This window comes from Plectropomus leopardus, chromosome 4 (assembly GCF_008729295.1).
Source record: "Plectropomus leopardus isolate mb chromosome 4, YSFRI_Pleo_2.0, whole genome shotgun sequence".
NCBI lineage: Eukaryota > Metazoa > Chordata > Actinopteri > Perciformes > Serranidae > Plectropomus > Plectropomus leopardus.
In genome coordinates this window covers 8,400,156-8,515,274 of record NC_056466.1, presented here as the reverse complement: position 1 = coordinate 8,515,274, position 115,119 = coordinate 8,400,156, and the positions used below count along the sequence as shown (strand labels likewise).

The window sequence follows — 115,119 nt, the reverse complement described above, 5'->3', positions numbered from 1 at the left end:
TAAATGTCCACATACAAGTGTTAATTGTCTATTTGTATATCTCTTACATTTATTTTTCTACACACTTACATACTCAGCATATATATATTTAATAGGTTATTTGAATTTGTACATATTGTGCTTATTGTTTACTATTACTGTATTTCTATTTTTACATTTCTATTTTTTAATAGTTCGGCTGGCAATTATTTCTACTTGCTAATTCTCAATACTGGCATCTGAGCGACTGATTTCTTAACACAAACACAATGGAATAAATAATATGGTAGCCTTATATTGATTATACCTGAAGTTTTTAGGTCACTCAGCATGAAACGTGAGCTTGAATGGCATATTCGGTCGGCTATATATGTTTTAAAAAAGTATACATATATATTTATTTTAAAAATTAAAGCCAAAAAAAAAATAAAATAAAATAAAATAAATAGTCCCTGAGCATGTGAGTAGGCTGGACTGATGTTTAACCACAGGTGTGTGTGTGTGTGTGTGTGTGCGCGCGCGTGCGTGTGTGTGTGTTGGAGGGACTCCTTCTCTTTCGTGACTCAACTGATCAGACTCGAAGACTGCAGCAATAACTGATAATCTAAAAAGACATTAGTCAAACATCTCACCTACGTCCTAAAAATAAAGACCAGTCCCATATTTGATGGAATCTGTTGAATCTGCGGCAGGAATCTGATGTAAATACGTCCATGTTGTGGCGCGTGCTCAGGTCGTGCTGTTTCCAGGTGAAAGCTGCGGATAGCAAGCTGCTCCCACACAGACTACAACGGTAAGTGTTTGTTTAGACTCATATTATCACTCAAAATGTTGTGCTCGAGTCACTTTACATCGTTTGAAACCCAATTTGTCCTGTTATTTTTTTTTTCAACGAGACGGCAACTAGCCCGAAATATGCCAAACTCAGTTAAAAATGTTACCGTGTAATGTTCGCTCGTTGACAGAGAAAGCTAGGTGTCTCGTTAAAACTGACTTTACACTTTTTTTGAAAGTCGACAGACTCCCAAGGGAAATTCGGCGTACATGTAATCCAAAAACAACCACAATTTTACTAACTTTTAGATGTATTTATGTTGCTTGATAGTGCCCTCAGTGGCACCATGGCAGTAGTTTGGTAACTTCATGGGAAAACTAATTGTGAAAAATGATATTTTAAAGACACAAGGACTGCTTTATGGCTACAACATGAATCAAAGACTGAGCTCTAAATTTGTAGAGTAGCTTAAATTAGTTATGTGCTATCACATAGCCTAGTTTAGTAGCCTGTTGTTGCTAAAAAGGCATTAAACTGTCAAGTGACTGCACTTTATGCCCATATTTTTCAGGCAGCAAATAGCATTCCCTCTGCAAACATACCTTCTTAAGGCTAAACCATTCAAGGAAATTACTTAATTTGTATCCTTTGGCTGTGCATGTCTGTTTGGGCCTGTGTGTGCACAGGTGCATGTGTTGTTTCTTTGCAGTACTGTGGATGGTTTAGTGAAACTACATCACAGGCAGTGCTCTGTATATGTTTGCGTGTGTTTGTTTGGGCCAAGCACACGTCCATAGCCACGTGCAGTTGCATTTATGAATGGCATTGTGCAGTTATGCCAGTGCCACAGTTTATGGCATTGTGTTTGTCCATTGTGACTGTCCATGCAGCAAAGTGTGTAATGGACATTTTTGCTGCAGCAGCATTCTGAGTGTTACATAACAGGTTGTCCTCTGCATCATCCTGCAGGGCGGCCCAGGATTAAATAAAGACTCAGTGCCTCTCCTTGGTGTTGGGAGGCTTTCTGTGCGTGCAATATGAGCGTGCACCTCCAAAGCTTTATCACAGTCAGCCTTGATGAATACTCAAAGCCCTGTTTATTTGTGTCAAATAATCATTTCTATCCTATGGAACAAAACAGTGATGAACATGGCAATAACATTGACATTGTGACTCCTTGTTTGCTGTTGAGCAAAATAAAAGCAAAGTCATAGGCCTACTATTTCTTAATGTCTTGACGTGATCTGTTTCAGTCCAGAGGAGCCTGGTACATGACTTGAATTACTTATTAGGTAATGCAGGTCTTCACAGGATAGGCTGCAGGGAGTTTGGTGTTGGTGATTATAAGAAACTTTAAAAAACGACATTAAGAACTACTGTAGGTTCAGGGTGAAATACTCCAACAAAGCTGTGTGAAGTATTTTTTTATAATCTTATCATATAAGTCCATAGCTCGATAGATTTTTATTAAGGTATACTATGCAGGATTTTCCTAAACAAAGGTAATCCCTCTCTATCATTGCTTATGACCCACTAGAAGTGCGTGGCTGCGTATTTATCTGCAGAGACTCTGCTGCCTGTCTGTATTTTTCAGCATTTTCTATTTTTTAAATCTTTTTTTGATGCATTTTGGACATTCTGGGCACAGCATGCAGGTGAGGTCAGGTCTTCAAAGAAAAAGTGGCGATCATCTGCCAGATGCAGCACGCATCCAAGAAGAAGCCACGAAAATCACTGACACAGCACAGAAGAAATTGCAAAAATCATAAATTAGTGAATCTGGGGTTGATTTTCACTTTCACCAGTGATAGGCTAACCTTTACAAACAGCAACTGACAATTTCTGCATAGTACACCTTTAAAGGGGCTCTAAGCATAATTCAGTGCATATGAGTTGTCGGCATACACAGACATGGCTGAGGTGGGTGCTAAAGCTTATCGCAATGTTTGCGTCTCAGTATCAGCACTAATTGGTATCAGAGTGCAGTGCAGAGTGGTGGCGATGAGCTAGCCTGTGGGATACAGATGCACTAACATGCATGTGCAGCCACACTGTCTACCAAAGCAAAAAACAGAGAAGCTCTGGTAACAGCACACACAGAAGGAGTGCGACTTCATCTTTTGCTTGGGACACCATTATTTCTTGACATAGCAAATAGTGTTTTTTCTGCTATATTGTTGCTCTTAATGCCATATACAGGAATTTTAACTTCTGTAGCTCACATGACACTGTTTTGTAAAGATGCAAGGATGTAGGTTTCTTTTCAACATTGTATGAAATGGGGAGTTTGCGGGGCCTCCGCTAGAATAATTTGCACATCAGACACTTAGAATCCTGTATTCAGGTGAATTTTATATAACATTTGGCCTTTTTCTGCATCAGTTTATGATGTTAATGTCTTAAATATCGTCAAAATAAAAGTCCATTGCTATTTTTATGTTTTTATTGTTTGGGGACAAATGCACATAAAAATAGAGGGGGACGTGTCTCCTGCATTCCCCCTGAAATCTGCACCTTTATAGAGATGTAAACTAAAATGACACACTCAATTTTTTGCTGGTTTTGGCCACATTGTACTGTTGTATATACACATAAAATTCTTGGCTAGTTCAGGTTTGAAAATGCAATTGTTGCATATAGAAGTTCAGTCTCTCCTGCTCAGTCGTACTTCCCTCTGTGTACTCTTTGAGTTGATTTGCTAACAGCAGGATTCCCCAATTGATGTGTTGTTTTGCTTTTTTGGTGTGTATGTAGCTGGAAATGTCACCTTGGTGGTAATTGAATCAAATATTAATGGGAGCATAGTCTAGTGTGCGGATTTAGTTTTTTTCCTCTCTTGTATTATCTCTTGTCCAGCACCTAGTTTTTGTCGTCTGGATGTCAGTGCTTTTGTTAACTTTTTGTTTTACAGCTAACACATTTGAAATCCGGACTTTGAGCAGTAGCAATACATTTGGTTCATCTTGTTGAGTTTTCTTGCATGTGAAAATTGTTGCAGCCTCTCTTACTACACTGCATTTGCCTCAGTTGGCAGTAGAGCTTAAAATATCACGTGCCAAATCTCTGCAAGTCTAATCCAGCCACTCCTCGTCTAAGCGTGTGATTGTGCACTCAGACGAACTGTACATGTTCATGTGTATGTAAGAGTGTAACTGTGAGAATGTTATTATTGGCATTTTTGTGTGTGAATGATGAGGTAGCCAAGGGTGCTCCTCTGCCCAGACTTGTCACTGGATTAATACAGTAACTTGTTGTGAATGATGGAGCAATTATCCACAAGAACAAATTTACAGAGCAACACTTTACTCTTTGATACTATTTCCTTCTTTAACCCAACCCTAAACCTTGCGCAGCACTTTGAATTATAACTCCACACAGCTGTAACTGTTTCCTGTCAATCAAGTTGAATCAGGACACTTAAAGGGATCAGATCTGCACTGTCCCATGACAAAGACTTTTGCTATCTGTATTAAATGCTTTAAAAGCAACATGTTTTTCCAGACTCTGTACCCAGAAATGCACACAGGCCACATAACAACTAAAAACAACATTTTCTAATAAAAATAGTCTTCTTTATTTAGTTTTAGTTTACTCAAGTGAGTCTGTAAGGGTCATCAGAACCGGTCTATAGACCGAATAATTTAGTACGTTTACATGATGTTGGAAAAAGTTATTGTATCAGTCGGACTAAAAGTGAATTTTTAGAATAAATGTAAACATCTTTGTCTGACTTAAATCGGACTGAATTGAATGTCTCAAAGTGTGACTAAAACTCAGATCATTCAACTGGAAGCTAAGCTCCTCAGTCATGTAAACACCTCAGTCAGACCTGAACGGGCTTAAGCATTTTGCGCACGCTCCTAGTCATCGCACCAGCCTCTCTTAGTTGTTAGTGATAGGGACTGTTTGTTATTAGTGAGGTGGGAAGAGGTGGTGCAAAACGGGTTAGGAAAAAAAAGCATTGAGGAGGGACTTCTGTTTTTGATTTTGACTTAGGTGAGGGGCATACACTTTAAAAGGTAGTATTTTGTATTTATTTTAAATAAAAAAGTCACACCCTAGCCACCACACTCTGAAAAATAAAGTGCAGTCCCACAAAACTGGTACGGAAGCTAAGCAATGTACTGCTGTGGTTGGGGCTGCAGCAAAACATATTTTAGCCACCAAAAAACAAATCAGTACCAGTTTAAGTGTACACAATATTTAAATATTTTCTCCTCTTGACCATCCACAACAGCTTATAGAGGCAGGGGCAGACCAGCAACTCCGCCGTTCAGTGGAGTAAAATGACTGTTGTCTGGTGTTTTTGATATAACGGCTTCAAATCCCTGTCAGTAAGGGCTGTATTTACGTCATGGTAAAGCGGTGAAAATATTCTAAATATAGCATATACTGAAACTGATATTGAATTTTTTTAGTTGGCTTAAAACGAATCAGTGAAGGCAGAGTTTGCTCAGCGCCATTTGATTATATGCATGTGACGTGGTGGCTGAAGTTATTGCACATAAACAGTTCTGATTGTGATATAGCATAGGCTGTATAAATAAAACAGGTCTACAGCAACTAGCTGAGTGATTGCATATCTCTGCCTGCCTTGGTGGAAAAGCAGTGAAAAATATTCTTAATAGAACAAACTAGTATTGGGTTTTTTAGGTGGGCCTTCTCTGGGTGCTAAAAGATTGGGGACATGGGGGCAAACATGAAATGGTGTCCATGTTTTCATAACTTTACATGTGTGTGTTGATCTGCAGGACATTTTTATCATTGTTAACACTGATTTGGATTTGGTTCAGCTGCTGTCAAGTGTAAAGTGGAGACTCAGCTTTTACACAGCACAATAATCCTTAGATTTAATAGCTGTTGTTAAGTTGTCACATTAAAATGTTCAGGGGAACAATTTCTATTGTGTATTTCGCACTGTAGAGATCATTTTATAAATGTGTGGCAGCTTCAGTGCAGACCTCAGGATCATATCTAAATCCACTTGAGAAGAACCGCGATGATGTCTGAGAGCAGCCAGTGAGGGAGACTGTTTATCATGACAGCTCGACACACACACACACACACTCCTTCTTCACACTTCCTGTGTCAGAAAGTCTATTTTAGTCCTGTTTCCAGATAGACCGGCGGCTGAGAGATTATATTATCTTCTGCTGGCGTTGTCCGCTTCACAATAGTTTCACTTCTATTTGTAGACACGCATCACTGTCTTCTGGTGTCTCGGAGTTGAAAACATGCAAAATGTTTTGAGACGTAACTTTATTGATGACCAGGTGCTTCATATAAGAAAGCTCTATAGGGTTTCTAGGGTGTTAACACTTGAGAAAATTATGTCAATCTTATTAGAAATGTTTGCTTGTTTGTATGTGTGTGTGTGTGTGTGTGTGTGTGTGTGTGTGTGTGTGTGTGTCGGCTGGTACACATGTGTATTGTCCCCTAAGCCTTTGCATGCTTCGAAAGCTTAAAAATCCCCCCCATGTTAGCTTATCTTCACTTTAAAGATCAAACGTTAATCAGATTATTATGCCGTTAATGACTCCCTGTCTGCACTACTAAAAGTTGAGAAATGTGAAGAATTTTTGAGATTCATAATTTGTGTTTGGCTGTAGGTCAAAGTCATGTGGTTTTTGGTTTACAGAGACCTTTCAATTGGAGGCATAGGAAATCTTGAGCAACATGAAACGTGGTTTTCAAAAATGTTTTCTTGTGTGTGTCTTTGCAATGAAAATTAAGCTGTATTGCATACATGTAGCCTTATTAAAGGGATAGTTTGAATCTCTTTCTTATCCATACATAAAGGAGTGGGCACACCCCCAGTTGGAGAAGCAGACGAAAGTATCACAACTGAAGCTGAGGACAGGAGCATCCGCAAAACATATTTTGGCCACCTTAAAAAAATCAATATCAGTTTGTATCATATTTGTATTTATATTTCCTATGTTTATACCTTCACACAGCCCCTTCTGATGTCAAGATATATCACTCTTTTCTGAGCTGGACTCCATTGGAAAGAAAAACAGTGATTTAACATCGCTGAACCCAGGAGCTGCTGGTCCACTACTGCTTGAGTCAGTTAGTTTGTGTAATTGTGTGAATTTGGCGATTAAAAGGGTTAATTCGGATTCACCAAAGTCACACAATAACTAAAACTAACTAACTAATCAAGGCAGCAGTAAACAAGCAGCTCCAGTGTTTAATGAGCCATAGCTATAGATTAGGACTGTTGGAAAAGTAAAGCATTAAAAACACTTGTAATACAGCATACACTTAAACTGATGTTAATTTTCATTTAGCTGTTGTTTTTTAGGTGGCTAAAATACATTTTGCTGTTGCCCCCCTCCACAGCAGTACATTTTTTTAGCCTCTGTGTCTTTACTCCTCCTGCTTTTCCAAACTGCATGAAGGCTAATTCTCTGACAAAGTAACCCATATAACTCCAGTAAAAAAAATCCAATCTTTACTTTAAAGTCTCCACAGTTGCTGTTGTTCGCTCACATGCACACTGAAGTTGAAGGCTCTCAGTGTTTTCTTCACTAAGCTGTAGCATGTGCTAAACGGTGACTGCTGGGATTTAATTCACCTTCTCTCTTTGTTCATGAGCCCCAACAGCTGTTTTAACCTTCGATCTCTTTTTACATTCTCCATAAAACATCAGGTATTGAATTAATCTGCGGATGCTCCGGTTCCAAATTAGACTAAACTTTTTTATCAATGTCAGTTTTTAGCCACAACAAAGGCCAAAATGTGGCCTGCAACAGAAGGATTGTTGTTTTTTTGCCAAGCGGTTTTGAGGAAGACCCCCTGCAAATACCAGCTGGTAAGAGGAGTGATGAGTCAGTGGTCAATGACGGCACAAAAAAGCCAATTAAACCATTTTGTTTTTTTTAACAAACATTTACAACTGTATTTTCTCTATACAAGTACAGACAGTGTTAACATCATCGTTAAGTCTGCTTCCCTCTCCTTCAAAAATCAGTCTGCATGACATGATGTCATCTTATTAGCTTTACTGGGCCAGTTGATGCTCGATCAACTGTGTTGGATACAGTTATTTTCAAAGGGGAATTCTTGCCGCAGGGTCTCAGTGGTGTGAGTGCCAACTTGAATTATACAATCAGTGTATTGAATCACACACAAAGTCAGTGTGATGCATAACAAATATTTAGTTGCTTTGATTTTAAAATACTGCTCTCTATTTATTATTGTCAGGGTGTGTATCTGTATTTAGTATTTTTGTCCATTACTTTTATTGGGTTATAATAAAATTTAAGTTACTCTTACTCTTAAACACTTATTACTGAAATTTGGACACATACTGACATCAACAGAACAGAGACCAACAGAGACTTAGTATTACCAAAAAAGGACATTTAGTCTCGACATTTCATTATTATTCAATAATGGTGACTCAGCCATAACTTTTCCAGACAATTCAGGCTTTTATTGTTTCCTTTTCAAGGCCCCACTCAGGAACAAAACCTCAACTTCACCCTCCGGTGTTTCTTCCGACTCCTCTGTCACCCACACTGACATTTAAACTGCTCAGGGATGGAGGCTGGTGCCACAAACAGCCATCTGTCACTTGTTAGCTACAAAGAAAGGATAGAAAACGGAGAGCTTTCCTGACAGTAATTGGGAGCTTGTTATTTGCAAGTACCCTTTGTAAACTCAAATAGATTGGAAAGAAAGGGCCTTCTGCATCAAATCTGTAGAACAAAAGTCTGTACATTTTTCAATTGCCTGCTAATTAGTTAATGCACGTTGTTATATTTACCAACTGTTGGTCACTTTTTGACATGTTCTCAGTTGTCAAATACAGCAGCTTAGTCAGTGGCCCTGTGCTTTAAACTATGTGTCTCTAGATACCCCTCTATTGTGTCAGTTTTGGACATCTCAGTTTCCCTTTGTTACATACAACAGTAAATGTGTCAAAATTAACAGGAGTCTCCAGAAACCAGAACATCACCAAAACTACTTGGATAGGTTTAGAAAAAAGATTGTGGTTTGGGTTTACTTCATTATCTTGTCAAAAAAAACTCTGTGTTGACTTTTGGTTTTACACATGACACAAACACTGGTCTCCTGGGTGAATGTCCTGTGTGTGTTTGACCCTTCGTCAAAGACTTTCTTGCTCATCAGGAATGATGAGTTTACATTGCAATCAGATGAAAACCCGCTGTGTCTTTTACAGGCACTAAAATAGTGTTTTGTGTGTCGTATCAGACCAAGCTGCCATATTTCTCTGAATTTCAGGGAGGATATTAAGTTAACCAAACTAATGAAAGTGCTTCTGATGATACCATGGTGACATTTCAAATATTCACATCAGGGCTGTGCTGATCATTCATCTGAGCCCAAAATTGTTACATAAAAGCCCCCTTCCCCCCTTCTCCTACCCACACCATGCTAATGGCATCATTGTATGCTTAAAAATAACAATTAGGATTTATCTACCAGATGAACTGTAGGCTGCCAGATGGATGAAGTGGTGCCTTTGGATCCATCTGCTCACCTGCTGGGTTGACTGCTGCCTTTTCCTAAAAATTCACATATAAAAATCAAGTATTCCAGTAGTCAGGTCAAAAAGTGAGAAAGCAGTGAGAAAGTTATCAATAATTTAAGAAACACTGTCTGAAATATTTCACTCTTCTCCTCTCTGTTACTTTCTCAAACACACACACACACACACACTGCAGCGCTCTGTCCTCATCTCAGTCCTTAGATGTGATGATTGAGTTTCTGAAATGCATAAAGTTGGCGGTATGAGACTTTGGCTAGATTCGGGAAAATTATTAATGCACATTTTTTTGCATCGCCACCTTTGTGATAATTCACTGTGGACATCATCATATGCCAATTTATTAGACATTTTAGTAGACATCGCCTAACTCTAGTTCACATAAAATTGTCCCAAAATGGAGCAAAACATATGTATTCTGTATTCACTTTATTTTACAGCCATCATTCCTTTTCATTATTTGAGAACAAAATGCCCACACCCTGCAAAGGTACCGACAGAAAAAAGGAACCCAACAGGCTCAGGTGCTGGCTCGTTTCTAACAGTACCTCTTTTTTGCAGAATGGGTTCTCATGACACCCTCACACTGTTGAGAGTGACAGAATTAGATCGGGAATCGGGGCCAGTGTGTGTGTGTGTGTGTGTGTGTGCGTGTGCGCGTGTGTGTGTGTGTGTGTGTGTGTGTGTGCGTGTGCGTGTGCATGGCAGGGTTTGGTCTGTCCTGATGAAAACCAGTTTGAGTTTAAGGCTATAACAGTGAAGACATTTTAGCTACAGACTGTTATTAATTTAATTATATGTGTACACATGTGGGAAATCATTATTAAAGATGTATTTCACTGCTGGAAAGAAATTGGTGCTACATGACAAAAAAAAAAACAAAAAAAGGGCTGTGGTATTTTACTACCGCTATAAGAATACAATTTAATGTGAGCTGCCCAACTGAAAACAATATGTCAGCTGGCAGGTAAAACACAGTCTCGAGTTATCGTTAAACATTTATCCAGACCATGTTTCTGAAAACATTTTAGGTGAGAAAAAGGCGACACAGTAAGTGACTCTTAGTTCCTACTTTATCAGCACTGCTTAGGTTTATGGTTTGACCTCAGTTATTTAGCCTCCATTTTTACAACACAGGAAACAGTATAGCGCCCACCATTTGTTCGTAAACTCTCTTATCACAGCCAAACAGACCACTTACGTGTGTCTCTGAGGACATTTTCGGTGAGAAATAGGCAGTACAATAACAGAATTTTGTCTATTTGATTTTGGTTTGACCGTTTGATCTGAGTTTTGTTGGAATCTGAGGGAGAGGGGGGCAGATCCGTCTCTTGGTCCACTTCTATACTTTTTCACCTTGTTTAGACCTGGCATCAATGCGTCTCAGCCGATCTGATCACAACTGGATAGCACTAAATACAGGTGTAAACGTTTGTACAGGAATCCAGAGTTTGTATCCCACGTGTGTGTGTTTTTCTACACCTTAATATGTGCTTCTTTTGCCTACACCTAACATTCGTGTCTTTGGTGCCTAATCCCAACCATCGCGACATGAATATAGGGACTGTGCCGCATTGTTCCACCACACGTGCATCACCATAGCAACATCCCACAATGTCATAGGTTGACGCATAACTGAAACATCGTAGGTTGATGTTGAAGGTCACTGACAGACCATCACTGAATGACGACTTTGGAGTCAGACTGTGTTGGTAACACTTGCTAATACCAGGTCTAAACAGCTCTTTGTACCTGTGTGAAACGTGTCTTCCAGCAGATTGGAGCATCGGTAAGATGGAGGGAAGTTTACCACAGTTCATTTCGACATACCCTTTAATGTTAAAATGGACCACCAGTAGAGTTCAGTTCTTGGATCAAGTCCTGTTAACCTCCTGGTTTGGTTATAACTTATTGCTTTGGCCGGACATGCATGACCGATTTTCTGTAATCTCGGATCGTTCTTTTCATTGGCTCACAAGTACGTTTTCTCATCCTCCTCCTTCCTTCCTCTCCATCAGATTACATGGGTTACTTTTCCATTACTCTCATTGCCCCTTTCTCCTTCAGTCCAAAACCTCCCTCTCTGGTTCCCCTCAGCCAGTGACGGGGAGGGGGCCTAACGCTGCTTAGCAACAGCCAACCCATCTGGACCGGTCAGCAGTGGCCCCTCCTACTGTTCGGGGGTGGAGGGTGGACCCTGACCAGGGTTAGGTTACCTGGCGCGCGCACACACACTCACACACACACATACACCAGCTCTCTGTAAACACAGACATGGGACTGACTCCCCTCCCACACTAGACCTTGAGGAAAGTGTGTGTGTGTGTTTCTTGTTACTGCAGCACTGAGCAGCACGCTCGTGTTTCAGAACCAAAAAGGGAGGTGTATCTCTCTCTCTCTCCGTCTCCTCCCTCCCTCTCTACGCCGTCACAGCCTGCGTAGTCTTACCTCGCCTGTGCTCACACACATGCACACACACTTTACACACAGCAGTGATGGGATAAGATACGACGCAGGAACGTGCAGTCCAGCGCAGAGAGGAGTGTTTGTGGAGGTGGACTGCCAGCCAAGTGCGTGTTTGTCTGAGGAGAGGAGTGTGAGCGAGCTCCCATGGTTTCTAGCTGGATGTGTTTTTTTGCTGCAGTGCAGCCAGAGGAGAAGGAGACACAAGAGTAAGTTATGTCTGTGGCAACAGTTATGCACAGGATCAGCACGTGTGTTTGTGTGTTTCCCACTTCATTTGTGTGTATGTGTGTGTGTGTGTGTGTGTTCAGGAGCATAGGTCTTTTGAAAAGCAAATGTGCACTTTGAGATGCTGGCTGGTGCAAAACAAGTTGATCATTAAATATTAACTTGTGTGGAACTAATTTCATTAATAGTCAATACTATGATTATGATTCTTATTGTAGTAAATGCTTTTTATTTATTTTTTTATAAATGTGACAATTTGGAAGCCATGTTGATTTTCTGAGTGTTTTAACTTTTGCCTGCAGCAGGGATATACCATGTTGAGTATGTGGTGATAAATCCAAGTTTTACAAAGTCCAGGACAAATTCCTAAACATTTTATCATAATAAGAATACAGTAACAGCCAAAATTATCACGATGTGGCCAAACTGAAGATACAAAGCAGTCCTGTGGTCTTTCCTCTGTGGTCTTTGAAGATGGTGGGCTTGATGGTATCCAGATGCTTTGTTGAGATGATTGCATATGTAACTAAATCACTTCACAATGTACGGCACGTACAGTGGAAGCATTGTTTCCATGAACTGCCTGTCGTTGGTTTGCAGTTGTCTTTGTTTTAATGTGATTTAACATAGGGCCCAACATTAAGTGATTAAATATTTGTTTAGACAAATCCATACAACTTATAGTCAATAGAAAAAAGTTTTTTATAATGAAGAGGTAAATGCGACATCTTTGATTAAAGCATACATTTAAATTTGAAATATTTTCAGTTTTATCATGTGACTGGGTGAAAAGTATGAGACCTTAATGGATAAAAGTCACGCAACCCAGTCACCAGATAAAAATCTTAGAAAGTTCATGTTTCCGCACACCATGGATACATAACAATTTTTCATTTCCGTCATATCAACATTGATGAAGTGGCATGTTAAGCTGATTTTTGTCATTGGGAGGTGGAGGAGATGGTGGATGGCATGACATTTGTCAAGCTGCAGACCACTGTTCAAGACCCACAAACAACAAAACTGGTTGTTTTTTTAGTGAGTGACTACTGTGTTAGCAGCAGCTTTTTAGGCTCCAAACATGGGTGTTTTATAGCGACCCATTCCATTTTTTTCCAGCACGGATAATGCCATGAAAGGCAGTTGTTTTTTTACTAAAACAATGTTGTATTTTCTGTCAGATTTGTGCCATTAAAAAGCAGTTTTTTTTCAGAGATCACTGCTTTTTTTCTGCCGCGATTGTGATCTTGAAACCATGTATTTTAAGCCAAAACATGACCTTTTCCTAACCATAACCAACCTACTGAACGTTCACTCTAAAATTCATTAGTTGCTTCAGTTCCCAATGTGAAGCTAACTGTAACAGTCTCTTGCTAACAAATGATGACTATTATCACTGGAAGATGACATAACCTTCCAATGACGTAGTTCAGCAGCCAGAGCCGAGGCCTAACTGTTCCCAGAGCAGGCTCAGTCTGTATAAACAGGATCACAGACCAGAGAGGCCTCATAGGACCAGTGTCGACATTTTTAGATATCTATGATGATTTGAAAACCGCCAGATTTATAGGTTTTATTTATATACTGCAAAGACTATCTTAAAATGAATAACAGTATGGGGAAAAAAAAAATTGCCAGCTTGTATTGAACTTGGAGAGTTGACTAAGCTCTGCAGTGCATTATTGCTTCTTTCGAAGAATTTTGTTCACAAAGTAAAATCAATGTACAGATCAGACTGTGTGAACATTTTTGACCATATATAGACGGATCACATGTTCAGGTTCTGTATTACAGTGATGGAAAACATTTCTGCCCCCCTCGCAAGCTCAACTGCAGTGGAGCAGTACCGTTACCAGCGTAGTTTATATTCATTTAATTTGGCTTCATTTTTATTTTAGTATTGAGCCTTTTTTGGCCCATCCCACGCAGGATTACAAGACACTGTTAGTTCACAACCATCTTCTGATCGAGCACATAAACAAAACAAAACAAAGCGTGGAAAAGGAAAAAAAAAACAAACACAAAGGAAAACACAACAAATTAAAAACAAAAAAACATTTCAAATTCCAAATTTGTCAATATGCATATATGATAATTGGTGTTAATTGTTTGTTCAGATCAGGATTCAAATGGATAGGAGAGTGATTAAAAGTGGAGCGGGTAATACGAAGTTTTTTAGCGCAGCCTTTTAAGCTATCAACATTAACACTATTTTCTTCTATACTTTTTGCAAATGGGCCATTTTCGTTTTGATTGGCATCATTTACATTCAGGGTAGACGTCAATGGTGCCCTAGTTTACCCACTTGTTTATTCACTACTACAGAACATCACTGCCAATAACACTGCAGTCCAAATTAACCCTCGTCCGCTGTCCTGTATCCAGGTATTGATCCGTTAAGATAGTGGTGGTGTCAGAGCTAGCTGCTTATATAACATCTTGATCCACGCTGCGCTGTATCACCTCAGGACCAGTTCTGATTGGACTGGCAACCCGCCAACCAGCTCCATGTAGTACCTCGTTACTCCATGTGACTCTCAACTCCGTCAGCTCCACTCTCATTACTCTAATGCCCTTTCTCTTACAGCAGTGACTCACCATGTTTTATAGTTCTCCTGGCGCTCACTGATATTAATATCGTTTAACATGATCAGTAACTCATGTGCTGCGTGTAGTGTTTTCATGTGCTTTATATACATAAGAGTGTATAATTTAAATGTCATAATATTCAAATCAGAGAAATCAGTGGCATTAATTGTTTCTTCACCATCATCACTGTGCACTTAAAGGGAGAATCATTTGTCCTTTGTCACCTGAACACACACACACACTCTGTCAGCAGTGTCACGTGTCCTGCCACGACCTCTGCGCAGCATTTATGTCACATCAGAATAGAAAGAAATGCAAATTGGGCATGCACACAAATGCACCTCTAAAATGCACACACACCTCTGCGGTGACTGTAGGCGGGACAGCAGAATGACACCAGCTGGTTATTAAATCACTCACAACAGTTGCATTCATCTTCTCCCAGAGTGACTAAGCAGTCTGTTGATTTCTATGGCAACCACTTTTTCTGTATTCGGGGGTGTTTGTGTGTGATGCAGAGATACGCCTAATGTCTACTGCTGTCGTTTATACACCGCTTTTTTAGCACCACTGTCAGTGTGTGTGCTAATGACGTGTGATAATCACTGTTTATGTGTCATGCCAGTTGTTTGACTGCAGAGATGTGTGTGTACCAGCTCTGTGTTGGTGTGTGTGTGTTGCTGTAATGTGATGCAGTGGTGATGCTGGCCAAGTATTTCTATAAAGGTAAGGTGAGCCTGCTGCCTCCTGCCTGTTAACAAGCTCCCTGTTGGCTGTGTGCCCGACTGAAACAAAACACCATCAGCAGCACAGAGCCTGCAGTCTTTTACATCACTAGTTAATCAGATGGATTCATTTTGAGATCAATATAGATCAATATACCCTGAGTTGATTTTCTGAAAATCTGAAATAATGTGCAGGTTGATGTATTGGGAATCACTGGACTCTTATGCTAATTAATTTCCATACTGTTTGCTTTTTAAATCACCTGGATACAGTTTAATTGAGCTTGCTTGTGTAATTTGAAGAGCTGTAGCTGCTCTGGTCCCGTCGGGTGGATGATTCTGAAGCCTGGTTGGGTTTCGCTGCCTCTGCTATTGCAGAGCTGTTAATGTTTATACTGCTGTTGCAAATACACCAGCAGTGCAGTAGCTCAGTTGGATTGCAAGCTCAGACCTGATGACAGCTCACCTGAGTCCCAGGATCTGCTCTTCCTGAAACAATATTTGTGGAGAGGATGCTTTGTGTTGATCGGGGTGTTTTCCAACTCCAGCTGTTGGTATAAACTCGTCTTTTGGTCCTGATTGGTGGATGGTGGCCATGAGAACGGAGGATGTAAGATAATACAACGTAACTCTGGAATTTTTCATCCTTGACCCTGTTTTTCCATTTTTTTGTCTAAGTGAACAATGTTTACAACAGTTTTTGAAATTGGTCCAGTATTGAGGGACTAGGCAGCAGCCAGCAGCAGTAGATCCGGTCAGGTCAGGTTGCTTTATCTGTACTCGTAGGAAAATTTAGTTAAATTGCAAGGCATTCACTTAACACAGTTGTCAGACACCACAGACAACATACAGGGTAGAACATGACAAGAAGATAAAAGTTAAAACAATTAAATTGCCCCAGTTCTCATAAAAAATGTCAAATATGAAATAAATAGCAATAAAAACACTAAACTACAAATCCAAACCTTAAATAAAAACAATGATCTTTTTCCAGTTCAGGTTAGAGGAAAAAGCATTTTTTTGTGTTTTCTAGGCCAAGTGCCGACTGTGACACTGACTAGAGCCTGAATCTCCCTCCTTCGCCTTGAGCCATTCACTCATTTTACTCCTCAGTTTTTTAAAAAAATCTTCTTTTTTGGCCTCTGCTGTGTTACGTCTTTCACTTTGCCTCTTCTCTGATTTTTACTTCTCCACCCCTCACCCTAATTAATGTCTATCCATTGATGTTTATGAGAAGATTTAGAGGATTTTTGCTGTCAAAAAGTGTGTGTGCATGTGTGTATACATGTTTGTGTGCAACAAGGCAGTAATCTGTCTCAGAGTGGCCATGACAGCCACAGCTGACTGCACTAGAAGCTATTTGTGGTGACCAGCTTGAGTCAACTTCATTGTTTTCAGTTGATCATTAAGGGATTTTGAACCTGGCTCAAAGTTCAGTTCACGAACTCCACCAGTGTCATGCAGCATGAAGACTAAACACACTGTTCAATCAATCAGTGATCAATCAATACTCTTTAACAAGGTCATTTGCGAGATCATTTTGAGTTTTTGGAAGTAATGCCCACAGATTCTTTATTTATTAATAAACAAAAAATGAGCAACACATCCTTTCCTGTCTTGCTCAGTTTTCTTTCTCAGGAAAATATATCTGACAGTAGATGCTGCAACAGCAAAGTTTAATATGCAGACTGCTGCAGAGGAGTTGCTCAGTGAAGCAGTGCAGACACAGAGGAGCTCTGATGGATTTTGTGCAGTACAATGCTTTTAAAAAAGAAACTCTAGTGGTTGTAGCATGTAAATATGAAGGATGTTCAGTGTAGCATACACCTTATCGTACAATTGCACTAAAACCACTGTTCAATTATCATGATGCTGTTAGTCATAGTTATGTTTATCATTCTCAAAATGAAGTCCAATAACTTTTTTTTATCACAGGAAGCATGTTGCTTCTCTAGTTTTCCTCCCACTTCAGAGGAAACTCTTAAGATTTTAGTCCTGCTTTACTGCGCCACTGCACAGGAAGAGGAAAAACTTTCATTTTAAGTTAAAAACACAGAATTGTACAGTATTTAAAACAAAAATGGCAGTGTTAGGGATGCCAGAGTTTGAGAAGTAATTGCTTAAGTGTGAATATTCACTGGGCCATGCAAAGGTGAACACACACACACACACACACACACACACACACACACACACACACACACACACACACACACACACACACCTAGAACTGGGGAAGCAGTGAATGTACACACACATTGGAGGTTAATATTTGCCAACAAGAAAGTTTTTAAGTCAGACTTTGTTATCAGTACCACAAGTTACAGTGTTTCCTAACTGCCATATATGTTTGAGCTTTAATACACAAAGAGACACCAGTAAAGGAACATACTGTATTTTACAATGTTCAGTCTACAGTCACTGCTCATGGAAGATAAAGCCAAAACAGCCATTGTAGCACAGCAAAACAGATAAGAAATAGCAAATATAGCATATATGAAGCAACATATATTTATAAACCTGCTCAGCCTGAAACTTTAGAAGAAATGGTTTAAGAGGAAGATGTTATAGATTTGCCGTCAAATCTATATTTAGTACAGTGCAACACATTTAACCATTACTATTCAATTACAGCCCATGAAGCTGGGGGTTAATCTTGCCAATTTGCAGGGAACATTTCTTATAGTGATCTTTTTAGGGTTTATAACCCTGGTGCTGGTAAATACATGATAGCACTGCAGCTATGGTTACTTTCTGTGTGTTATCACTTCTTTTTATATCTCGCCAGCATTAAATATTTTCCATGTTTTTTATCATTTTCCACACATGAATACTCATTTATTTAACCAGAAAACCCACTTGAGATTAAAAATCTCTTTTTTAAGAGTGTCCTGGCAAAGACAGGCAGCAACATAAGTTACAGACAACACGGAACAAAAATAAAAAATATATAACTCCACAAAACACAATATAAAACACAAAAAGAACACAAAGTAAAGTTGCTAGTTGCTAGTTGCCTCGTACGGTCATTCTGTGTTCATTGCCTGTATGGCATGGGCAGTAAAGGACTTTTTATATGTATTCTGACTGGTTCTGGCCCATTGCATCATTGCAGCATTAAAGGTCAAAGGTAAAATTCTGTTGCTCTTAGAAACATGAAATTTGACTGGTAGACAGATTATAGTCTAAGCTTCACAATGATGTATGAGTTTATAGTTTTCTGTGAAAGTTACCCTCTTTTATAGTGGCTTTACGTGTAAAATGGCAAAAAAACCCAACATAAAATTACAATGATAGAGGGATAAAAAGAGGAGTGAATGCACATAGAAAGCTACCATTGCTGCAATGCTGTCATGTATTTTCCACCACCAGGGCCATGAACCTTTGAAAAAAATAAAATAAACAACTTTAAGAAATAGTCCAATTTTGAAGGTCTGGCTCACTCAAAGACTATTACTACTGGAACTACCTTCAATTAAAGCAAAAACACAATGCTTAACCATCAAAAGGCACTTTATCTGGCTGCATAATGGCAAAGTTTGAATTAAATAAACCTCAACACAAGATTTAATATACTTTATATTGTAAAGTACTTCACTTGCACACTTATTAAATATTCTTTTGGTTGTATCAGTGGGGCTGGATGGCTTGGTGTGTTTTTAAAGTGCTCTATAAATAAAGTTGACCTTGAACTTGGCAAAAGAGCTATTTTAGTGAGGACATTAAAGGGTAACTTCAGTAGTTTTCAACCTGGACCATATTTTCCCATGTTTTTGTGTCAAGTGACTCATGGGAACAACAATTTTTTAAATTGCTCCAGTATTGACTGAGACGGCTGGAGCAACGAAACACGCTGCAGTGTAGCGTGATGGCATTGTGCATTGTCAACTTACACCCACTAAATGTGTCATTTCAAATATTAGTGTAAAGTACTTTTTCCACCGAAATCCTTAATTGGAGCTTCTGGAGGCTACCGCAGCCTGATACAATCTGAAAACCTTCTGAAAACTTTAATGGTTTTCTTCGTAGGAAGTCGTCCTAAATGAGCCTGAACAGCATGTGTAAGAGAGTGACGGAAGACAGCTTGTATGTAATTACGAAGGTTGGAACAAACAAATGTTGTGGTTGCTAAAGATCGCTGTGGGAAGAGAAAGTGGTGTTGATCACAGTGTGGACAGTTAGTGTTAAGAGCAGAGGTATGGTGTCTGCAGTGATGAAGCTGCTGATGCTGGAGTATGAAGTTAGTGAGAAAGTGTAAATGAAGAAGATAAACAAGTTTCAGGTTAATATTGTGCTATTAGTCTCTCTGGGCTCTTGCAGTTTGATTTCTCTTTATGTGTGTATTGTTATGTAATAAAAATACATGATGAGGTAACATAAACTGCTGCAGCCACAAGACTTGTTGTTGGAGTCCAGTTGAGAGCGAGTTCTGCCTCCTTCATGTTAGTTTCACATTGTTTATTCAGTTATTCTCTTGTTTGAATTAAACTCTGTGCGCAATGATTGGAGCCAAGCGAAGAAAACATTACATCATGATCTTTTGGGCTGTCCCCCTGAACAAAACAAACCCCCCTCAGAGCTTCAGAGCCATATGAAGTAATGTAGCATCTGCAGGGGGAATTACATAACACGCAAAGCAGATGGAGGGAGATGTTTTTGGGGAAGTATGTCACCTTTGAGCTCTTTTGAATAGTTAATGGGGATTACTGAATACTGCAAAGAGTGTTCATCTACACTCTTTCTAATGTGCTTTGTCTAAAAGAACACCAAAACAACCGAAACTAGACAAAGATGCACATTGAAGAAACAGCATTCCAGAAACAACAGCTGGAAATCTCATTAAACAGAGTCTAACCTCATCAGCGGTGCCCCGGGGTGGCTGAGGAGGGCGGTGGCCATCCTGATACAATTGCTGGCCCCTCTCATGAAAATGATAAAAAAAAAGAATATTTGGAGACTGACATTACTGTCTTTAAGAGGTTGTGGTGTGCTATTTAAAGTATCTTGGGAGAATAGACAACCTAAGGCCATTGACACAAGGATATCGAGCATAATTTTGATCGGTGGCGCATGTCGGTCTGTAGGTTCATTTCACTGCACTGTGCACTGCCCAGGTCATTGCATTGCTCATTCAGCAGTGACTGCTAGTAATGTCTTCACAACCCAACAGCATTGCTGAGGAAAGCATTGTGCCCACCCTCCCCTCAGCTTTGATCTGCAAACACCTTTCAGCATTGTTAGCAGTCAGCAGTTTAAAAGGAACTGGTTGGTTCTTAATGGGTGTCAAGCTATCAAAAATTATCAAAAGTAACCAAAAGCTTGCTCACTAGCTCGCTGCGAAGGGGGTTAAATAACGCTCCAAAGTTACAATGAAATTTTACTTGGGAAAAAATGGCATGGCGATTTTCCTTTGAACTCTGACCTTAATATATCTGAATAGAAATGCATTTTTTGAGTCCTCTCTTTATAGATGTGTTTGCTTCATGCTAGTTCCATGCAGTTTTGTTTTTTTTAGCACAATTAATTTTGTATGTGGTGTTAATGTGTTAAATGTTCCCTACAAACAATATGCCTCTGCTAATTAAATATGTATTTGTGTTTTTATGGAAAAAGCCCATGCAGATACATAGTGCATTAAGACGAGATTGTTAGATAGAATTCCCGAAATTAAGTGGGTTTTTGGTTTTAGTGTGCCACCCCAAGATTCAAGTCACAGAAATCAGAGAGCTCCACCTCAACCAACCAAAACAGTAAATTCCTGCTTTTACATGAATGCATGAGCAATACTAATATAATGACATCATACATTATAAGAAAACAGTCAATGGGGACATTTTTCTGCATTGTGAATACTTTAAGTACATTTTCTTAATATTACAAGCATACTTTTACATAGATTTCAAAGCAGGACTTGTAACAGAGTTTTTTTTTATGGTACAGTGTTATGAATTAACTTAAGTGAAGGATCTGAACACTACCTCCAGCACTCTTGGCTTGTCAAGTGTGTCTTAATGCATAGCAGGGTCCAACCACTCAACAATAGTCATTAACTTGAGGATTAGCTCTGTTATTCACTTCAGCTCACACACTCACTGTCAGAGTGAGGCCCCCGCAGGCCGATGGTGAAACTGATGCTAACAGGAGTGGATGAGGCGTTTGGTTGGTGCAGGGCAGTTCAAGAGTTGAAGCCAGAGAAAGTCAGTTCAGTTTTCGAGGCTTCATGTCAGAGAGAGCGGGCTGCTCACTCTGTTTGAGCGTAATGTGGGACGGCCTTTTACTCTGTGTCTTTATGTCTTTGTCTTTTAGTCTCTGCATGATGAAAGAAATCTTGCTGTGTGAGGTTCTTGAGTTTAAGGAAACATGTGCATGTCCAGAGACTTTTGAGGGGAAACAATTTCCCTCAAGAAACACAAAAACAAAATGACCTTTCATCAGGACATGAGCTTGAATGTTCCTAGACAGTCTGAAATGGCTCTGCGAGTGCCAGAGGGCAGCCGCTGTCTTGTTTCCTGACAAAATATTTCCCATAATGCGGCAGACCAACTCAGCTGAAAGGAATTCATCACTTCCATTTTGAAGTGGTAGTCCACAAGCTACGCAGTTAGTTTTACTTTTTTTCTGGCACCAGAGGACCAAATGTCAGCTGCATATGTGGCTGCCAGATTTGTTTAGGTTTTTGTTGTGCAAATGTCAGATAATTTTGGGTGCTGTGTGTCTGAGTCTGGCAGCTAAGCAGTAACTGTGGTGTTTGATAATGTCGCTGAGTCCGGCTGACGCTCTGATTTGCCCCAACCCATTCTCGTACATTATGGATAGACTGAAGGGATGATGTAACAGGAAAGAGTCTGACTATTTCAAAACACTGTGACTGTTAATCCAGCACCTGCTCTGTATGTGGTATCTGTTATTTTGTCCATCAAGTGTATTCAAAATGGGAAACGTCAGCCGTGCAAGCACTGGAAACACTTCTGCACTGCATTTATGTAGCAAAAGACTTTTTTTATTGTTCGAATTGTGACTTTGTTGTGTTTTTGTGGCTCTGATTGCAACCTGATCACCAGGATAGATGTTGGCATTTTGCAATCCACTGATACATTACATTTGTAAATTACTATGTCGTGGATGTGTGGTGAATTTTACACACAAAAACTGCAATTATGTTTTGCTTAAAACCATGCCAGTTTTGTGGCAAAAATGGAGCTGGAATGCAGGAATATGTTGCTAAAAAGTACCTACATTTGGATGCATAAATGCTGCTGTAAATGCACTGTCGGGTTGCTAAAATCAGCCACATTTAGTGGCATAAATTAGCTTGAAATGCAACATAGTGTCACTAAAAAACACCTATGTTTGATGGCACAAATTCCGCTAGAAACAGTAATAGTTTACCCATGTTTTGTGGCAAAAACGCTGCTGGAAATGCAACGTCAGGTCACTAAAAACACCCATGTTCAGTGGCACAAATTTAGCTTGAAATGCAGTGCAGGGTCACTAAAAGCATCCACATATGTGGCACAAACACCGCTGGAAACAGAGCAAAAATTTGATCAAAAACACCCATATTTGGTGGCACAAACGCTCCTGGAATTGCAGCGATGAGGGCCTACAAAACAGCTGGTGTTGTTTGTCTCCAACAGTGGTCTGCTGCTTGCCATCCACCATGCCGTAGAAACAGATGTAATAAATGTTGAAGTTGTCCATGTTTGTATGGTGATTAGAAAACACATTTAAATAAAAGAAGGATTCAGATATTCTGTTTCAGTGAGGTTATGTTTTCTCGAGCAGCTGAAGGCTTTTAACAGTGAGCCTTCACTGTGTTTCTACCTGCAATTGAGTCTTTCTGTGCTGCCCAGGGACCCTGCTGTCATTACTGGATAATAGAGATAGCACACCGTCCTGGATCTGATCGCCTTTATTTAGCTGCTCCTCTCTTTTCTCCTGGTCCCTGACCCACATACACACAGACACACATGCACGGGCAGTTACATTCAAACTGGTTTAATCTGAACGTGTGGGGCCTCTGGTTGTGAAAATAATGATACCAATTTCATTGCTTCCACAAGGAGTTTGACTTCTTGTGACTGTACTTCACACTCATCTCACAAGTCTGTTCATCATAAACATCTCCAAAAGTTTGTTTCACTTAATATCTTACCATCCTTGCAGTTGCAGTCAGTAATGCACTGAAGTCTGTATCTGTAACTTCTTGATTTTAGCCTGCAGAGGGCAGCATTTCTCAGCCTGTTGACCATCAGTGTGCAGACACTGGGCTGTTTGAGCTGCAGAGTGGGACTTCAGCAGCGGGGATAAAATAAGAATTACATACAGATAATAATACTGCTAAATTATTAGAATATATGTTTTGTAAACAGATAGGTAATTTAACATTTACAGCTGATTCTTAGTAATTACAGGAGTTATGGAGGTCCCATACAGTTTAAAACTGCTTACTTTAACAGTGCGTCAGTACCATTGAACCTGTTTGTTTGTACTGTAATTTTTCCAAATTCCAATCTGTCCCCAACATCTCCCTATTTTTTGTCTGCTTGTTTTGTCTTTTTTGTGCTTTATTGTAAAGTGTGATGTTAAAGTTTTTAGCTGTTTGTTTATTGTGAACAAAATAAATCATATTTGTAAAACTAGTATAATATCTTTGAGAAGAAAGAAGGTTAATCTTTGTAAATTTAGATTTTATTTTATTTAGAGTTTAAATGTTTAATTTTCCTTTTTTCTTTCTTTTTTTTCAGATGTTTTCAACAGCAGAGTCTTGAAAATGCAGGGATGAGTGCCCAATAGATGCTTTTCTAAATGACAGTTCTGCATCTGTCAAGGACCCGATGACCTACAGCCCTCTAGGAAATACTGCAGCATTTTTGTGCAGTTTTTAAAGTGTGGATGGATTTTGATGGAATATATTATCAAAACAGCAACGTAGAAATCCAGAGGAAAAAACTGCAAACACTGCTGCACAGAGAATGGATTGGACATTCGATCAAATGTCTGTATTCAGAGTATAAATAGAAATAAAGCTAAAAAGCCGTAAAGAGTCACTGTTCTTCCACAATCAGCGAGAACAACAGCAGAAAAAGCAAATGGGCAATTAAAATCTTGAACATCACAGATCAGGGAAAAATTGTACCGAGTGACTGACCCTCTGCCTTCTGGCCCAGCGATGAGTGTCTCTCAGCCCACCGAGGGTTTCCCTGTCAGGGCCAAAACTGGTCCCAGCATGAGGCTCCCTCTCCACAGCACAGGAGATCACAACGGGAATGCTTTCCCAATTTCCTCTTCCTCCTCCTCTTCGTCCTCCTCCTGTCTGGGGGAGTCCTCTCCTGAATCACTGCGGAGCCTGAGCAGCCTCAGCGGGGGCCGGACTGACAGCCCACTGGACTACGACATGTTTGAGGTCACCCTCATGACGACAGTGACGACCAAAACGGAACAACCGACAGATGTTGTCGTTTCAAAGTGGGTGCCTGAGGAGGAAGGTAAACCGGACGGTGATGATGACGTCTCGGTGGGAAAGATTCAAACAGTAACAGAGGTGTCAGAATCCAACGACAACTCTGTGTCTGTTTACGTGGACGCTAACAGCTGCGAGTACCGGCAAGACACCTGGGACGATAATGACAACCTGACGCTGGCGTTGTCCCTGACGATAAACAGCGGCAGCCGCAGCAATAATGATGACCCCAGCAGTGGAAGCAGTAATGGGAGGAGACACGGCTCCTCAACGCCAGACTCAGATGCAACAGAAATACCTGCAGATGATGATGATGATAATGAAGAGGAGGCTTTATTTCTGTCTGTGAGCTCTGATGTGGATGTGCGGAGAAGCAGCATGACCCTCACAAGCTCAATCAGTCAGTCCAGCGACAGCACGGTGAACCCTGGAGGCTCTGCTGCGACAACTGAGATCCACTCAGAGGGGACTTTAGCTGATGATGAGACAGTGTTAGAAGAAGTCGGAGTTGTCAGTCCACCTGTGGAAAGCCAGACGGAGCCTCCTGCTTCTGATGACCGTCATGAAACCATCCAGGTATCATCTTCTGCCCATCCAGATGAAGATGCCAAGGAAATTGCATCTCCTCCTCCTGAGGAATCTGGAAGCTGTGCAGCGAGCCCTAAACCGCCCAAGCCCAACACCAGTCAGCCCGCCAGGGCAGCAAAATCCAAACCATCTCCTGCTGCTGCAACTACTGTCAGGATGACAGCGTCCACAGCCGTCAAACCGTCCAGTCTGGAGGCAAAAAGAGTTTCCAAAGTGGACCTTAAAGACGTTGAAACTAAAGTACGATCACGATCCTACTCGTCTCCACCAAAAACACCCAACCAGGTACTGTAGTGTTTTTTTGAAAAGTCCATTCTCATCCCCAGGACATCAAATACTGACGCTCTGTGACGTCCTACTGCTACTGTCCAACAGGGTTGCAATTTGTCTTCCATGTCTTCCACCAGACACCAGTTAGTAAAACAAATATATAGACATGGTCTTTTGAAACATTTAAGACATAAAATTAATTCATATCATTGTATTTCTGTGGTTTAAAACTCGTCAGTCACTTTGTCGAGTTAAGAATATTGATGGCACTTGGGATGAAGGACTTCTTGAGTACATTTTTGTTGCCAGAGGGACTCTACAGCGCCTCCCAGAGCTCAGGAGCTCAAACTGGCTGAGGAGAGGATCTCAGATATCTGCTAAGATGCCCCTCGCTTTTTTCTTTGTACTTTCTGTAACAACTTGACTCAAAGGCTTTTGTGACCTGCCAAAGATTTGATGTGCCAATGACATAATTCTAGAAAGTTTCCTCTTACATGCACAGTTTAGGTGAAAAACTGAAACACTCTCAAGCATAGTTTTGTAAATTAATTCTAAAAATCACACAGACACACCGGCCTTTCAACCAACTCGGCTGTTAACTTGTTTGTGGCAATACTTGACCCAAAAGCAACTGATGTAGTATAAAGATTTGTTTCCCACAGTCATGGAAAACCTGGAAAGGTTATGGAATTTCACAATCACATTTTCCAAGCCTTAAAAAGTCATGGAATTTTAAAAAAAGAAAAGTTTTGGATTTTTTTTGTGTCGAATGAAATCTTAACAATATGTCATGGATATCCTTCTGTGTAATGCAACATAACGGCAAATTAATTCTCTGTAGCCATCAACAACGTAGCTCTAGTATGCGTCAGTGTGTGATTTTTTGTTTTACCGTCACATACTTTTTTTCGTATTCTTGTATTGTGTCTAAAAAATGCAGAGGAAGTAGGGCAAAAAGTAAAATGTTTTGTCATTATGGGTCCTTAAAAAATCATGGAGAGTTTTTGAAATTTTGTCCATGAAAAAGTCATTGTTGTTTTTTTTTTTTTTATTTAAAAATTATTTTTTGGGCTTTTTTAATGCCTTTTATCGATAGCACAGCGCAAGCGTGAAAGGGGAAGAGAGCGAGGGGGTGACATGCAGCAAGGGGCCGAGGCCTCTGCAGCGAGGACACAGCCTCTGCACATGGGCCGCCGCTCTATCCACTGAGCCACCAGCGCCCCGTCATTGTTGTTTTAATGTAATATTGCATAAGTTATTTGTGGTCGTTGTGCACTGACGTTACTCGTGACATATTTACGAAATTTTACGAAAAATAAGTACTTTTTTAAGTTCAGCACGTTTTTTTTTAAACAAAACCAAGTAGTTTTGTAGCCTAAACCTAACTGCGTCCGTTTCACGTTAACCTCATGTAACAATGTGTTTCAGATGCTGTTGTTCGGTGTGTGACAAGCGTTCGTATGTCTGTTTTTGACGACCTGAGAATGAGAACGGGTTGGAGAAGCTCACACGTATCAAGTATGTACCTCTGTCTTCTGTCTGACATTTCTAATTTCTCTTCTGCCCAGCAACAAATTTGCTGCAGCCAATGGAAAGAGAGCTGCTCCTAGAAAGGAGGAAGCGCAGACTGGGGATGTGGGTCGAAAGCAGAGGTCGTCCACAGGTCCAGTCAAAGTCGCTGTGCTGCTGAAATCCATCAGAGGAAAGAACAGTGACCCCAAAACCAACCACAAGACGGCAGCCAATGACTCCACTCAGCCAGAGAGGAAGAGTTTGGCCATCAGTCGAAATCTCTCTACTTCGACCAGCTCTTTGGGGTCTGAGGTGGTTGAGGAAGGACCCCTGGGCTCTCCCAGGAAGGCTGTCCAGGAAGTGCCTGATAAACACGAAACAGGACGCGAAGGTGTGGAGAGTAAACATCCAAGTGAAGATGCTCACGGGGGAACTGGAAAGGCAGCTGCGGAGAAACCGAGGAACCTCAGCAGGGTGAGTACTGTTAGTATAGCGGATGTCTTTAAAATGACATGCAATTTAAATCTTTACATTTGTCGACGAGTCAGCAAATTTGTCGACGCTGTAGAGTAAGACAGCTGCTTTGTACAGAGTCAACGAACAGCCTTTCTTTGTTTGTTACTTTCACATTTATTGTGTAGAACCCAAATACTTTAACATGCTGCTTCTCAGACATTTTGGCATCAGTGCTCTGTCTTTTCATGCAAATGATAATATTGCTATTGTTTACTGATCAAAAGCAAGCGGCAAACTCCCAGGCTGAAAAACGAAGCCAATGCAGAATTTTAAAAACCAGCAGTTTATCGATTAGCCACTTGAGGCCGGCTCCAAAACAGAGTAAATCCCCACAGACCTCCATGTAAAATGCTCAGCTTTACAGCAGAAATAAACATGTTTACAGCCTGGTATTAAAACGCCCCAAATTATTATTATAATGCATATTTAGGGAGGGGGCCACTTGAGTGACGGTAGCTACAGTCTGTGAATCAGATCCACCTCTCGCTCCTTCACAGCTCCAACCTCTCGTCTAAATATCATCACTTCTGGCTCCTAAAAACCAAGATGTTCAGAGTCAGAATCAGGTTTTATCGCCAAGTACATTTACACACATAAGGTATTAACTTGTTGTTTTGGTGCAAAACAATTAACATAGACGAGGAATTAAAGTATTAACTTTAAATTGAATAAGATACAAGATAAAAACATAAAAGCAGTACAAAATTATAAAATGAAAAATAGAATATAAAGAACACAAAATGTATGTTGATTGCTGAAAATTCCAACTCGGGACTTAAAAACGGTAGTCCACAAACCAATCAGCAACATCACGGCAAGGAGGGTCAAAAAAGGAGAAGTCACAGTTTCAAATTACGTCACGCAAAAAGGGTACAGCACATGCACTGTGAAATCTGGCCTGCAGTTGCCCAAAGGCTCAATAGCTGGCGATTATCATAGAACAAGAAAGGTAAAAGTCCATAAACAAACACATTCTGTATGCAAACGCTTTATTGTATATCTGCCTCATCAGTTTGAGCGAACCTAAAAGTTTTGTTGGGTCGAGCGCACTTAAGGAGGCTAAAAAGAGCGTACCCAAAGAGCACCTGAGCGGACATCATCCCTTTATTTCCATGCACTTTGCGCATGTGTCATAGCTTTGTGACTTTGCTTTTTTTTCAAACGACCTTGAGTCACGGTAGCAACAACAGGTCAATCTGACCATCCTCTGCTGGATCACAAGACAAACGACTTCAGATAGTCCTCTGGCTTATATATCACATTGCCATCCATTGCTCGTTGATCTTTGGGGTCCAGAGCTTTCAGCTGTGCAGCCCGTCGTCTCTGGAACTCTTTCCCATAAACCATCTGTGATATTGACTCTCTCCCCACTTTCAAATCCCAACTCAAAACACACCTTTTTAGACTTGCTTATTCTGTGTGATAATTGTTGTTAAACTTTTTTTTTAGCTTTTAACTGTATATCGTTTTACTACGTCTTGACATTTTGTTGTTTTATTATTGTAATATCTGTGAGGTTACCTTGACTGTCCTGAAAGGCACCCATTAATAAAATTTATTATTACACATTATTATTATTATTATTATTATTATATAAAAAAATTGTCTGTTGTGCATATGCAGACTTTAAATTTTAAATTTGAAGAGTCAATTTCAGGTCAAAATTTAACTACATTCAAACAAACCAATCCCTATCCCTAACCCTGACTGAAACGCTACTCAACAGGGGAACAGATTTTGATAGAGGGGAAGCTGAACTCTGTTCATCTGCACACGCTCCGCACACTGTAGTAAAGCAGACCTGGTTGTCAGCGATGTTCCCCTTTAAACTGAGCTCCTCTGCCTTCGAGTTGTGAATTCAGTCACAGTTGACATATTAAAATGATGTCATTTTTCATTTACATGCCAACAAGATCCAGAAACAGTTCTGGCTTGAGGTGCAGGTTATGCAACGAAGCCATTGTGAAACAGATAAGTGCCGCCATCAGCTGGAGCACTTCATCTGTGACATAACCTGCTGGTATAAAGTGTCGGGGGAGTCTTTAGAAACAAGATAGCTTTTCCTGTGCGGATATACAGTAACATACAAAAAGTGTCCTCATCATGGTTATTTTCTTAATTTGAGCGCAAGTTGTTACACATCTTTTTAAGGTTTTATTTTTAAGTCCCAGCTTGGCAGCAAAACGGAAAACGGCAGTCATGGTATGTGCTCGAGCTGGAGCTTAACCTTATCATTAACAGTTGCACTCCGAGGACAGAAGGATGCAATTACTGTATGTAAAGTATAATTCAAGACAGGGAAATTAACTAAATAAAAGACTGACACAAAAACGTCACTGAACTTTAGTTGTCTGATCCCCTGAGCTGCATTGTTGTTGTTGTTGTTGTTGTTGAGCATCATTTGCTTACACAGGAGAGACAGAGAAGCTTAAAGTGTGCATTGGGCTTTAAATGAAGGAGTGGTACGTGTAAAGTACGTGTGCTCTGTCTCTGGTATGTGTTTTTTAAAGATACAGTGAGCAGGTGACAAGTTTAAAACCTGCCCCAGCGTATTCTCTCATGGGCAGCCTGAGGGGTTTTTCAGTACAGGGTGTGTTTAGATCATGTAAACTGTGCTACAGTCACATGTACGGCACTGTAACCTTTACATATGAACAGAAACAGATCAGATGCTGTAGGCAAGAGCTGTGTTTTCTGTGCATCAGCCTTTATTTTACAATAGTTGTGATCATGGCCAAACAAGGTAATATTTTTAAGAAGCTTATATCATATATGCTTCACTGAACTCTGCACAGTTTTCTTATTCCGTCCTTTATGATTTGATGATATTCCTGACCATATAGTGGCACAAGTTCAGATGTCTGAATGATTAAATTCTTGAAACCTAAACAAACTGACTTGATTTAAAAAAAAAAAATGGGAAGAGGCTGAAGAGAAACTCAACAAGAACCAGACCAAAAATTGGCAAGAAATTAATAGAGAGGAAAAAAAACAAAAAACAAGAAGAGAATTACTGCAAGAAATTTAAATATATAATTAAAAGAATTATAAATAGCAGTTTTCTGGATATTTTTGCATAGTTTTTTTGATAATTTCCTTCTATTAATACACTCTGCTACTTTTCAGATCATTTCCTTGTCGCCTTTTACTAATTTTTAAAGGGTTCTCAAGGGCATGGAAACATTTTTACAGGCCTGAAAAAGTCAAGGAATTTGTAAAAATTGTTCAAATTTTTTAAAAAAAAAGCCACTGAATTTTGTTGTGTGTAATGAAATTAATTGTAAAAGTGATCTTATGGCCTTTCGTGTAATATAACATATCGGCAAATGTATTTTTCATGAGTTAGCTGTTGACGTCACAATGTTTTAATATGCATCAACTTAGGGCTGCAGGATATGTTGTTTCAGAATAGATATTGTGATTCGCGATAGTCGGGCTGAAGTATGAGCAATGTCAAGTAAGGCAAATGAAACAACAACTTCATTATTGCTTTATGGAAAGCTTGCACAGTTCTTGAGAGAGTATATTATGGGAAGTGAGATAGTGTGTAGAAAAGTATTGTTACTGGGTCAGCCAGTGCTGCAGACACAGTGAAGCGCATGCTTTTCCAAAATAGAAAAATTATTATGGGTCCTTGAAAAGTCATGGAAAGGTTTTGAAATTTTGTCAATGAAAATGTGTGGGAGCCCTGTTTTTTTGGGACATTTCTTGCCAAGTTGCTCATTATGTGTTTTCCCATGTTTTTTAGAGAAATCGAACCAGTTTTCTCAGGTTTCAGAGGTTTAAATGCTACTACAAAGTGTCTGAATGCAGCACAAGAAAAGTGATGTCGATACAGGTGTTAAAGGGTAAAATAGATGTACCGAAGGCCTTTATTTTATCGCTCTTCAGAGAAATAGTGTTACACATTTGCATCCATAAACAGAGCTTCAGTCAGGCCCAGTCCGGCTGCCAGCTAGCATGTCAACACATGATTTAGTGTGTATTGGTATGCTACAGTAATCCTCGGGCTCAGCCTCTCAGCTCAGCTGAAAAGTCGATGAGGCTATAAGTTACAAGAACGCTCCGAAGTGTTTCATCCCGCCTGAATAAGCTCTGAGATTTTGGGGTAGGGTGGTGGAGGTGACAGGGCAAAAGGCTTTCTGAGTTTCAGCACAGTGGGGATTTTAATCTGAGAATGTGTTGACCAAAGTTGTGAAAACTCTTTAACTTTTTCTCATTTTCCCAATTCCCTGACTGCTGTGTTGGTGCAAATTAAAAAAACAAAACAGTTTCTCTAAGTTGAGTCTTTCCTTTGAAACATCTGAGACAAATGGCAGGCCCTCATCCACAAACTCACTCCATGTGTGCTGGTGTTTATAGAGTCAGTGGGGGAGGAGTGGGTGGGGGTGGGGGTAAGACAGAGAGAGAAAAAAAATTGGCCTGGTCAGAGCCGGGATTCTCAAGGGGAATGTACAACACAATACCAACTTTTTTTTTTACCCCTCTTGTGGTTGCAGCACACTCCCAATTTTCCCTCCTACCTCTCTTTCCTGCTCTCTCTTTTCCTCCTCCCCCTCTTGTCTGAACACACTCTCTCCCTCACTCCTCCCCTCTGCTCCTTCACTGCCTCCCTCGCTTCCCCCAGTCCACATTTCTGACTCCGAGCGGGGAATGGCTAACACCATGGTCTCGGTGCGCAGCTCCGAGCTGGGGCCGCTCGGCTGGGACGCTGTCACTAAACGTCACCTCTTCCTACAGAAAGTCTCCTCCAAGCTGGGGCCCAATGCCAGGCAGCCGGGGAGAGGAGCCAAATTGGAGAAGGGACTCTCGGGGCCAGCTCCACCTCCAGGCTCAGGGACCGTACCTCCAGGACAGGGGAGCCTGGGGCCCAAGCAGAGTGATGGCTCCACGTTGGGAGAGAGTGGACAGAGCGCCGGGGGTGGATCTCCAACAAGAACGAGGCCGAGCCAAAGTCAGTGCCAGGGTGAGTCAACATCTGAATATATGCGGAGACATAAACATGAACTATTTTAGTAAGCTCACATTAACTTCATGAAACGTGACATGTAAACACACAGCAGCACATGGAGTGTTTGTCAGCTCCGCTCGACAGCTCCTCAGCTGTCTGTCAGGCGTTTAGACTCGTTCGTCTGTGTGGAAGAAAAACTTCTCCTCTGCAGCAGGAAATGAGCGGGCTGACACTGCAGAGCTGCGAGTTAAAATGCCTTCCACATACTGCTACACCACTCACACACTCTCGCTCACAGACACTCTCAGGCTCACTGTTTTGTGATCTTGACACTTTGTCACATATGGGAAGCAAGTTGCTGATGGACAGGCATGTGCTGTTATGTTTGTGTGTGTGTGTGTGTGTGTGCAGCTGGTGAATTAGGTTCTTGTTATATTTCAGTTGCAGTGTTGCACAAGATCTCTCTACTCTTTGTATCTTTACTCTGTCTGCATTTACACTGCAGTTCACAAACTATTTCTTTAAGCTCAGATTGCATGTTTGCATGCGTGTTGTGCGAACTAATTTTACCCCGCACTGCCTTGTTCTCCTTCAGAGAAAGTTAAAGGGACGTGTGTCTCAGGTTAAAGTAGATTTAGTGGCGTCTAGCGGTGAGGATTGCAGATTGCAAACAGCCGAAACTTTTACCAAAGGATTCCTTAAGTGTTAATTGTTTAGTTTTTTTTTTAGTGGGAGCCAAATTATCTTCAGAGGTCTTTTTCTCTCTAAAAAAACAGACCAGGTGACTGAAACTGGTAAAAACACTGAATAAAGCAGTTTCACGTTATAAATAAGCATTTCTCTGCCGTTGTTTGACATGTGGCAGACAGGCCGCTAGCTCAACACCTGCTAATGTGTGCTCACTTTTTTCTGATCCAAACGTTCAGGAGGCTTTTGCTGTGAGCTGAGTAATCTGCAGAGGTCTCTTCTTCTCCAAAACAAACAGACCAGGTGATTAAAACCGATGAAAATACTGAATAAAGCAGTTTTACGTTACAAATCATTGTTTTTTCAGCACTGTTTGGCATACTGCAGATAGCACTTGCATATGTGTGCTCGCCTTACTTCAATAACAAATGATCAGGTTTTTACCGGGAGCTGAATTGTCTGCAGAGGTTTGTTCCTCTCCAACACAAACTGACTCAGTGAATTCAACTGGTAAAAACACTGAATAAAGCAGTTTGACATCATGTTACATATCGATGTGTCTTCGACCCTGTTTGGTATGTCAGAGACGCCCGCCAGAGCCTGCTATGTGTGCTCATCTTTATTCTTTGATAACTTAAGATCCAAAAATCCAAGAGTTTTTTACCGTGAGCTGAATTATCCACAGATGTCTCTTCCTCTCCAAACAAACTGACCTGGTGAATTAAAATGGTAAAAAACACAGAATAAAATAGTTTCACATGAAAAAAAATCAATGTTGCTCATTGTGGAGGGGCACAATGGCACGAATGGCCATATCTAGAGCCAGTGTTTGGTTTGTCTGCTGTGGGCTACCGTAGTGCAACATGGCAGTCTCCAGAGAAGATATATATTTAGATATACAGGGCTCATTTTAAGGGAACTGAAACACAACAGTTCTTACTTTCAGGTGATTATGCACCAAAACAACATGCTGCTTATATTTCATTTCTGCCAATATACCCCCTTAATCCTGCACACTGGACCTTTTAAGAACATAGTGGTGACTTTTTTCCCCTCAGTGCTTTCATTGTTTTTTTTTCCTTGTTCTCTAGTAGTCAGGTTTTTCTTTTTTATTCGTCCTGAAGGGAATTTCAGGCGTCAGTTTCCTGTCTGCCGCTTTGTGCGTTTGTGATATGTGTTGAAAGGTGAGACTGAGAGGGCTGTTGGCGTCATGTCAGTCACATCCTGACACTGTAGCCTGCAGTCTACAGTATGTGTGACGAGACACTGTTGAGACACTCAACTTAAACATGGTGTCCCCTGTCTGGTGTCCGGTGGCCTGTAATTCCACTCTGTGTGTGTGTGTGTGTGTGTGTGTGTGTGTGTGTGTGTGTGTGTGTGTGTGTGTGTGTGTGTGTGTGTGTGTGTGTGTGTGTGTGTGTAACTTGACCCTTGTTTTCCATAATCACTGAGCTGTATTGTGTCATTTACATAGCGGAAAAATGCTGAAATGTATGTGTGTGTGCATGTGTGGAAAACCAGATCTTTCTCCTTATAAAGGTCACATTCTGACGGACAAAAGGCCGTCTGTCCCCTTTGCTGATATGCAGGAACAAACGGATGCCTCTTGACCTCAGACTGAGATCGCTATCAATGGATTTCTTGTTTGTGTGTGTGTGTGTGTGTGTTTGCGTGCGTGCGTGTGCGTGTGTGTGTGCGTGTGCGTGCATCTTTTGAATCTGGCCCTGACTTGATTACTTCATTACAAAGCTTTTCCATTACAAGTTTAGCCAGTGTGTTCTTGTCTCAGTGTTTTTGTCTGTACTTAGATGAGATACGCTTCTGTAAACAGACAAATCTGTGTATAAGATGAAAGAAAATCACCCAAAATGAGCCAAACTGACCAGTCCACATGTTATCAAGCGATCTTTGCTTTAGCAGGACAATACATTTCTTTAGATTGTCTCATTGGTTCACTATCTGTAAAGTTAATCATGCATCTGCACGTCTTATCTCTTTAAAGGTGTCCCTGTGCCACATAGTCGTCTTTCCTGTTTGATATGCTGATTCATGTTTTGACTCTTGTGTGTACGTGTGGATTTGGTTATGTCACCTAACTATTTACTGCTGAAGAGCACCTGAGCCACAAAACCCACTGTTCTGTATAACATTATCATTGTAGATAGCACAGAGCTGATATCTTCAGGGCAGGAGACAGATTTACTGACAACAATTTAGATCTGAGGAAGACGTCAAAATAAGTTTGTTGCATTTGTCGCTACAAGTTATCAAACCAAGTATTATTGTCCACAGACAGAAAGCAAACATTTTTTTTAAACTTGTATTATAAAGCAGAATATAATCCACTTCCCAAAACATGACAGAGAGGCAGATAACCAATGGTGGAGGACGTATTAGTCAAATAAACGTGCTAATACCAAACTGTAAAAATACCAGCAAAAGTGTTGAAAATCTTAATTATGTAAAAGTATGGAAGCAAACCATTGCTTTTGATGAGAGCCATTCATTTCAATTCCTGCAAATCAACTCTGAGACATAAGTAAGACTCAGACGCAGATAAATCATCCCAGGGAACGTTGTGACTAATTATTTTGATGAAGTTATCACAGCTTCCTGAGGTCATGCAGCAGCAGAAGCTTAACAAGAAATCACAATCTTCTCACCTGTTGCAAAGCATTTAATAACATTAATAATGATAATAAACTTCAAATCAATGAAATCATGAAAATGACCAAACAGAACAGCCGACAAGGCAATTTAATATAAAAGGACATTTAAATACAATAAAAACAAAATAGTAAGAAAGAATAAGAAAAATGCAGTATATAGAAGGCATCATAGCACAATATCAGCAAAATCATAAAATCATAAAACCAAAATTAAAATTCAACATTTTTTTTTAGCTGTGGAAAGTGTAAAAAGAAAGGGTTTCAGGCCTGTATCAGGAAAGCCACAGCTAGTTAAGGGCTGAAGCGAAGAAATATATTTTTATTTTTGTCTTTGGCTTTAATTATATAGATCAGCTGCTGCTGATTGTTTCTCAGATGTTAGCTCAAAGTTTGGTCTTGAGTTTATACTCAAAATTAGGTGAAAGTCAGAGATTACAGGAGGAATGTAGTCACTCGAAGGTCTGACCTGGTGCCGTCAGACAATTTTGTGTTTTTGTGTATCAACAGTGAGCACGAGGCAGATCTAACGTGAGCCAGCTCTTACCTAACTTTGATTTCAGAGGTAACAGAATCCAGCTGCTTTCCTCTGGCTGGCTTTTCATCAGAACTGAAACCAAACGAAGCCAGATGTTTCCTGCTGGCTTCAGTCTCAGGACAAGTTTTACTGCTGCACTACCTTTGCCAACAGAGACTCTGTGTGTGTGTTAATGTGAGGTAATGTAATTGCGGTGAACACATGTAAACTTTTTTCCCTCTCTTTATAACAAACCCTTTTCTCTTTGTGCTTTCTGCCTCTCTCTCTCTCTCTCTCTCTCTCCGTTGCTCTCTCCTCTTTGCCAGGGAGATCTCATGTTTGTAGAAAGTTTGATTTGAAGCTTTAATGACCTTGGTGGATAAATGAGGTTGTTGCAGCAAATAAGAAAGTACAGCACAGAGCAAATTGTTGGTCATAGACGTACAAAACCAACTGAGTACAAATTTATGAAGTGAAATTAATTTAAAGCACATGCAGGATACACAGAAAAACAATAGAAAGTCTGTGTTAATGAGGTAATTTAGGAGAAAAAAGTTCTGTAAGAGACTTGGTTGAGGCCCAAAAGGAAGTGGATTACCTCTTTATTTAGTCAGTATGTTAGTGAGAGTGCACGTTTAAATAGCTGCGAGAGCTGGTGCATCCTCACATCAACTTTAGCCCTTTTTACACAGAGATTGTGCTATAGGGCCACTAAAAAGTCCCTTCTTTATGCTGCATTTATGTTTTTTACACAGAACAAAACAATAGTGATGATGTCACTCTAGTGTTTGATTTTAGACAGCATGCCAGCATTGTGGAAGCAAAGGAGGTGCGATGACTGTGACATTTAAGACAACAGCGGCAGCCGCTAGTGGGACGTATAACATGGCGTCTGCAGCCCTCTCTTAACATTAACAAAAGCATAACATGTTCATAACAAGAATTTACCGTCTCCGTTGTATGGCAGCTGATTTTGCTTAGAGGGAGAGGAGCCCCTGAATCTCATTGTTATTTTTCCAATTTGTGGACATTTATGGTGACTGTTCTTCTTTGAGTTAGCCAATAACTGCTACTAGTTACTTATTAAATCCCCCAAAATGGGTCAAATGTATAACACACCCTCAAACGTCACATCCGTCTTGTCCATTTTCCCATCCTGCCGGCTTTATTAGGCGCAATTACTCCCTCTGTTGCAGGCTCAAAGATGAGACAACTCCGTCCTTCTCTTGTATTACAATTGTACCTTTTATACCAAATGGCACAATATTCCTGCCTTGAACAGGCAGTGTAAAAGCTTTTGTTAAAGGATGTGGAGATACTTCATGTGTGGTCCTGCCATAGCCCATGACTGCCGTCCTATTTCTATGTGTCACTTCACATTCTGGTCTGTTCCTAAAGCTGTGATGTGTTATCTATTTAAAATAACAGGAAAAAAAAAGGTTTTCCAGAGTGAGACTACTGTAAAGAGGTACAGTAGTTTCAACAGTTCCTGAATGAAATCAGAAGACACCAGAAACTCTTCTGTGGTTAAGTTGTTTGTTGTAGTTGGTTTTTTTTTCATTCAGAAAGTCGACCACACATCAAAGAAAGTATTTTTAACAGTTCTCATTTAAAAAAAAAGAAAAGTGTTGCTAAAAATGCAGTTTGATGTGGCTTTAATGATGTCCATACGTCTTTTTAACAATAAAACAATGTTTTTTTGTTGTTGGGGAGTTAGGTGGCCTATTTGTTGCAGCTGTTGCTGTTTTCTGTGAAGTCTTGTGTGTAGTGTGCTGTCATAAAACAAATAGGCGCAGAAAGAAGCATGTATCTACTGCTAGCTCATATAGCACCACTGAGCTAGCTAACATTACAGCTCGGGTGAGGAGGACGGCGTTAATGTTTACATCTCGCAATGTTGCGAGCCGCTCATCAATGAGTAGATGCATATTTCCTTCTACACAGGAATTCGGTTTGCAGGTGTAGTTCGGTTGAAAGAAAATAGTTCCTACATGACACTGCTCACAACAAGGTCTGTGGATTATCTTGAGTAACCGGGTCATGATTTTTGGAAGGAGACATGTTTTTTGGTGCTTTGCACCACAAGCCGAGTGCCGAAGGCAGACGTCTCCAGCACTCTGCATCTCTCACCAAAACAATTTAGATTAATAGCAATATAGTAAAGAGAATAAATATGTATTCCTGATTTTGGGGTTAATCTTCCCTTTACAGGCCAGAGAAATAACACTGTGGCACCCCGCTGATTTATGGCAGCAGCCCTGACGTAGAGATGACAAGCAGGACTGCCAGGGCCTCCCTGCTTCGCTAGAAAAAACAAGTTTGTCATTACAAAAAAACGCAGGCACTGCCAGATTGATCCACCAGAACTGAGTTCTTTGGTTTGGAAGATGAAATAACATGCAAAAAATGTTGTGTTTACAGTTGCAGACAGGAATAAGATTCTTGGTGGTGTAGCCATGGAGTGCAAGAAGGGATGACTCAGTTATTTACCGTATAAAAGAGCATCATGGGATCCGAAGTGACGGTGAATCTGCATCATGGACACTTGAAATATTTGACTGTTTTCATTGAAAGTGAAGCAAAGAGATTGCTTGTCCTCTCTTTGTGGTATTTCTTTGTATTGCAGTCTTTTGTCTACACCTCACCCACTCAACCCACTGACCTGTTCTCTCACACACACACACACGCACACACACACACACACACACACTCTTAAGACTCACTCACCTCCTAAGCATCTCATGTCCCTGGTTTGGTGTGTAGAGGAGGGCGTCATGGCTCTCTGGAGAATTAATTCTTCTTTGGTTTTAGGAAAGAATGTGTGACTCAGTCTAGAAAAATGATGAGCGTTTGAGACGTTGTGCTTCACATTTCCATAACTATAATGCAGCGTTCTCTGCTGTAGCAGCATGTTGAGCAAAATCCTGAAAACTCCTTCCATCATCTGGATACCTCATGTTACTTTATATAGATATAAACTGCATATGAACACTTGTACGTGTTTATGCTGCTCCGTCAGGTCCAGATGAATTCCTACGGTCAATGGAGAAAAACTAGTGCGGCCACATTTTCAGAATTTTGGCATCGACTTGGTACCGAAATATTGGCCCAATAGTCTGATGTGTATACAATTTCTATTGTATACACATCAGACTATGTTAGACCAAATATTATTTTCAGAATCAGCTTCTGTCATGTGTCTGTAATGATGAATGAAGTTAATTTATGCGACTCTCTTCTTCCCAGGTATCCCCAAACCTCGCACCACCTCAGAGCGAGCATCTGTTTCAGCTGTCCCGAGTCCTGCAACGTCCAACTCCAAACCAACAGCCAATCAGCAACCAGCATCTGGGCCAATCAGACGACCTGCAGCGCCCGCTGCATCTAAACTTCCTGTGAAGGGATTACCCACAAGCCTCAGCTCCTCATCACTGGGAAGCACTGAGATCAGTGGAGCTGTGAGCAAAGGTAAGGCTCTTTTCTTGCACTCACACGTAACTTTACTTCCTTCTCTTTTCACTGTTGATTTGTGTGTTTCTCAAACACACACACACACGCAAGGTCATATACAATCAGCTGCTGAGGGTGAACTGACATTCATGAAGATGCTTGTACAAACAGACTGTTGTAGTGAGATATACGGTCAGTTCCTCTCACACCGTTACAAGCTGTCATCACTGCTCACCCCTGGGAAGCTAGGAATGTGTGTGTGTGTATGTGTGTGTGAGTGAGTGTGTGTGCGCACGCTGGACACGTGGTGTTTTTTGAAACAACATTTCATCTTTAGTGGGAGAGAAAATGAGTGTGTGCGCGCACTCATTTCTTCCTCAGTTGAGGTCAAGGAGCACATCTGGTCAGGATCCAGAATACAGACGTTCCTCGTGTGTGTGTGTGTGTGTGTGTGTGTGTGTGTGTGTGTGTGTGTGTGTACGTGTGTTCATTGTCTATAGCGACATTCTTTAAAGGACAATTTCTTCTCACACTCTTAAACTCTGAGCACAGTTCTAAACAGTTCTCTGTAAGCAAATTTTTTTCCGTCCTTTTATGTGCTTCGATAGCTGCAGCCAGAGGTATTATGTTTTGGGGTTGTCTGTCTGTCCCATTCTTCTGAACACCGCATCCCAAGATACTTTGAGGGAATTTCTTTAAATATAGCACAGATGTCCACTTTAAGCCAAGGATAAACTAGATTAGATTTTGGTGGTCAAAGTTTACTGTGACCTTGCATTCGTCTTATTCTCATGAACGTGATATTTCAAGAACATCACAAAAGTCCACTTGGGCTCAAGAATGAGCTGATTAGAGGTTTGTGGCTGAAGATCAAGTCACTGTGGCTTTGGGTTTGTCTGATTTTCATTGACATGATATCTCAAGTATGCCTAGAGGGATTTTTTTTTTTAATTTGGCACAAACATCCACTTTGACTCATGAATGAACTGATTAGACTTTGGGGGTTGAAGGTCAAAGATCAAGCTCACTTCGACTTCATACAAAATGTTTTTGGCCATTACTGGAGAATTCCTAGTCTAAAATTTCATACAAAAGTCTGTTAGAGTAAGATGGTAATGTGATGACATTTTATACGTAAGAGGTCAAAGGTCAACGTCACAGTGACATCATAATGTTCTGCAAAAACACTTTTCTGCCCGTTATTCAGCGTCATATCTCAGAAACAGAAGGAGAACCATTTGGTTAGATACTGCATTGGTGACACCAATCTTGGGTGCCCACCTTGAAACTATGGTTGCAAATTGTTAGAACTTTTCTTAATTGATTGTTGGTAAAAGTAACGATGAATTAATTGATTAATTGTTATTTGAAAAAAACATAAACTTTGCGAATTTCAAACAATACCAGATTTTTTCAGTCGAAGCTAACAGCACCTTACTGCATATACTTTGACATTGCATAGCCTATTGTTGTAATTCCACATATTCAATTAAATTCTTAATGACAGATTAACCGATTGTCAATTAAGTGTTATCATCCATTCTTAAAACAGTGTAGAAGACGTATGCAAAACATCCATGTTGTCACAGACTGTAAGTGCAACTCAATTGGTGTGTGGCAGCATGCATTTCTAGTTTTCCCGTACGTAGATAAGCAAATGTACAGGGTATGATAACAGTTACCGCTGTAACCCTACGTTGTGTTTATTTTTTTCACAGCTGCAGTATTGAACTCTGTACTCAGCTCCCATTTGTTACTAAAAGTAGCATTCCTTTGTGGCAAAGATCTCCACATGTTCTCATTTGGCCTTCAGGTTTTGCTGTTTATAGTCTCTACAAACCCCAATTTAACATGCCAACCAAAACAAAGTCTGAAAACCATGAGTGTGGTCACAGAAAGTGCAGTTGAGATTACTTGTCACATTTTCAAACAACTTTTCTTGTAGTCAGATGTAATAGAAATTGTGATTTTGGTTTGCAAGTTCTCCCTTTCTTTTCTTTCCTGCTCACACATCACGGTGATGGTTACAGATTGCTAGGTTGTTATGGTAACCACATTACATGTGTTAGTTCCCATGGTAATCTTAAGGTTCTGTGTTTAGTCGCGTCAGAGAGCAGCGTCAGTGTTGTGCAGCCCCCACGCAGATAGTTTTTATATTTTCTGTTTTTTTACACCCACACACTTGTTCGTTATACCCGGTGTTCATATGAGCTCTGGACATTCTGTCTCTTGGAAATAAATGAGTAACTCTGATATATGTAAATGAAATGTGTGTGGGTAGAAGCCAAGAATACACCAGGTTCAGTCAGATCTGGTCCACACAGTATCTTCTGCCTCAGATGTGTTGCACTTTAACTTTGCTGATTAAATAATTTATTGGTAAGAAGAGCAGGATATATAAAGATATTTTGATTAGATTGCAAACATTAATGATTATAATCACAGGGTTCCAATGTAAAATACAGTATTAGCATTCTATGATTACATGCAGAAACAATCTGGCAGTACACATGTAATACCTGTTTGTTTTTGGGTTTTTTTATTTGCAATGATTGTACTTTGGCATTAATATCTTTTCTCTGCTGCTGCGCTGGTGAGAGGCGGCCTGTGCTGTTGGTTAAACTTCAGCTTGTTTTTGCCAGTTTATGCTCCGCAGATCTCCCCTACTGCTCCGTATGCCGTGCCACATAAACATTGTTGTTTTCCTGCAAGTTTGAATCAGTTTTTAATTGCAGAGACGGCTATAAAAAATAATCTTGCAATGCAGCCCAGAACATAACAACAGAACTAACTTATTTCTGCAGGCATGTGTTAGCTGAGCATGATATCTCAGGAACACTTTGAGGGAATTTCTTCAAATTTGGCACAAACAACCGCTTGGACTCAGTGATAAACTGTTTAGAATTTGGTGGTCTAAGCTTAAGGTCACTGTGACATCACAAAACATAACTCAAGAATTTATAAACTAGTTATGGCAACATTTTACACAATTGTCTAAGAGGATATAATGATGAAATGATTACATTTTATATCCAAAAGGTGAAATGCCAACTTTGCTGTGAAATGTTCTTTTTCTGCATAATTCAACATCATAACAGACATGTGAGACATTTGGTCACATACTGACTTGACAGTAATCTTGGGTGCCCACCTTGAAACTGTGCTAATTAGATAGATCTTCGGTGTTGGGTTAGAAATGTGTGTGATGCTTTTAGATTTTGTTGCTTTTTTGCAGCTACATATTTGAAGTGTTGTCAGCCATCACAGCTGCATTTGAGTCTGTAAACTGCAAGGTGGTACTTCCAGTTTTTCTCTGTGCTTGTTGTTTGTTTTTCTTTTGTTTAGTTTCTCCCAAAAGCCAGAAGATAAACATTACACATCCCCTTCACGCATCCTTAAACACACATACCTGGGGCATGATATGATCGTATCCGACATGGAGAATGTTGATGTTACCCTAAAATATCTAATTTACATGACAATGTCTGTAATAATATCCTCGAACAAATGCGATTCTGTGGCTTTTGAGTTTCCCGCCTTGACATCCCAACAACAAACACACCACACATGAACATCTGATAAAGCCCACATGCTTTCATTTCTGTCGTTTGCCTTTAGCTCAAATGGAGCGATAATGACCGCAGACAGTTAACCGTGTTTATCTTTGACAGCCATCAAAGAACCTTTACAACTCGCATCCTAATCTGATCCCTGAATATTTACAGATTTCCTGCAGGTCTTAATATTACTGAGTGGGTGTTGTGTGAGTGGGTTTTGTGCCCCTATTCAGTATGCCAAACAGGGTTGTAGTTATTCTCAGTATGTATGAGGGAAGGAACTACAAGAACACACAAGCATTAGTTAGCATAGTTATTTATTCTCCCACACAACAGCTTTATGCTTTACAAATGAAGTTAGAAAGTAATTTGAGCTTGAGTGATGTAAAGATTTGTCCATGATTACAGAGGCTGAACTCCTCTGATCTCCTCATCCTCTTGTTTCACCCTTTTTTCTGTTTATCTGAGTCATTTTCTGTTATAGATATTATATAATTATTTATATGATTCACAGTATTGACATTAAAAAAGCACCTGTTCAAAAGTTCTGCTCTTCTATCTCTCTAAAGCTGTCTTAATACTCTTCCCTTTAGCTTCTCCAACATCTCCAGTAGCTCCAGCACCAAGCGGGACCAAGCCAGATGAGCCGCCCAGCAGAAGCGTACCTCCTGTGGGCAGCCCGAGCACAGCAAAGCCCCTCATCTCCAACACTGCAGCTCCAGCCAGCACCAGTACTCCCAGTGAAGCAGTTAGCAGTGGTGTCGCTGTTGCTCCAAAGCCTCCTGCAATGAGGAGCAGAGCTCTGTCACTGCAGGCCAGGACCACTGCGACAGGTGAGTGTGTGTGTATCTTTCATGTTTTTTGGGGGGATGACAAATGCAAAGTTCTTAAAATCCAGGGGGTCCCTGCGTTCCTGACTCGACTGATGGTTTTACCAGCATTTGACTCACATTTGAGAATCTCTTTTTTTGGCATAATGACATCTTGAAACACCTCCAGGAATCATTTTCCTTAATAGCGGTGTAGGTGTATTTATGCCTTTTCAACATTTTCAGTGTGGTTTTACAGAAAATATCAATGCAAACTGTGTAGAATAGATCTCAGTCTGTGCTATTTAAATCCTGCAATTAATAGCTAATCTTTACAATTTGTTTTTCTAACATGCCTGTGTAAATTTGGTCTTGAGACTAATGAACAATGTATTTAATGCTTCATCTATTTTTTTTGTAATATTTGGAAGTGCATGAAAGCTGGCACAGTTCAAATTGGACCTTTTTTGTCAGCGTTTGTGTACATAAATAGATATGAGAAAGAGAGTAGGACAGTAGTTGGTTGCCTTTATAAAACACATGACATGGATACTTTAAATTTGCACTGGAGGAAAGAAAAACAGCTGTTTCTGTTGTGTATCCCATCTGGTTTTAGAGGCTGGATAACACATGCTGTCATATTGCACAGAGGGACGGGGATAGTGTGTAATGGAGAGATAGTGATTACAGCTGTGAACTCTGAATAAGGACTGAACAACAAGAGAAAGACTGTGGAAGATGGAAGATCTGAAAAAAAAAACTTTTTCGTTATAATCTGGCCTCTCGGACTTCAAATTTTGCTTTAGTTGTTAAACTCTGTGACCCGGAGAGTGGAAACCCAGATCAGGGTAGACATGTTTTCATAATAGGAGCTACCTTAACTGCAGAAGTTTGAGTATCAACGTCCGGCCACTGAGTTAAACAAGACATCTAGAGAAGTTCTGTGACGGGCTTCGACTTATCCTGCATCTTCTTCACAGGTCTGAAGGCGCCGACAGTCACCAACCACAACATCGCCAAGACAGCAGCCGCCAATCAAACAGCAGCAAAGACTTCTCCCGCTGCCAATCAGGCGCTGACGAAGCCGGGGTCCCAGTATCCCCTGCAAAGAAGCGGCTCAGCGAGACTCAGTCGACTGAACAGCACAGGTGAAGATGTGTGAGAGGCTGTGTGTGTGTGTGTGTGTGTGTTGGCAAGCAGAGATGTTTGTGTGTGACTGGTTGCAGGTGTGTCTTAAAACCGCAGTAATCTCAGGAGTCTTGGCGTGAACCACAGTGGCAAACATCCAGGGTTATCACAGCTACTGTGTGTGATTTGTGTGTGTTGACGTGTGTGGGTGCATCGTGAATGATGTTGACGTTAAAGCACCTGAAGCTGTTAACCTGTTTGATCTGGTATTCTGATGGTTTTTGGCAGAACAACACTCTGCTCTGTGCCAGATAAGGGCGAGTTTGCCTAAAACCGTTGCTGTTAATGTTTTGTTCATGTGGCATTGGCAGCAGCTTGGTGCCAGGTGTCACAGCAGGCTGGTTGCCAGCAGCATCCCCGGGTCTAACCTGCGTACCTGCAGCAACAGACATGCTGATTTGGCGGGGAGTCTGGGTCGTTTGGTCCCCCAGTGCTGGGTTTTTTTGTAGGCTGCATTCGGGCTGCTGTGGCTGCTGACTGGGGGTCTGTTTCTGGAGCTGCTGCCTGCTCTCCTCACAGAGCGATGGTCTCTGGCAGTGGGGAGTGGGGTGGAGGATTCACAATAAGCTAATGTAGGCATCATAAAAGTGAACTTAAAGTCGCAACTTTAAGTCTTTGGCTCTGGTTTGCAGGAGTCTTAACTATTAGCACCGTTTTCTCTTCATCTCTGTAACACTTTGCCGTATTTAACACGTGTTTTGTTTATTGTCAGACTTTCTTTGAGACTCTCTTTGATAAGTCTCAAAGAAATCCTTTTTTGGTTTGGTTTGCAGTGTAGATGCTAATACTGGAATAGCAACTTTCTCTGCAGGTCTTTCTCTGCAGGATGCAGGACATTTGCAGAGCAAACGCCTTCTCCCTGAAATGGCCTTTGATTGGCCAAAGTCTCACATCATGGGCTGAAAACAGCCAAGAGGAGGTGCAGAAGTTTAGTTTTCTCTCAGTCCACCTTGTATTACAGTATGCTCAAAGTTAATTATGAGATTTTTGTCCAATGCTGCCAAAATTAAACTCCTTACAACCAGCTCTAAGAGCAGAACATCCAAGTTCTGTGAGCTGTCTGCCTCCTTATTATTACAAACAAAGCATAGCAGGCCACTCTGCAGGTTAAGCTATTGTGTAAGAGGGCCGATGTTTTAATGAACTTGATCACTTTATCCAGAAGGTCGTTTGATGTGCTGCTAAGTACCATATATAGGTTCTAGTGTTTTATATATGGTGCACTGATGTGTTGGATCTTATGTTACCCATTTATTTTATACTTTTATGATTATTTTATGGGTATAGATAATACATCTCTGTTTGTTTTGAGTATTATGTGTGTTATGGGTTGGTGCTTTTACTATAGTTGCCTTTATTTGTCTTTGTTTGAGTGAGCTCACTAAGACAAATTCCTGTAATGTTTATGTGGCAGTGAAGTATTGAATCTTAAATGGAAAACTTTTAATAGTGATATGAGATCATCCCATTGATTCCAAAAAACACTGCTGGATGTTTACTGTTCAGTAACACACACAAACACACACATTTGGACTGACTGACTACGTCTCTTACCCTGGAAGCTTAAGCAAACATAATTATCATCCCTCCACAGTCTCTCTGTAATTATTCTGCTGCTCATGACACACACACACACACACACACACACACAAGCCATAACCACAAAAAACACAACCCCCCCCCCCCCCCCCCCCAAAAAAAAAGACTGGACCCCCCCCCCCCCCCTAAAAAAAATTAACCCCCCCCCCCCCCCCCCCCCCCCCCAAAACCCATTTATACCCCCCCCCCCCCCCCCCCCCCTTAGGTTAATGGTGAATTTCAAGCCGTGACAGTCCAACATTTACATTTTGATGTATGTGACAACAACAAACTCATTTCGAAGCAGCTTTAGATATGATTTTTCCGCATTAAGAAAATTTTTTTTGCAAGTAGCAGATACCTGTGCAGTACAGGTTGTTTCTTGGCGCCAGTTATTCTGTGAAGTGTTGGCAGGTTTGTACGTGTGGGCCTGTGGATCGGGGCTTTGCTTGCGCTCCCCCATGTGGTGATTCTGCTGTGGACCGGGCGCTGGTGCCTCCGTGTCGCGGGCTGGAAGTCTCTCTGGGGATGCGGGGAGCATACTCAAGACATGCTGGTACCTTGTTGATGCTTCACCACTCACACTCAAACACAAAACACCCCACACACACATCTAAGCTCATTTTACAAACATATACACACTCACCAAAAAGCCAGGCCGCCTCACTCTCATAAAACACACCTGAATTTGATTTTTCCATTCTCCCTCTCTTGTCATTGTCACCCACAGCGCACTAGGCGGACAGTGGTAGCAGGGTGGCTTTTAAAGCACCGGTGCTATTTTTAGCTTTCTGTCTTATGGCAGACACAATATTGATCTGACATAACATCAGATGGTTTTTATTGGTACATCTTGGGTGAGCTCTCAGGGGACTATTTAGTGTCAGGCTGAGTTGAACATTTTGGAGTGATTTGAGCTTATTTTTCAGTCTGAATTTTTTCATTTTATAAAGGAACCACTGTGCCGTGCAGATTTTAAGCGAATGTAACTCATTAAGGTCATGACAAAGGCTAGTCAGTTGATACACCTTGGAAGCTAATGATAGCAGCTTAGATCACACATCAAATTTATAAATGTTCACTTTTCGTCAATATGCAACGATGGTATACACTTGTTAAGCTCCCGTTAGATTCTCCACCATATTCTTCTCATATCTTTTTGAAGCGGTCAAGTCTGAAATAGATCATTCTGACTGTTTTATTTATATTCCTTTAGTCTGTAAAGTTCAACTGATCAAATGAATCGAAAGGGGTTTTCATAAAATTGCCTGGGATGGTCCTTAATAAGTCACTAAATTTGTTGCTTTTTAGAAATAAGTCACTAAGAGGGTCTGAAAAGTCAATAAATCTAGCTAAACAGTTGCCAAATTGCACGGTGGTGCCGTGTCCTGCATAACGGCATTGCCCACCCATATCAGATTTATACATTTTTCTCTTATGCTACTGAGTGACATTTTTCAGGAATCTTAATTGGTGAACAAGCTTTAAGTTCACCCGTAGATCTGCATCTGCAGTTATGTTTGTTAAGGAAAGTGAAAATCTAACTATTTGTAAATTTGACACAAATATGGGGGTCAAAGACAAAAAGCATACATATATATATTGCAAATGCATAATGGCAAGAAATCAAATAAAAGATTTACAGGGCATGTAATCTCCAAGATGGGGATCAAAACCTGGTTCTACTGAGGACCTGTTCTGCTTTTTTGAAAACTGCTGTTTTCAATCAATATTTTTTTTACTTATTGATACTGCTGTGGATTTTTGTGGGTCTATAACGTAACATTACATCATCATCACACTGTCCTTTGGGTTAAAAAAAAAAATACTCAATTCTGTCTGTCTCTGCTGCTGCTTTGCAATCATCATCCACTAAAAACACCAGCGTGAGAACACCTAAACTTTTTAGCAAGTCAGTTAAAAATAGTAATCCAATGTTGAAATCAGCAGGATGAGAGCAAGCTCGCTAAATAAACGAGGTTCAATAAGGTTTCATTGTGATGTGTTGAAGGTCGGCTCAGTAAAATGACTATCAGGGCAAAGGTTAATAAAACGTAATCATGATGTTTTTATATGTAACATCAAGAAAGATAAAATTCAGTTTTCTACGAGAAACTTGAATAGCACAGTTGTTTGGGTGAGAAATGTGTTTCCCCTGCAATGTAAAAGAAACATTCCCTTGTTAAGTTATAAAAACAAAAAAAACAGATTCTGTAATTGTCGCCTCGTCTGTTCGCTAAGTAATAGAAATGTATCAATAGTGGTATTGATAAGGATTTGTCTCTTTAAGGAGTCTCGATAGTTTTATCAATATCAGTAAAAATCTCCATCATATTTGCAGCTGGCAGCAATACATTTTAAACTCTGTCTTTTTTTTTGGCATTTTAAAACCTTAGATAAAAATTTGAACAAACAGCTAAGCAGACTTGAATTGTGTGTTTGTGTGTAAAACAAAGACGTCTGTGTTTGGCTGAAGTTTTAATACTGCACCTGCCACTGAGAGATGAAGAGACACCGAGCTGTCTCCCAACCCTCTGTGTGTTTCTACTTTATGGCGGTTCTTTCATCACAATTTAACCTTTACGTGATTCATCTCTGACATTTACTGCCGTTCAAATAGATTTGGAGAGACGAAGAGAGACCCGAGAAAATAATAATAGAGAGAAGGAGGAGCGAGGGAGGGAGTGAGAGAGTGAGTAAGCAGCGGAGACAAATTATTCAAATCCCACCCACTCCCCCTCCCCCTCCGCCCCTGCAGCATCCCTCCCTCTGTATGTGTGTGTGTGTGTGTGTGTGTGTGTGTGTGTGTGTGGTGTGTGTGTGTGTGTGTGTGTGTGTGTGTGTGTGTGTGTGTGTGTGTGTGTGTGTGTGTGTGTGTGTGTGTACTGGCTTCACAGAGCTTTGCAAACAGCAGTAAAATAGAGGGAGTGTGTAGATGCTTGTCTTTGTCCAACCACCCGGCGTGTGTTCGCAAGAGAGCTACATTTCTGTGACAGTAGACACACACACACACACACACACACACACAGACACACACACACACACACACACACAATCTCTGTGCTGTGCTTCAGTGGGACGGTCGTTTTGCAGCAGAGATGGACTACTAATCATTACCGCGTCGAGGATTTTCTCTCCTCCCTCACACACAAACACGAGTACTACCTCTCTCACCATCTTTTACCGTTGGATGATTCACTACCACCTGGACGACGGAGAAGCACGCAGCTATTTTTGGCGCCATTTTCTCTTCTTCTATTGGCCGGGCTACAGAAACCAGTTGTCCTTCGGTTTTTATTTTTTTGTTTTGCAGTGGAGACTCCTCGGATTTGAAAGGATGAACGGAAGCCAGCGGATTAACGGACTCCTTTTTTTCCCCCCGTGGTTTTTTAATGCTTCTATTTCTTTCTGTATCGAGTCAAAATCTGCCCTTTTAAAAATTGTTTGTCTTTTTTTCTGATCTCCACGTGGCCGTCTCGGAGATAGAGGGCACAAAATCCAGCAGCAACAACCTTTAAGTCTTTTTTTTTTTCATGTGGAATTATTTTCGCTTACTTCTCGACTTTAAGACAAAAAGAGGAACACTTTTACATACCGGAGAGTTAAGACTTTAGTTTGAAACAGCTATTGTGCATCAAAAAATGTTCTTGAGAGCATTCTAATAATAAGAAAATAATTTCCTGAAATAGGTGACAACAGTAAACCGGCCAGACAGGCAACACTGGGATGTTGGACCTCAAGAAGACCAAAACTGGGTCAATATTTTCATCAGCTCAGGACTCTTTCAGAGTGTAAAGGAGCAGAGAAAGTACTTAAAGTTCTTGTACAAAGAGACGATCCAAACAAGAAGCATCGTCTAAATCAAATCTTGAAGATTGTCGGAGGACAAGCAGAGACGATGTTATGGTCTCCCAGACTGTCGCTGTCCAACTTCCACGTGAAGCTGACAGCCAAAGGACTTTTCCGAAACCTTCAGCTTCTGTCAGGATGCAGGAAGAACACCATGGTCTTCCACGCAGGTCTGGATATGTCCCTTGTGTCCTCCCGTCATCCCGCCATCGATTGTTTAATTCTTTCAACACGTCCATCTTTCCACTCATCGATCAACGCATGTTTCAGGCCAACAGGTTGATTACTGCAGTGTGTCACGAACTGAGTATCATCCATCCATCCATCCATCCATCCATCCATCCATCCATCCATCCATCCATTTTCTCATCATCCTAATCTTTACCATGTGCTCTCTGGGTGCTAGAAAATTCCCATTCTTCGTCAGTTCTTCATCGCCTGTAGACGCACATGGTTGGGTGGGGTTTAGGTGGGATGCTACCACACCCAAGCAAAGCGGCTAATTGTGTTCAAGAACACTCATACGTCCCTGAGAGCTCACTGTTTGATGCTTCATCCTCATTAGTCGTTCTTTTTCTAATTAAAACTCAAGAATCACTGATTTTTAAAAGGATTGTATCACATCACAGTTGGATGAACCCCCCAAAAAACCTTTGCTTTGTGTGTCTGTCTGCTTTGACACAATAAAATATGTTTTTTTTATGAATGTTGTCAACCAATTAGCCTTTTCCAAATTCCTAGATCCCTCATTTCAATCCTCTTCCTCCTCTTCAGCCGTTGGGTGAGGTTGCCTTTGAATAAAATGTAAGGATTTGCTTTCTTTGCCATTTCTTTTAGCTTAATCTTGAGTTGTGGAATGGCAAGACTGACCCCAGATCAGCCTCAAAGGCCACTTCACCCTCTCACACCTCCTCCTCCTCCTCCTTCTCGTCTGGCTCCTCCTGTTTTCCTACACGGTGTTGGCGGCCATTGTTGCCTCTACCGCTGTGGGAGCTTTCAGCATTGTATACGCCGGCTACCACAGCCGCCATGGATGTATAGGCTTACAATAGAGCCGTCATTTGTCCTAGCACAAGTGCGTGTGTATACAAATCTGTGCGTGTGTGTGTGTGTGGAAGCTTTCTGCACGAGTGCTTGAGCAGTGGCGTGATGAATAGCTGTGGCTGCGGGCTCCTTTTAGCCGTGATACCCACGCTTAGAGGGGCAGCAACCACGTGACTCACTCACACATACACAGACCTGAAATAGCTGCATCTGCCTTTTACGTATTCAGGCGGTAAAAGAGTGCGCTCTGTTTGTGGCAGAGAGTCTGTCCTCGCCGTTAATGGAGTTTGTTTCTTTTATACATGTATTTAAAGTGTGGTGTGGAAGAGAAAAACAGAGAGAAAGAGAGGATGTCATTGTAAACAACCGTCTTGGGGCTCAGCCAGCCAAACAAACAAAACACAATGGGCCTCATTCACCAATATGTGGTTTAAAATGTTCTTACTTTGTGCACAAAATAACTGCATATGCAGAAATACTGTCTGATTCATCTTATGTGTGCACCGGCCACTTTTGTTCTTACCATTGTGTGTATGTTAGTGATTCATCATGATAAACTTATAGGTGCACGCTGCAATCAGCAGGCTGCCACGCCCCCATTTCTCTACGTAAGGAAATAGGTCCAGCTGTCTGCTGCTACTCTTAGCTGAAGTTTCACACTGTAATTGCTACAGGATAATTTATGGCCATCATTACAGATGTCATCAACACAACTGCAAACATTTGATTTCAGTCGCAAAAATTAGCATTCCCACTAAAATCACAACTCATAGATATTGCAATATGAGTTGCGATTTTAGTGGGAATGGTAATTTTTGCATTTTAGTTTCAAAAAACATCAAAAATATATATAAACAAAAAAATGTAATGATTTAATTTTGATGGTGTCTGTATCAAACAAGCACGTTCCCTTACATCTGTATTATGATCTTTAGGCCGGGGCATCTCTGTAGTAAACAATGCTCCATTTATAATAGTACGTATAGTAGTATAATAGTAGTATATTTGGCAATGCATTTGGTAACTTTCTTAAATATTGTTGCTACCAAAGCCTTTTTTTTAATGAAAGCTATTTCAATACACCATGCATTTAGTTAAAAGGTGGGTGTTCAGTATTTTCTAACAAATTCAGGTCAGAAAATATTGATGAATCTGAGATTTTTACGTAAAATGCTTGTATGCACAGTTCACCCAAAAATGACTAATTGTACATCAGTTAGTTATTCCATGTTACCTTGAATTCATGAAGAATACTTTGGTTTTTTTTTTACATACCTCCTTTGAAACTGACATTTGATTTATTGACTGATTGGGATCCATGTTTGACATCAGAAAACTATATAAAAACATATGTTTATAAACTCTCACACAACTCCTGCAGTATAATGCAATTCTCTTTTATCCAGTTGTAAGCTCAGTGCTTTCCAAACACATGCATTTTCACTAAAACATTACAATTTACAACTGAACTGAAAAACCTCCAATAGCAAGGTTTTAGCATTTTGTGACACTTTGTAAACTGATGTTTTAATGTAGTTTGACACAGTTAAACACAGATCTTTGAGTCATGCAAGATTTTTTTTATGAATTCAAGCTAAAACAGCATGATGAACTGATATACAAATGGTCATTTTGGGGGTGAAGTGTTCTTGCATAGGCACTGTTGGTGAATGTGGCCTAATGTTGGCATTATGTTAGTACAGAGTTTCATGCCCAGTGTTGGCTCTGCTTTGGCTGCTGTGTGAGCTCTGTGGTCTCCACTGAACACAAAATAAGGCAGTGAACTAGAGCTGAATATTTGAACACATCAATAAAGCTGCTTGTGTGTTTTTTTTTTATGTGTGCACGTGGCATGCTGGTTACTAAAGTCCAAAACATGATCCACTGCCAGGTCCTTCTTGGATAATCAGACTTCTGTTTAGTAAGGGTACAAAATATAAAACTTCCAAATGTGAGATGTGCAAATGAAATTGATTAAAACAGAGAAGAGAAAAGCCCAAGTTCAGACTTGAGATAATAATCCACCAAAGACACCACAGCACTAAACTCTGATGCACTTTGCTACAAGCAGCAAAGAAGTTAAGCTAATGTTTCCCCAGCTGACTTGTGTTTTTGCCAGCATCATTAGGCCACTGGGCTTACTCTGAATCATTAATTTCTTTCATGTGTCTCGGCTAAATTACTCACTAATTCCTTCCTCATCTTTGCCAAATCGTCTTTATCCATTTAAATTATCTGCATGTTTTTTCATGTTCGGCAGCAAATTACCTACAAATCAGCTCACGTTCTGCAGCCAGTGTTTTCCTCATTTGGTTTTCGCTCATAAGAGCATGCTGCTCCCAGCTCTCCTGTATTCCCGCTGGCCCATCTGAGCGCAGCAGCACGTGTTTGGCTGCGGCGTGTTTTCTCAGTCTGAGCTCCACAAACCCACTTCCCTGCTGCCATCGCTCTGAAATGTAGGTTAGAGCAGGCTTTAGTCACCACATCTGCGCGTCCACACACACTCAGCAGAGAATCTGCACGCTGCACATTGGTTCAGCTGAGGCTGGCCAGTCGTGCAAGCTTTAATCTGATGTGGAGGTTGTTTTTTTCCCTAATGTGGTGGCAGATGAGGTTGTATCTGCTGGACTGGAATATTCTCGGCAGGCTCAGCAGAGATATACAGTAGATTTGGGCTGCAGTAATATTCATAAAACTAGGTAGAGATGTTCTCTGTGCAGATCAAGGGCAGCCCTGTGCAGCTTGTCCACATCTGGAGCTGCATCTGATCTGGAGACCTCATGTGAAATGAGTAACAGTTGTTTTAAACAGTGTCTGCCTCTGAAGCCAAAAACTTTATTTTTTGCTCAAAAACAGCCGCTGGTTTAAGTGGTTGAAATGATTGTTGCATTAATGCCGCAGCAGTCGTTTAACCTCTTCTTTAATGACGAGCAGGGTTTTATTTTCATGCTAGAATTTCTATTTTCGGCCTTTTTAACTCAACATGTGGTTTTTGACTCTGTAGTTGTTCTCAGCGCAATGCATTGCCAATTAAGTGGTTTGGCTCACCTTTGTGATGATAATCATTCAAAGATCTCTCCTGTGGTTTGATAGTTTTGTAGTTTTATGATCTCTGACTAACTGGTTAGATACTCTCCACTGCGGTGTTACACATTCATAAGGTCATGCAGAGAAACTGGATGTCTCTATCCAAATGCCAAACCTATTTTAAGCTAACGTTTGAGGAAAATGTGTTTCCATCAAGACTTCTAAGAATAAAAAACTTTTTAAAGCTTTATGCAATGTTCAAAGCATTAAAGGGACTGTTAATCCCAAAATCAAAATCAATGTGTTCCTCTTGCCTATAGTGCTATATATCAGTCTAGATTATTTAGGTGCAAGTTAGTGTTGAAGATATCATCTGTAGAAATGTCTGCCTTCTCTCTAATATAATGGAACTACCAGATGGGACTTGGCTTGTTGTGCTGAAAAACACCGAAAAATAACAACAGCCATGTCTCTTTCCAGTTCCCATCAGATGCAAGCACTGGCGTCTTTCTTGGCTTAGCTGTTTCAACATATAAAACCTCCAAATCTGCCTTTGTAAAGGCTGATTTATAATTGTGCTGTAGGCTCTATGTAAAGCCTACACAACTAGCCTACGCTGTTATGAGATGTTTTACTTTGCAGTGGTGTTTCAGTGTTGCTCTGCAATATATGTCAAAAATGTTAGTTATAGGTGGGATTTGCCACTGTCTTGAGTTTCTGTGAAGTCACAAAAGTTTGAATGATTCAGCTAACAAATCTAAAACACACATAAGTGGTTTAATAGCAACAGCATTAAACAGAAGTAAAAAATTATAACTCATAACTCAAAAAAAGTCGACTTTTGCCAGACACATCTTCCCCATATACAAATCATGCTTACATTATTAGCATAAGCCCATGACATTTACCAGTGCGTAAATTAGCCTAGCTGCCAGCAGACTCTCCTCTGCTCATAGGATGCCAGGATAAATTACAACAGGTCTTTGTTTTCTTCACTATTTATTGTCTAGTGAGGGAAATGTTTATCACTTTGCAAAAAATGAACAGGTCTGCGTCGCTACAGCGTAATTAGATTTGTGGGGAGGTACGGCATCAATTCAGCGCTGAAGTAAAAAACCCAGTTAAGCCTTCATCATTAATAATGTTCTTTCACTATTTGTATCAGCGTTCTTTATTCTACCGTTAGTGACAATAGACAGGTAACTCTTTTAAAAATTGCCTCTTCAGTGCAGATTTTTAAAATTCAGATGATTAAATGCTTGAGTACTCTTGGATAGAAACCAGTTATCAAGTCCATCTGTCCATCAGCTTGTCTGTGATCAGTGTTGCCTCTACTGTGGTTTTCCTGTTTTTACTGAATTCAACATCTTTTTGTAGAACTAAGAAAGAGCTTTTACAGCGATTTGACACATGTGGACCGAGAATTAAAAACATCAAATCGTCTGTCTTTCTGTCATTGTGCTCGATGACATGATTGTTAGACAGGTGGACAAAAATGACTCACAGGTTGTTGCTAGGTGACCAGATGGTCTAGTTTGCATTAAAATGGAGTCCTGAAGTGGACATAGGACAAACTGTAACATGCTCTGCACACTTGTTTCCATGGCAGCAGGCATGTGGCATGATCATACCTGATGGCTGATCATCAGCAAACCCCTGATGTTTCCAGCCCTGCTGTCTCGATGTGTGTGTCACGAGATAACTTGTGATCTTGCATGTTTATGTTCCATCGAGCTGAATTATTCAAGCTCACTGCTTTATTTTTTATATGTGGCTGATTTTAGGATGCCAATTTAAAAAAGCTGTGGGAAGAAATCCAACCCAGTGACGATTTAAATTCAAATCAGCCGCCCTGATCGATCCTCTGTTGGAATCTCTCTCTTTGTAAAAACGGATTAGATTATATTTGTATCCATTTGAGTAATCTGAATACTGCAGATTTAGGAGATTAGGATTGCTTTAGCTGCATATAGTGTATGTGTGGTCTTCCTGCTTTGCTGGCACACTTTTTTGGCCTGCAAACACACATGCAGAATAATCCAGCACTAATCTGTCTGAGTCTGAGTTAGTGATGTTTCATTTGGCCACGTGGCCGTAGAATAAACTCAGTATTCTGCCTCAAAGGGCTCGGTATAGGACGGACTTGTCTGTATTAAAGAGTGATCAAAGAAGGACACACAACACTAATCTAATTAAACCCTGATGTCACAGAGAGACAGCTCTACTGTTAGGAAGACCTCTCTCTGATCTGAAGGGCTCAGTCTCAGTTCTCCTCACCTTTCTAGGCAGAGATACTCAGCTTGCTTTGCCGGGGGCCACTTTCGCAAAATGCCAGGAGGTCAAGGGCATGTGTATAATAAACATTAATAATAATATAAAAATAATTAGCGTAGATCTCTGTTGCGGTGGCCTGGGGATCCTCCTCTAGAACTGTTTTAAAAGTTTATGCACTCTGGCACCATTTTAAATTCACAGTAAATAAACAAAAACAAAAAAACCCAAAACATAATGAATTAATTTTAAGTCTCCTTTAAGGTATTGTCTGAAATAACCCAGTCCCAAGTTACTTTTGAGAAAATCTTTAGTCAAACATTACCTGCATTCAATCTTTTGCACTGTAGGTCTGATTCAGACGGTGCCTTTTCTACGCCGGATCAGCAAACTTTCTGTTGCTGCCGTCTCTGGAGCCGCTCTTCCCGGCAAACACGAACTGACACAGCAGCAGCTTACATCTAACACCGAGTCGGTTTCTCCAACACTGAAATTCAACTCAACTTTATTGTTAAAGCAGTTAATAACTTTCCCAGTGTGATACCAACAGTTAGCCCTGTCTCTATCTGAAAGCAGGCGGGCGGACTCTCATGGTTGCTTCACAGCATTGGACGTTTTTTACGGGCATGCCTTGAAGCATGTAAGCTGTCTGCTCTTAGATTTCAGACTGAACCAACTTCTCCTATTTTTGCAAAAAATAGTTCACCAAAATGTGTGTCTGAAAACTTTTGAGGTGACATGAAAGCCATACAGTTGCTTAATCTGTCTTCATTGTAGATAGACGACAAAAAAGTTTCAGCAGTTTTCAGAGGCGGAAAGTTAGACTGGACGCCCCTGATTTACATGACCAAAAACCTACCAGGGGCCATTATGCTGACTGTAAAACTGTGAATTATTCACGTGTGTGTGTGTTAGAGATTCAAGGCTATTTAATGTCAAAAGAACAACAATTACGAGAGTAGTCGTTGCCTTTAAGAAACTTGGCACACAAACTCCCTCCAGTAATAAAATGCAATATTTTTAAAAATATATATTTTTAGAAAATTAAATATTTGTAATATTATAATATTTGTAAAATCACAGAAATAGTAACAAAGAAGAAACTATATATATGGGCATACAGTGGTATCAGGATGTATCAGGATTGCAGGAACAGACGAAGACCTTAAACTGAAGCAGCTCGTTCAGGAAGTTTTGTCAACATTGTTAGTGCCAAAGTGAAGTCTGATGTGGTTGAACACAGTACGGCTTTCTAGAGAGAAGGCACGACCCATTTGTGGTTATTTTAAAACAACTCAACACAAAGCCCCCAGTCCTCCTCCTCCTCAAACCTTTTTTATTCCTCCTCTCCCCAACTCCTCGCCAGTCCCTTGTCCGTTTTCTTAACTGGTAACTGATGTTCTGATTACAAACACAGCCAACAATCCTACAGAGTGATCATGAGACTGGTACAAATGAGATGGCTGACATGATGGTGATGCATATCAAATTGATAAAACAGCTACGAAACACTCCGTAGCTGCTTTTAAATTTCTCCATCACCGTGGTTCTGAACTGCTGAAAATACAGCCGATATTTTATCATGCAGCCCACCGGTAATTCATATGATGAATCCGTATCTCATCATACATTATGAAGGTCACATCTTACTGTGTACCGGAGGAGACTCTCATGACACCGCAGGGATTGTCCTCTCTGTCCTGTCTGTGCCTCGGTGACGTGATGTGCATGCTAACCGTGTTGTTTCTCTCTCAGTCTGGGCTCAGCAACTCTGCATGACTGCCTGGCAGACTCCAGGTACAAATCATCATCTCCAACACACTCACACAGACCGCCACACGTTTCAACAGGAGACTCAACATGAGACATGTTATCTTAGCAACAGCTCCCAATGTTCTCACCTCCCAACAACATTTCCCACACACTGAATTTATGCTCGGGGCCTTCTGTCCTGCTGATATTTGAGTTGTATTCAGATATGAATATTCAGCAGGTTAAACTAAAACTCCTGTTCGTAATGAAATTTGACAGTTAACTAGATTGTACATAGTCAAAAATACACACAGAGGAACTGTCATCACTCCCATTTGTCCTGACTGTAAGACACCAGCAGCAGTGGGTTGACGCACTGTGATGAGGATGTTTGTTTGTTGTTAGATGCCGCTGAGGATAACTCATTGATTTAAAGCGAGTTCTTGTTTGACAGCTTTTAAGTCAACTGCCAGTGTGTGTGATAATGATTTTCCTCCTAATCGCTCTCGTATTTAAATGTTCAGCAGGCCAATCCATTTGAATTATGTTTGACCTTTTTTGTCTCACCCACATGCTCTGATCGAAAACACTCATGCAGTGCAGCATGTTCTGGCCGCTGGCTGCCAGTAGGTGGCAGCATCTTTAAAGAAGTCACTGCTGTTCAGGAGCATTTGCTGTGGATTTTAAATGTAAATTGTGTGCAGACTTTTTTCGCTCAGTGGGTATAAAAACATGTTTTGCAATGTTTTTCTTAACTTAAATCTTTTTATTTAATTGGTGACAGTTTCAGTTCAGACTGATTTGAATCTGACTCTTCATGAAACTCAAATTTGAGAGTGAAATTTTCATCTCATTCCTCCCAGGCTTCAGAAATAAAACATATCATTAAAGCATTAAATTCTAGATAACGCCAAAACAGTCATGATCATGATCAAGTGACTTTCACTGCACATTCGCACAGAAAGGTTATGCAACATCCTACCACAGTCTGCGGGGATATGTTGAATTATTCAGAGTCTTTTTGCACCTCATGTCCCTGTAGCAAGTGTGATTTCTCAGGAAGCTCGGCTGTCTGTGCGTGAGGAGAGCCTGTCAGATGCACAGACTGTAAAAAATAATGGATTTAGCCACAGTGATGTTTATGGACACCTTGAGTTCAGCATTGTGGCTTTCACATTATTTTTTTTTTTTTTTTTTTTGAAGACATAAGGGAATATATTTTGGCGTTACTAGTTTTTAAAGAGTAACTCCAACTAACCACTTTAACAGGACAGACCTCATGATCGTCTGCTGCTTCACTAAAGCTACAAACAGGACATCTTTACTGCAGATTAGTAGTATTTCATCATTTCAAGGCTTTAAAAAAATGTACCTCTGTAATAAAAACACATCAAAATTTATGTAAAGACATTCAAGTATTTGAATTTTATATTGCCTTCTCAATATGCATAGAGACTGCCCTCTGCTTTTGCTGTTGGCTGATATTGTGGAGGATGACGTATATGCATACAGTTTTATGGTATATCACTGCAACCCTAGTACTGTAAACACTTTACACTGTAAAGATGATCGAGAGTTGGATCTGACTCATCGACTGTGCAACGCCTCACACAGAGACTTTCACTCAAAGTGGCCATATACCTGTAATTGTTCCTAACTATAATCATTGATAAAATGTTAACAGGTGAGTTATTAAATATTCCACCTGTCATACAGTCATCATGAATGTTGAAATTAGCTCCAGAAACCAGCTGTGGTTTATGTACTAGGCTGTAATTTTGTTTATTTCTGCTGTAAAGAATTGGACAGTTAAACAACTTTGGAGATTGTCTCGTTTTATGAGCCAGCCTCAAGCGGCCATTAGAGGAACTGCAGTTTTTTTGCACTTCTGAGTCAGCTTCATTTTTCAGCCCTGGAGGTTGTCGCTCCGTCAGACGTGATTGGAGCTCTGTATAAGTGAGATTTTTGCCCATAAGTGATTGCTGACGGTGACGGTGTTGCTGATGACTGCATTAAGCTTTACTTTCCCAAACTGACGCACGCTTGGCTTTCGTTCAAATCAGTATGCAGCTCTGACGGCTGTGGAGCCGACAGGCTGCCAATAAACACGTAGAGGGATGGAGGAGATGAGAGAGCAGAGGAGGAGACAGAAAAGATGCGTGTTGACCTCTCTGTCTCTCTCTAATTGCTTTTTCTCTGGTAATGCACTCTTTAATGCACACCCAGGGCCCATCTCACACACACACACACACACACACACACACAGACCATCATTACCACGCAATCCCATGATGCATCTGTCTCTACAGTCAGCAGGGCGTATTCTCATTTACCAGACAGAAGCAAATGTATGAGAAGAGTGTGTGTGTGTGTGCGCGCGTGTGTGTGGGCAGTGTTTTGATGTTTTCTGTGTTTTGATGTTTTGGTGGTTGAGTCGAGACCGACCGACACCGTGTATGTGTTCATACACTTTCTTCTGTTTTCTTTCACACACATGTATTTATTTGGTTGTTATTCTGTTTCAGAGGATGAGTGAGTGTTTGTAGTTTTATGTTGTGACCCTGCAGTGGCGTCAGCTTTAATGGGGCTGAGTGTGTATTCTGTGTGTGTGTGGACACCATGTTGAATGTTGCACCTGCCACCCACACACTAAGAGCTCGCCGTTCTCTTGCAGTGGACAAAAACAAGCCCCGGGAAACGCCAGCAAGACCTGTAAACAACAACAGCAGCTCGCAGTTAGCACCTGCAGGAGGAAACAACCAGAAAAAGCAGCAACCTCCGCCTGATCTGGTACGTCCTTCTCTTCTTTTTAAAGTTTTGAGCTTTAAGATGCAAATTCAGCTCAGTCATTATGGGTGAGACTCCACAGCAAAAGGAAGTTTGTGGTGTGTTCTTTGACAGAAATGTTTGATAATATTTGTCTTTCAGTTTTTGACTTTCACTTAGAGAAACTCGAGACAAAAACTGGAAAAATGAAGTAATCAAATCAATTTGGAACAGAGGGTGGCAGGATTCAGATTTGATATGATATGATGATATATAATGTAATTGTTCATTTCACTTTATATTTGTATTTTTCTTTACTATTATCGTCCTCTCATGATAGCGAAAGTATGACTCTTCTTTACTGACTGCTGGTTTGTGGCCATCATGAAGAATTCATTTGTATTGGGTTCATCTTAAAGGTCCCTCTTCTAATTTGGGGGCATCTGTTAACAGAAATGAACTATGATCTAAGTATATTTTCTTTAGGGTGCAGTCACATGAATATGAGAATTATTGTGTTTTCTGTCTATGGCTAAATCGGTTAGTATGAGCCATTTGTATGATGAGGGTCACTGTGCAGAGTCTGCCATGTTCCCTTGTCATGTTTCTATAGTAACCCACAAACCAAACACTGGCTCAAAATGGGGCCATTTGTGTTTTCCTGTCAGCTACTGTAGTTTGCTGTCTCTCTGTGATGAGCTAAACCGCAATGCAAAAACACACATTTTAACGTTAAACTGCTTTTTCAAGTTCTTTTCCCGGTTTAAATCACCGGCTCTGTTTGTTTTGGAGAGAAGGAGACCTCTGCAGATAATTCGGCTCCCGGTAAAAAACCTCCCGAACATCTGGATCTTAAGTTATCAGAGAAAAAATGTGAGCTCTCAATAGCAGATGCTGGTCTGCAACAAGCAAAATGTGTTGGAGAAACATTAATTTGTAACATAAAACTGCTTTATTCAGTGTTCTTTATATTTGTATATATATATGTGTGTGTGTGTATATGCATATGTATATATGATTCCCTTTTTTGGTTTATGTGAACATACAAAACCAAAATGCAAAATAAATAAATAGAAAATAGAATAAAATGAACAAATAAAACAAAGGGGGGGTCAGGTAATTAGATGAATAAAATATTCAGTGTTCTTACTGATTTAAACCATCAGGTCTGTTTGTGTTGGAGAGGAGGAGGTATTTGTGGATAATTTGGCTCCTGAACAATGAACACTTAAGACATTTAATTCATTTTTTTAAGACAAAATAGTTTGAGATGTGTTTTCATAAAAATTTAGGTCTTCCTATTAAATATTTTTATTGTGGTATTTTTTATTTTTAGATACCTGACGTGGTGAATGCTAATGCTCCGGTGGCGGCAGCTCTCCCAGTGCCTGTCCCTGACACCACCAACACCGGCTCAGGCACAACTGGAGCCTCTGGTCCTGGACCCAAAGCAAAAACTGGGTCACGATCCAGCCCCAAAACCGCATCCCGCCTGCAGAATGCACCCAAGCCTGGAGCAGCCGGTGCTGCTGTGGCGGAGCGGATGGTCGCAGCTAAACAGAACCAGAGCAAAGAGCAGGCGGAGAAAAAGAACCAGGCCATCATCCAGCTGAGGAAGCTGCTCATACAGGGCAACAAGAGAGTGGAGGCTCTGGCCACAGTCATCCAGCATCTCTTCTCTGAGGTACTTCATTTATTTCTATGTTTACCAAACACCCACACGTCCTGCTGTGGAATAACCACAATGTGCGGCTGTGTGACAAACAAAAATGGCAGTCGTCCTGTGCTCGATAATGTTGTGGTATTTTGGAAAGCCGGAAGAAATGTTGTAATAGAGATTTTCCAGAGTGTTGGCAAGAAAGGCCACACAGGAATCAGTCCAAGCTGCTTAATTTGCATATTGACCACAGTGCAGAAATGGCCCGGCAGTGACTTTGTTTTAATGAGCTGAACTGCTGGAGTTCATACTTCACAGGAGAGAAATAAATTGTAAAACTTTACATACTGGAGACGCTGAGAGGTTTCTGTATGTTGTAAGACTTAAAGACAGTAGTGCCACAGTGAGTGCATGAGAACACCAGATTCCACCAACATTAAAATCTCTACAGCTGCAGTAATCACTCTCCTGTTTAGGGTCACACTCTGACACAAGCCCTGATTGTTTTAGTTAGTGCCTCGAATGTCTTTTGGATCTTTCAGTTGTGATCAGTGTCAGCTTTCAGAATATCAAAACTGAGCTCGGTGGAAATTTGGGATTTCAGTGTGGCGTGTGAAACCTTGAGGAGATGCATGCCAAGCTGTTTGATGCCAACAAACAACGTCACCGTTTTGTTTTGTTTTTCATTACTATTTTCTGCAACCTTTTAGGCTCCAAACATGGGTCTTTTGTAGTAACCTGTCCATGTTTTTTCCAGAGGGGATGGTGGAAATAGTTGTTGCTGCTTTTACACGATTTGGGCCCCAAAACAGGATATTTTAAGCCAAAACAGGATCTTTTCCTATCGATGTCAAGTGGTTTTCGTGCCTCAATTAACCACAGCGTATCTTAAAAGTTTCAATGTATCTGCTACATATTAATGTGTAAATCAAACGTACCCATGTTGTGCCAGTATTTTTTTCAGGAAATTGGGTAGTTATCCATTATTTGTCTTTTCTCACTGGACCTTCGTGGCACCAGCGTGGTTGCTGAAGTCTTTATAATGAAAACATAAAAAATGCGCTCTTGCTGTGCACTGTGGCTGTACGGTCGGCTCAGCCTTATTAGTTCAATTCAGTTTTCTCTGGATGAAACTTGCTCTGCAGTTTAATAGTAATACTTTGCCTGCTGCTTGAGCCTCCTTTTAGTGAGAGTTCCCCCAAAAATAACAATACTGTCTCTAGTAAACAAGGTGTCTCTATAGCTATATCCTGAAGCACCTTTATAACCACTTAAAAGACAAATAAAGCGGATGTGTTTGTACATGTGAACACAATACAGTCCAGTGCAGCTTCAAGGGGGCGAATGAGGGGAAACTATCAGTTATCTGCACACCATCCTTCCCCTTTGGCGATTACAGCAGAGCACCCGCAGCCTATAATTAAAGCATCACTCACAGTTGTTGGTGATATGACGCTGTTGCTTTTTTAAGGTGCTGGTTGAGATGCTTGTAGAGGAGGAGTGGATAATGGATGTTTTTAGTCGGGAGAGGCTTGTCTGAGTCCACACCCTGCTGCTATTAACAACAACAACACATGATGCCACAGAAACATCCCGCTGCTGTTTGACACTGATGTGCTGATGGATTTGTGTGTGTGTGTGTGTGTGTGTGTGTGTGTGTGTGTGTGTGTGTGCGTGCCCGTGCATGTGCATGTGAGTGTGTTTGTGTGTGTGTGTGAGTGTGTCTGTGTGTGTGTCTCTGTCTCTTCTCGACATGTTTTCATGTGTGGCTCTGCAGCTCCGATACTTATGCGTTTTTCAAGCTTTAAACTAAATGTTTTCAAATTATTTTTTAGTACCAATTTTTGGTTAATTTTTTCGTACTTTTTATTAATTTCTTGCTAATTTGGTGGTAATTTCTCATTGCCTTCCAACCATTTTTGAAATAAATCAAGCCAGTTTGCTCAGGTTTTAAAGGGTTAAATAATTCAAATAAAAGACAGAAGTGTTGCATTGCCTCCAAAAGACTATAATACAGTTTTGCTCGGGGTTTAAAACTCGCAGAAGTCAGTTCATGCCGTAGTGGGCGGGTTGCTCATGGGTTGGAGGCTTTTGATTGGTCCGTTTAGGCACCAGGATGTGTCAATCCCGGACGTGGATAGGCTGCTCTGTAAATATTTGCAGTGTGATTATTGGGATTAGTGGTTTTAATATTTGCAGAGCATAATGGAATAGAAAATAAAAAGTAATGCACATAAACACACATTACCAGTAGTCCTTTAGGTTCAGCCAAAATAACTATCATCCAACTGGGCGCACCTTATGCAGTGCTCAAAACCCCTCATTAGAGTGTTTCCTGTTCTTTTCTGTGTTTAATTGCGTGTGATTGTGTGTGTTTAAACTTGTATGTGTGTATGAACTCAGCACTTTGGAAAAACTAATGTCGCTCTCCTCTTATTAATCTTCTCTCTGACTCTGTCTGGTTGACTCGTCATGTCGTTTTTGGTGAAGGGTCTGTGAGAGCATAGAAAGAATAACACAAATGCCTTTAGTCAGTGAGACCTCGGGGGATTTTCCAAACAGGCATGCCTGCGTTCATGATACAGAGTTTGTTTTTTTTTTAGCCGTTCTCAATCTACCAAGGTTGATGTACAATGTGCTGATTTCAGAATTTGATCTGTAGTGTCAAACTTATGTATAACATGTTTGTTAACATGTAGCTGCTTTTAACTGCATGTGTGAAATTCTGCTGCAGGTTACCATCACGTTTTTCTGTCTTTAATTCTCACAACTAAATTGTAAAATCTACATTATTTATGTCCGGGAAAATAAGTCAAATCTGAGGCCAAAACTAAAATATGTGAAATCTTTAATATATTTTAATGAGAGCAGGCCTAATTTGGTAAGTTAAGACTATTTTAATAACTGATTTTACACTCTTAAGAAACTACAATAAGAAAGCAAAATAAAAAAAAACAGAAAGGGACAGTTCACCCCAAAATACATATTTTTCCTCTTACCTGTGGTGCTATTTATATTTTAGATTGTTTTTGTGTGAGTTATAGAGTGTTAGAGATATCGACCATAGAGATGTCTGCTTTCTCTCCAGTATATTCAAACTAGATGGCACTTAGCTTGTGGTGCTCAAAGAGCCAAAAAACAAAACAAAGCCAAAAAAAATCATTTGCAAAACTCAACATCAATGTCTGTTTCCAGAAATCATGACCAGGTTACTCAGGATAATCCACAGATCTTGTTCTGAGCAGTTTCATTTTCTTTCCACTGAACTATACCCACAAACCGTACTGCGTGCAGAGGGACAGCTAAGTTAGCAAGCGTCACAGCTTACAGCACTACAGAAAATATGTGTTTTAGATTTTGGGATGAAATCTCCCTTTAAGGTTGAACAGTGTCACCAGAATCATTATGTTCATGCTTTAACAAAGTCAGCAAGAACACACACACATGCGTGTACAAGGTGAACCTTTACTAACAGCAAATAATACTAAGAGGTGACCCGTGTTATATCATAACACACACACACACACACACACACACACACGCGAGCGCACACACGCGAGCGCACACACACACACACACACACACACAGTAAAAGTGTGTGTGTGAGAAGAACAGGACAGCTGTAACTTGTCTGCATGTGTCTCTCTGACTTAAAGGAACTCGTTATCTGTTTAATAACCTGCTATCAACCGAAACAACCTGCACATATTTGAGTGTGTGTGTGTGTGTGTGTGTGTGATTGTAAACTGTTACATAACTGTCAGCATCGACTGTTTGTATCGCGGGCTGATTAGAGTGTTTTTGTGTATTTGGATAATTGCTGCGTTTCTGTGGCTGTTGTCCAGCAGCTTGTGGTGTAATCATGAGACTGTAATATGTAAAGATCGGTTGAGAGAGCACTTTCAGAGGTTTCCAGCGCAGGAGCCCTCCTGGCTGGGTTATTGATTAGATAGATGGCCTGCTGCTGGAAAGTGGAGGTGAAGGGGGAGTGATGGATAGATGGGAGGGAGGGTGGAGGAATGCAGCAGCAGCAGCTGAAGCCCTGAAGCACTTTGATATGCGTGTCTGAGTTAATGTGTTTGTTTTTTATCTGAAGCATGAATACCAGTGCTATCTCATCTGGCCTATGCACTTGAAAGGTGACTGGTGAATATAAACTGCTCACTTGATGCAGAGCTACTCTCCCCGGGGGGCGGGCCATGGGTGGGGGTGGGGCTGTTTGGTGGTAACAGTAAGTGTCAGCATGAGGTGTAAAGGGTTTTTACAATCAAGGCCTGTGTAAGAAAGTGTAATTCAAATTTATTTAAAGATGGAAAGTTTAGTTTTTAAAGCTGCTGTACTTTATGGATTGTTTTTTAATGGATGCAAGGTGCTGTTGTTTTAAATTATTATCATTATTTCTCATTTCCACTTTTCTCTGTGACATTTAGTAGATACCAGAGGTGGGAACGAGTCATTGTTTTGTAAGTCTCTAAACTCCAGTCTCAAGTCAAGACAGGCAAGTCACCAGTCAAGACTGACAAGTATCAAGTCCTAAACTTTGAGTTTCAGGTCCTAGACAAGTCATGCAGGCTCTTCACCAAAGTGCCATTTTAAATTTCAGAAAATCATGAATGCTTTTTTAAAAATTTGTTTTTATTTGTTCAAACAATGCAGCTAAACCTAATGATAACAAGGAGCGCTGACGGCTTTTTCAAAACATATAGCACTATTGACTAGATCCTCATCAGCCACATTAGCTCACTAACAATGTTAATATTGGCCTCAACTACTTCCCCCATTCCTTGTGCAGCTTTAAATGTCCCCCGGCGTTGGAAGTTGTCACGTCTCTATTTTTGACCTACCTGTTTTGCATACAACTTATCGTTGTTGTTTCATTTATGCCAACTGTGCAGCTTTTGTACATGAAGGAAATTAAAGATACCTACTGATGCCATCGTGTTTTTTTCCAACCAGCATTTAGTAACATAATGTTAGTTCTCCATAATTCTCTCCTGCAACTTGATTGGATGCTGTCGACTTGGTTTAAACAAAGTTGATCTGAGGAGTAGAGTCCCAATTTTTTTATTTTTTTTATTTAGTCAAATCTAAAGTAATAAATCTTGTTACTCTAGTCCACACCTCTGGTAGATACTGTTTTGAAACCTACTTGGATAGATATTGGAGAATTAGCTTCTGTTGCAGAAGTGTTTTCTCTTAGTTTCCTGCTGTGACACTGTGCCACAATTAGAATTTGTTTTAATCTCCATTTTCTTTATAGTCTCATAACTTTTTGTTTGTTCTAGTTAATTCAGCTTAACAAATAGACATAGACAAAAATGAAGCAATCATACTGAAGTGATGAGGATTATTTTCATTGTCCTTGGTGCTCTCTTCAAAAGGAGCTTGTCATTATTCTGCAGCATGCCAACTTTCCAGTGCTGATGTTTGCATTGAGACAAATCCTCTTTTAGAGTGCTGGCAGGGTTTGTGTTGTTTGTTGAGAGCATAAAACAGAGAAAGAGAGACAAGAATTACCCTGAATTGAAAAACATGTCCCAGCTTTTTTGTTCTTCTCTTCAGTGCAGTAAAACTTTATTTTGTGCTATGACAAAATTATCCCTGTAAACTTTCTGTAACCTCCCACAGACTGACTTCATTCGACTGATTTAGTGCAAACTTTAAATAGACACAGAGAAGAAGAAGTAGAAAGTTAGAAAGGATGTGAGTAAAGAGAAGTGACGCAAGAGTTAAATGCGGATACACCAGTTTTGTGCCTAAACGACTGAAAGGGGAGACGAGAAAGGGAGATAAGAGTAAAGATAAGAAGGGAAGGTGGTGCAGAAATAACTCGCATTCCTCCATCATACAGTATCCAGGCAGTGGGAGGAGAAACAGACGGGAGGAGGGTGGAGAACAGGTAGAGAGTGGGAGGAGTGGAAGTCTCGGAGTCAGTCACAGAGAGAGAGTGTCCCATTCAGACGGAGGACAGAGAGAGAGAGTGTGTGTGTGTGTGTGTGTGTGTGTCCACTGATGACAGAGAGAGAGGGAATCAGTCAGAGAGAGAGGGGAAGGACTGAGGGAATTTTTTGAAGTGTGTGTGTGTCTTCGTTTGCCGAAGCATGGGCTCCACGGCCAGCAAAGCCCATGCAAAACCCAGCAAGGTCCCCCCTCATCGCCGCAAGAAGAAACGCAAGGTGTGTGTGTGTGTGTTTACAGTTGTAGACGGGGCTGTGCTATACTTTAATCCGCTGCTGCTATTTTACTTGTCTTGACTTCTGTTGGTCTGTGATCAAGTATCTCGGGAGTTCAGAGGTTATGAAGTCATTATACAACTGAGTCACTTCACAGGAATCTGTAGCCGCGTGTATTTTCCTGCTTGTTTCACGCATTGGTCCCATTAGCCGTTGGTTTTCAGTCCAAGCTGTTCAGAAAAACAACACACTGTCTCATTTGGATCATGAATGTCAGGGAAAAGTTATGAAACATGGCAAAGCAGGACCTGGACTCTTCTTATCACGCTGCTTTTAAAACACTTTTTCTCATCATCGTGTTTTCACTCACTGCTTCAAAACTCTCTTATGCTGCTACAAAGTTTACATTTCTTGCTGTTCATTTTTTTGTCTTTGTACCTTTTTGCTCTCTTTTCCCACTGCTGCCTCCGTCTGTGTCTGCTCTTTCACTTTACTGACCCTTCACACAACAGATGGTCTTTATGGCTCTGTGTGTGTGTGTGTGTGTGTGTGTGTGTGTGTGTGTGTGTGTGTGTGTGTGTGTGTGTGTGTGTGTGTGTGTGAGTGAAAGCAAGAAGGCAGCAGCACAAACGTTCAGTTTCCATTGTAAATTCCACTACTCCTGTTGTAAAGCTGCTGTTATTTTTATGTGTGTATTCGTGTGTGTGTGCTGCGGGGCGTTCCTGTCACTCATGACAGGAACGCCCACCGTTATGATCGGCTCGTGGAGCACAAAAATGGCTCTTTAAAGGCATTTGCTCCGCTACCATCGATGCACAGCTGCCTCTGGCTCATGCTACTAGGAGTTAGTCCTATTACGTCATCTTGGAGACACACAAAAATATGACAGCGGGGAACAGTAAATCAAGATAAGCCTGATATGTTATGACACGGTCAGCACGTATCTTTATGTAGGCTGTGTGAGGACACGTGGTCGTTCATGGTGGCAATTCAAATTTTAAGCCGCACGAAGGCTGCTGCTCCTGCATTCAAAGAAAGCCAGACTGAACTTTTGAACAAAAATACTGGATCTCATGTCCACTGATGACAAGAATCAGGTTTTGGAGAATACAGCCTGCAAGCTTACACTCTGTTTCACTGCCAGCATCAATGGCTGTGCAAATGCTTGAAGTTTAGATTGTGTTGGTACAAACTGTTTTTGTTAAAGGTTCTCTGTGAGACATTGAGAGCATGAACACCAAAAACACATAGTGTTGAAGTATGGCTCTCCGCAATAGTTACATTGCAGCCAGGAGGCATTTCGGCATGTTTCAGGGGGGAAGAAAATCTGTCTAGCATACACTGTAAAATCTGATATCTTGATTTTGCTCAAAAAAAATCTATGAAACTAGTTGCCTTGAAAAATGCAAGTGAATAAAACAGTCCTAATTTAGTTTTATTTAATATGTAATTGTTAAGATTACTTAAAATGTAGTCATATATGCTTTATATTGTGAAGTTGTTTCAACTTAAAAATGACAAGTTTACTTATATCAAGTTTAAGCAGGTTGATGTAACCAAGTTTACTGCATTATATATCTGCATTCTGTTTTTTGCAAACTAGTCAACCATATTTGTATTCTCTTAAACGTGTTAACAAAACTTCACTCATAGAGCTTTTAACTTAGTTATTATCAAGTAAATTCAGAATAACTCGGTTTGCTGAGATTGTCAACACTTGCCAATAAAGTTATTTCACTTGTCATTTTTAATTTGCAACAACTTCACAAAAGTAATTAAAATAAAGTTAGATGTAAGTAAACGTAACAATTAGATACAAAGTAAACATAAATCATGATTTATACTTATATTTACTTTATTTTTTCAAGGCAATCAGTTTTAGTATTTTAAGTAAAATCAACTGATTTGCTGAGGGTTTTCTTTGGCTGTAATTTGCTGTTAAATCGTTATAATTTCCTCAACTGTTAGTTTGGTTTGCCGCAACAACAAACAACCACAGATTTACATAACCGTCACAGTCCCACTGGCTTGCTGATCGCTGCCAAATTGCACTGCACTGACATCAGGACGGTGTTGGTGCTAAAGGTTATCACCTACCTTCCGGTTCCCTCCTGGTTAATGCCCTTAGTTCCCTCAGCCCTGGTGACGTTGTTTAGCACTGTTTATTGAGTTAGCCCCCTTAGCTGCTAGCTGCCAGGTCGGCTACCTTCATGTTGAGAACTATGTGCCGACACAAAGCAGTTGTTAGTTTGCCCCACTTGTTCAATCGAAGTCACAAATAATGGTAAATTGAGTTGAGTTGGTTTTTTTTAAGTGAGTTTAATGTCACTGATAACTGAGTGCATAGCCACTGATTTCACGAACAGTCAGGAGCAAAGCAAAGGTGCTGGGCGTTCCTGTGCTACGTGAACTGATGATTGCAGCTGTGTCAGCGTGTTCCTGTCGCACCTAACAGGAACGCCCCGCCGCGGCTGCAACAGGACTAAACTCTGTGTTTAAGAGTGAATGTTATGGTAATTTCTTCAAATGTGGGATTAAAGGATCATAATGTTCTGGTTTTGAGTGCAGCAGTGCACTTTGGTACCCTCATCAAGATCAAGTGTGTGCTCATCCACGTGTTTACAGCTGTGTGTGTGTGTGTGTGTGTGTGTGTGTGTGTGTGTGTGTGTGTGTGTGTGTGTGTGTGTGTGTGTTGGTGTGGTGTCGGACTTTCATGATATCTGTCTCTGAGTATAGATATAAAAAGGCTGAGACAGACTTTATCTTAACCTAAAGTGTCCCCTTGTTCCTTCAGGTTTAGGGATGTGACGTTACTGGATTTTGAGGATGTTTTTTGTCCATTCTTAATTGAAATTAGCTTCTAAATTTTTTTGTTTTTTTACTTTTTAAAGTCAGTTACAGTTGCTGTTGTTAGCAGTGCAAAACTAGATGTTTATAGCCATGATGAATGGACGTTATTTTCTTGATTGTTTAAGGCGAGATAAGAGCTGTTCAGTCGATGTTTCCTGCAGTTGTCTTTCAAGACAATGATTGCATCACTTATCTGTGATGATTGTAAAACACAGAACACAGAATATCTTTGAAATCATGCACTGTTCGCCCTGTAGTAGTGTTTCCCAACTGGTGGAACACGGTCCAAAAGTGGGTCGTGGGTCCATTCTCAATGGACTGAAAGTGACTTGTAAACGTATCAAGTTTCATTGTGACGTACAGTGAATTTCCAGCTCAGAGCTTTTATTTTGAAGTGCCTTTTCTCTTTATTCTTGCAATATGTTTTATTTCTTTGTGTACTCAGCCAATGTGTTGTTAATATTTTGTTAAACAAAACGACATGTGGCAATTTATAATGTGTGGCCCTTGAACTAATGATTTAGTAGAAATCTTGACTCTCGTGATTGGTACAGTTGGGAACCATTGCTCTATAGTCTACTACATGTTCAACATTTAGTCGTGTTGACCCAAAGTCTTAGTCATTAATATATAACCTTTCATAGTGCACTGAAATCATCTCACAATGTATCATAGAGTACAATCCATGCTCACTAACTGAGAGGCAACTACCAGTGTTACTTCAGAGACAGAAGGGGAAAATGGGAATTTAGATGGATGCTGGATGAAAGGAATGACTGAGTGTACAAAATAGTCCATATCTAACACTTTAGGCTATTTTTGTCCACATAGATTTCCCTACATATAGTGTTGCACTTGACTTTGGACACTTTTCCCTGCTGTGCATTGGTCAATTTCTGCTCATATTTGCCTGTAAATTAAGTCTGTTCTTCTTCTCCTCTGTGCAGCGCGAGGAGGCCTTGAAGCAGAAAAGAGGGTTGACGCAGGAGCTGGCAAACCTCCGAGAAGAGCTGGGTAAGAGACACTTCAGAGACGGAGCTTTCTGCACATCCACTCATGCTACACAGTGCTAATTCATACGCCTACACACTCTTTCTCTCTCTCTCGCTCTCACTCTTTCGTGCATTTGCATGTGGCTCATATATATGCAGCTTTTATCAAGGACAGGTCAACTGCCATTCAAAACCTGGTGCTGTTCCTGTTGCTATACTGAAGTGCAGCTGCTCCTCGTGCTTAGCAAAGACCTGAGAGCAGGAGAAGCCTCCACACAGGCTGCAACCTGTCAACATATCTGTCATCTGCTCTGTGCACCTGTGTTTTCACAAGGTTTTTTTTATGTGCATGTGAGCACTAGTTCATTATACATCACAACATCAGTGAGCTGTTAGGATTTCAGTTTTACAGTAATTAGTTAAATTACTACAGACAGGTTAAACATCAGGTAAATTGACAGCCTGGAGCACTTTTCATATTTCATTTGACAGTGACTGTGCCAATGTGTTAGATTTGGATTAAAATCTGGCTTGAAGCTTTAAAGCACAAACAGAAATATAAAGTGCTGTACCGAATAATTAAAAGCTTCTTTAACATTGACATTCAAATTACAAATCAGCAGTCAAACATTTTTTGCATGTCTGTTCATTCTGTTTGAACCGGTATTTCTGCACGGTCACAGATTAGGCTACACAAATATTATTAGTATTAAACTGTTTATAGAATTAGCTTACAATGGTGGCTACATGTTTCATCACTCATTTGACGCAAACATTTCCAATAACTAAAAAAATGGATGTAATTATTTCCACATTCACGACATGTTTTTATCTTAGTAGCTTCACCCAATAATCCATTTATTCATAAAGCATATTTAAAAACAGCAACAGCTGGCCAAGGTACTGCACACTTCAAAAAATAGCAAAAATAAACAAACAAAGAAAGAAAAAGACACTAAATGGACACTGTTTGTTAGATTTAAAATTGATCTATTGTTTAAAAGTTGTAATTTTTTTATGTTATTGAAATGTATAAATTAAACACCTTTAACCCTTTGAAACCTAGGTCCACACTAGTTTTCTTCTGCTGCATTCAGACACCTTTCATAAGTATTTAAACCTTTAATAATTCAAACTTTAAAACCGCAAATCTGTATGAATTCTTTTGAAAACATGGAAAAGACAATGAGCAAGAAACTGGAATACAGCAACAACCTGGATATTTGTTTTTTAAAGGAAAGAGAGAAAAATATATAAAACAAAACTAGAGAAAAATAATATTTTGTACTTTTTTAGCACTTTTTTTGTCCCCAGGTTATTTTCTTGCTTGTTGTTGTTTTTATTTTTTTAAATTTCTGGTAATTTTCTGGGTAACTTAAGACCTGTCTAAATAAAGCAGACTGTCACCTGTCGCTGCTGAGGAGTTTTCAGAAAACGATTAGCAAACAGGTTTTATGTCTCGTGTACACGTTTTTTTTTGAGGTAGGTTACTCGGAAGTTCTGCAGCGTTTGGCAGTCAGCCATTTAATCTGTCATTGCGGCGATGGACAGGCTGATGGCTACACACAATGAGTAGAAAAGGAGGGCGGGGTAATCAGGGTGAATATACTGTATTAGTGTATTAGTGTTTTCTAGATGATTTAATCATTTCACAAACTGTGTAGACCGTCTGATCATTCAGTTCTCAATCTTAAACAAGCACATGAGTTTGTGTTCGTGTAACTGGGGGTTAAAGTTTGTGTTTGGGGATCTGAGCGCAAAAACATTTAGGTCACATTATCTGGAAATAGCATTAGTGTACACTTTGTGTCCTAAATACTAACTGATAATGGTATGTGTGCACTCGGACAGCTGGGAGTGTGTGTCATGTCAATAGCAGCTCTGCCAGTTTGGCTGATACAACAGGATTACATGAGACACAAACACCTGCAGTCACGCAAACACACCGTAGCAACACACACTCACTGGAAACACTTGGTGCGTGTTCACATACAGTTTTTATACAGCAACATGAAGGCATGCAGTTCACTAACATGCACGGAGAAATGTGCACTCACACATATCGACGTATTAAAAATAACCATGACCATGAACTACTTGAGCACACACACATTTGCTCTGAATGCCGTCTTAAATTTGGCCTCCATATATATATGTGCTTACACTTCAGGCTGCTCATGCCAGGCACTGCAACGTCACCGTCACTTTCTCTCTAAAAACACACACACACACACACACCCTCTGTCCACTTTCCCTCCATTCCTCAGTCTGAGCAGCAGCAACTATAATCTTTCCCTTTACTGCGTGTTTGACCTTTGGCTCATCTCTTTACACACAAAGCTGAGGAATGTCAGAAATGTATAGACCCCTGCTGTTAACACACACACACACACACACACACACACACACAGAGTTGTCTGTTAAACCTTTAAAGCCTCCAAGTCAGACCAAACTGAACGGGAACGACCTGTTTCTGATGTGTTGGGTAACGTTAGGTGACTTAAGTAGTTTTAAAGTGAATCTTTAAAATGTGGCGTTACTGTAACTTCACTGCTGCGACTGTTAGGATCCAGTTTGAGCAGCATTCCTGCTTTCTCTGCTGACACACAGGTCTTGTGAATCCTGAAATGGCAAATCATTAATTTGCTTTGAAGTCGTACCATCAGAATAAGTGCCGCGTGACTTAAAAGCACCAATGGAGAAAGTTCGGTCAATATTTGTGAACATGAGCTACTCTCACCTTATTTTGTGGACCCAGAGAATATTTGTTTTCCTTTTTTATTCCAAAATGCTTGTTTTTTAATTGTAGTGTTCTCGGTTAAAAAACAGAAAACGTACCCATATAGACCCCGCAATGCACTATTCACAGCTTTAATTCTTTTTTTCTTTTTAATTGTTGCTCGGTATACACCAGACCACCTGTCCTGAGCTGAACAGTTTTGCTGTGAAGTAAACTCACAGATCTGCAGGATATACAGTAATCTGCACAACAGTGAACAGGCATTCAGCATTTGTTCTGGCTCCGATTGAGGGCGAGAGGCTGTTCTCAAATAGTACACCGGACACAGGGAAACAGAGATTCATGAGGGTATATGAGACAGGAGAAATCATGAGTGCAACCAGCTGGTCCAGGAGCTTCGTCTGGACGACAATAAGTTTAAAGGCTTATTTTAAACAGTTTGACAGCCTGCTGTCAATCGTTGTGCCTAAATACAGTTGGTAAGAAAAGTAGATGAGGCTGGATTGATCCAATAGCCGAATGGTTCATGGTTACCACACGGACACAAGTGCTAAATGTCTTTCCCTTACTTTATTTCCTCACATGTCCTGTCTCTCCACTATCAAACAAAGGCATAAAATGAACGTGAAGTGATCTAAAAAATGAAAAAAATGAAAGTCGTTGAGGCTACAAATTATTCAGATATGTCACACAGCTTGCCGAGGGCGACACTGAAACCATGTACGCTACCACTTGTGGTCATGGCCACCGCTGAAAGGCCCCCTCTCGATTTATCTGATTGGACAGTGGGAAAAAAAACCCACCAATGACGTTGGACGCTTTTATGCATCCCGTTTAAGTGTTTTCAACTTGAGGCATTCAGGGGGCTCCTGCAAAAATGAGAGGCACCTGGAGCACAAAAACATGAGGCACTCAGCAATGCAAAAGCAGCAAGCAAAATGCTTCACTCTCACTGAAAACAACAACAAAAAGCTGTCCCGTGCTGCTAAAATGCAGTCTGCATGATCGGGGCCAAACTCAAAACCTTCTCCTGGGTGCTCTCTGCGTCATCAATAACATCTTTCCCAATTCAGTCTGTGGAGCAGCTCCAGATTTTATACTTCATGACGTTGAAATTTAAGTTTTATCACTGTAACTTTTGGATTTAGGCAAGGGTCATTTATGTATACTCATAGTTTTGGACTGTATTAGACCATAAGAATACCATGTATGAATTTTAAAATAGGTGTAGTTCCTCTCTCAAGTCTCTGCATATGTGCATATTTTTATGAAATTATGTTAAAACTGTAAATTGTTTAAAGCCAAAGCCTCGTGACTGCAGTCAGCAGTAAAGACTCTGGCACGAAGTCGTCTGTCTTTATTAAGAACATAAGAACACGTCGGGAACATTTCCTTGATCGTGATCTGTTTTCCTTGTTTCAGTGACTTCCTGCATTCACTCTCATGTTTTCACTTTATCCGAATGAGCAGCTGTAAAGTTTTTATTCCCCTTCATGACCCCAAAAATGACCTCTAGATGGACATTGTTGCACTGTGGGGAAGAAGAGGGGTCTCCTCTGTAGTGATGTCATTATATTACACCGCCACCTGCCAAACACCTGCTGTCACACACACACACACACACAGAGTTTGTGTTGTCCGGTCTGTGATAGAGAGCAGGCTTGTGTTTAAGCTGCCCTCAGCTGTCGTTGGCTTTGTGTCTCCATCACCACGGAGACAGGCGCATTCACCCGCACTATAGAGCTCCATTCAAAAGGGAAACAGCAACTGTCCAACTACAGCCAGTTGTTATCACACAGTTACATAAGTTAGACTATTATTATTACATGCACAGAGTGTGTGTGTGTGTGTGTGTGTGTGTGTGTGTGTGTGCGTGCGTGCGTGCGTGCGTGCGTGCCTGCGTGTGTGTGTGCACGCGAGCGTGGGGGTGATTTTGATCACATTTATCTTTCAGTTGATGGCATCTGTATGTCCATAGGTGTCATTCAGAGCATAATTTGTTTTAAAAAAAAACTTACAACGATAACTGACCAAGAGAAATGTATCTTTTGCACAATAATTAAACATACAGTGCAATGGAACACAGAGGAAACAAATGTGCATTTTGCAAAAAAAAGTAATGCAAGCTAAAAACAGCAAAGTGGCAAAAAATGTCCCTGAAATTGCAAGAAATAAGTAAAAGGTGACAAGAAAAGGAAAATATCAAGAATTCTAAATTAATAGTTGTATAATATAATAATATTCCAGAAAAAATATATGAAATATAGAATTTATTTAATTTTTAGCCCTTTTTTTCTGGAAATTTGCTTGTTTTGTTTTGTTTAATTTTTCTTTCCTTTTTAAAAAAAAATTATTTTGCTTACTTTCCTGTAATTGTCTTTTAACATTTTACTAATATCTTGCAAATTTTTCAGCCATTTTTAAAAAGAAATCAAGCCAATTTATTCAGGTTTCAAAGGGTAATGATGAGTAAGTTCATCTACGGGAGAGCGAATATTTAAAATCAATATTATCTTCATTATATTTTTTTTATTTTGAATTATCACCAGCAGCCTGACTTTTGTTTTTTTCCTTTCACAAGTAAAGACGCCATGAATTTGGTGCAAAAAAATCACCAGAATCCAAGAAATAAATTGTTTGATAGTCGTAATTTACTGGGTATTGACGCCGGGACCACCACCAATATTGAAACTTTTGATGAGCCATTTTTTCTGACCCACTGATATAATCTCCTCTGACCTCATACTGATTTTTCTATTACATTGCTTAAAATGTCATATATTGTTTTAAAAAAGTGTTTTATTTGAGCTGTTACGTCCCCACCACTTGTCAGCACAAAGTGACGCCCCGTAATACGTCCTTTGGTAAATCATCAGTTCTGCCGCTGCAGTGATGGATCACTTTTCTGTCTGTCTAATCGCCAAGAAAATGAGAGGCAGAGATCTTCAGCCGCCCAGGTGCTCCACATTTTTCCAAATATTTCAGATGAGAAACAGACTTAAGTCAACATGGCGTGTGATGATGATCGGTAGAGACGGGGGGAAGCGTGCATGTGCTTGTGAGAGTTGAACTTAGTCATGAGAAGAATGAGTGCTGCTGCATACTTGTGAGCTGACTTACAGATGTTTCAGGGTTGGATGCTGTAAGAGTAATTAAACTGGAATGTGGTTGTCAGGGTATGCTGACGAACACACACACACACACACACACACGCAGAAAATCTGTTATTCATTACCTGTTGAGACAGCGACTGTTCCAGGCATGTCCCACGTCAGTCTGGACTGACATAATGCGATGTGATGGTTTTATGGGTGTTTCTTTAGGAGATCACACCTGACTAACGGTAAAAAGGTAAATGGTCAAAATAGTAGGTCTGTGAGCGCTAACTGACTCCACATCTGTCCTCGAAACGATTCCTAACTGAGATCTTCTGTTGTGTAATAAACAGCTGATTCCTAAATAGTTCATTCTTCTCTCCCCTTTTTCGTTCTTTTTGGACTAGTTAGGGAACAAAAGTGGATTTTCTCATGTTACTGACACATTCAGTCAAGCTATCATTTTTTTATACATCACCTTTCAAACAAATCAGTGCTGCACTTCCACGTACTTTACAAGCAACTGACAAAAAAGATTTTAAAAGCAAAGAAATGTTAATAAGATAAAATAGAATAAAATAATTAGTCAATAATCAACAATAACATTTTGATTTAAAAAAAAAAACCATAATGATGATAATAATGATAATGATAGTAAGTATAAATTAGATGCACACTAGAGAGTAAACTGTGAAACGGTGAACTGTCACGCAACACAAAAGAAATGCTTATTCGCGATGCATCAGGACACATTTGTGTTACGCTACAAAGATGTGGGGTCAAATTCGTCCCAGACTGCTTCAGCAAGTGCTTGCGTCGTAGCGGTTTTTAATACTTGTATTTATCACTGTCCGCTTGTGATTGGATCATCTCAGATGCATATTAATACCAATTTTGGTGCTGCTTTATGGGACAGCTAAAAGAGAAAAACCAGAGGATCCGTGGGGCCTTTTTGGTTCATAATCTAAAAGCATTTCTGAGAGGTAGTCTGCTGTGAGGCTATTATGTTCCTCATAATAAATGATTAAACAGGTAGTCAGTGTGAAGACTTTAAATAGGCATAATGTGCTCTTTTTGGTCTCAGTCACTCAGCCTTTTAACTCTTTTAAAATGGAGAGGATAATTCATTAAAGTCAGAATATTTACTTTCAGAAAATGGCACTCGATCCAAGAGATTCAGATTAGTGGTCCTCACTTGTGTGCACAGCGTCTACTTTTTTCGGTTTTGTATTGTTTTTTTCTATCATTGTCTGGTCATTTTTAGACTTTTGTCATTTTGATCTTGTGAAGTGTTTCACCAAACATTTATTTCTAAGTTAGCTCTTTGACCACTGCACATTCTTAGATAAAGAATCGTTTACAAATTTCAAATGATACACTGATCCCCAACAAACGGGTACTTTCAACGGTTCCCGAAGTATTCTCAGTCAGAAGTAGAAACTAACATTTCCTCCTGCTCTTCTTGTCTCCTTGCAGTTGCATCATCACAGTCCTGCGAGCGTCTGCAGAAGGGGAAGGAGGAGGTGCGCGTCAGCTTGGAGGAGGCCCTGAACAAACTGGAGGAGCAGCACAAGGAGGAGCTGGTGCAGCTGGAGGAAAGGTGAGGCGTTCACCTCTGCTCATGTGCTCACAGCTGGACGCTCAAACTTGGCATACATGGGGTTTTTCCTCTGTGTTACTAAGCCGTTGCTTATACGTTAAAGTCCGCACTGATTCTGCTGTTCTCTCTGGGTCTAAATGTTGTTTTTAATTGTATGTTGTTCTGTGTGTGTCAGATTGAGGAGTTTTTACCAAACAGAGTGGGACAAAGTGCACCAGACATACCAGGAGGAGGCTGACAGATACCGTCTGCTGATGGAACAGCAGGTCAGAGCACACACACACACACACACACACACACACACACACACACACACACACACACACAGATTCTTCAATCAAATGTTTTACAGTCGCTCTGTTATGCAAGTTACAAGTAGTTGCCTGTTAGTCTCGTAAAATGTTCCTCAGCCTTCGTCTCGCCCATAAAATCAAGTTTTATTATGAAATAATAACAGAGTTGAACACGACGGATGACAAAAGACAGAACTCCCTCACACAAAGCAGCAGGACATGTCTTTGCTTTTAATGGACAGATTGACTGCTGAGCTGCCAACGTGTCTGCAGGAGAACAACAGATAGTTTGATGTGTGGTCAGTGTGTGTTTGTCCGATCATCTCTGAATCGTGAACATTATTATTAGGGAAGCACCTTAAAGATGCTGCCGGTGTTAGCTTTTATAAATAATGACTTTTTGTTATATTTGCTGGAACTTCCCCCACATCAATACATGAGACAGATAGACTGTGAAAAAAAAAACATCCTTCTCCTCCTCCCACTGCTTTTAATGGCGTTCACAAGATTTCACCAATCAGAGCCGAGAAGTCTCTAACGCAGCTGTCAATCACAGCTTATTAACTGCGGTCTACCTAACTGTCACCAGATGCCGCTATGACGTCAGAAAGACGCTGGACTGTAACGTCAGACGGATGTTTATTTGGGGAATAAAAACTGGGCTGAGAATATTTTTTTTATTTGAATTTCACGTTGTGAAGCAGTTAACATAATGACGTTTTGCAGATGTTGGATTTTGTTCTCCATACTTTACGAGTAAATGTTGTTACTCTCTGTAAATATAATCATGTATAGCACTTTTCCAGTCTCCTGACCTCTCAAAGCTCTTTTACATTACATTCACGCATTCACACACACATTCACACACTGGCGGCTGAGGCTTACGTACATTTTGCCACCTGCTACTCAGTAACCAATCAGACGCACTCGCACTCTGTTGGCGCAGCATCGGGAGCGTTTTGGGGTTCACAATCTCATCCAAAAATAGTTTGACTTCTGAGCCGATAATAAAACTGCTGACCTTCCAATCAGAAGCTCTCCCTCTGAGCCACAGCCGTCAAGACGACATTCAATTTTGGTTACTTAACAGCATCACTTAAAACCAACAAAATATCAATGCAGTCAGTATTCTACGTCAAGCTGACGTTGGCGTTAGGCATTATCCTGACATTGAGTTTTGGTTACCTGACAACACAACGTGAAGTCAGCCAAGCATCATTGTCTGGCAATGTTGTTGGCTGGTTAGAAAGCTGTTAAACTATGTAGCGCTAATCAACTATCAATCACAGACTCCTCGGCTCTGATTTGTTGTTTTTGTTGCTGGGTGTGATGAGGCCGTTAGAAGAAACTAAGAGGAGAAAAAACATCATTTTTAATTTTTTTAATTTAATTTTTATTTAAGTTACCAACTGTAGCTTTAAACACTGGCGTCACCTTTAGGGACGTCATCCCGCCCTCCTCATACTGAACTCTGATTGGTTCACAAAGAGCTTGGCGTGTGCTGTGCTGAGGTTCAGCACATGCATCATGCAGCTGCTCATAAAAACATCTCTGCCAGACATTTATGACTCGTCGCCATGGTTACATCTCTGATACAGCTGATTGTAGCTAACTGTTAAATGTGCTGCAGCTTTGACGTGAACGTGAGGCTCGAGTTACTCACGGTCAGCAGTTACATGTGTACACGACTTGATCGGATATTTGAATTTGTCAAAGATTAAAATACACAAACAAGACAGGGAGTTTATTTCCGTTGCGGTTCTGTATTGTAGCGCATGATAGCAAATTAAATATGACGGTGTCGAGAAAGAATGACATTAAACACAAACAATAAAACATCATGTGTTCATTGTATAAAATAACAAATTATTTAAAAACCATACCTTGAAATAAGATACTTTAAAATTCCTTTTGAATAATGTGAAAAAATTATAACTTTAATTTATGAGTAATTAACTTAAAACGCGTGTTTAAATTTTCTTACAGATAATGTGGAAAACTTAGTTGGGACAAATGACCTTATATGAGCTATCAACTTAAAAACTTATTCTTTAAACTTATATTTACCATATTTATGAAGACATTTTTAGTTTATTCCTCATGAAAATAAAGTTTTTCACAATATTTAAAATTAATTTTTAACTTTTATGTACTTTTATCATAATTATAAACACGTTGGACCAATTTAACTAATGGAAAGGAAATTGGTCTATCAAGTTTTTCCACATTATTTAAGGGGATTTTAAAGCTTTAGTTTAAGTCATGTGCACGCCGCCCTGATGTGCGTCTGCGTCCTTCAGGTGGAGGAGCTGAGGAATCAACAGGAAGCAGAGAGGAAGAACCAGGAAGTGAGTCACAGCCAGAAGATCGAGTCTCTCATCGTGCAGTACGAGGCCGCTACAGAAGGTGTGTGCGCGACAAAAACATACAACAACTTTCACAACTCAACATTTTAAACAGTCTGTTACCGTCACTGTCAGTCACAAAACTGAGGACTTGACGCGCTGAACTGCATGAAGTCACTTGATGCTGATGTGTGTTTGTGTAAATGTTTTTGCGTTTCAGAGCTGAAGAGGATCCAGCAGCTGGACCTGGAGAACCTGAAGAAAACACTGACGGAGACAGAAACGTCTCTCTCTGTAAGAGATACTCTTTTATTAACACGTTTTTACGTTTCAAACAAGGCGTACAACATCAACAGCTTCATGAAACAAACTCCACTGAACTTAAAAACATTAAAGACAAAAAAGTGCCATTACTGCGTTTAACTTCCTGAAGAAAGTTGGACGCCAAAACGCATCAAGTTGTAGTTTTTCATCGATCATGTTCTTCTTTTAGAACTTGCTAATGCAATAAAGGCATTTTAACTTTTTTCCTAAAGACGAGTGCCTTGGTTCCTTCCTGTTTTTCCTAAAATTTTTCATGCCCTTCACGAAAGAGCACCGACTTTGTTTTTTGCTATTTTCAAGAAGCTCTCCTGTTTTTTTCAGGCTTTTCAGAACTTTAAAACATGTATGAGTTGTTGTTCTAAAACATTTTTTCATCAGCCTTCCTGGAACCAGAAACATACTGCACTTAACTAAATAATTCATCCAATAAACAATATAAATTGTATATAGTACTCGACTTCAGAGGCTCACTATGGTCCCCTATTTTCACTTCGTTTTGTAAAAATTGTTTTTCATTCATGTTTTTACTCATTTTCAGTGTGAGTTGCCTGCTACCCAAAATATTTTTTTCTGCACTTTATAATATAAATGAATAAAAACTGTACAAATAGACAAATAGCATAATGATATCTATGAATACTCAGATACAAAGAGGACAGATTTCTGCACGGAGATTAGTTTTAAAAGGAAAAATTTGTCACATCTTGCAGCATGTCTGGAGTCTTTCCTGCTACCAAAAAAAAAAAAATTCTCATTTTTCAACTCGTCAGTCAAGTGTTTTTATTTGTTTGCGCTGGTAAATCCTCCTCAGGTCCACAGTGACGAAGCAGCAGTCTGATGGGTTTACCTGTGTCTAATGTTGGACGAACCAAAGCTGTGTGTTCACTCAATAACTCCTCTGTCTCTGTCCTCCTCTGTCCCTCTTTTCAGGAGAAAATATCTGAGCTGTCAGCAGAGAAGGAGGCTCTGAATGAGAAGCTAAAGGCGGAGGAGGAGAGGAGGAAGCAGATACTCACTGACAAGAATCTGGTAACGACTGTTACATCTGTAATGGGAGCTTTCTGCTCTGTGACTTGCCTCAGATGGAAAACAAAGATTTTGGAGAGAGTGGAGATGGATAGAGACGGGGTTTATCTGCTGAACACAGCCTCCCCCTGCTGGTCTGGAAGAGGCACACGCTTTAACTTAAATCTGAGCCCCGTCAGCTGACATCTGTGTCTTTGTCTTTGCGGTGTCGGGGAGCTGCTCTCCCCACAGAGGGCATTGTAGTTTCATGTCGGCTGCTCTCACTTTTGTGTGTGTGTTTTGTTTTTGCAGAAGGATTCTCACACAGTGTACCTGGAGCAGGAGCTGGAGAGCCTTAAGGTGGTGCTGGAGATCAAGAACAACCAGCTGCACCAGAAGGAGAAGAAGCTCATGGAGATGGACAAACTGGTGGGCATAAGTCTAATTATATCACCTGTTATCATCTTAGAGAGGTGGTGGAAAAAAAATCAATTACTGTCCACTTTTCGTGCATTGTTTTTTTGAATAAATTATGTATATTGGAGCTTACGTCAAACCGATCTTCGTGTGTCACAGTTGGAGACAAACGTGAAGCTGGAGGAGTGTCTGAAGAAGGTCCAACAGGAGAACGAGGACTACAAGGCGAGGATGGATAAACACGCCGCTATCTCCAAGTATGTGCTCCAGGTTCTGTGTGTGTGTGTGTGTGTGTGTGTGTGTGTGTGTGTGTGTGTGTGAGTGTGAGTGTGAGATGGTGACTCATCGCTCTGCGGAGGTGTCAGTTTTGCCACCTGCTCCTCCAGCAGGATTTTTTCAGTTTTTCTGCCTCTTATTTTTCCTCCACTTCTCTCTCAGTTCTCTGTTGACTCGATCCATCTCTGCCTCATAACTCAGTCAGACACTTCATGACTCCACATAACAAATAAAAGTGTAAGGGCCAAAACAATGTAGTAAAAGACATACGAAGATGTTTTGTAATAAACTCAGCTCTCTGTCTCCCCCTGCAGGCAGCTGTCCAGCGAACAGGCCAAACTCCAGCAGACGCTGCAGAAAGAGTCAAAGGTCAACAAGCGTCTGTCCATGGAGAACGAGGAGCTGCTGTGGAAGCTGCACAACGGTGACCTGCTGGCGAGTCCCCGCCGCCTCTCGCCCACCTCACCCTTCAACTCACCACGGAACTCTGCCTCCTTCCCCACAGCGGCGCCCCTATCGCCCAGATAACCCCGACAGCAAACCACAGCCCCTCCCCCTCCTCCTGCTTCTCCTCATGACCTTTACAAGCCTTGCAGATGTTCCAGCTACAGACTTCAGTCAGTGTTGGTGGATATTAACGATGAACTTGTACATTTGGAATAAACTGCATTGAAGACGCTTATTTTGAAAGCAAAAAGACGTTGCAGTGGCACCGATGCACTTAACTTAAGAGAGCGGGACTGGCCTTTCTCTCAACCAAACGCCTGGTTCTCCAACAAACCTTTCTTCTTTTTCTGAAGGAAACATAAATAAGAGGCACACCTCAGGGTCTGTACATGGCGCCTCTCTCGTTATGACTATCTACCTGTTTTTTCTGATATGTTGTACAGTTTAAGTTCAGCTCGTCCTGTTTTTTTTTTTTTAACCGCTTTTTCTAAAGAGGTGGATGAGAAAAACCTTGGATTCGTATAACGGTTTGTGAGAACAGTCTCAAGTTGTTTGGGTTTGGTGAATCTTAAAGTGACGGGGACGGCACGGATTCTTCTGCCTTTACCCGTCTTTTAATGAGGATATTTTTTCCCCCAAAGAGCGAAACTCAATCACGTGTCTGCTTTGGACCTCTGGAAGAAGTGGATGAACTCGATGTCCTTCTGTGGGCAGCAAATATTCAGTTTGTTCGTCTGAGGAACTGAGCTGAAAAACTGACATGAACCTTTGATCCGATGGATATCTGTTCTTCCTTGTAAGCTCCTCACAACCTCTACCTTAATCTACCATGTGGAATGTAATCACCCTTGGATGTTAAATCTGAGCAGGCCAGTTCGGAGAGAAGAAACACATCATCTCAGAGCCAAATGTGCAGAAGTGTGTCGGCAAGGACAGTGTTCAACCCCGTTTACTTTTTCCCTTAAATATCTCATTAACAAAGGCGTACGACTCCCCGACGTCCTCTGAAGTCACCTTGTGCCCAAAAAGGATCAAAGCTGAACTGATCAGTTAATACGTCTTTGCTTTGGGTCACATTTAAAACCGCCAGTGATCATTTCCACAGGGAAAACCCCCAGACTCTCCTTACCTGACCGTTAACTGGCCTGTTTTATTGAATCCAAAAAAAAGTTTCCCTTTTTTTTGTCTGGGTCCCTGAAAAACCCCAGATGTACCCAGATTGCCTCAGTTCACCATGTTGTGTTTTTTTTTTTCGACACAATAAATACAGTATGACATTAGATTAAAGCAACATTGTTTTATTTTAATTGTTGTACTAAATGCAGTGGTTTACTTTTTTAAACGAGTCAAACAGTAAAGACTTGAGTGAGATGGCACTAATGTTACCCAGTGTGCACCCTGTTATGGATGTGAACCAAAGGGAAACGCCAATATTTTTCAACCTGGACTCTATTTTGCCATATTTTTGTGTCTAAGTGACTGATGAAGACAACAATTTTTGAAACTGGTCCAATATTGACAGAGAATAGTGCAGCGTCAATTTACATCCATTAAAGGGGGTTGTTTTCCCAGACAGGCTCAGATTGTTAGCATAAATGTCTGACTGAGAAATGAAATGTTTTTAATTACTTTTTGTTGGCATGTTTGTTACTGTGTACAGTTCTCTCTTTGAGAGGTCTCGTTCTCAAATCTCGTGAGAGACGACCCCATTACTCACTAAGATGCAAAAATATGAGAAAATAGAGTCCAAGTTAAAGAGTAGTAAAATTATCCTTCAAGTCAAACATGTAAAAAAGAAGACATGTTGCTTTCACACTTGCTTTTAGACTTTTCCAGCATGAGGAACATCAATGGCGTCATCTGCCGCTTTGCCAGAGTCCAGTTGTTCCAGAAATGGCGCCAGGACCGGCGGCGTATTCTCGAGGTCAGAGGCTCGTATCATCATGACCACAGATTTGATGGAGTACCACCAACCGTGCCATGTGTACCACACCACCCCGTCATCGGTCATGGCTTGGTACGGTCCTTTGTAGTAGTGGCCGTTCAAGTTGCCTGAATCACACCTGTGATGAGGAAAAAAAAGGAAAAAGTAGTAAATAATGTATGCATATTGTCTTTTCGACCTTCGCTCTGTTGTGTTTCCTCTAATAATTCTCGTGTTTTTCTTCACAGAATATATGAAGCGAGACTGAAACTGAAGAGTCTGTGTGTTACCTGCTGAACCACCAGCCGGCCTTGCTGTGTCTGATACACCTGGCGTCGTTTTCGGCGTCGCCGTCATTGAGCTGGTCGAAGGTGCTGAACTTGACCCCTCTTGGCCCCATGCCTGGACCGATCCATTTCTTCCCCAGGGCGTCCCCGGCGTTCCCACTGTACTCTCCCAGATGTAACTGGTACTGGTCCTTTGATTGAACAAGGAGTGAAAACAAAGTGTGTTGAAGGAGTTATTGCTGTTGCAAGAGCACTTTTGTATGGAGCCCGTAAAGTCCTGACGTGCGCATACAGGTTTGATTTGTGTGCACGAGATAATAACTTGTTCCCGAAAGATACCAACTTTTGTGTATGAATAAAAAATGTCACCATGTGGGACTTTAAAGGCTAAAATAGAGAACACAGGATAAAAAAATAAGAACTGCAAAAGTGTGGCATATTTTATATTCAAATCTATGATACTGTAGACTGATGTAGCTTTTTTTTCTTAAAATAGAGCACTGTGATTATAGAGGACGTCAAAATAGAGAAAGAAGAGAAAGGGGGGCAACAGGGCTAAGCAGAGGGAAAAGCGGGATCGATGAAAAGCTTTGAGAGGAAAATCCAGAAGCAGATTAAAGTAGACGTCTGAAAGGAAGAGAAAGAAGAAAGGAATAAAGCAAATATCATATTTGTGTATAATTTTACCCTCTGAACGATCAATAATGCCAAAAAGTGCTTAACGTATGATAATTTGACCATTGATGTTTACAATATGAAGTTGATTTTAGTCTGCACTGTCTTATTTTAATCTATTTTCTAACATTCAGGATAGCGAAAAATGGGTCCTAAGTGTGTGACCTCTTTGAGCCAGTCGCGCTCGGTGCAGGCTATGATGAACGTGACGCTCGAGCGCTGCTGTCCTTGAACCTTGAACCTTTTCACTAAGTTGTTAAGTTGAGTTGTTTTCAATGCGCCAGCAACCCAGTTATTAATTTACTTCTCTTAGCTAATGGCCTTAACTGTTCATGCAGAATATGAACAAGCTTCCACTCAGACATTTGGACTTATACATTTTTCACATAATAGCTATGTCAGTTTGCTTTTTGAGTCTTTGTGTAGATCTGTAGGTGTGTCAAAAAGTTGTTAAAATACATGTTTTATAAGATTACATATTTACGCCTGTTTGTTCTTGTGATTGTGACTTTTCCTCAAAATTCACTAATTTTAAGCCTCCGGTTCCACAGTTAAACTTTTCGTAACTGGCGATGCTGAGTGAAAGGAGAATGAAGATGGAGAACAGCTGGCGGGCCTGCAGCCAGACGTCCTTGCTGTTGTTTCCGTAGCAAAAGGTTGTAAAACACAAAGAACATACATAGTCTAAATAAGATCGCTACTGTTATGGGAAATGAGGAGAGGGCGAGGTTACACTGTCTGTCAGTGATCAGGTTTGGGCAACAAAAGCACTTTGGTTACTGTTAGGTAAAGGTTGAGAATTTGGTTAAATGTTGATGAAAAGGAAAAAACAAAAAAAAGTAAACCTGTAGTCACTATGAGTGGATAGTGTACTGCAAGTTTGTCAATTTGTTGAAAAACAAATGTTATAAAATCTTTGCTGATATGTTCAGTATCAACGTTTCTGTGACTTTTCAGGTGCGTAAACAAACATTTTCTTACAGTGTTAATAGAAATATAATTAGCTCAGCATTAAGTTTCATAAAAAGTGAGATAACAAATACAAACTTGGCTCAAATTTGTAAATGCTGTTGAAGGAATCAGCTTTTTGTTACATTTAAGACAACCATTCCTCATGAGACAAAGTGACTTTTTTATTTTATTTTTGCAGTGTTTCTGTTTCACCTTTTCATCGTCCACTTTGAAGTTCTTGTACTCTGCGTAGCGCTGTTTCCCCTCAAAGTCCTCCATGTCGATCCGCAGGTCGTAGTTTCCTAAAAGACACTGAGTTACACCAACAAAAGCCCAATACTGCTGAATAAATCATGCAAACACACATGCAGATACACACACCTTGTGAGGTCAGATAGTGAAGAGGGTCATTGCCGAGCCAGAATTCTCCATCAGGGGAGAAGAGGTCTCCAAAGCCGTGCTTGTACTCCACCCATGCTCTGCACACACACACACAGTGCACACACTCACTATTTTTTGACACATGCAGAGTTTAAATTCCCATTTTTCTGTGCGTAAAGACGACACACACACCTGTCAAAGCTCTCTTTGCCGTCTCTCCTCCTCTGGAAAACGGTCCATCCTCCTCCGTTGTTCATGTCACAGTAGACGCTCAGTGCGGTGGGAGAGCCGTCTGGACGTATCACATACAGCCCGTTGGCCACATTACCGTCCGCAAACACCTCGGAGCAGTCTGAACACACACAGACGTACAAAATAAAATATTTAAACCATGTGCAGAAATAATTAGTTTGGACGCAAAAGAAACAAACAGAAACTTCTTGGCGGCCGGAAGTTTTGTTTCTTTCTGTGAAGCAGCTGCAGGGTCCCGACAGGTGGAAGTGTTGACTTAACTAGCAAATGTTCACTGCTGCTTGGCTGTCGAAGTTTTTTAAAAGAACTTATTTTGTGACACTTGGGAGCAGAAGACTGAGACCTGACATGATTTTCTTACAAAGTTGTTTTAGCATAGCTTTAGCCTATTGACACATCCAGCAGACACAAAGCAAGATTAGCGTCATTTGTCGTGTTTCAAGTCATCAGGTGAATTTGACTTTAATATACGGTATAGTAGAGTATTTTCATTGCTTTCCCTTGCTGTCAAACAGTTTGTTTCGCCTGGAAAGCCGTTAACGTCCTCAGTTCAACATCTATGCTCTGGTCAAAATCACCAGACTCCATTGACAAAAACGTCCTTTTAGCTCGTCGAACAGGAGAGCTGCTGGTCTACCGCTGCTGCGATAAGGTATTTAGTTTGTGTTATTGTGTGACTTTGGTGAATCCCAACTACGTCTTTTAAACACCAAAGTGACACAATAACGCAAACAAACTGAGGCAGCGGTAGACCGGCAGCTCCTGAGTTCAGTGATGTTAAATCACTGTTTTTCTCAGTGGAGTCTGGCTTTGAAGAAAGCCAAATAATGGCATCATTTTAATTGGAAGTAACTGTCTGACAGCAAATTTAAAGCACAGAAAAGAGTCTCAATATGGTGTACACTTAAAATGTTTAGATTTTTTTAGGTGGTTAAAATAAAATGAATATAAAATTTGTAGCACACCCCCCGTCCACAGCAGCACATTGTCACACGTCAGACTCCTGTCTACTTCTCCAAACTGGGAACGTACCGACTGACATGTAGTGTTTGTAATGAACTGTCTATGATAAAGTACGCCATATAACCCCACTTCAAAAATTGAAACTATCCCTTTAAGCTCTGTTTGGGTCTCCACCAACTCCAGAGAAAAACTCTTTAGGCAGTAATTGCTCCGCTGTGTTCACCAGATAGTACCAGACTTTGTCTGTGGTTTGGTACTGGGCAGGGAGCGTACAGTGACTTGAACCAGGGTCCAAAATTTACACCCGCTACGTGACTAATGCAGGTAAATTCTCCGTTTGGTGTGTAAATCTAGGAAGGTCATGGTGGAGATGAGTTGATAAATGTATTGAAATCATTTTGTATTAGATAATGCTCTAACCTCTTAACGTTTGTATTCAACACACAACATTATCTTAATGAAATGTACTGAAACAACAAATGTATACGTGAAACAAAAAAGGCCGTTCATTATTTTGGCCGGTAAAAAAAAAAATTAAAAAATTGGCTTGGCTGCTGAATTTTTATGATCTACCAGCCAGTTTGGCCAGTGAGACAAGAAAGTTAATTTCGGACACTGTTTTGAACACCTGCTGCAGAGTTTGAAGGCCGGCTAGGCTAAAATGCAGCTCTGTACTGTAGAACTGAGGGAAAACTGCAGATGGTGATTATTCTCTGTTGGTTTGTCACTTTAAGCAACTCCTTTACATCAAAGCTGGTCATTTAATTCACCGTTAAAGCTAATGAGCACAGCCTTTACATTGTGCTTCAGACTCTATCAGGACATTCGCTGCAGGTGGGAACGTAGCTTACATGTAACGTTTTAGCTAGACAGGTGAGACAGACAGCAGGTAGATTAACACAATGTATGAAGTGAACGCAGATGTGTGCATCTCTTATTGAAATCTCTCTCTCTACCTCTGTAGAGGTTTTCAGAGCCCAGGTGTGAGTTGGGGATGTGCTGCAGCTGCTGAGCCTGGCTGTTGTGAAGCTGCTGGATGTAGCGATGCTGGTCGTCGATCACGTTCTTCAGACCCTGGATCTGCGCCTCCAGACGGACCACCTTCTCCTCACACGGCACAGGGACCTGGACACCGACAAAAAAGACAAGATTAGTAACTGATACGCTGTTTTATTAATCTGAGACTATTGTTTTATTTCATTGTATTTATTGTTTCTGCTGGTTTTAGATTTTAACGCCCTATTTTATTGTTGTTTACCTGGACCTCAGTGCTTAGTTTTATTGGCTTTCATGAACGTCATGTTTTGGAATGACAATAAAGCTTCAATCTTGAATCGAGGGTTAAGTTATGAATACTTCAGCCACAAAATACCCATTTGCATATCAATTAGTAAAGAAAACTTTGTTTTTTACTTAACGGTGCATACCCACTATACGCAACTGCACGCTACCAGAAATCCACACCCATTTGTTTTGCATTGGAAGCAACAAATTCCCTGTACAAAGCATGCTGGGATACCTGCGATGCAGACCAAGCTGGCGACGTGACGAGAGGGAGTGTCAGTTTAAAAAAATTTAAACGTAGCTCACATCAACGCAGCCACTCAAGCTGCAGCTCCAGTGACTTTCTGACTTTCTGCGTATAAATCCACAAAAGACTAAAGTGACACTTATTTAAGTGAGTTTCTGAATGAATCTTTTCCTGTTTACTTCAGTTCATGGAGAACGTTTGCCTTTTTTGGATTCTCTAATAACCGCAGATGCATGAAGAAAAACAGTTTGCTTCACAAATTCAAGTTAACGCCTATTAAGTAATTGATATACATACGGTGATTTTGCAGGTGAAGTATTTGTTTTAAGGATAGTAGGATGAAACCAGCCAAAACCAGTCCACAACTTTTAAGTGCTTTTTTGGATGAAACTACAACAATTATGCAAATAATAAACGCTTCGTCTGACATACTGTGGCTTTGTTTTTTGTTGTTATGTAAGAAGGAGATTTTTAAAAAATAAAAAAAAAGTCTATCATTGGGGTGCCCAGTAGCTCCCCATTTAACACTTAAACTGTCCTATTTATAATAAGACAAAAAAATCTATCATCCTTGCCGTTTTCGGGTTTAGAAGAAAAAAAAAGCATGGAAGTAAGGCATAGGAAACTATGACTTGTTTTTGTTCATAGTTTCCTTGGATGTGGCTAAATAGTGACAAGTTACTCGCGAACATGTTCCTTATTTTGAAATACAGTGAATTTCTGGCACAGGGCTTTTATTTTGAAATGCAGTTTCTTTATTTATTTGTGTACTAAGCCAACATGTTGTTTACATTTTGCAGTGGTAGAATTTAACAAAGTACATTTACTAAAGTACTGTAATTAAGTATGGATTTCAGGAACTTGTACTTTACTTGAGTATTTTATTTTCATGCTACTTTAAACTTTTACCCCGCTCCATTTTGTGGAAATATTGTACTTTTTTTAACTTCACTAAATTTATCTGACAGGTTTAATTACTTTAGAACTTAACATTTTTGCACAAAGACATAAGTAGAGTTTATAAAATATGTTTTGTAATAAGCTAGCAGGCAGTTTATACAAGTACAGCTGCAGCGATTAGTTTATTCATCAATCAGCAGAATCACAGAAAATTAATTGGGAATTATTTGAATAAGTCTTTTTCTTTTCTTTTTTTTTTAATTTTGTGCTTTGGCATGTGTTTTATTTTGTTTGTAAATTTTAGTTCTTTAGATGTTTATTCATCTTCCTTTTTGGGCTTTTTTTGTTTTTTAAGATTGCGAAGTTTTAGGTGTTTTTTATTTTTAAAAANAATATTAATGGGGAACTATTTGAATAAGTCTTTTTCTTTTCTTTTTTTTTTAATTTTGTGCTTTGGCATGTGTTTTATTTTGTTTGTAAATTTTAGTTCTTTAGATGTTTATTCATCTTCCTTTTTGGGCTTTTTTTGTTTTTTAAGATTGCGAAGTTTTAGGTGTTTTTTATTTTTAAAAAATCAAAAAGATAGTTCTGCATTGAATACTTTTTTTCCCTGATAATACTTTCTTACTTTTGCGTAAGTAACATTAACAATGCAGGACTTTTACTTTCACAGGGTGGTACTTCTGCATTGAATACTTTTTTCCCTGATAATACTTTCTTACTTTTGCGTAAGTACCATTAACAATGCAGGACTTTTACTTTCACAGGGTGGTATAAGTAATTTTACTTAAGTAAAGAATCTGAATATTTCTTCCACCATTGACATTTTGGGAGATAAAATTGAATATGTGGGAACTGGTCGGGACCTTGAACTCCTGACTGAGGAAAAATCTTTGGATAAGATAAGATAATCCTTTATTAGTCCCACAGAGGGGACATTTGCAACCGCTGCTCTAGATATTAAGATATTAAGGGCTGGTTATTATCCTGTTATAAACTGTTTCAGGAGAGAGATTGTTGCTCACGTAAAGCATATCAGCGTGGAATATTGAATAATTAGAATAATATAGTATTTAAAACTGTACGATACACTGAGAGAAAGTTTCTTACCGCCACAGAGGCAGCCATGTGAAGAAGAAAGAGCACTGATGTCCTCAGCATTCCCATTATCAGTGATCTGAATGAAGACTGAATCAAACTGCTGAGCGCTGTCTCGTCTCACTTTGTCTTTACAGCCTCAGAGACGTCCTCTGTCTTCTCCTCTGTCCTGTTTGGCTGTTTGATGCTGTTCACTTATCTCTTCTCTCACCCTGACTCTGGAGACAATCAGACCGCACGTGGACTAACATTTTGTGGGAAACCACCTAGCGGTTGTCTCTTTATGCCGGCCTCACACTGAACCTACAGACTGTCGCAGAGTCCACGGTCATTTCACCGAGCTACAGTTTCACTTATTTAATGTAAGGATCGTGACAGAATGTTAAAGACGTGTTTTAAGTTAAAATTTCACTTTTCTGACATCTGTTATCCCCAAAAACATCAGTGATTCAGTAATTAGCTGCTCTTACAGTATATTTTGGTGAACGTTTTTGACGTATCAGGGTGTCTACAAGTACACTCTTAAATTTCATGATTTTAAAGACATTTTCAATAAGATTTTTAGCAGAGTTTTGGCAGTGGTGGATAAAGTACCTGAAAGTTATACTTGAGTAAAAGTACATGTATCTTCCCAGAACACGACTTTGGTTGAAGTTAAAGTTACATGAGTAAAAGTCTTATTAAGTCTAATATTTACTGTTCTCAAGTATCAAAAGTAATTTATGATATTAATTGTGCTTAAGTATTGAAAGTTAACGAACAAGTAAAAGTGTCAGAAATAGTCCATCTGGTAAGTAAGTAGTGGTGAGTTAAGTTAATCTACATTTGGCCGACAGGTAACTGCAAGCATAGAATAAAAGGACAGTTTTGGGTTCATTGGTAGATTTAAAGATTTTATAAAATCAGAAATGTGAATTTTCACACCAAAGAGTTTGACTCATAAAAGATGGGTTAATTAAATAAGATAAATTGTAATAACTATGACATCCAAAATTTTAAATATAAGACTATTTAATTACTTTTAAGACCTAATATTTATACAGTTGAATTTAAGACTTTTCAAGGACCTGCACTCACCCAGTGAATTAAACGGGGTACTAAAAAGGGATTTATTTATCAGTGTTTGAATCAATCAACAAATCATATAAGCAAATGTAAAAAAAAAAGCTAAAATAAAGGGAAAAAAATAAATACATAAATAATTAAATACATACATAAATTATTCATTTGATAAAAAATAAATGTGCAGCTAAACTGGGATTTAATTTTTGTATGTTTATATTTATTCATTTCTGTATGTTAATGACTTATGTGGTACTAACTAACTTCAAGGCAAAAAAATGGAGCTAAATCTATTCTGTGACCAGTTCTGCTTTACAGTGAGATTAGTGCCACATACCTCACCAACAAACAGACACACAAATACTGAAATGCATGTTGTCTTTAAAAATGTAGCAACACAGGGATTTATAAATGTAGACTTGTGGAAATAAAGAAATTTAATTATTTATTCCAAATTACAATAAACTAAATATATCTATTTCTTGATTAATTACCAACATTTATTTAGGAGTACTACATTTGACTCTTCTGGCAAGATATATTTAAGAAAATCCAAATATAAAAGCTTCAATAAATAGTAGAGTAAATGATTACTTATGTACAAAATACTAATTAAATGAACCAATTATGAATTAATAAAAAAATAAAACTAAATGTTTTTGTATTTCAACGTTGTATATTTTATGGCAACATTTATTCATTTATAATTTCAGAAAATTAAGTAATATAATCAAGTATTTCCTACAGCATGTTTTTTTTTTTTGTTCTTTTGACTTCTCCTGTCTAATATCAAAGTCACGCTCAGTAAATCACAGCAGACAGGAGAGCAAACACACACAGTTCACACACACATAAACACGTGTGCGCTTTACGTTTAATATAGAGGCAACAATGGCCAGAAAAAACGACGCGTATTTGAGTGATGACTTTGGCAAAAATCGGGAAAAAAATGCGACTCCGGTGGGACTCGAACCCACAACCTTTGAATCACTCCTCAAGTGCTTGACTAGAAGTCCAATGCGCTATCCATTGCGCCACGGAGCCACCTGTTGACACTGTGGAAACGACCGGAAATAAACCTTAAACCCGGTCTGTGACGTTTGCAGATGTAGTGTACTTTGATATGAAGCTGCGCTGTGTCATTAATGCCACGACGACGTATTTAAAACAACAATCTTAGAACAAACCACATTACTGATCCAATAAAGTGACCGAAACAAACAAAAGAAGATATTTTGGAGCCACCTCCTCGCGCCTCTCTCTGTTCGGGATCGGTAATGCTTCGTTAAATGCGCGGGAGACATCGCGTTGTGCTTATTATTGTGCTTCAGAGTTTAAAATAATGGCATCAGACTTCTAAGCAGTGTGTATGAAGACTTCAAATTGTCATTTTTTCTGTTTCTGTCTCTAAACGCTACACAACGGATCATTAACCCGTTTATGTCAGCAAAACCGCCACACGGCACACAAACTCGTTCACACTTCCGGTTTGCATTCAAAATAAAAGGGCGACCGGACTAAATCAACTTGCTTAGCTTTTCTTTTATTTATTTATTTTTTGTTCGTTTTTTGTAATTTTGTAATGTGGATATCCCTTTGCAATTATGCGTTTGCCCCAAAACATCCAGTAAACATATATTACAAAAACATCTGAAAGCACCTAAGCGTTTAAAACAACATCATTTAGCTGAAGTACCGGATTTTACCACCAGATGAAGACACAGACCCGACCAAACGTAGGAAAACCATGAGCAAAACGTTAAATTTAACAGAGAACGTAAATGTGCAATAATTTCACAATATCCTAACTGCATAAATTGATGTAATGGTTCAACTACAGTATTCCTCTGTGCAAGTATTCAAATGTACAATATTCTTCCAACTCTTGTAAACTATATTTTTTAAAATGATACACATATTGTATATATTATTTTTCGTCTTACCTATGTATATATTGTGTTGCATAATGTTGGATCATACACATATGTTCTATTTCTAACTTTAAATACTGGTTTCATGCATTGGTTGTTGCATAAGGCACATAGTTTTATTTTTTTATACACTTTACAAACGCAAAACATTATGTATATATTATAAACAGTCGCACATTAGTGTTAGTTGTTTATTATTTAACTGTATTTACATTTTTAAATTATTTTTATTATTTTTCATACTTCTGGGGGATCCGGGATCGAACCGCCGGTCTTCTGATTGACTGTCCACTGCATGGTCCACTGTCTTTCAATGTGGCAGCATTTGATTCAGTTCAGTTTAACTGGACTACACGAGCACGAGAAACTTTTACATTACCGAAACAAGTGTGAGATAATATCAATAAGTAAAGACCAAAGACTGTATATTATGCATATATAATATAATATAAAGATCTTTGAGATTCGTCTAAAAACACGTCGCTGCTGATTGGACAACACCTCCGACACACCCATCAACAAGGGACCAAACATGTCCTCAAACATGGAGACCGAAGCAAAATGGTGGACACCATGTTTAGGTTGAACGGACCTCTGGTTTCAGCTGAGCGCAAAACACTTCGGATTATAAACTCCTGTGCAACCAGAAACACGTTTTCACCGAAAAAACAGCAAAGGTAAGACGCAGTTTTAGTTTTATGTCTACGAAGGGGCGTTTGTTTGCCTCCATTAGTCCACTGTTAATGCCGCGAGTCCGAGGCTGCAGGTCAAAACGTCCAACAGTCACGTTACGTTACGTTTGCTCGCTAACCAGGTGCGCTCGAGCTCTAAAGGTACTAAAGGTGACTTACTGACGGTTTTGGGATTTCGGGTTACAAAAAAACATCGTCCAGTAGCACAGCCGAGGTTTGGCCCGTCCAGTCTCCTCTGACGGGCTGTCTGCGCTGCTGGGGGAGTGTGATTAGTTTGGGTGACAGCAGTGGTACTCAATTTAAGGCCGGCGGGCCAAATCTGACCGCCACATAGGTTGCCAAGTGGCCCCTAAAACAATTTTCCAATTCACAATAAAAATAAAATGATTCACTCTGGGAATTTTGTACCATAAGGTGCCAGCATCTGTCGGCTGAGGAGGAACTGAGCAACTGTGCCACCACTTTCATCACCTGCTTAGGTAAGAATCATAAATAAACGTTATTTAGGCCCCATCTACACCTACAGATATGTTGTACAGTTGAAAATTGATATTTTCCTCTGTGTTCTGGCCTTTTGTTGACGCCATGGTCTGTGTATCATGGTGGACAACGCAGACCTAGTGTAACCCATCATTCAGAGTTAAAGTCTGCACAGTAGTGATCTTCTGAGAAAAACACTTGGACAAATACACAGTGACGAGAACTACCATAAATGACATGAAAAATGAAACATTTTTATTCAGTGTGTACTTTGACACTTTAGTTTGGCCCATGTCCTATTCCATCCAACATGGAGTGGGTGGGCTTTATGGCCTGCACTGCAGCCGGCTACCAGGGGGTGATGGAGATTTTACAGTCTGTGGTCTGCCCACAGACAGCGCTGTAGCTCACTAAAATTAGGATTTTTGAAAATGCTTTTTTCAGTGCAGATTTTTCAAAACTCTTCTGTTATCCATGTGGAAATAATGGAAAATGATGATCTCATCTCCTCATTTTGCACATCTCCATTGTTGCTTTGTGTAATGAGCATATGTGAAAAAGAGCAGTGGCAAGCTACCAGTTTGTTTACGCTCTGCCTGCACTGCTTGGTCTAGTGACGATTTTACTCTTAAAGGCCTACTGTGTAGCCCTGTCTAGAGCAAGTGTATGATTTGATGCTGGGCTCATGGATGGATTCCTAAATTGGCCTATAGGGCACAGGCTGAGGGGCCCAAAGTGTCAGAGTGCTCCCTGGCCTTCACTTGCAAAATGCCACTCAAATTAACACATACCGACCTCAGACTATATAATAAGATGGAGATGACAGTTCCTCCAAAGTGAAGCTTTCAATCTCGATCACGATAAGTGAATGAACATCAGCCAAAAACTCAAAAAAAATTTATTATATTCCATTTCTACTAGTTTATCCTATCAAAGCCTACACGGTGGACCTTTTATAACTGGTTTTTTTTGCCATATTTCCTTCATATGTAACATGTATTGATCCAGTTTCCATGCATATTAGATAAATTGCAAAAAAAACTGCACAGCCCCTTAACTGTCTTTTTTTTTCTTTGCAGAACGTCCACATGCACCTCACATCAACATGCATATCCCACAAGAGCATGACTATGGCAGTGTCCAAGAGATTTTCAAGGGCCAGCGCTTTGCCATCACTTGCTCCTATTTTTCAGCTTACAATGTGGCCTTCTTCAGGCTAAGACCTGATGACTACAGCAAGCAGACCCAGTTGGCTGTTAGTCAGGAAGCCACCTTCATCTTTCCTGCTGTTGAGGATACCCGCCCCAAGGACCTTTCAATGTGACTACAGCTATAATTTCAGTTCTGGAATTTACTCAACTCCGAGGACCATCTATCTCTGTGTAAAAGGTAAACCTGAGTAAATCATTGCAGCAGACAAAGTATCCAGATCATTTCCAAGTCATAGCTTTGAACATCATGTCCATAGCTCTACTGAACGTTGGTAAAAAAGTAATTCGATAGTTATCAAGATAATGTTGAACTCCTATGTGCAGTTAGCACAGGGACCAATAACAAACAAACCCAAACTATCGCTATGTTCACATTACATGGTTCAATTCTGATTATTTAACCAGATCTGATCTTTCTGTGTGGATTGTTCACATTCATGTTTGAAGTGACACACTGACATCAGTGTGAACGGATCTTCGTCCTTAAATGCCTCACATGTAATTAGTAACGTCACACACAAACATTGGATGATCAGTCCATCGCTTTGGGGGTGGAGAGGTGTTGTACAGGTCTTGTGGGAGCCCGATTTTTTACATATGGCTACAAACACACGGGACTCAAAGTTCCTGCCCTGGTCTGTGTGGGTAACCTCCAGCGTCCCAAATCTGCTGGACATTCCATCCACCAGTGCATCCACAATGGTCTCTGCCTCCTGGTCTGGCAGGCTATAAGCCTCAGGCCATATAGTGAAATAGTCCATTACTGTGAGGATGTAGTGGTTTCCCCTCTCCGTGCAGGGAAAGGGTCCCAGGACATCAATCCCCACCCTCTCTATGGGGCACCCCACAGGAAACTGTTGGAGCTGGGCATGTGATCTTTCTGTGGGGCCTCTACGGGCTGTGCAGCTGTCACAGCAACGAAAATAGTCACATCTCGTCGATGCTGGCCCAAGTAGAACCCTTGTCGGAGGCAGCAGAGTGTCTTTGCAACACCAAAATGTCCTGATCCTGATCAGGCACTGCCTGAAGCACTGTCTCTCACAGCGCCCTCGGCACGACCACCTGCCACCTTCTTTCACACGTAGCTGGTTCTTTCCACCCCCTCGATAGCACCCCATCACACAGACGCAGAGAATCGAACATTGACCACAGACCTTTTGTAGCCTGAGAGGACATAGTGATATCCTCCCACGGAGGTCGCTGCTGCATCTTCACCCACGTGCGGACTGGTCTTATGTCCACATCTTCCTCTTGTCGGAGCCCCCACTCTGCTGCATCCACAGCTCCAAGTCCTCGTTTGGACGACACTGCAGCACATTTAACATGACTGGGCAGCCTCTCTTCTTCTTGTGCCTCCCTCTTCTCACAGTAGCAGCAACCCTCAGTTTCATAGGGCCTGCGAGAAAGCGCATCTGCATTTTGGTGGCTCGCCCCTGGTCAGTGCACCATGTTAAAGTCATATGCCTGCAGCTCGTCAATCCAGCGTAGAGACTGAGAGCTTAAAGGAAGGAAGCAGCATGGACAAGGATGTCATCAAGGTATGCAACACACTTATTACAGGGAATGTCACCCAACACCTTGTCCATAAGTCTCTCAAACGTGGCGGGGGTGTTGCAGAGGCCAAACGGGACGACTTTAAACTGCCACAATCCCCCACTGATGATAAAGGTGGTTTTGGATCTGGCCTCAGGGGCTAGGGGTACTTGGCAATATCCGCTACACAGGTCCAGTAAAGAAAACCAAGAGGACCCCGCCACCATGTCAAGAGTCTCGTCAATGCGTGGGAGGGGATATGGGTCTTTTTTAGTCACTTTGTTCAGGGGTCTAAAGTCCACACAGAACCGCCAGTCATCTTTCAGCTTCTTGGTGACCATGACGACAGGAGACGCCCAGGAGCTGGTGGAAGGCTCAATCAGTCCAGCCTGTCCCGAAGGACTTTGTCAGCTGCAGCTTGCCTGGCCAGTGGAGCTACTACAGGAGACCCTGTTCACTTAATGTCAGACCCTCGCAGTTCTTTATCCAAACCTCTCTCACAGCCAAAACCCTCTTTTCCCCATCCAGCACTGCGGGGATAAAGTGTAGGTGTGTACCAGTGGCAGGCAAGGTGGAAAGCTGTGCAGGTTGGTGGACAGGGAAGCTGGAGTCGCTAACCATGTGAGGCTTTGTGTGAGTTGTCAGCATTGTAATGGTCTTGGCTACAGGGCCGCCCGGCTGGGGTGGCCGCCGTGACATCTGGACAACATGTCCATCAGGAAAAGCCAGAGTCCCCTGCTTCGTTTTAATAACACAGTCCAATGCCGATAGAACATTCAGCCCCAGTATACATCCATCATCCAGGTTCATGACCCACACCAGGCAGCAAACTGACTGCTTGTCGACTCTGTAGTCCCCACCTTTATGTCATCTGGTGCTGTTTCTTCCCTTGGATTGGGTCGAGACACAGTCTCAGGGGTCCGTAGCATCCCCATTATGCGGTCCCCATATCATTTCTCATTGGTAGCTCTCACCTTAAGTGACTCGGCAGGTGTATCTTTAATGGGACCGGCACACAGAATTTCTCTCTCTGTAGCTAACTCCAGAGCATTCTGTAGGGACATGGAGTGAGCCAAAAGCGTTTGGATTCGCAGGTCGTCTGGAAGTAGGGGCTGGAGAAAATGGTCCCGAGCTAATTCACTCTGGATGGCGGGGGGGCATATGCGCATAGGTGCGGTGAACCAGCCCCTCAATGTCATCAGCTAGGTCTCTTAACGGCTCTCCAGATCATCACTGTCGGCTGCATAATTCAGATTGAAGCAGGCTAGTGGCTGAACATGACGGAAAAATCGTCTCTTTGAAGCTCCAACCAAAGCATCACAGTCGCTCCTATCATCGGGACTTAGCAGCAGCAGGCTCGTGAGAGCATCGCCAGTAAGGCTTTCTCTTCAGTAGACCATTTCGCAGCCTGGGCTAACAGTTCAAATTGTGCATGAAACGCTTCCCAATTAGCTTTGCAGTCATATCTAGGAGGTTTCATCGTTGTAGGAAAAACATCTCCACCAGTACATGCACTCTACCATCCCTTCGGCCGCCGCTGGTTTCCCCTGGTTGGCACAGTCATCCCTGTAGCGCCCAGAGCAGCCTAAGCCCGCCTCAGCCGCCATCTCTGCGGTCGTTTCCTCACTCGCTCTCTGTGCTCTGCAATTCTCTGTTCATCATCTCCCTCCTCTCGCTTAATCTTAGACCAGTCCTACAGCCACATTTTGCTCACCCGTGAAAGAGTCACAGCAGTCTTCAGTGGCAACGCTCTTTACGTCTGCCAGCACGAAGCAGTGAGACGTTATTCAGGTTTCCTGGGAGTTTATTTGGAACAGTACACAGGCTACTGTGGGCCGTAGCCAACGCCAAGCCCATTAACAGTTCACTTCCTAGCCCTTGTCACCCGCGCTCTCCCTCCTCCCTCCCTCACTCTCACGAACACACCAACAACCACGGTCCAGCTCAATTTCAGCCAATCAGGGGCGAGCTTATTCACATCCTGACATGTTCCTCAGTCCACTACAGTATTGTGAAGTTATATTTGTTGGGTTAGGTTTTATTATTATGTGAATGTGAACAAACTACAGTAATATGCAAGATGTGTTACAGTCCTGGCTGCACTAAAAAGCTTTCGTTGTTTTTCAGTCCACTTGTATTTAAAGTAAAAGGACATCCAATGTTAAAAATAAACACCAGAGTTATTGTGAATATAACTGCATGACGTTTTAAAGGCCAGTGAGTAATCATGTTAAATAATCGTGATTTCAGTATCAATCAAAATAATCGTGATTATTGTTTTTTGGCTGGTTGGTGTTTATGTACAAATATATCAAACAGATTACAAGCAGGCTAGCACTCATATCCTTCTGTGTTTTTGAAGTCTCCTGGGTGCAGACAACCGCTGTGTTGGTAACCTGGAGGTGGAGCATGAGAGAGAGTGGAGGCCAGTGAGCTACCAGCACGCCTGAAGTCTGAAGAAGCAGCTGTGGTGTGCAGACAGCTCAACTGCGGCTCCGGCTTTTCAACCTCTGCTTACATGGCACTTTTATTTGGATTGTGATGGCTCTGAACGTGCACTGATGGACTGTGGGACCGTAAAGGACTGGCCTTCCGCATCCACTGTTGAAGGGGTCTGCTCAGGTAAGATAAGTAGCGTTTTTGTTTTTTATTATTATTTTCTCACGCTCAGGACACACTGCATGTGTGCGTAACATATGACAGCCTCCTGCAACTTGCATGCTTGTGTGACTTCCTGCTGCTACAAGTCCTGTATTTTCACAATTAGAAGCAGATACTCCGCTCATTTAGGACCCCGTGCAAGCTCCTGCATTGTCAATATCACAGTCCTGTAAATATTTCACAATAAAAAGCTTTATGTCAAAAACTGAAAGGATTTTGGTGACGTTGACAGAGGGCTTTTATTTTGAAACAAACAGGACAGGTTGTTATTGTTAATTAATCTGTATGTATCCTTATGTATATTTATGGAGTGAAAAATGTTGAGGAGAGGGATTTTAAATTAAAATGTGGATTTTACAGGGAGCCAGTGCAGAGAAGCTAAAACAGGACAAAATAACATCTCTTTCCTTGGTTCTTGTCAAGTAACAGATGAGTCGACTAATTTTTGTGCGTCTTTTGAGTCATGATATGCCCAATTCTTGCAATATTATGCAGGTGAAAGAATGTAGGTCTTGAAGTTTGTTTTATATGAGAGTTAAAGGACAAATATTGATCAAATATTACTCTGAGGTTTCTTATAATAGTGCTGAAGGCCAGGGCAATGCCATCTAAAGAAACTACATGTTTAGATGTATGATGTAGATGACGTTATCTGAAATACAATAATTCGAGTTTTGTCTGAGGAAATTCAGGATCAGGAAGTTGCATCTCATCCAGGTTTTAATGTCCTTAATACATGCTTGTAGTTTATACAAGTTAACGGTTTCTTCTGGTTTGTTCAATAGATACAGTTGCGTATCATCTGCTTACCAATGGAAGTTAACAGAGTGATTTCTAAAAATAGTAGCTAAGGAAAGCATACATAAAGTGAATAAAATTGGTCCACCAACTGTGAGACAAAGCTGAGAGTTCTTCAGCAGAGAGATGGATGCTTGTGCACTCTGACAGTTATAAAGTTATGGTTTATCAGCTTACGTCTCAAGTCATTTTCTTCACCTGCAGACATCCTGCTCCGCCCAAAAGTTGCTGTTTTCTCTATGATGAGCTGGTCCGATGAAGACCAGCAGTGGGATGTGCTGCTCTTTAAGGGCTACAGCTACATTATCACCTGCTCCGTGGAGCCACAAATCCCTGGACGTCACTTCAGCCTCATCTTCACTGGCGTCAACCAAACCCACAGCCACACCCAACCAGCTGTCAATCACGCCGCCCGCTTCAAGTTAACTGCTTCATATGAGGCCCACCAAGAGAGCTGCAGCTGTGCTTATCACAACTTTGTTTTCAATCATAACTTCTCTTCTGAGAGCCAGAGACTCTTTCGCTGTCCGAGGTAGGATAATGGAATTTTGTTCAGTATTTTCAATAGACTGTATATATAGATGGATGACATGTCCCCTCTTACACCTACCATGCTTAAGTGAGGTTAAAATATGCAAGATTTGGGCGTTGCCATCTTGCAAGGGTGATGTCTTTGAGAGCCGGATTCTGCGCAGTAGCGATGTCTGAGGTGGGGGAGTTCCCGCCAAAACACCCGTCCAACCAACCTCAAGCGGCTGCATTTAATGCGAATGCACAGATTGGCTGTCACAGCTGTCAATCATGGTGGAAAATTCCCCTTTTGTGTAATTTCATAACTCATTAAAACCAAAGTTATCATAAAAACAAACACTTAAATATACATCAGGTTGATGAGAACTACCTTCAGTGTCAGAAACCATTTTTGTCAAAGAGCTTAATTTTTTGGAGATAATTGAAAATCCCATTAAAAAATCCCAAATGATTTTAACGAGGGCACTAGTGCAATGTTAACTTCCTGATTGGCCTACAAAAATACGTCATCTCTTCACCACTCTATACTGCTGTCAGACACCAGGGGGCAATTGAAAAGTTACACTTTGGGGGAACTGTCACGTCATCCATCTTTATGTGCAGTTTATGAGTATCATATGATCATATGATGTTGCAGTTTAACAAAGAATAATTGTTAGATTTGACTTCCTACCTGTATAAACGTGCCTGAGCATTTCTTGCTAATCCTTTCCTAGACACAAGCGATGTCACGCTGGACGATGGCGTGGTCAGAGAGGATGACAGCGAAGCCTGTGCCGGCAAACTGTTTGTTTCCACCGGAGATGGGTTTAGACTGCTGAGCGCAGAGTCCACAGTCTGGGACCTGACGCATGCTTCTGTGGTCTGTAGCTGGGCTGTAGTTCAGCTGTGTCAACCAAAACGACAGATCTTCTTGAAAAGACACAAATGTGGCGTTTTTTCTCTGACTGTGATGGATCGGAGTCTGCACTGCTGGACTGTGGAACTGTTAAACCATGGTTTTCCTCCGCTGCCGTTGAGGTGGTGTGCACAGGTGAGACAGTTACAAGCCCCGGGTTTAAGTAACAGGGTTCCCACACATTTTTACCAATATATTTTCATAATTTTTCCATAATATTTAACCTAACGTTTTGATGACTTTATTAAGGTACTTTAAAATGGGAAGGCCTTTATTACGATTCAGACATATATTAATTTACACGTACTTCCCAGACATTTGTGGATAAACTGCTAGCATGGTTAGTTACAAATGGTTATAAATGGTTACTTTGCAAACCATCAATACCACGCCAATTTTTGGGGGGTAAAAAAAAAACAAAGATCCTGTAGATGTCGATGCAAATTATGTGTATAATTGTGGGTGTAGCTTTGTCCGTGCATATGCGGTGTTTGTCAGTGTAGTTTGTGTATGGATTTACTGTTCGTTTCTATGTATGTGCCTTTGGATGCATTTTCTATTCTTTTTAATATTCTAATTTTTGTTAAAAAGCCTTCTGTGTAAATAAGTGTTTTACTACAAATCATAAAAACAGGACATTTGGTTCTTGTGCATAAATGTAAATTTTTAATGCTACTGTGATGGCCATATTAAATAAATTAAACCAAACTAAACTAGAATGCAAAGTCATGTGTTTTGGTTGTAATTTTGTTCATCTGGTAAAATTCACAGATAAATACCTCAAATGCTAGTCAAGCCATATCCAAAGTGAACTGAAAATTGTTCTTGTTTAATTTTTAGTACATGTACATGCATGGTCTAATTTGAAATGTGGCACTGAAGTTTTCCCCCCCATAAAATATAGCTTGTCATCCAAAATGGGACTAAAAAAGTCCTACTGTAGCCTGTTGTTCAAAATCATGTGAAAAAGTCATATCGTCCAAAACCGTGTAAAAGTAAAACTGTAGCATGTCACCCCAAACCGCACAAAAAGTCATACTGTAGCCTGTTGTTCAAAATCATGTAAAAAAAAAGTCCTGCTGTAGCCTATCGTCCAAAACCGCTCAAAAGAGTGCTACTGTAGCACGTCATCCAAAGTTGTATAAAAAAGTCAGGCTATAGCATGTAATTCAATATACAACCTAACTTCTTGCAAGAAGCAGGGATTTCGTGACAGATTAAAACAGTTAAAGTGTCAGGAGGTTTGGCTCAGTGGGTTAGACAGCTGGTTGGTGTCTCTGAGTGAAATTTTTCAACATGCTAAAATATGACATTTTTGGTGGTTTTTGATCGTTTCTTCACCATGCTACACTATAACGCATCTCAACAGACTATTCTATGTTGTTTTCAGCACTTTTTCGGTGTGGTCATTTTTTGACATTTTTGGCAAGGCTATACTATGTGATTTTTGGTCATTTTTTAAAGATTCTAAAATATGACATTTCTGGTTGTTTTTGAACATTTGTTCACCATGCTACACTATAACGCATCTCAACAGACTATTCCATGCTGTTTTCAGCACTTTTTATTTTTGGTCATATTTTGACGTTTTTGGCAATACTATAACATGCGATTTTCGGTCATTTTTTCAACATGCTAAAATATGACATTTTTGGTGGTTTTAGGTCATTTCTTCACCATGCTACACTATGATGTGTCTCAGCATGCTATTCTATGTTGTTTTCAGCACTTTTTATTTTTGTTCATATTTTGACATTTTTGGCAAGGCTACACTATGTGATTTTTTTGGTCATTTTTTCAACATGCTAAAATATGACCTTTTTGGTGGTTTTTGAGCATTTCTTCACCATGCTACACTATAACATTTTTTTCAACATGCTAAAATATGACATTTTTGGTGGTTTTTGATCGTTTCTTCACCATGCTACACTATAACGCGTCTCAACAGACTATTCTATGTTGTTTTCAGCACTTTTTTATTGTTGGTCACATTTTGACATTTTTGGCAAGGCTATACTATGCGATTTTTTTGGTCATTTTTTCAACATGCTAAAATATGACATTTTTGGTGGTTTTTGATCGTTTCTTCACCATGCTACACTATAACGCGTCTCAACAGACTATTCTATGTTGTTTTCAGCACTTTTTATTGTTGGTCACATTTTGACATTTTTGGCAAGGCTATACTATGCGATTTGTTTTGGTCATTTTTTCAACATGCTAAAATATGACATTTTTGGTGGTTTTTGATCGTTTCTTCACCATGCTACACTATAACGCGTCTCAACAGACTATTCTATGTTGTTTTCAGCACTTTTTATTGTTGGTCACATTTTGACATTTTTGGCAAGGCTATACTATGCGATTTTTTTGGTCATTTTTTCAACATGCTAAAATATGACATTTTTGGTGTTTTTTGATCGTTTCTTCACCATGCTACACTATAACGCGTCTCAACAGACTATTCTATGTTGTTTTCAGCACTTTTTATTGTTGGTCACATTTTGACATTTTTGGCAAGGCTATACTATGCGATTTTTTTGGTCATTTTTTCAACATGCTAAAATATGACATTTTTTGGTGGTTTTTGATCGTTTCTTCACCATGCTACACTATAACGCGTCTCAACAGACTATTCTATGTTGTTTTCAGCACTTTTTATTGTTGGTCACATTTTGACATTTTTGGCAAGGCTATACTATGCGATTTTTTGGTCATTTTTTCAACATGCTAAAATATGACATTTTTGGTGGTTTTTGATCGTTTCTTCACCATGCTACACTATAACGCGTCTAAAACAGACTATTCTATGTTGTTTTCAGCACTTTTTTATTTTGTTGGTCACATTTTGACATTTTTGGCAAGGCTATACTATGCGATTTTTGGTCATTTTTTCAACATGCTAAAATATGACATTTTTGGTGGTTTTTGATCGTTTCTTCACCATGCTACACTATAACGCGTCTCAACAGACTATTCTATGTTGTTTTCAGCACTTTTTATTGTTGGTCACATTTTGACATTTTTGGCAAGGCTATACTATGCGATTTTTTTTGGTCATTTTTTCAACATGCTAAAATATGACATTTTTTGGTGGTTTTTGATCGTTTCTTCACCATGCTACACTACACTAACGCGTCTCAACACTATTCTATGTTGTTTTCAGCACTTTTTATTGTTGGTCACATTTTGACATTTTTGGCAAGGCTATACTATGCGATTTTTTTTTTGGTCATTTTTTCAACATGCTAAAATATGACATTTTTGGTGGTTTTTGATCGTTTCTTCACCATGCTACACTATAACGCGTCTCAACAGACTATTCTATGTTGTTTTCAGCACTTTTTATTGTTGGTCACATTTTGACATTTTTGGCAAGGCTATACTATGCGATTTTTTTGGTCATTTTTTCAACATGCTAAAATATGACATTTTTTGGTGGTTTTTGATCGTTTCTTCACCATGCTACACTATAACGCGTCTCAACAGACTATTCTATGTTGTTTTCAGCACTTTTTATTGTTGGTCACATTTTGACATTTTTGGCAAGGCTATACTATGCGATTGTTTTGGTCATTTTTTCAACATGCTAAAATATGACATTTTTGGTGGTTTTTGATCGTTTCTTCACCATGCTACACTATAACGCGTCTCAACACACTATTCTATGTTGTTTTCAGCACTTTTTATTGTTGGTCACATTTTGACATTTTTGGCAAGGCTATACTATGCGATTTTTTTGGTCATTTTTTCAACATGCTAAAATATGACATTTTTGGTGGTTTTTGATCGTTTCTTCACCATGCTACACTATAACGCGTCTCAACAGACTATTCTATGTTGTTTTCAGCACTTTTTATTGTTGGTCACATTTTGACATTTTTGGCAAGGCTATACTATACTATGCGATTTTTTTTGGTCATTTTTTTCAACATGCTAAAATATGACATTTTTGGTGGTTTTTGATCGTTTCTTCACCATGCTACACTATAACGCGTCTCAACAGACTATTCTATGTTGTTTTCAGCACTTTTTATTGTTGGTCACATTTTGACATTTTTGGCAAGGCTATACTATGCGATTTTTTGGTCATTTTTTCAACATGCTAAAATATGACATTTTTGGTGGTTTTTGATCGTTTCTTCACCATGCTACACTATAACGCGTCTCAACACACTATTCTATGTTGTTTTCAGCACTTTTTATTGTTGGTCACATTTTGACATTTTTGGCAAGGCTATACTATGCGATTGTTTTGGTCATTTTTTCAACATGCTAAAATATGACATTTTTGGTGGTTTTTGATCGTTTCTTCACCATGCTACACTATAACGCGTCTCAACAGACTATTCTATGTTGTTTTCAGCACTTTTTATTGTTGGTCACATTTTGACATTTTTGGCAAGGCTATACTATGCGATTTTTTGGTCATTTTTTCAACATGCTAAAATATGACATTTTTGGTGGTTTTTGATCGTTTCTTCACCATGCTACACTATAACGCGTCTCAACACACTATTCTATGTTGTTTTCAGCACTTTTTATTGTTGGTCACATTTTGACATTTTTGGCAAGGCTATACTATGCGATTTGTTTTGGTCATTTTTTCAACATGCTAAAAATATGACATTTTTGGTGGTTTTTGATCGTTTCTTCACCATGCTACACTATAACGCGTCTCAACAGACTATTCTATGTTGTTTTCAGCACTTTTTATTGTTGGTCACATTTTGACATTTTTGGCAAGGCTATACTATGCGATTTTTTGGTCATTTTTTCAACATGCAAAATATGACATTTTTGGTGGTTTTTGATCGTTTCTTCACCATGCTACACTATAACGCGTCTCAACAGACTATTCTATGTTGTTTTCAGCACTTTTTATTGTTGGTCACATTTTGACATTTTTGGCAAGGCTATACTATGCGATTTTTTTTGGTCATTTTTTCAACATGCTAAAATATGACATTTTTGGTGGTTTTTGATCGTTTCTTCACCATGCTACACTATAACGCGTCTCAACAGACTATTCTATGTTGTTTTCAGCACTTTTTATTGTTGGTCACATTTTGACATTTTTGGCAAGGCTATACTATGCGATTTTTTTGGTCATTTTTTTTTTTCAACATGCTAAAATATGACATGTTTTTTTGGTGGTTTTTGATCGTTTCTTCACCATGCTACACTATAACGCGTCTCAACAGACTATTCTATGTTGTTTTCAGCACTTTTTTTTATTGTTGGTCACATTTTGACATTTTTGGCAAGGCTATACTATGCGATTGTTTTGGTCATTTTTTCAACATGCTAAAATATGACATTTTTGGTGGTTTTTGATCGTTTCTTCACCATGCTACACTATAACGCATCTCAACAGACTATTCTATGTTGTTTTCAGCACTTTTTATTGTTGGTCACATTTTGACATTTTTGGCAAGGCTATACTATGCGATTGTTTTGGTCATTTTTTCAACATGCCAAAATATGACATTTTTGGTGGTTTTTGATCGTTTCTTCACCATGCTACACTATAACGCGTCTCAACAGACTATTCTATGTTGTTTTCAGCACTTTTTTTATTGTTGGTCACATTTTGACATTTTTGGCAAGGCTATACTATGCGATTTTTTTGGTCATTTTTTCAACATGCTAAAATATGACATTTTTGGTGGTTTGTGATCGTTTCTTCACCATGCTACACTATAACACGCCTCAACAGACTATTCTATGTTGTTTTCAGCACTTTTTATTGTTGGTCACATTTTGACATTTTTGGCAAGGCTATACTATGCGATTGTTTTGGTCATTTTTTCAACATGCCAAAATATGACATTTTTGGTGGTTTTTGATCGTTTCTTCACCATGTTACACTATAACGCGTCTCACCAGACTATTCTATGTTGTTTTTCAGCACCTTTTTTTATTGTTGGTCACATTTTGACATTTTTGGCAAGGCTATACTATGCGATTGTTTTGGTCATTTTTTCAACATGCCAAAATATGACATTTTTGGTGGTTTTTGATCGTTTCTTCACCATGCTACACTATAACGCGTCTCAACAGACTATTCTATGTTGTTTTCAGCACTTTTTATTGTTGGTCACATTTTGACATTTTTGGCAAGGCTATACTATGCGATTGTTTTGGTCATTTTTTCAACATGCCAAAATATGACATTTTTGGTGGTTTTTGATCGTTTCTTCACCATGCTACACTATAACGCGTCTCAACAGACTATTCTATGTTGTTTTCAGCACTTTTTATTGCTGGTCACATTTTGACATTTTTTTGACATTTTTGGCAAGGCTATACTATGCGATTTTTTGGTCATTTTTTCAACATGCCAAAATATGACATTTTTGGTGGTTTTTGATCGTTTCTTCACCATGCTACACCATAATGCGTCTCAACAGACTATTCTATGTTGTTTTCAGCACTTTTTTTTTGTGGTCACATTTTGACATTTTTGGCAAGGCTATACTATGCGATGTTTGGTCATTTTTTCAAGATGCTAAAATTTAACATTTTTCATGGTTTTGATCGTTTCTTCACCATGCTACACTATAACGTGTCTCAACAGGCTATTCTATGTTGTTTTCATCCATTTTTGGGGGCATCATATTTTGGCATTTTTGGCAAGAGTATGCGCTTTTTGGTCAAGTTACAACCAAAGACAACTAAAAATAGCATATTTTATCACGTTGAAAGTATTACCAAACCTGCATAGTATATAGTCTTGTCAAAAATGTCAAAATATGACCCAAAAAAGGGCTGAAAACAACATAGAATAGTCTGTTGAGACACGTCATAGTGTAGCATGGTGACGAATCGATCAAAAACCACCAAAAATATATTTTAGCATGTTGAAAAAATGAACAACACTCGAATAGTATAGTATTGCCAAAAATGTCAAGATATGACACACAAAAAAAGGGCTGAAAACAACACAGAATAGCTTATTCAGACTCATCATAGTATACAACATACATATATAACATTTACATATATACATATATACATTTACATAGGCCAAAAAACTCATAATTCAGCCTGTCAAAAAAAATGCGAAAAAAGCAATAGTATTGTATGTCGAGAAAGTCAAATTTTGACTGCTCATAAAAATGGCTGAAAACGACAGAAGAGTTTTTAGAGACGTGTCATAGAATACTCAGTGGGAATGAAGCCCAAAAAATGGCAAATGGGCAAAATGTCAAGTTTTGGAATTCTAAAAAATGCTCTAAAAACAACATAATATAACTTGTAGAGACAAATAACATTATATCATTTTGAAAGATTAGTCCAAATCGATATAGTATATTAATCTGAAAAACGTCCAATTTTGGAGAGACACATTACAGTATAGTCACTTAAAAAAAAACAGTGAAAAACATAATATAGCATGTCAAAAATACATCACAAAATGCCATTGTACAGTGTCAAAAAATGTCAAAATACGACATCTCTAAAAATTGACCAAAAACCATATAGCATATAGTATGTCGAGACGTCATATTACAGGATGTTGAAAAAACAGCCAAAAACTTTTTAATATAGCATGTCGAAAAAACAGCCGAAAACAACATAGTATAGCATGGTAAAAAATGTTAAATTATGACGTTGCAAGGGCTGATAAACCACATAGCATAGCATGTCGGGACACGTTACAGTATGGCATGTTGAAAACACTGCACAATTGGTCATAATACAGCATGTTAAAAAAACAACCAAAAACCACATATTATAGTATATTGAAAAAATGTCATAATATAGCATGTAGAAAAAACAGCCAAAAACAAATTAGTATAGTATGTGGAAAAATGTATAGTAGTATAGTATGGCGAAAAAAATGTTCCATAAATGATGGAATAACATCATACCATATTATGTTTCAAAATGAAATAAATTTTTTAATAAAAAAGGAATATGAGGCATAAAATACACAACACATCAATTTGTGGTCCATATTTGATCCATTTATTTCCCACATTAATAAATTCAGTCAGTATTATTTCAAAACAACCAACATAGCAGCCAACAAATTAAAAGTCGCTGCAGTTGAAAAAGGCAATGACCACAATAATAAATACTGTAAAAAAAAATTTGAACCTTGTATCCTTTCTGTTAGGATTCGTTTGTGCATTGCTTGAGTGGATAAAAGTTATCATAATATGTAATGATGACAAACTGTAACTCGTGAAAAATATATCAAGGAACCATCACAGCATAATATTGAAAGAAAAAAGTTTTAGTCGCGTGAGCCAATGAACATCAAAGTTCAGAAAAAAATGCCATACTATAGCATGTCAAAAAATTGGCGGTAAAAGTTGTCGTCGTTGACAACAGTTATACCATAACATGTTGTCCAAAAACTCACTCTATAGCATGCCGTTCAAAATTGCACCAAAAAG

At 40.0% G+C, this 115,119-nt stretch overlaps 2 protein-coding genes, 1 non-coding gene and 1 pseudogene across 4 annotated transcripts; 2 read left to right on the top strand and 2 right to left on the bottom strand.

Annotated features, from left to right (window-relative positions):
- The first annotated feature begins 550 nt into the window (after positions 1 to 550).
- On the top strand, positions 551 to 87,125 carry LOC121941510 (microtubule-associated tumor suppressor 1 homolog). 2 transcript variants are annotated; one of them, XM_042484314.1, is made up of 18 exons: positions 551 to 772; positions 24,025 to 25,613; positions 27,168 to 27,584; positions 32,367 to 32,592; positions 39,694 to 39,915; positions 44,048 to 44,287; positions 45,244 to 45,411; positions 61,647 to 61,762; positions 63,075 to 63,422; positions 73,366 to 73,432; positions 80,722 to 80,845; positions 81,021 to 81,111; positions 83,439 to 83,544; positions 83,704 to 83,777; positions 84,738 to 84,836; positions 85,125 to 85,241; positions 85,389 to 85,486; positions 85,820 to 87,125. In XM_042484314.1, exons 2-18 carry the CDS (start codon positions 24,450 to 24,452, stop codon positions 86,031 to 86,033), a joined length of 3,891 nt encoding a protein of 1,296 aa, XP_042340248.1. In that variant the 5' UTR covers positions 551 to 772; positions 24,025 to 24,449; the 3' UTR covers positions 86,034 to 87,125. The 2 variants fall into 2 exon arrangements, with proteins under 2 accessions (XP_042340248.1, XP_042340247.1); XM_042484313.1 differs by lacking the exon at positions 551 to 772 and adding an exon at positions 11,775 to 11,944.
- A 50-nt stretch (positions 87,126 to 87,175) lies between these two features.
- On the bottom strand, positions 87,176 to 95,246 carry LOC121941608 (fibrinogen-like protein 1). The gene is made up of 7 exons (XM_042484434.1): positions 95,222 to 95,246; positions 92,342 to 92,542; positions 90,363 to 90,522; positions 90,171 to 90,268; positions 90,003 to 90,091; positions 88,167 to 88,354; positions 87,176 to 88,015 (listed from the first exon to the last, which is right to left on the bottom strand). The coding sequence occupies exons 1-7, from the start codon at positions 95,244 to 95,246 to the stop codon at positions 87,775 to 87,777; spliced, it is 1,002 nt and encodes a 333-aa protein (XP_042340368.1). The 3' UTR covers positions 87,176 to 87,774.
- Positions 95,247 to 96,928: 1,682 nt separating this feature from the next.
- On the bottom strand, positions 96,929 to 97,020 carry trnar-ucu. The gene is given in 2 exon segments: positions 96,929 to 96,964; positions 96,984 to 97,020. It is a non-coding gene; the product is annotated as a tRNA-Arg (tRNA).
- Positions 97,021 to 98,468: 1,448 nt separating this feature from the next.
- Positions 98,469 to 106,884, top strand: LOC121941607 (annotated as a pseudogene).
- Positions 106,885 to 115,119: the final 8,235 nt, after the last annotated feature.

What these genes read in the sequence shown, in the direction of transcription:
- LOC121941510 (XM_042484314.1), top strand. Translation starts at nt 24,450, where the DNA reads ATGAGTGTCTCTCAGCCCACCGAGGGTTTCCCTGTCAGGGCCAAAACT. An exon ending in CTGGTGCAGCTGGAGGAAAG is followed by an intron (nt 80,846 to 81,020) that starts GTGAGGCGTTCA and finishes TGTGTGTGTCAG; the next exon opens with ATTGAGGAGTTTTTACCAAA. An exon ending in GTCTGCTGATGGAACAGCAG is followed by an intron (nt 81,112 to 83,438) that starts GTCAGAGCACAC and finishes TGCGTCCTTCAG; the next exon opens with GTGGAGGAGCTGAGGAATCA.
- LOC121941608 (XM_042484434.1), bottom strand. Translation starts at nt 95,246, where the DNA reads ATGACCGTGGACTCTGCGACAGTCT. An exon ending in CTCTGAAAACCTCTACAGAG is followed by an intron (nt 90,523 to 92,341) that starts GTAGAGAGAGAG and finishes GTGTGTGTTCAG; the next exon opens with ACTGCTCCGAGGTGTTTGCG. An exon ending in GCCGGCTGGTGGTTCAGCAG is followed by an intron (nt 88,016 to 88,166) that starts GTAACACACAGA and finishes TCCTCATCACAG; the next exon opens with GTGTGATTCAGGCAACTTGA.